The sequence below is a fragment of the Neofelis nebulosa genome, chromosome 6 (assembly GCF_028018385.1).
Source record: "Neofelis nebulosa isolate mNeoNeb1 chromosome 6, mNeoNeb1.pri, whole genome shotgun sequence".
Lineage (NCBI taxonomy): Eukaryota > Metazoa > Chordata > Mammalia > Carnivora > Felidae > Neofelis > Neofelis nebulosa.
Window position 1 is genome coordinate 24,014,074 of NC_080787.1, and position 144,179 is coordinate 24,158,252.

General features: G+C 39.4%; 2 protein-coding genes across 5 annotated transcripts; both read left to right on the forward strand.

The window, feature by feature from the left end:
* Window positions 1-38,721: 38,721 nt before the first annotated feature.
* Window positions 38,722-80,535, forward strand: EEF1E1 (eukaryotic translation elongation factor 1 epsilon 1). 4 transcript variants are annotated; one of them, XM_058733060.1, is made up of 5 exons: window positions 38,725-38,859; window positions 44,328-44,528; window positions 50,696-50,791; window positions 73,406-73,576; window positions 80,452-80,535. In XM_058733060.1, the coding sequence occupies exons 1-4, from the start codon at window positions 38,773-38,775 to the stop codon at window positions 73,535-73,537; spliced, it is 516 nt and encodes a 171-aa protein (XP_058589043.1). In that variant the 5' UTR covers window positions 38,725-38,772; the 3' UTR covers window positions 73,538-73,576; window positions 80,452-80,535. The 4 variants fall into 4 exon arrangements, with proteins under 4 accessions (XP_058589041.1, XP_058589043.1, XP_058589044.1 ...); XM_058733058.1 differs by lacking the exons at window positions 73,406-73,576; window positions 80,452-80,535 and adding an exon at window positions 63,028-63,279 and having other exon boundaries at window positions 38,722-38,859; XM_058733061.1 differs by lacking the exons at window positions 73,406-73,576; window positions 80,452-80,535 and adding an exon at window positions 58,618-59,585.
* Window positions 73,587-119,007, forward strand: BLOC1S5 (biogenesis of lysosomal organelles complex 1 subunit 5). The gene is made up of 5 exons (XM_058733062.1): window positions 73,587-73,737; window positions 80,452-80,534; window positions 93,476-93,605; window positions 102,034-102,092; window positions 116,374-119,007. The coding sequence occupies exons 1-5, from the start codon at window positions 73,623-73,625 to the stop codon at window positions 116,551-116,553; spliced, it is 567 nt and encodes a 188-aa protein (XP_058589045.1). The 5' UTR covers window positions 73,587-73,622; the 3' UTR covers window positions 116,554-119,007.
* Window positions 119,008-144,179: the final 25,172 nt, after the last annotated feature.

Consider the following 144,179-nt stretch of genomic DNA (forward strand, 5'->3'; position numbering starts at 1 on the left):
TTGGCAGACTTCCACTAAACTTTCTGTTCACAATTGTGTCATTTGAGCACCATTTGAGTGGGGAACTGGATGCATATATTGGCCTAGCATTTTGCACAGAACATGTAAACAGATCAGCTCAAGTTGATAGGTATCTTCAAGCAAATTGCCTGGGTGCTAAATTTATGTCAGTTTATTTATCGAAAGCAACAAATTCATGTATCTTCATGGGGAATGCTTCCAACCTGTCTCCCTAGGAGCTGAACAAGGATTGAGTTGGAAAGCTGGAGAAAGGAGATGGGTGGGGGAGCAGGAGCCAGATACAAGAGGAGGTCTGAGAGGGAGGTTCCCGGGCCACATTTTGGTCTAAAGAAAGCCATCTCTCCTCCTCTCCTTGCTTACCCATCACCCTCAGTTTTTGTCTTTTTTTTAAAAATGTTATTTATATTTGAGAGAGAGTGCAACTGGGGGAGAGGCAGAGAAAGAGGGAGACAGAATCCAAAGCAGGCTCCAGGCTCCAAGCTGTCAGCACAGAGCCTGGCTCTGGGCTCAAACTCACCAGCCGTGAGATCATGACCTGAGCTGAAGTCCGACGTTTAATCGACAGAGCCACCCAGGCACCACCCCCCCTCAGTTTTCTTATGACTGCATCCCTGAAAGCCTGGGTAGCATCCATTTTCACACAGAAGTCACTTGGGTGTCAGCAAAACCAAATTAATCACTATTTTCAGATTTTCCATTTCCATAGGAAATTGAGATATTTTAAAATTCCATATTTTGTATAATATTATATTATAATAGTTATATTCATCAGAACAGGTTATGCTGGGGTAACAAAGTATACCCCAAATCTCAATGACTGGTGGTATCACCTGTCTCTTTTGATAATTTTATTTTTTTTAATGTTTATTTGCTTTTGAGAGAGAGAGAGAGAGACAGAGAGAGAGACAGAGAACGAGTGGGAGAGGGGCAGAGAGAAAGAGGGAGACACAGAATCCGAAGCAGGCTCCAGGCTCTGAGCTGTCAGCACAGAGCCTGACACAGTGCTCGAACTCACGAACTGTGAGATCATGATCTCAGCCAAAGTCGGATGCTTAACCGACTGAGCCACCCAGGCAATATGCAGATATTGGCCCAGCATTTTGCACAGAACCTGTAAACAGATCATTTTTGATCATTTTAATTGTCCATAACATGTCACCTAAAAATGGGGAGATTATGATCCCACCAGATTTTAAATGTATGTTTTAATCTTTAAGTCATTATCCATTGAGGATTTTTGTATTATAATTAATTTTTCAGTGGAGCATGGGTGGGAAAGAAGTCATGGAATATATAGAATTTTCAGTAAGTTAAAATAATATACTTTTCTGATAAAATTTTAATGTATGTTAGTGATTTCTATTTTTCCAGGGTCAGGGTCAGGGGGACGGGGAGGGAGGAAGAAATTCTGTTAATGATGTTGGATGCCAACCCATGCCATGAAAAGGGGATTTTGCTGAGCTAGTCATATCTTTCTTCAAACAAATACTTAGACCAAATGCAATGGACCCCCTTGATCTGTACCTTGTGGTACAGCCCAGTCAATGCCCCACAGAGACAATGTGACCACATTACTCCTCTGCTTACAAACCTTCAGTGGTTTTCCAGTGCTCTTAGTGACCATGGCTCCTGTGGCTGCCACAGCCCATGTGACATAGTCCCATCTTCCTTCTCATCTTTGGCTGCTCCCCGCCGCACCTGAACACGCCTTACCCTTACCTTTCAGCCTCTCGAACAAGCCTGCCATTGGCCCCTCACGTGCTGTTCTCTGCCTGGAAGGTGCACTCCCCCTGTCTATCCCAGCTCTCAAATCTCTGTACTTGGCCTGGCCAACTCCTTCCTGAACATCCTTCAGGTTGCACTTTGAGAGCGACTTTCATCGGAAGCCTTTCCTGGGAACCTGAGACTTGGTCCAGCACCTCTGATTTACACATCCCCTGATACTCAGTACTTCCTCTACCACAGCACTTAGTATGCTTTATGCTGGTTGCTTCTTTAAGTGTTTGCCTCCTTCAATAGACTCTTAAGTGAAAGTACTAAGAGAGCTAATAGCCCGTGGAGGTCTGAGGTCAGTTCAAAGAGATCTCAGAGTTCAGGGACCACAGAATTCCCTAGCAGGGCACCAAGAGGATACCCAAGGCCCGTGAAGAACCTACCATAGTCATCATATCCCTGTCAAAGTGCAAAGTGGCCAGGACGGAGTGGACGCCTCAGCCCCCAGAAGGATCCATGGCCTTTTCCCTTCATTCAGCTGCCATCTTGAGAAGAACGAGGGGCAGGAGAAGACCCTGAAAGGGAATTTAAAGTTTTTGAATTGAACCAATTTATCTGAAAAGGACTGTTTTAGGAGAAAGAGACCATTATATTTAGTTGTCAAATGTAAGTGCCCTCTAACATCAATGAGAATGGAGCTCAAGAGTAATACGTGTTTGAGTTAAAAACCGTAAGGGCAACAACGTTTTTTCCTCACATCTATAGTATAGTGTCCTATTTGCACCTGTTTTATCAATGGGAAAAACATCAACTCAACACCTCTGACCAACTTACTATATTTGAACAATACAAATGTGTGACAAGCAATTAAATTAAATCTTTTAAGAAATACTCATCGTCCTTAACAGAAACTTCCTTATTGTGATCAGTTCATGTGATGTGTTTAGAATTATACACAGAATAACATTTACCTGGTGTTTTACTAGTTCTGAGTTATAAATGAGGAACTTGAGTTGGGGGGAGGGGCGAACTTACCACACAAGATCACACAGTAGCATGTGGACTTGAAGCCCATTTATGTTCAATTACAAAGCCTATGCGCGTTTGACTTTTTCCAAAAGTTTGTAACAGGAGTTTCAGTCGTTAGAACATGTAGTTAAAAATATTTTTCAATCTATAATACATGATTTGAAGTTCTATAGGTATGCAGTGTCAGCTCCATAAATAAATAGCATGATTTTCTAAAAAAAAAAAAAAAAAAATTAGAAGTTTCTATTTTAGGAATCAAACGCTTGGCTCTTCTGTTGATATCTATGTGACACCTGGGACAAGTGATTTAACCATTTTGAGCCCAGTGTGTCCTCAGTGGTAAGATGAAAGGAATGATATTGACATCAAAGGAAGTGCTTAAGGTGTAGTAAACATTAAGTGAAGCTACCATTTAACTCCTCCTTTCCTTGGGGGCATTCAGAGGAAAATGAACTTTCTTTGAAGAGAATGGAGGTGGATCATGATTTGTCAATGGCTTCTCCCATCTGAATGTACTCCATTGCTCAGGTTGTTGACATTATTGGTGTTTCCACAGGAAGAGCAATCCTTGATGCCCTTCTCCTCTCCCACATCCCTCTTGAGCTGCAGGATCGACAAAGATGGGCTATTTCTCCCCACCACTGGTCTTGAAGCTTATAGAGCAAGAGGAAAGCTTGGCTAGTCGTCCCTAGAATGAACTATAAATGAGACCCTTGTACACCTGCCTCAATGTCCTCCAAAGCTAGGACTGCTGCTGTTCACCATAGACTTCTGTTCCATGAGCAACAGAATACAGGACCAGAGGACAACCTCACTACGGCACAGAAAAGCGCAACAAATTTAATGCTGATATCTTGATTGATTAAACCTCAGTTAACAGTCTAGGGATCGTCATTGCTCATTGTTGAGAACATACCTTCCCAAAACTTCACATTAAATTAGGCTGACCTGGTGATAAAAACATGGTTGCTCAGATGATATTAACCAAACCTGGACTATAGCAAATACAGCTGACCCTTGGACAATATGGGTTCGAACTGTATGGGTCCACTTATACATGGATTTTTTTTCTATAAATACAGTACAGTACTATAAATACAGTACTATAAATATTTCTCTTCCTTATGATTTTTTAAAAATATTTACTTAAGAGACAGACAGAGACAGAGCATGAGCAGGGGAGGGGCAGAGAGAGGGGGAGACACAGAATCCAAAGCAGGCTCCAGGCTCCCAGCTGTCAGCAGAGAGCCTGAGGCAGGGCTCGAACTGACGAACCATGAGATCATGACCTGAGCTGAAGTCTGACATTTAACCAACTGAGTCACCCAGGCGCCCCTTCCTTATGATTTTCTTAATAACATTTTCTTTTCTCTCACTTACTTTATTGTAAAATTACAGTATGTAATACATGACATACAAAATATGTATTAATTGACTGTTGATGTGATCGGTAAGGCTTCTGGTCAATGGTAAGCTATTAGTAGTTAAGTTTTGGGGGAGTCAAAACTTATACACAGATTTTTGACTGCATGGTGGAGGAGGGGTTGGTACCCCCAATCCCGGTTCAAGGGTCCACAGTATACATTCTTCACGATGGCAGGCACTGCCTGTTGGCTATAATCCTACCAGCTCATGGGGCACCTGGGTGGCTCAGTCAGTTAAGCACCCAACTTTGGCTCAGGTCATGATCTCATGGTTTGTGGGTTTGAGCCCCATGTCAGGCTCTGTGCTCACAGCTCAGAGCCTGAAGCCTGCTTCGGATTCTGTGTCTCCCTCTCTCTCTGCTCCTGCCCCACTCATGCTCTGTCTCTCTCTCTCTCAAAAATAAATAAACATTAAAAAATAATTTAAAAAATACTATCAGCTCATGTTAATAACAAAGAAAGAAAAAGTCTTTTAAACTTAAAAAAAAGCTGCTCGTGTTTAAATCAAGAAATCACAATTGTTTTAATAAAATGAATAAATAATCAGACATAAGGATAGGGAGGAATATAAGTGAAATATGTTATTTCATATCTATCATTTTCAGGGTTTTTTTTCCCCCAAGATGCAAGTCATAATCCAACGCATAGATATCACCTTGCCATCTAATACCCATTTTAAAAATGAAAATTAGAAGTAGCTCAAAGAAAGTATAAAATAGAACTCTCCAGAGTTAGAATCAGGGCCTTTGTTGTTAAGAATTGAGGAGTAGGTTTTCCCTAAGCATACATTTGAGTTTGAGGGATGTTTGATAAATAATATATTATTTGTAATAGGAAATAAGTAGAATAACAACAACAAGAAAGTTTCCTCATAAATAGAACCAACCTTCTTAGAAAGAAAAGTAAGTGGTTGTCACTGTGATGAATTAAGTTTTCCTACATGGCCTCTGGATGGGTGGTAGAGACCAAGGTTTTTATTTAATTATTATGACCTAAAATCTATTGTAAAAAAAAATTTACTTATTTACTTCAAAGCACTGATTGCACTTAAAATACAAAGCATTTAGGAAGGGGTATACTTTAAGCTTTTATCAGCCATTTACCACTTAGTAGATGTTATCTCCTAAAAGCAAGTTTTGACAGCAAGAATGGGTAGAGGAAGTAGGGCAGGCAGAAGGATGGAGTGGAGTCTCAGAGGCCGTAGGTCCTTATAAGGTGATGTCTAGAACACTTACCAAAAAAAGGAAATTTACCCAAAATGATGCCTGACCTCCTGAAGGCCAACTTCTATTTAACATTTTTTGCCAAGGCCCAATGCAAATGCTGAAAGAACTAAATAATCCCCAAGTACCTTAGCCAGAGGCAACTAAAATCCATTTATAATGCCCATTTATTTCCTTTGAATATGGCTCAAACAAATAATGACAACAGTTCACACACTTTCTGACATATTGCACATTACTTTTCATCAGTTGGACAAAGGAAGCAGAAGGAACCAGGAAAGGTCTCCCTGGTAGATGGGAAAAAGCTGAATCAGTACCCAATGCTGTCCTCTGAAGGAGGGACCATCTCTGCCTTCTTCAATGCTATACTCCCATCCCCAAGCACAGACCTTGGGCACGGTCCTCAGTGACTGAGCATCTGAATAAATATCAGGTGATCATCATTAAAACCCTACAAAACATGCAGGGCAGGTATGATTTGGCCAACAAGGAAACTGAGGCTGAAAGAAGTCAAGAGATTTCCCCAAAGTTACCCAGGGCAAAAATAAAGGTGCTCCTGAATCCTCTTTCAAACCAGTTCTACCCAACGGGGTGCCTTTCTTAATGGATTGAATGTTTGCTTCCTCCCAAAGTTCATATGTTGAAGTTCTAAGCCCCAATGTATTGGTACTTATAGGTGGGGCCTTTGGAAGATACTTAGGTTTAGATGAGGGTAGAGTCTTCAGGATAGAATTAACGACTAGAGCTCCCTCTCTCTTTCCAGACACAGCAAATAGGGACCTTTTGCAAGCCAGGAAGAGGGCTCTCCTGATCAGGGACCAAATCCAAATCTGCAGGTATCTTGATCTAGACTTCCAGCCTCCAGGACTGTGAGAAAACAATGTCTATTATTTAAGCCACCCAGTATGTGGTATTTTGTTATCGCAGCCTGAGCTAACTAATACAGCCTCCAAGTTTACCTTCAGTTTATTAGAGTCACTTATTAATCTGATACAGCACCATATTTCATAGAATCTAAAACAGTATTGAGACCCATTCCAGTATTTTATGTATACCACTAAGAGAAAAACTACCTCCATTTCCAGTAAGGAACAATGCTTCCTTATCTCACATAAAATTATGTTAAGCTCATTAAGAGAGCTTTTCTAAATCTATTTAGGCATAGATTTTTATCAGGTATCTCTTTTGCACACACGTTCAGAGAAAATGATATAAATTAAGATATTCCTAAAACTTTTTCATAGAGTCCAACTTTTTGAATCATTTTTTAACCCAGAACCATCCTTTGTTTGTTTTTTTAAGTTTTTATTTAAAACCCAGGCACCCAGAGTCTCAGGGCAGCTGAACAACCAACTCTTGATTTAGGCTCAGGTCATAATCCTGCAGTTTTTGGGTTCGAGCCCCATGAATTACCACGCTGTCAGTGTGGAGTGTACTTGGGATTCTGTCTCTCTCCTTCTCTCTCTGCCCCTCCTGCACTCTTTCTCTCACGATAAGATAAACTTTAAAAAAAATAAATACATAATAAAAATAAAACCCAGACTCATGTTTATGTTTTGCCATGCAATGTCATTTTTGGTGCCTTAAAAATCTTTGGTCATAAATCCATAAGTGACCTTAAACTCACCAGAGTTGGGCTCCTGCTCAGCTTTGTATCACGTGGTGTTGGGTCGATTTCAGAGCCCCTCTTCCATGAGGCTGCTACGTTGCTCTGATTTGTCACTATCTCAACTCCCACCCATGACCATCCATCCACATAGGTTAAAAGACTGATTCTTATTGTCTCTAGAATTTTCTTCCAAGCTCTTGACACTCACTGTGAAGTATTTGGTATCACAAGTTACAGGCAGTGACGAGTACAGACCAATGGTGACTGTAAGATGTATCTCAGTATCAAAGATGTTTTAAAAATTCTATGCTTTTGCAATCAATGAAATTCACTTTTATGGATTTTCTATTTGCTCTGTGTCTCTTCACTAGAATCTGAGATCAGGGATTTTTCCTATTTATTTACAGCAATGTCTCCAGCCCCTAAAACAGTCCCGGGAGTGGTCAGTGCTCAATATACATTTGATGAAAACATGATTGAATTAATTTATTCATAAATTATATTACATTACCCATTTAGGAGAAGTTTCCTCGTTTTCAGTTAAGATTTGTTCTATGATAGAAAGCAGTATTTATAGTATGATATGTTCAGAGGGAAATAAAGAAAAGATAAATAACCCAAGAGTTGTAGCTAACTGACTTTTCCTTGTATTTATCTATACTTTCTAAATTTTCTAACATGGCATCATCATGTTACTAATTTTAACATAAAAGTGTAACAACTGCACATTATTTTAACTCACAGTCCTTTAATTTTATTTAATAAAAGGCTAAAGCCATCTTTACTTACAAAGCAAAGGTACCATCTCAATTCAATTATTTTTGCATTAACTCTATTTTCAATAATTTAAGTTTTAGAGCATTTTGGTATTGGCTTCCTTAAAATTGCGTGTCTATAGCCTCAGGATAAATGGAAGGAGAGCAAGTTAAGGTACTTTGGGATCAGTCAAAATCTCATTAGGAACCCCAGGCTTGGGCCTTATTTCCTACTGGCTTGAGCAGATACCTGTTCCCCCAGGTTCTGTGATCTTCAGGAGGGATCCCTGGACATCTGGAAGTTCTCTGCGATCTGATGGTTCTGAAGAAGAGAACTGCAGGTTATTGGCAAGTCTATTCTCTGCTACTCAAAAAGACGTAAAGAGCTAAGGAAATTGGGAAAGATATTTCTGTCGAAAAATCAGCCTCTGAGACTGGTCAACTTCAAAGGGAGTGGAAAGGGGGGGCGCCTGGGTGGGACAGTCGGTTAAGCCTCCGACTTCAGCCAGGTCACGATCTCGTGGTCCGTGAGTTCGAGCCCCGCGTCAGGCTCTGGGCTGACGGCTTGGAGCCTGGAGCCTGTTTCCGATTCTGTGTCTCCCTCTCTCTCTGCCCCTCCCCCGTTCATGCTCTGTCTCTCTCTGTCCCAAAAATAAATAAAAAACGTTCAAAAAAAAAAAAAGGGAGTGGAAAGGGGATTATGGGCTGAAATGTTTTCTTCCCTCAAATTCATATGTTGAAACCCTAACTCCCAGGACCTCAGAATGTGACCGCATTTGGAGACAGGGCCTTTAAAGAGGTGATTCAAGGGGCGCCTGGGTGGCTCAGTCAGTTAAGTGTCAGACTTCAGCTCAGGTCATGATCTCACCATTTGTGAGTTCGAGCCCTGTGCCGGGCCCTGTGCTGGCAGCTTAAGAGCCTGAAGCCTGCTTCGGATTCTGTGTCTCCCTCTCTCTCTGCCCTTTCCCCATTCGTACTCTGTGTGTCTCTCTCTCCCCAAAATAAATAAACAGAAAAAATACTAAAGAGGTAATTCAATTAAAACGAGGCCATTAAAGTGGTCCTAATCCAGTCTGATTAGTGTCCTTGTACAGGGAAAAAATTAGGACATACAAGAGAGGCCCCAAGGATGCTCAATTGCACAGAGGGGTGGCCATGTGAGGACACAAGCTGAGAAGAGGAGCCTCAAAAGGAGTCAATCCTCCCAGCACCTTGATCCCAGACTTGTGACAAAATAAATGTGTGTTGTTGGAGGCACCCAGTCTGTGATACTCGGTTATGGCAACCCTAGCAAAGGAATGCAGGGTGTGTGCAGTTAGTGACCCTGAGTTTTCTAGTACAACTTAAAAAAAACTTTTTTTAATGTTTATTTTTTGAGAGAGACAGACAGAACGTGAGCAGGGGAGGGCAGAGAGAGAGAGGGAGACACAGCATCTGAAGCAGGCTCCAGGCTCTGGGCTGTCAGCACAGAGCCCGATGTGGGGTTCAAACCCATGACCTGATCAGATCATGACCTGAGCTGAAGTTGGATGCTTAACCGACTGAGCCACCCAGGCAGTACATTAGTACAACTTTAAACTCAAACTTAGAGTGATCCCCTGTGGCCTCTGAGAACCTGTACATGATTTGTTGCACTGATAGGAAATGGTGGCATAAATGCCTTCTGCCTACAGGTAATTCCAAAACTCTTATTAGCCTTTCCTCTCAACCTTCCCCAATACCAAATCTCCATGGTTTCTAGAACTTTATGGCTGAGGTGTATCACCTGGGTGGCTCATTCAGTTAAGTGGCCAACTCTTGGTTTCAGCTCAGGTCATGATCTCATGGATTTGTGAGATCAAGTCCCATGTTGGGTTCTGCACTGACAGCACAAAGCCTGCTTGGGATTCTCTCTCTCCCCCTCTCTCTCTCTGCCCCTACCCCCTCCCCAAATAAATAAATAAATAAATAAATAAATAAATCTTTGTGGCCAAGAGACCGGTTTGAAGTCCCAAGTCCACCTGGGATTCTGAGATAGCACAAGCAGATCAAGGGCAGGCACAAAAAAGGATACAGGAAGTAAGAAGTCTAGAAAATACGCCATCCAGTTAATCAGCCCCTTTACAGATAGTTCTAAGTTAGTTGCACCTAACGATGGAAATGAAAGCTTATAGTGTAGAAAAAAGAAACTGACAGATTATTAGCCTGACACTCTCCATTTGCTAAACAGAGATAATAGATTCATTATCTCAGCCCCCCTCTCCTTAACAGTATGGGTTTGATTGCCCTCTTGCCTACAGGTAATTCTCCATCAAAATTAAATCCGTCAGCTAGTTCTCAATTTTATAAACTATGCAGGCAGGGGGAGAGAGGAGGTCGGGCGGAGGCTGGCGCTGGGTGGGAGGAAGGTTATCTTTCCCGGGGCTGCTAAGACACCAATCCAGAGTTTCTCTGAACCGAGGACCTTGAAATATGCCTGCATTCACGGTCCCATAGTGACATCAGCTGGTCAGATCCCAAACAACAGCCTAGCTAGGGAGGAAAAGGTTCAGGAAACAGATTAAAAAGTTAACTATAGCCAGGAATCACTGGGTAAACATTTTTTTCCAGCCCTGGAACATAAGCTAGATTTTCATATTTCTTCCAAATACATATAGGCATACCTCATGTTATCGCACCTCGCTTTGTGTTTTGCAGATATTGCTTTTTTTTCTTTAATAAATTGAAGGTTTGTGGCAACTTGGTGTCAAGCAAGTCTATCAGTGAGATTTTTCCAACAGCATTTGCCCATTTTGTGTCTCTGTGTCACATTTTAGTAATTCTCACAGTAGTTTAAATTTTTTCATCATTATATTTGTTATGATGATCTGTGATCAGTAATTAGGATTCACTGAAAGCTCAGATGATAGTATTTTTTTAGCAGTAAAGTATTTTTTAAAATTTTTTATATGATTTTTCAATGTTTATTTTTGAAAGAGAGCATGGGGGAGGGGCAGAGAGAGAGGGAGACAGGATTAGAAGCAGGCCCCATGCTGACAGCGCAGAGCCCAGTGCAGGGTTCAAACTCACAAACCGTGAGGTCATGACCTGAGCCCAAGTCTGACACTTAACCTCTTCACCGACTGAGCCAGCCAGGCGCTCCAGCAATAAAGTATTTTTAAATTTAGATGCATTGTACATTGTTCTTTTAGACATAATGCCATTGCACTCTTAACAGACTATACAGCAGGGTGTAAACATAACTTTTGTATGTACTGGGAAACCAAAAAAGTCATTTGACATGCTTTATTGCCATATTCGCTTTATTGCAATATTCACTCTATTACTGGGAATAGAACCCAGTATCTCCTGGGCATGTCTGTAATGTTATAGCTGGCGGTAAGTTAGAAGCAAGCTCCTAGAAATGGGACTTTAAAACCTTCCAGTGACAACAGGATGATAATAAGGCCAAGGTAGCTACATGAATTTTATAGATCAGGAATGAATTTTAATTTGAGAATTTAGAGTGACAAGTGAGCGCAGAGTGAGATCCCAACTGACACTGAACTGATAGAGTTTCTGACAATATTAAGACATAAAGTGACTCCTTTTGGAGAGTTTTGAAGCTCTGCCAGTTAGCCCAGGCCCAGTGTAAAATACAAGAAAATAAATGATTCAGAGGGGTGGTTATAAGAAAATATAGCCACGGGGCATGTGGGCAACTCAGCTGGTTGGATGCCCGACTCTTGATCTAGACTCCCATCATGATCTCACAGTTTGTGGGTTCCAGCCCCAAATCACAGTCTGTGCTGACAGTGCAGAGCCTGCTTGGGATTCTGTCTCTCCCTCTCTCTCTGCCCCTTCTCGGCTCTCCCTCTCCCACCCTCCCTCTCTCTCTCTCTCTCTCTTTCTCTCAACAATAAATATTGAAAAATCTTAGAAAGAAAGAAAGAAAGAAAGAAAGAAAGAAAGAAAGAAAGAAAGAAAGAAAGAAAGAAAATATAGCCGAGTCTATCTTAGTCAGACCTCTTTTACTGGTAGATCAGCAGAAGGCCTTTGGTGGGAATTTTGGCACAGTGCTGATAATTTCTTAACTGTCATTTCCATTTTTTTAAGTTTATTTACTTATTTTGAGAGAGAGAGAGCACGAGCAGGGGAGGGGCAGAGACAGAGGGAGAGAGAAAATCTGAAGCAGGCTGCATGCCGTCAGTGCAGAGCCCAATGTGGACCTCGAACTCACCAACTGCGAGATCATGACCTGAGCCGAAATCAAGGGTCTGATGCTTAACCGACTGAGGCACCAGGTGCCCCTCCATTTTTTTCTTAACGGTACAGGAGGTTCTGTGGTTGAAGAAGAACCAGAATGCAAGTATGGAAGAAGAATCTAGAGCACTATGCCTGTAATTCACAGTAGGGAGCAGAGGAGAGATTTAAGAAATATTCTTGGGATCCACAGAGAACAGTATAAAAAAAAAAAAAACTGTCTCAAACCTGAAATATGCTCAGGAAAAGAAATCAGATGACCAAGTATTAAGTGAGAGAAGCTGGGCACTCAGGAAACGATTTATTTCTTAATTCAAAAAAAAATTTTTTTTAAGAGTAAAGGAAATATATTGGGTTTTTTTGTTTTTAATTTTTTTAATGTTTATTATTTTTGAGAGACAGAGTGCAAGCAAGGGAGGGGCAGAGAGAGAGGGAGACACAGGATCCAAAACAGGCTCCAGGCTCTGAGGTGTCAGCACAGAGCCTGACGTGGGGCTCAAACTCATAGACCTCGAGACCATGACCTGAGCTGAAGTCGGCCACTTAACTGACTGAGCTACCCAGGCGCCCTAGTAAAGGAAATATATTGTTAAAGAAAGAATAAGGAGACTGGTTAAAATTGAAAAAGCCTTAACACTTAGATACTGGAATGTTGTATTATCATAAAAACACAACCGATAATTCAGTAATTTGAGCTGATTTTCTCATGCAGAAAGTCGCTAAGCTCTTATTCGTACCTACCACCTACAATAAGATTTCTTGCTCACTACCCGTCTCAGCCACAGGCACACACTTGTTCTATTTTATGTGCCTTCTTCATTCAGACTCCAGGCTGAAGAAGTGCCCCGTGTTGAGGACACAGTAATTTTGTGGCAGAGAAAAGAGCTAAGACCAAACCACTTGATGGCGTTTCACGTTTCTGCTTACATTTCATTGACCAAAATAAGTCAAACATCCACCCCTGACATCAGCGAGGCAGGAAAGTGTAATCCTCACATAGACACTGCAAGCCAGGTGGTTACAAACAGGAATGGATAATGCTCTTACAGAGAGGGCAGAAAACAATTAGAAACAATAATCCAGTCTACCATTCCACAGAACGCCCATTGTCTAGCGCGGGGTCTTGTAAAAAAAGAGATGCTTAATAAATGCTTTGAATTAGTACGTGAATGACATAACTATTATAATTAGTACGTGAATTAGTATGTGAATGTACCGTAACCTCACACTAAACGCAGAGAGATTCATCTTCTCTGGTGTAGAGTTTTATCCCATGGAGCACTACAGAATAACTCCACTTTTCTACCATAAATGACTTACTAGGAATAAATCTCACAAACGTGCTGTTAAGCAAAAAAAAAAAAAAAAAAAAAAAAAAAAAAGGCCAGATGCCAAAAAGTACCTACTAACTGGTGGATGGATAAAAAAAACCATGGTATATCCATACAAAGAAATACTACTCAGCAGTTAAAAGGAATTGATCTTTTGATACACACAACTGCACGGATGAGTCTTAAACTAATTATAGGGAGTGAAAGACAAAAAAAGGAGAGTACATTCTGTAAGATTGCATTTATATAAAACTCTATAAAATGCAAACTAATCTGTGGTGACAGAAAGTGGTGGCCTGGGGAGAAGAGAGGTAGGAGTGGAGACAGAATAGATAAGGAAACTCTGAGGATGATGGATATGCTCATTATCTTAATCATGGTTTCATGAGTGCATTCATATGTCAAAACCCAGCAAGTTGCACGCTCCAAATATATGCAACTTATTTATGTCAATTATGTCTCGATAAAGCTTTTAAATGCTTTTAAAGGAGAACTTGCCATACGGTTACATTTCTATGACATTCAACAACAGGCAAAACTAATCTATGGTGGTTCCTCTCTGGATAGGTTGTGACTGGAAAGGGTGCGGGAAACCTCGCTTCTTGATCTGGATGCACACTGGAGTCACACACGTGTGTTCTATTGGTGAGATCGCATTGAGCCATATGTTTACTATTGGTGCACCTTTCTGTAGACAAATTGCGCTGCTGTTCTTTTAACAAATAGCAACTATCTTAAAAATATGAAAGAAAGCCATCTTCACCAATAATTTATCCATCGCAGAAAAATAATAGTTATGTGATTGCATTCAGTTATCATCTACCTTTGAGATTCAATTCGAGGGCTGTGTGTGGATTTTTTCTGGCAAGTCTCCATGACTGGGGACAGGCCACAGAGACATATAGGCTGTAGTCAAGGGGAGTGAGCAACCACAGGGACCAGTGAAGGAACGTGTCAGCATGTTGACCAGGGGGGCATTATCTGTCCCCAAAAACCATGCAAATGCTCATGCTTCTGCTCTCTTTTGTGTCCCTAATTTCAGTCACCGTCTCCTGCAGTCTCTTTTTATGTAGGGACACTGGGGAATCCACACATATATCCAAACGGTGCACAGGCACCCAAAGCGACTCGAAAAGCAAGAGAGCCATGTCAGACTCACAGATGGAATAATGCTACTGCAAACAGCTGAGCAAGATAAGAAATAAAAGTTCCCATTTTCATGAACTTATCATTTGCACTTTGTGATATATTTAAAAAAGAAATGGTTCAGTCAATGGTTTGGTGGTCAAAGGGGATTAAGTTTCCCTTCCTCACAAGAATAAGCTTAAATAGGGGCACCTGGGTGGCTCAGTTGTTTGAGTGCCTGACTTCAGCTCAGGGCATGATCTCATGGTTTGTGAGTTCAAGCCCCGTGTCAGGCTCTGTGCTGACAGCTCAGAGCCTGGAGCCTACTTCAGATTCTGTGTCTCGCTTTCTCTCTGCCTCTCCCCTGTTCACACTCTGTCTCTGTCTCTCAAAAATAAATAAACATTAAAAAAAATTTTTTAAAGAATAAGCTTAAATAAAAATGATTCAAAAGTTTATCGTTTACAACAACCCCCGCCTCCCAAACAAAATTAGTCTGAATATCAGTCAGAAAATCAGTCTGAATATCAAATAACTTTGACCTTTGTATTTATTTTATACACAATTACTTGGTTACTATGAATGCCCCTATGGAGTAAAAACAAATTACGATGTCTCAAATTGCATGCTTAAGTAATTTTATTTTTTAAATTTATTTATTTACTTTGAAGTATTTTTTTAACATTTATTCATTTTTGAGAGACAGAGTGCGAGAAGGGGAGGGGCAGAGATTGGGGTTGGGGGACGGGCGGGGGGAGACACAGAATCTGAAGCAGGCTCCAGGCTCCGAACAGTCAGCACAGAGCCCGGCACGGGGCTCGAACCCATGAACTGTGAGATCATGACCTGAGCTAAAGTCGGACGTCCAATCGACTGAGCCACCCAGGTGCCCCTATGTATTTATTTTGAGAGAGAGAGAGAGAGAGAAAGAGAGAGTGGGGAGGGAGAAGGAGAGAAAGAGAGAAGAAGAGAGAGAGTCCCAAGCAGGCTCTGCACTACCAACACAGAGCCCAACACAGGGCTTGAACTCATGAACCACAAGATCATGACCTGAGATGAAATCAAGAGTCAAACACTTAACTGACTGAGTCACCCAGGAGCCCCACGTGCTTAAGTAATTTGAAAAGAAAAGTTTTCAAAATGCCATTGATCCATTGTAAAAACCACTATTCTCTTCTCATGCATAAAACTTTAAGACAAGGGGGCGCCTGGGTGGCTCAGTTGGCTGAGTGGCCGACTTCAGCTCAGGTCATGATCTCGCGGTCTGTGGGTTCGAGCCCCACATCGGGCTCTGTGCTGACAGCTCAGAACCTGGAGCCTGCTTCAGATTCTGTGTTTCCTTCTCTCTCTGCCCCTTCCCCACTCATGCTCTGTCTCCCTGTCAAAAAATAAATAAACATTTAAAAAAATCTTTTTTAAAAACTGTAAGTCTCCATCATTAAAAATGTGAAAACAACAAAAATAAAGAGCTGACAATTCAGTTCCACAGCAAATATCCACTACTCACCAGGTGCTGTGCTGTGGATGACCTAGATAAATTAAAAAAAAAAAATTTTAAAGGGACGCCTAGGTGGCTCATTCGTTTAAGCGTCTGACTTTGGCTCAGGTCATGATCTCATGGTTCATGGGTTCGAGTCCCAAGTTGGGCTCTGTGCTGACAGCTCAAAGCCTGGAGCTTGCTTCAGATTCTGTGTCTCCCTGTCTCTCTCTCTGCTCTAACCCACTTGTGCACTCTCTCTCTCTCTCTCCCTCTTTCTCTCTCTCTCTCAAAAGTAAATAAACATGAAACATTTTTCAATTAAAAAAAAAACCAGATTTGGGTACCCAGAAGTAGGGTACTTCCCTCCCCAACAATATCATAGAATACATGCAGGCTTTCAGACTGAGTGGTTGGAAGAAGTCCTGATGACCTTCGGGAGGCTGTTAAGCAGAATCGTGACCATAGCCCTAAGGAGAAGGTTGCCAAATAACTCAAAGGAAAATGAAGAAAATGTTCCAAGAAGCTCAAAGAAAAGGGATCCTTGTGATGTAGTAACAGAAAATTTAGCAACAGCATTGCTGTGGAAAGGTGGAATAAAAGATGTGTTTCTGGAAGGGATAACCTAGCTCAGGGGATACCCAAGCAGAGTACTGAGAATACAACCTGCCTTTATTTGCTATGTATGGTAAAATGTGAGTAAGAGAAATAAAGCAAATTAGATAAGCTAAGGAACATATACATACAAAGGATCCAGGATTGCATTCAAAAATAAATTCTTTCTAAGAAATACCTTCTGGGGGTGCCCGGGTGTCTCAGTTGGTTAAGCGTCTGACTCTTCATTTCAGCTCAGATCATGATCTCATGGTTCTCAAGACCAAGCCCTGCATCAGGCTCCATGCTGACAGCGTGGAGCCTGCTTGGGATTCTCTGTCTTCCTCTCTCTTTCTGCCCCTCCCCTGTTCACTCACACTCTAAATAAAAATAAATAAATAAATAAATAAATAAATAAATAAATAAATAAATAAAACCTTTGGAACAAAGATCAAATCCAAGGCATGATCAGGAAAACAGTCTAAAGATGAGGCCAAGGGTGTGACCATACAGTCTTTTGTTGAGATCTCGGAAGACAGTACCCCTTTAAAATAGAAAAAAAGTCATTGTCCTTCAACTGTCTTAGAGGGAATCTAAGCTGCAAAGGGGTTTATTCAGGGGATTTGGAGTGTTGCTTTTGCCTCATGAGATGGGTTACAAACCAAGTCCCGAAAAAAACTTGCGAATTTTTTAAAGGAATAATATTAGTTTGAATTGAGAGGGATAGACAGTACAAACAGAATGCTAAAATTTGCACAGACAGTACAAACGGAATGGTAAAATTTGCATGCTTAGGAATTACTCAGCTTTAAACAAGGGCCACATTTGATGGAAGAGGAAAGCTATTTCAGCGGATGAGGCCAAGAGCCACAGTGAATCACTTCCAATCTTTAAGCCTGAACCCTACTTGTGGAATTGGCAACACTTGTGCAGCTGGATTTCAGGATTGCTATGAACCCTTAAGGGCTGTGTACCTTCACCTTCTCTGAACAGAATGCTTACAATGGTCATCCCATGCCTATCCCATCATTGTGTATTGGGTTAAATGGGGCCCATATGCTGTGTCACTGTACTTACAGCTGTTTCAGTCAAAAGGAAGAGTTCTCATGGTGCCTGGGTGGCTCAGTCGGTGAAGCATCCGACTTTAGATCAGGTCATGATCTCACGGTTCGTGGGTTCGGGTCTCTCATTGGGTGAGCAAGAACCCTGCACTGGGTGAGCACGAGCCTTGCTTCAGGTGAGCCCCGCCTCTCTCTCTTTCTCTCTCTCTCTCTCTCTCTCTCTCTGGCCCTTACTCAATGGCACCCTCTCTCTTTCTCAAATAAAAGAAAGAGTTCCCAAGGAGTTGTTTCAGAGGTGTAATGTTCAAAAGCCTGCCTCATCCTCACCTGGACAAGATTTAAATGATGGGATACTGGATATTGAGTTGGAGCTTGCTCCTGGGATGAGGGTTTGGGCGCGTGCGGTTTCCATGCAGGACAGACTTGAATTATTGTGGCCAGAAGGGAGATGTTAGCAGATTGCATTTTCTAAAAATGGCTGCAACAATAGTTTTCATCCCATATTCTCTTCCAGAACTTTGCAGCTAGTCTTCCAGAGGCAGAGTCTACTTCCCCTGCCCCTAAATCAGGGCATCCTTGATTAATAGACTAGGATGGAAGTGATACTCTGAGACTTTGAAGGCTTGGTAATTTTAGAGGTAAATTTTTCAAAATGCCCTTGATCTGTATGAAAGCTGAACCCCTCTTCTCACCCAGCATGCTTTAAGATTCCCCACGAATCCCCACCAGAAGAGAGGGAAAAATTCAATCAACCAGAATAACGTCTGACCATCACTTGAAATGTGAAAGAGGCCAAAAGAAAGAACTAGAAGTGCAATTCGGAACTGGATATCCACCAGTTCTGGCTCTGTGATAAGCCTGGGTGTGCCCAGAGGAAAGAGAAGTAATCTCCTGATGGAGTTCATTGACAGAGGGGACAGAATGTGAGCCATTATTATAACACAAGGTAAGAAGAGCTATTAAAGATGCCCAGATACAATGGTTTAGATATAAAATAGGACAGCAAATAATTCTTTTGTGGAGAAGACCAAAAAAAAAAAACAAAACAAAACAAAAAACAAAAAAAAACAAAACAAAAAACAAAAAAACAAAGAAACCTAGCTTCAGAGTGACTATATTGGAATTAAATGCTGAAGGATGAATAAAAATCTTCCAAGTGGACAAAAGTCATTCCCATAAAGGCCCTGAAATAATTAGGACTAGGTTTCACTAGGTGTGTGACAGAAAAACACACACACAAACAAAAAAAAGAAAACTGGCTTCACAAAACAAAGTTTTATTTCACTGTTGCAAAGAAGCACCTGCAGCTGGGATGGCATCTTTATGACCATCAGTGAGTCAGGCTCCTTCCATCTTGTTCATCTGCCGTCCTCCACGTGTGTCTTCCTCCTCATGGTCCAAGGTGGTTCTTCCAACACAAGCCATCATATCTGGACTCCAGCAAAGAAGGGAGAGCTCTTCTGTGTGGTGCTTTAGTTTAAATCATGCTAAGCAGAACGCGGCCTCACCTGGATGCATGAGAGACTGGGAAATGTGGTGTTTATCCTGGACAGTCAAGCGTCCAGGTGAGAATCAAAGGTTCCATAACTAAGGAAGAAGAGAACAAATATTGGAAGGTATGATGAGTCTCTGCCACAGCTGTGGAGGAATTAAAGTGTGTGGCCCATGGAGGAGCTGGAGGAAATTCAGCATTGTGAGACCATAGCGAGTGCAGAGGTGAGAAAGTAGGAAAGGCAGCTGGGAGATAGGAGGGGGCCACTTGATGATGCGTCCCTGCCAAACTAGGGAATTTTGGAATGGCTGTCTCAACACTAAGGAATCACGAAGAGATGGACTGGATTGAGAATTGTTTTAAGATAATCCTGGCAACAGTGAGGTGATGGCTCTCACAGTGAAAGAGAATACAGGTAATATAGTACGTGTGGCCAACTAGCATCTCTGAACATCCTCCCTACATTCTGGTAATTTCCCTAATTATGAGTTCCACCTTCTCAAGGTAGAAGCTGGAAGCTCTCAACCCCAGACTCCCTTGGAGCTGATAAGTGGAATCCAGGTCACAGCCCCAGACCCCCTTGGGAACTTGTATAAATCTATGGATGGGAGAAATGGGATTAAGATCTGGGAATACCCATGAGGGTATCCTGGGTATGCTCCTCAGGAATGGTATAACTTCTGGGATAGGGCCAGTTCTTGAACTAATGGGCCAAATTTGGATTCAATTTTAGCCTTCTTCCTTTTGTTATAATTCCCTGTAGTTGCCTTGACCCTTCAGGAAAATCAGGTGGTGTGAAAGAAAACAAAGGAAGACAGCAGAAACAGTTGTGAAGCCTGCCTATCTTCACCCCTCCACAGGCACACAGAGAGGGAGCAAAATGTATCAAAAAATTGTATCCAGCAGAGAAATGAGTAGATGTCCATGGGAAAGTTAGGAGCAGAGATGGAGAGGACCAGCGGCCAAGAGAATAGCTCAGGAGGAGCACAAATCAAAATCTTCTCTTTCAATTTACACCAAGACCCTTCAAGACAGGAAAGTTTAAGTCCCCTATAAAATTGAATCATGGGAACTTGTGATATCACCCCAGCCAGCAGTTTCTAAATTCATTTCCTGTGGCAGCCCCTGTCTTCAAAGGAAATGTTATAATTGTTGAAACTGAGGGATTGGTAATGGGGATTCATTCTAGTATTCTACTTGGTGTGTGTTTGAAATTTTCCATAAAAAACTATTTTAAAGAAAAACTGCATTGACATTTAATACATAAAACAAACTAAATGTATGGTTTGAACACTGCGAAATTAGTCTTCCAAGATCCAGCATACTTGCTAAGAACCATTTCCAAGGAGTCCTTGGCAGATGGTCTACCATTGCCTAATGACAAGAAGCACACAGATCTTGAGGCACTCGGAGTTGGCTCTGCTTGTCAGAAAATGCTGATATTGATCCAAAATATGACCCCCTTACAACTTCAATTGAGAACCAGATAGTTCCTCTGTCAAGGAATTAGATTTATCCTTTTTACTTCGTTCAGTGCATTTTCAAATAATCCCAAATAAGTGGCAAAATTTGGTATTCTATATCACAGTAATACATGCTACGAAGTCTGCAAGAGAGATGCTAAGGGCCATGTTTCTATCCTCTGGGTTAAAAAGATGTGAGCAAAATGTTTAAGTTCAATTAAGATGCCTACAGGCAAAACCTGACAGAGTGTTTTACATTGTGCTACATAACAGATTGAGATTTTTTTTTTTTAATATCATGGTACTCGTCCGTCTTCACCCACCTGTCAACTCCACATCATTTGTTATTAATTTAACACCAGAGAGCCTGGAAAGAGCTGCAAGCTACCAAGGGCACACAAATCAGGAGCGAAGACAGCAAAGCCTCCCTGGAGATTCTTGTTCACAAACTTTAAGGGAATTTGAAAAATGCCCCTCAGTTTGGAAAATGCTTGATATGAAATCAAGGGAAGTCTAGAAACACAAGTCTCAGTTGCCTAATCTCAATGCAGCAACTGAGGATAAGGTACGAACAGACAAGTCATCCGTGGAACCCCAAGACCACTGTGGGAACACATACCTGTCCCTCTGATTTTCTTTGGCATCTCCTTCCTCAATTACATGGACCTGTCTCCAGCACCAGCTGATTCTAACACAGGGACATTTATGCGCACCTCAGCAGGATGAGCTGGAGGAAGAAGCGTGTCTAGTTTTCAGGCTGATCCTTGAAGCAATGCCCCCTTACAAAGAATCACAGTTGGCCTTACACTGGAATATTATATGAAACATGCTTTTCCCATGTTAGCCAGAGCCCAGTCTCAGATGAGTAGTGTTCATTCCATGTCTAAATGCCATCCTACTCTCAAAAATGTTTTAAAACAAAGTGACACTTTAGCGTCAAGTACATGGAAAAAAATCCTCCTCTACTAAATGCCCTAATCAAATCCCATCTACTTACGTTGGCATGCATATATATCCAAATCTGTTGAAAGCCAAGGATAAAACTTAAATATTGGCACTGACCATCATGCAACAGCAACTAACAAAATGCTCAGCAAACCTGCTATCTTTTCCAGTGTAAATCAGGATTCTTGCAGGAAACAGAATCCAACTCTGATGATTCAAGAAACTTTAATGGAAGAACTATTTACAGAGGTGTGGACATGATTAAGGAAAATCAAGAAGGGATGATGAGGTACCCAGGGATTAGCAAGAAGAGAGAGCCATTGCCACTACTAGGTTGCCAGCTGCTCTCAGATAACATGGCCTATCTTCTGCTCATTCCACACACAGGATGGACTCCTCCTCAAGGCTGGCCATCTTGACTGACAACACTTCTTCATCCACTAAGAGAGTTGGAAGGAAGTCTATTACACACACCCAATGGACTTCATGGGAGAGAAGGGTAGGTGCAAGGCAGTCTAGAATGGCAAGAGCAAAGAGCAAAGAATGGCTTTGGCCTTCATCATGCCTAGGGCATCAGAGCGGAGAAGAGTTCCCATACCCAAGCTAGGACTATGAGGTTCAAATTTCCTGTTGATGTCAAGACCTCAAGGAGGTATGTGGAGTTTCCTTACATAAAGTACCAGATGTACACTGGTGGGGAAGGGTTAGGTTGATGCCTAAAAGCTGTCAGCCATCAAACCTCAAAACTGGAATCAGACTCTATCAGACAACCAAACAAATGCAAGAAGGGAGAAAGATATAGAAACTCCAAACTCTAGCCCTCCAATCTCCTGCCTGTGCCTACCACACTGAACCTTTCTGGAAGCCTGAATCTGAATCTGGAAGATTCAGAGATCTTGGGTGATGTCATCCATAGTGTGATGTCAGTCTTCTGGGGCACAGAGCAGAGCTAAAGAGAGTGGAGAATGGAACCAAGGAGCAAAGGAAGAAGAACCAGCTGATACATAGACACCATTACTCAGCCTCCCTTCAGTTAGGTGAGGCTTCATGACAGAGTTCTAGCATGTGGACAGAAGTGATGTGCCACGTTTTCGGTCCTGGCCCATAGCACTTGGCATGGCCCTCAATGCTCTGTCTGTGTTCTCATCTATAGCTCAGATTGAAAGGATCCAGAGGAGGATTTTTGAGGTCTTCAGTGATTATGGAGCCATTAGACTAGCTAAGCCTGGGTATTTAAATGACTGTGTCTGTCACAGACCCACACTCAACAGTGACATGAGTGAGAAACCAATTTGTATGTGCTAAGCTTCTAAGATTACAGAATTACTTATTACGTAGACAAACGTAGCCAATACATACATGAATATTTGGGGGGGTGGAGAAAAATTATAAAATTAACCAAAGTTTGCAAAAGATTTTAAGAATAACTTTAAAAAATCTATCCTAACAATTATTAGCAGAAAAGGACCATGAAATAATAGGTTACCCGCTTGGGGCCAAAGCAATCAAACCTTTGCATCTTAAGTTTCCCCTGTACTTTCTGTCAGTATTAGAGAAGCTGTGCCCTATTGGATGGAGGAAAAGGAAAGAAAAATAGCTTCTGGGTATGAATCCAACAGTAGCTGCCATAAATGGGGACAAGTGCGGCCCTTCAACACCAGCATGTGGACCAATAGTCCTTGGGTATATATATAGTTTGGACCCCCTTTCTTCAACGCTATTCTGTCTCCCTAAGATTTCATTCCTAAGATTACTATTCATTTAACCTTCATTCCTTCATTCTAGAAACATTTATTGAATGGCAACTCTGTGCCAGTCACCTTCCCAGTGACTTAGTGTCTACTTGTAAGAGACCTACAGGTCAAGTGTAGCAAGTGCTTTGTTGGAAGGACCTATGGGGTTCAGGAGGACCCAAAATGGGGAGTGACCAGCTCTGCCTTCGTCAGGAGCAAGGGTATGGATGGATTAGGAAAGTCTTCAGAGAAAAGGTGACCCTGAGCAGGCTGAAAAGTAGTAGCTATATGGACACCTGTCCTTCTAACGGCCTGTACTCTTACGTGAAAGAATTAGCCTGTGCCAAGAGATGGGTCAGTGTATGCTAAGTCTTCACTTTAAGGGTAGCACGGAGGACACGCTGCGCCTGTGGGCCTTCCTCCAGAGAGGTTGGGAAGATATTCTGCCGCTACAAATCCTGTGATTATCTGCCATCATCGCCCCCAAGGCTGAGGTTGAAGCTGGGCCAACAGCTCTTCCCTAACGCATTCTCAGCTCAGCAACAATATTGGCACCAGCAGCAGCTGCTGGCAGGCAGGCAAGCCGCCACGGCACAGCAGTGACCCTTGGATGGCTCTCCGGCTGAGTTCTAGCTGAGTTGCGATGAACTGCTGTCCCCAAGAAGAGCCTGGAGCTTCTCGGAATTGCCGCTGAGTCTGAGAGTTATGAGGCTGTGAGAACAGGTCCAGCAGGGGCAGGTCTTAAAACCCACTGGGAATTGGATTCTTTCTTTCTTCTAAGGCATTTCCCTCTCTGAATGCTCTAGAAATTCATTTTCTTACCCTTATTTGAGCCTCAATTTCCTCATCTGTAAAATGGGGTTAATAATAGTATTTGCTTCAAAGGTTGTGGTGAGGATCCGTAAGTCAATACAAGAGGCCAGGGCGCTGTCCAGCACAACAGTGAGTGATAAATGTTTGACAGTCCAATGAAGAGGATAAGATGGCCGTGATGAGGTGATAAGTGGCCACTTCCAGAGCTCAAAGAAGGCAGGCAGTTCAGGAAATCAGTAAAGGAGTGACTGGGGGCTGCTGAAAGGAAATGATTTTTCCTTTAGGAAACTGCTTGCCAACTCCTGATTTGTAGTTTTCGGAATCGTTTTTATTTGCACTGGCCCACCCATCACGTGGATTTTTTTGCTTTTTGGGTTTTAATATTTACATAAAGGCAGAACTCTACAATATCCTCATGGTTTGTGTGTTCATTGCTTTGACCCATGGCCCTAGCTTTCAACATCATTCTGTGTCTCTGTGCATCCATTTTTTCATTCAACAAATGAATTTATCGAGTCCCCACTCTGTTCGGAGCCTTGTACAGGTGCCAATGACTCAGCAATAAATAGGACGCGGTCTTTGTCCTCAGGGAGCTTGCTGGCGATGGGCATAGAGACAAGAAAGCAGTTTGAGTGCCATGGGCTACTTCTGCCTTGTGGAGGGAACATTGCCAAGGAGGCCCTGAGAGCTCGGACCTCAGCCCTAAGCGAGGGTGGTGGCATTCTTGGTGGGAACAGATGCAAAGACCCAAAGGCAAGAGGGCACATGGAGCTTTCAGGACTGTGAGGAGACAGGCAGGGCTGGAGCAGAGAACACCAGGCAGGAGGCATCGAAAAGCGAGTTTGAAGAAGTCAACGGCAGTCAGGTTATAAAGGACCTTCGTTGACAGGCTAAGGAATCTGGACTAAATTCTCAGCCCTCGGCAGGGGACTGACAAAATAAACTGGCACTTTAGATAGATGTCTAAAGCTGCGAGGTGGAGGACAGAAGAGAAGAAGCCAAAATGATGTGCGGAGCCCATGTAGGAGCTACCCCAGGTAGCTGAAAAATTTCACACAGTCGATGACAGTATTTATGCTAAGGCATGAGCAGTGAGGATGGGGAACAGCAGATACAAAAAGCAGCTTTCAAGGGCTAACAGTGACCAGAAGGCAGTCTGGGCTCAAGTACAGATCCAGTGTAGACACTCTGAGCCAGTCTGCCCATGCTAGGGAGGCAGGGAGGGCATAGAAGACTGTCTTGGGCCTTGAATCCACCCTGGGTTGTCCTGCAGTGGGACATGAAGGAGAGGGAAGACTCAAGGTTGGTGCCTGGACTTCTGACTTGCGCAAATGTTTGAATGTCATTCAGTGAGATGGAGATCAGGAGAGAAGGGGTGGCCCTGGGGAAAGGGCACGAGACAGTACAGGGAGCTCAGTTCAGACATGCTGCGTCTGAGGTGCCTAAGAGACTTTGGAGTAAAGACTTCCAAAGCAGCTTACAAGGCTCTTCTGACCCAGCCTCTACTTACCTGTCCAGCCTCCCCTCTCACTACTCACCCTGAGCGGTTCCTGCAAAGAATCAGGTTCTCCTCACATTACAACCTTTGCACATGCAATTCCCACCACCTGGAACTCTCCCCTAACACCCCACCAACCCCAGCTCTCTCCAGACCAATCCATGCATTCTTCAGGTCTTGGGTTCGGTGCCAGGACCTCCTGGAAACTTCCCTGACCTCCCCCAGTTCCACATTAAGTGTCCCTCTGTGTGTTCTTGTCACTCTCTCTATTTCCCAATCATTGCCTGCCACAGGATCCCAATTATCTGTTTTCTAGTCTCTTCCCTCAAGATGCCCTAAACCTAATAGGGTGGGGGGTTGCTCACCAGTGTGTCCCTAGTGTTTGGTTCAGCGCCTGGCACATAGTAATGGCTTAACACACACACAGAACACCTGTAGATGTGTGAGGTGCCTGTGACAAAGAGAAACGGGCGCACAGGGTGCAGGCATCACCTATGTACCTCTCAATCGATGTCGCTTAAACATGCGTTCAAAATCCCAACATATTCTGAAATAGAAAGTTACGTTCCCCCAAACTGCTAAGAGCAATCTGATACAGTAACAGTTTCTGGCATCTACAGCTCATTTTAACAGATGCCAATATGACACACAGAAAGCTGTCAGGCCTGCTCCGAAAAGGAAAGTCAGCCAGTTCATGTTCCACTTGCCAAATTAATTTCACTTGACGTTCAATTCGTATCCTAAGGTGCTGTGGATTTAAAATTTGACTGTAATAAAAGCAGATTAGAGAAGTGTTCCATCTGACAAACTCAGGTCCTCGAGTTATCTTTATTGTGAGTAAGGCTGCCTCGACAGGGAGCTCTCCGATCAAATATGCGAATCATCTAAGAAATGCGTCCATTGATTATTTTAAATAAAATACCTTTCTCCGCTTTCCTATGCCTGATGTTGACTGGAGAGGAGGCACCAGCTCACCATAATCACAGAGAAAGGAGACAGCAGGAAGTTAGAACTCTAGGGGCTTGAGGACAGAAAACTGAGTTGAAATCTCAGATCCTCTATTTGTTTAATGTTTATTTATTTATTTATTTTGAGAGCACAAGGAGGGGAGAGACAGAGAGGGAGAGGAAGAGAGAGAATTCCAAGCAGGCTCTGCATTGGAGCCTGACGTGGGGCTTGATCCCATGACCCTAAGATCATGACCTAAGCTGAAATCAAGAGTTGAACACTTACCTGACTGAGCCACACAGGCACCCCTCCTCTATTAAAGGGGGTCTCTATTAAAGGGGGTCTCAACCCCAGTTGCACATTAGAATCACTTGGGGACTGTTTTTTGTTTTCTTGTGTTTTTTTTTTTTTTCCAATACCAATGCCTGGTCCCAACCCAGATAAAGTAAATCAGGATCTCCTGGAATATAGCATGACATCTGCATTTTTTAGAACTCCAGGTGATTCATGCACGTATTTATTAGCTATATGAGTTTGAGTAAGTAATTTAATATCCCTGGTATGCAAAATGGAATGTGGTCGATGTGTGCCACTGTAATGGCTGACTGCCAACTTTTTTTTAATTTAACAGTTTTTTGCTAGAATTAGGTTTAAGAAAATATCCATACATTGCAATTGATTGATATGTCCCTAGACCTCTTTAAATTTTTTTTTTAATTTTTTTTAACGTTTTATTTATTTTTGAGACAGAGACAGAGCATGAACGGGGGAGGGGCAGAGAGAGAGGGAGACACAGAATTGGAAGCAGGCTCCAGGCTCTGAGCCATCAGCCCAGAGCCCGACGCGGGGCTCGAACTCACGGACCGTGAGATCGTGACCTGAGCCGAAATCAAACGCCCAACCGACTGAGCCACCCAGGCGCCCCAGACCTCTTTAAATTTTTAAATTCTACTTCCCTTTTTTATTTTTTCTTCACAATTTATTTACTGAAACAGATCATTTGTTCCAAAGAGTTTCCTATGATCTAGAATTTGCTGATGGTTTAACGTGTTCTTCTTTCCCCCTATGGATTGCTAGACAAAAAGCTTAATTACATTCAGATTCAATTGGCAAGACTACTTGTTTTTATTTTTTTTATTTTTTTATATGTTTTATTTATTTTTGAGGGAGAGAGAGAAAGAGACAGAGCATGAGCAGGAGAGGGGCAGAGAGGGAGACACAGAATCTGAAGCAGACTCCAGGCTCTGAGCTGTCAGCACAGAACCCGACATGGGGCTCGAACCCATGAACCGTGAGATCATGACCTGAGCCAAGTTGGATGCTGAACCAACTGAGCCACCCCGTCGCCCCACCTACTTGTTAATGTGCCTTTCTCTGAAGCACTTTATATCTATTGTCTCCATTTTTGTGATGTGAGCAACTGTTAATAACCATTGCCTAGATCTATTATTTCATTGAAGGATGCAAAACAATGATAGTCTATTGTTTTATCTTCATTTCTTAGCTTGAGCACTTCCATAAAGAGAAAATTACCCCTCAACAGTATTTGGTTTCCCCAAAATGCAGTAACTATATAATAATCGAGAAGGAAAAAAGTTCCCTTTTTTGATTATATTATTTATCATTTTTCAAAATGATGAACTGGATCTCTAGAATCACCCAAAGGTGATCAATGAGGGTCGCTTTGATTTTGTTCTTTTTTGTTTCTTAGTATCATTATGAATTCATAGATTCAAATATATTTAAAGTGTTTTAATCCACTGCAGTCTTAGTGACACTCAAATGATCTTATCTCACCCTTTCACGCTTCCTTGTCACTCTTTGATAACTTCTTTGCTTTCTGCTCTGACAAGATGATCCAGGATCATCTGATACATGTCTTGTCCCAGATCTGGAATCAGTTCTCCAAAGAACGATTATTCCTTTCAGTGGAAATAGTATTCGAAACTAAAACCTGGGTCTGATTGACTCTCAGTGTTATGCAGTTGTTCCTGTTTCTAAGACTTCTAAGTGAACAGAGCTAGATAGAAAATACTTTTCATTTTCTTTAAGATAAAATCATTATGAGCTCATATTAGGATTTCAATTCAATGAAATCTTGCCATTTGCAACTACGTGGATGGAACTGGAGGGTATTATGCTAAGCAAAATTAGTCAGAGAAAGACAAAAATCATATGACTTCACTCATATGAGGACTTTAAGATACAAAACAGATGAACATAAGGGAAGGGAAACAAAAATAATATAAAAACAGGGAGGGGACAAAACAGAAGAGACTCATAAATATGGAGAACAAACTGAGGGTTACTGGAGGGGTTGTGGGGGGGGGATGGGCTAAATTGGTAAGGGGCACTAAGAAATCTCCTGAAATCATTGCTTCACTATATGCTAACTAATCTGGGTGTAAATTTTATTTTATTTTATTTTTTTATAATTTTTGCTTCAACCATCAAAGAAAATTAATTAATTAATTAATTTATTTATTTATTTATTTTAATATATGAAATTTATTGTCAAATTGGTTTCCATACAACACCCAGTGCTCATCCCAAAAGGTGCCCTCCTCAATACCCATCACCCACCCTCCCCTCCCTCCCACCCCCCATCAACACTCGGTTTATTCTCAGTTTTAAGGGTCTCTTATGCTTTGGCTTTCTCCCACTCTAACCTCTTTTTTTTTTTTCTTCCCCTCCCGCATGGGTTTCTGTTAAGTTTCTCAGGATCCACATAAGAGTGAAACCATATGGTATCTGTCTTTCTCTGTATGGCTTATTTCACTTAGCATCACATCTCCAGTTCCATCCACGTTGCTACGAAGGGCTGTATTTCATTCTTTCTCATTGCCAAGTAGTACTCCATTGTGTATATAAACCACAATTTCTTTATCCATTCATCAGTTGATGGACATTTAGGCTTTTTCCACAATTTGGCTATTGTTGAGAGTGCTGCTATATAAACATTGGGGTACAAGTGCCCCTATGCATCAGCACTCCTGTATTCCTTGGGTAAATTCCTAGCAGTGCTACTGCTGGGTCACAGGGTAGGTCTATTTTTAATTTTTTGAGGAACCTCCACACTGTTTTTCAGAGCAGCTGCACCAATTTGTATTCCCACCAACAGTGCAAGAGGGTTCCCGTTTCTCCACATCCTTGCCAGCATCTATAGTCTCCTGATTTGTTCATTTTGGCCACTCTGACTGGCGTGAGGTGATAGCTGAGTGTGGTTTTGATTTGTATTTCCCTGATGAGGAGTAATGTTGAGCATCTTTTCATGTGCCTGTTGGCCATCTGGATGTCTTCTTTAGAGAAGTGTCTATTCATGTTTTCTGCCCATTTCTTCACAGGATTATTTGTTTTTCGGATGTGGAGTTTGGTGAGCTCTTTATAGATTTTGGATACTAGCCCTTTTTCCGATATGTCATTTGCAAATATCTTTTCCCATTCTGTTGGTTGCCTTTTAGTTTTGTTGATTGTTTCCTTTGCAGTGCAGAAGCTTTTTATCTTCAGGTCCCAATAGTTCATTTTTGCTTTTAATTCCCTTGCCTTTGGAGATGTGTCAAGTAAGAAATTGCTGCGGCTGAGGTCAGAGAGTTCTTTTCCTGCTTTCTCCTCTAGTGTTTTGATGGTTTCCTGTCTCACATTCAGGTCCTTTAGCCATTTTGAGTTTATTTTTGTGAATGGTGTGAGAAAGTGGTCTAGTTTCAACCTTCTGCATGTTGCTATCCAGTTCTCCCAGCACCATTTGTTAAAGAGACTGTCTTTTTTCCATTGGATATTCTTTCCTGCTTTGTCAAAGATTAGTTGGCTATACTTTTGTGGGTCTAATTCTGGGGTTTCTATTCTATTCCACTGGTCTATGTGTCTGTTTTTGTGCCAATACCATGCTCTCTTGATGATTACAGCTTTGTAGTAGAGGCTAACGTCTGGGATTGTGATGCCTCCCGCTTTGGTCTTCTTCAAAATTACTTTGGCTATTCGGGGCCTTTTGTGGTTCCATACAAATTTTAGGATTGCTTGCTCTAGCTTCGAGAAGAATGCTGGTGCAATTTTGATTGGAATTGCATTGAATGTGTAGATAGCTTTGGGTAGTATTGACATTTTAACAATATTTATTCTTCCAATTGGGTGTAAATTTTAAAAAACAAAAAATTAAATTAAAAAACAGATTTCAATTCAAGTTCAGAACTGAGGAGCTTTGATTCAACTCTTCTTTCTTGCATCTGCTTCTCTTTTCTTGTAAACCATAATTACTTCTTTGCTTTGTGCCACAGTATATGTGCCTTCGTAGGCATACATAGTGCACACGCCTTAGAATACCAACACTGCCAACATGCTAATCAAACAAACAAAAAAAAACCCTGCAGATCTTCATGAACTTTTGCCTTTAGAGTATATCTCACTAAAGAATGTACAACTAAATTATTGCGTTACAAAGCCATTTAAAAGAGTTCCACACTATGTGATTGCGCCCCCAACTTGACGTACCATTTTGCTTTATTTTGCTTTCAATATTTTAGGGACAAATTCTTAGATGTGATATGTTTATAATTATGTGAAAACGTGTATCTGGTTCCAAAGTCAAACCTATAAGAAAAAATGTAATCACAAAAGTCTAGTTTCTATTCCTGTCCACTTCATTTTTTTTTTAAGTTTTTGGTTTATTATTCCCTTTTTAAACAGAAGCAAAAATATACGTGTATTAATACTACCCACACTTCGTTCGATGAATGGTAGGATGCCATAAACACCTTGTCTACCTTGCTTTTTCACTTAACAACATATTCTGGAGATCATTTTCTACCACCATATAAAGACGTTCTTTATTCCTTTTTTAGAGCTACTTAGCACTCTGCTCCCTATTTCTTCAGCTCATCCTCTATTTCTTCAACCTGCTCCCTCTTTAAGGACATATGGATGTTTACAATTTTTTACTATCATAAACAGGATGGCATTCAATAGCCTTATACACATATACCTTCTTGTTTCTATATTTTTATCAGTATTCCGTGGAATCAAGCCTGGTGGTGGAATTTCTGGGCCCAAAAGTAAAGATGTTTGTAATTTTGCTAGGCATCACCCAGTTCCATTCGTGGGAATTATATCATTTTGCTGTCATCTGAGATGTATGAGAGCACATATTTCTTCACATAGCCGATCACAGATTGTGATGTCACCCTTTTGGATTGTTGCCAATATGACAGATAAGAAACGGTATCAATGTGGTTTATAATTTTCATTCCCCTTATTGTAAGTACATTTTATATTATTATGAGTACATAGTGTAAGTACAAATTACCCATGTTTTCTTTTGGTACTTGTATGCTTTTATTTTATACACTTAAGTCTCTAATATATTTGGAATTTATCTCTCTGTGTGTGGCGGAGGCTATTGAAAAAGTCCAGGGGCTCCTGGGTGGCTCAGTCGGTTGAGCATCTGACTTCGGCTCAGGTCATGATCTCACAGTTCTTGAGTTCAAGCCCCACATCAGGCTCTGTGCTGACAACTCAGAGCCTGGAGCCTGCTTCAGATTCTCTCTCTCTCTCTCTCTCTCTCTCTCAAGAATAAACATTTAAAATAATAACAATAAAATAAAATAAACGGTCCATCTTTTCCCCCACTAATTTGAGTTTATTGCATATTAACAAATACAACTGGGTATCTATCTGGATTTTCTATTCTGTTCCACTGATCTGTCTCTTCATATGTCAATACCACCCTGTTTTGATTATAGATGACTTATAATAAAGTTTTAATATGGTAAAGGGCTCTCCTGGCCCCCAAACTACATTGCTCTTTTTTCACACACAGAATTTTTATGGCTTTTTATTATTATTCCAGAATAATAATAGTAATAAACTACCTGTTAGATTTTTCTTGCAATTTAGTAATTTATAAATTAATTTACAGAGGCTTGACATCCATATGGCGTGCCTGCCCATTTGTTCAAATGTACTTTTGCAGCTTTGAGTTTTTATATTGTTTTACATATAAGTGATACCTATGTTTTTACATCTCCTTTTTTTAATATTTAATACAAATGGGATCTTCTCTTCAATTATAACTTCTAACTATTGATTTTTTTAATGTTGCTATTATAATCTACTGCTTTGGTAAATTCTCCTACTATTTGTAGTTTTCCCACTGATTAGCTTGAGTTTTTGAGATATAAAATCAAATTCTCTACAAACAGATTTGACCTCTCATTTCCATTTGTATGCCTCTAATTACTTTTTCTTACGTAATTATGCATTGGCTAAAACTGTCTCACACAATATCATGAAATAGTGGAGATGGTGAGCACTGTTACCTTGTTCCTGATTTTAACAAGAAAGCTTCTAATGTTTTCCCATTAAATAAAAAATAAACTGCTACCTTTGGGATTTTGGCACACACTCACTCATACACATATATGTATATACTAATTGCCATTGTATTCAGTGTTCTTAATGCGAATGAGTATTAAATAATGTCAAATGACTTTTTTGAGTCGGCAAAAGGATTATATGATTTTTCTCCCTAGCCATATTAACATGATGGATTATACTAACAGATTTCCCAATGTTGGACCACCCTAGCATTCCTGGAATAAAATCCACTTATTCGTGATGTATTTTCTTAATATGCCATTGGATTCTGTTTGCTAATATTTTATTTACGATTTTTACATATATATGTATAACAGATTGTTCTGTGGTTTTCTTGTTAGGAAAAATCTTTGACAGGTTTAGGGATCAATGCCTTCATCTCCTTGTAAAACAAATTTCCAAGTTTTTCTCTTTCTATGTTCTGGAATAATTTCACCAGCATTTAAATGATTTGATCTCTAATTTTGGTAGACTCCCACTGTGAACACATCTGGAGTTGGTACTTTTTCGTGGGCAGTTCTTCCACTCCTCCCTCTATTTCTTCCCTAGTGACTATTAGTCTCTTTACGATTTTGTTCTCACTGGTGTCAATTTGAAGTCACATTTTTCCAGAAAATAACTCAAAACATTTTTCTTTTTTTAATTTTAATTTTTTTAACGTTTATTTATTTATTTATTTATTTATTTTTTGAGACAGAGAGAGACAGAGCATGAACAGGGGAGGAGCAGAGAGAGAGGGAGACACAGAATCCGAAACAGGTTCCAGGCTCTGAGCTGTCAGCACAGAGCCCGACGCGGGGCTCGAACCCACAGACTGTAAGATCATGACCTGAGCCGAAGTCGGATGCTTAACTGACCAAGCCACCCAGGCGCCCCTCAAAACATTTTTCTAGGAAGCTTCATCTAAGTGTATATTTACAGGGACTTACACAAAACAAATCTCTTATGATTTTGAAAATTTTCTCCGTTATGATGGTTATTGCCTTCCTGTCACTTCTAATTTTGTGTATTTATGCTTTCTCCCTTTTATATCTTTCACTACATACAGTAGCTGGTGGTTTGTTAATTTTGTGAATTTTTCACTTTTGCAATTTGATTTTATTCATAAATTCTACTCTCTCATTGTTATTGTTTTCTTACACATTTTTTAATATTTATCACTTCTTTCCTTGTGCTTTCTTTTGGCTTATTTTTAAATTCCCTATCTACATTTCAATTTTAATTTATTTTTCATTTTTATTAATATAAATATTTCATAGTATAAATTTTCCTCTCATAACTGTATCATAGATCCACAAATTCTACTATTTCATCCTGTGTTTCCTCTTTGGTCCAAGAGTCATTTATTAAAATGTTTTTACATTTCTTTTTTTTTAATTTTTTTTAATACTTATTCATTTTTGAGAGACAGAGACAGAATGTGAGTGGGGGAGGGGCAGGGAGAGAGGGCGAGAGATAGAATCCCAGGCAGATTCTAGGCTCTGAGCTGTCAGCACAGAGCCCAACGTGGGGCTAGAACTCATGGACCGCAAGATCAGGACCTGAGCTGAAGTCGGATGCGTAACTGACTGAGCCCCTGTTTTTACGTTCTAAAAGAAGTCTTAAAATTTTTATTTTATTCTTAGTTTATTATTCTACTGCATTGTGGTCAAAAAAGTTCCCTCCGTTTTTACATTTCTAAAAGAAGTCTTTTTAAATTTTTATTTTATTCTTAGTTTCTGATGCTATTGCATTGTGGTCAAAAAAATAATGCTTTTGTTATTTTTATTCTTTAGAATGTATTACTTTTCAAATTTATTTATTTTCTTTGTGACCAAAGATGCAATGAATTTTCATGAATGATCCAGGGGTGCATGTGAAATGAAGGTATGGTAGGTGACAATTGCCCCCAAGAATATCAGGTCTTATTTCTAGAACATGAAAATATATTACTCTATAAAGCAATATTAAAAAGGTATGCGCAGATACGATTAAGTTAAGGGTTTATAGATGGGGAAATTATCCTGGATTATACAACTGAGCCCTATATGCAACTACAGGTGTCTTTATAAGAGAGGGGCAGAAGGAGATGTGACAAACTAAAGAGCAGGTCTGTGTGAAGACGGAACAGAAAGAAATCTGAGGATTCTGGCCTTGAATATTGGAATGAGGCAAGCTGCCGACATCTTGATTTGGCCACAATGAAACTGATTTTGAACTTCTAGCCTCCAGAATGTGACAAAATGAATTTCTGTTGTTTTGATCCACCAAGACAGTAGGAATTTGCCACAGCAGCCACAGGAAAACTAACACATAAGGTGTTTTCTCTATTTATCAGGTTTCAGAGATTTGTTCATATGCATATGTTCTACATTACTGATTCTCTTATCTGGATTTTCTATATTCTTCCTGATTTTTTTTTCCACTTGCTCTGTCTCAGATTGAGAGAAATATACTAACAGCCCCTATTATTCCTGAGTTTCTATTTCTCCTACCATCTCCTATTGTATCTGCTTTGATAAAAATTTTGTCACATTTTCGGGCATATAATATGGGGTATATATCTTTAGCCTTTAGCATTATAAAGTGCCCTTTGTGTTTTTTTGGATGTGGTCTTATAAATAATACAATGTGAATTTTGCTTGTCAGCTAATACTTGGCCTCATTATTTCTGTCATATCGGTAGAGACAGACATACAGTCATCCACTTACATGGTCTGTTCCATTTACTTGCATTATCTCTTTCTTTTGGTGTTTAGGAAAGTTTATATTTTTGTTCTAAGGTTACCTTTAGAATACTACCTTTATATATTAATCAAATCCTCTCTTCTTTGGGATACTGCTTATCAGTTGCCTATCATGAACAATATTGGAACTAGCTAGAAATCTTTTCTTTCTCCTTCCCTCCTTTTCCTTCAGCACCTAATGTAAAATAATAGCTTTTTTTCCTTCTAATTAACACCAACAGAGCAATCAGCAAGCTGCTCTCATTCCTGTATGTTCATCATCTTATCTTCCCATTTTTGATAGTCTTACAAATAGTTATAGTTTTTAATAATTATATATTTTTTATCTTAGAGAGAGAGAGAGAGAGCGCATGTGCAAGTTGGGGAGAGGGGCAGAGGGAGAGAGAGAGAACCTCAAGAAGGCTCCACACTGTCAGCACAGAGCTCCACGCAGGGCTTGATCTATGAACCATGAAATCATGACCTGAACCAAAATCAGAAGTCGGACACTCAACCAACTGAGTCATCCAGGTGCCCCTGCATTTTTTATAGTTATATTGTTCCACATTTCAGAGCAGATAAGCAATGTATAATGACCACCTCCATTATTTCTGTAATTTAGATATGATATTAGAGATAAGTGTAGTATCAATTCTTTGAATACTGAATACTGAAGTCAAAACTCAATTTCTCAGATTAGCTTACAGCCAGGACACAAGCAAGTGACTAAATTATGCCAATCAGAACTTTGATCCAGGGGTGCCTGGGTGGATCAGTTGGTTGAGCATCCAACTTCGGTTCAGGTCATGATCTCGCAGTTCGTGAGTTTGAGCCCTGCATAGGGCTCTGTGCTGACAGCTCAGAGCCTGGAGCCTGCTTCAGATTCTGTCTCCCTCTCTTTCTGCACCTCCTTGCTTGTGCTCTGTCTCTCTCTGTCAAAAATAAATAAACATTTAAAAATAAAAAAATAATAAAAAAGAGAGTAGTCAGGGACACCTAAACCCCTCTCTCTATTTCTACCCCTAAATTCTGTTTAAAACAAGCAAGCCATGATATTTATATACCACAGCTGGCCACAGCAAAAGGCTTTCCAGCCAACCATACAAAATTGCTTTAGTGGTGCAGTTACATTTCAAAATTACAATTACAAAATTACATTAGTCATACAAAAATACATGTTCACTTTAAGGCAAAAAGTGAAACATATGATCACCTTAAATACTGAAAAACCGAATATCAATGCCAAAAGGAACCAGAGAGAATCCAAGCCCATTGGGTTTATATTTAGGGAAATTGAGTCTCAACGAGGCTAACTCCCTGACTAGAGTGACATAAACAGCGCTGAATAGAGAACAGAATCTTTGGGCTCCTGAAATCCGGTTTAAATTTGCCTCTTTTTATGTGTCACCACCTCCCTTCCTTTTCATCTCAGCAGCCCTGCAGTAGTTAATTTTCTCCCCCAGTCATTAATATCCACAACAAAAGTAAGAATACTAGAGAGTAAAAAGACATCCAGTATTAAAAGTCATCAGGGCTTGAAGGGAAGCTTTCTACATTAAAACAAATTTTCTTTTCAATTACAAATCTATCTGCAATAATTCAAATCAAAGTGCATATATTAAAAGATGATATTCTACCCGATTATCCACTCAAACTTCCCAAAACTTTCACATCTATCATTTAGGGGAATATCCATTCAGTTATTTTTAGCCCAGAACTCAAATCATCAGTTCAGGTAATTTAGATCAAGCCTTATTTTAAATACACCATCCACTAGAATCACATAACTGTGGCATCTTTTTTATTGTTTAAAGTTTATTTATTTATTGTAGCAAGAGAGCAAGATGAGCGGGGGAGAGGGAGAGAGAACCCGAGCAGGCTCCACACTGCCAGCGAGGAGCCTGAGGCAGGGCTTGAACTCAGGAACAGTGAGATCATGACCTGAGCAGAAATCAAGAGTTGGAGGCTTAACTGACTGAGCCACCCTGGCGCCCTTAACTGTGGGATTTTTTAAAATGTTTCATTATAAACAGAAACTGAACCTAAATATTGAAAATAGATTATGTGAATTTTCTTAGAGTACTGACCTTTTTAGAAGTAGTGAAATAGTCATTCAATTCTCTGTATTTTGGAAAGTAAAGAGAAAATAGATGCACAACAATCCACCTACATCAGAATTTCTTTTGTATTTTGTTTATGTTGATTTGGCCAAATTCTCTTTTCTCTACATTTAATTCTGCTACCAGTGTTAACTCATTAAGTATTTTGGAGTAAGGGACAGCACTCTCCATGAAACTTCCATATTTCTGATTTAGTGAACTACCTTGTAGTAATTCTTTTCCATTTTTCTCAGACTGACATAAATTTTGTTTATTCACTCAATTTGGAAAAAAAAATCTTTCTAGAAATCTTTTGGAAATTCAAGGCTTCAACATATGCTACCCATTTTCTGTCTTGAAGATGTAAGAATATAGCGGCTCAGGAGGGAAACGTCACTGCATTGCTTATTTACATGCCAAAAGCTACTTAAATTACATCATTACTTTATCTTCGTGGCATGGCAAATAAAGCTCATTAAAACTATTAATGGCTGATTTTCTTGGGCCATAGGAATTGCTTGATGTTATCTAACATACCAGTGCTCTATAAATAGTCTTTAAATTTATATTTCTACTGTTACTATTAAACTGTAGATTGACAGACGGAAAATTAGTTTTTCCAATACAGCATTACGACGCTATTAAAATTCCTATGACTAACACCATGTTAGAAACTCCTCATAGATTGTGAACTCTTTGCTATTCAATTTGATTGTTCAAATTCACAGATTCCTAAGCCAAACTAAAGTAAATCTTGGTTCCAATTATGCATAAAAAGACTCTTAGCATGCCAAATCAGCTAACCAGTTAACTCTGGCAGCCAGGAAAGCAGCCTAATGTCTAGAAGTTTGCCGACTCCGTCTACAGCAAAGCCCGGCTCTGCCAGTAAGCTCGGGAGCTCCAAGACCTCACACAGCTGTTTGCTACCACCTCTCCACCTGTCTCACACCCATCCTTCTGCCCCGCCCCTTACCTTGACCCCGCCTCTGCGCTCAGCGAGACTTCCACGCCCCCCTTGCGTTCAGCCAATAGATGGTGACATTGGTGGGAGCGGGCCTTCCCTCCCAGCCAATGCAGGAGATCCTTGCTGTTCTGGTCCCGCCCCTGCCAAGAGCTCCTGCCGGAAGATGGCGGCGGCCGCGGAGTTGAAGCTGCTGGAGAAGTCCCTGGGACTGAGTAAAGGGAACAAATACAGCGCTCAGGGCGAGCGCCAGGTGAGAAACGGGGGCGGCGCGGAGGGGGAGAGGTGGACAGGAGCCGGGCTTGCTGAGCCCAGGTAGGACGGGGTGGCCGGCAGAGGCGGACAGAATGAGGAGGCGGCTTTCCTTCTCCCCACGTGTTTGCGCCGCTGGACCGGCTGGCGTCTCTCGGTCTCCCCCTGCGGCCCTGGCTCCTAGAGGGTGCAGGGGAACCTCCGCAGTTCGGGTTCAGCCTGAACGTTTTCTCCTGGGAAATTGTCGTCATCCCGTTCTGGGAAAGCGAGAAAGGGCCTCAAAGAGTCCAGTCTGGAGGCCCCGCGTTTGCATTCAGTGACAGCATTAACTAGAACACTACCTTTCATTCAGTGTCATTCAGCCACTCCAGAGAGCTAACAGGATGCCAGGTAGCGCTGTGCTGGAGCTGGCGAATGCAGCAGTGGTTGAGACGGACTCACTCCTTCCTCCTCCGGAAGCTTGGTTTTTTTCTAGGTGGACAAACTTTGCTGCTGTTTTAATTACAAGTGAAAAGTGCTACATTGAAGCGCAGATGTCTGAGAGAATACATAATTGGTTTTGCTCCAATCTGGGAGATTCAAGGAAGATTTTTCTGAGTTTTTCAAGTTCAGTGTGCAGCGTGCAGAAAATGAAGGGGAAAGGTACTGGGTATGAAATTGGGAAGGTATAAGGACTCCGATTTCTCAGGACGTTGACAGGGCGTTGAAGAACGTTTGTGTTTCATAAACATCGTTGTTTGACGTGGATGGAATGTGTTAGAAAAGAGGAATGATTGTAAGCAGACAACTTTGGATAAATACATTTTTCGACCCTTTGAGATTTTTTCCATGTGAGTTTTTCTTTTTCTGTTCCTCAGTTTGGTGCATGGTAAAAAGCAGTCCTTGTGTAGTTTTTATACATAAGTTAACCTGAAGCCTAGAAAAGTCATGGGACTTGCCTAAGATCAGCCCATTGATTGGTGGCAAAGTAGACATTGGAGACAAAAGGCCTGCTGTTGCGTTTTCCTCTGGCCTCTTGCTGATCCCTTCCCTTCGCCCACTATTCCCTAGTTTGGTTTCGTTTTTTTAGAGAACATTGCCAAGACAGGAGTCTTGGAGGCTTATGGCAATTTAGGGCAGAATGGAATATATACTAAGTGGAGGAAAACGTTGAGGAATGTGAAAGGAGAAAGTTAATTTTAACTGTGAGATTGGGTTTGTAAACTTCACAGAAAAGCTGCTATGGAAAGTGTGTAAGACCAAAATTATGAAAGATTGGGAAATTTGGAGCAAGAAGTAGACCAATATGAAAAGTGCTGCAATGCAAAGTAAGCCCAAAATTATAGTTTGAGGGCAATTGTGAGGGCTTTGGAGTTCAGAGTATGGTTTTTTACTTTATTTTAATTGAAACTTTTTTTTTTTGTCTTAGCAGAGGGTAGCTATTGAAAGTTTCTATTTGTGTGTTTGGGGAAAGGGTTGGGATTATATGAAAAGATTCAGTCATTTTGGGGGAAGACAGTTGACAGCAGTAAGCCAGCAATGATATGAAAAGTTGGAGTTCAGGAGCGAACAGTCGAGAAAGAATTCTTGACATGTCTTTGGTGCAAAAAGGGTGGTTTTATTAAAGCACAGGGACAGGACCCTTGGGCAGAAAGCTGCACTGGGGTTGTGAGGAGTGGCTAATTATATACTTTCAATTTGGGAGGGGGTTAGGGATAGCGTAAGTCTCTAAGGGGTTTGAAATCAAGGTTTCCAGGACCTGGAGGGGCTAGCTGTTGTTAGGAAAAGGTCATTTACTACTATCCAGTAAAACCTTCTGAGACCCTTCAGATGTATATCAGTGGGCCACATGCTTGGAAGATGATTGGTAACATGTATCTTTGAGGAGGGGTAGAGATAAAGAAAGTTTCCAAAGGAATTTTTTTGTGAGACTTACAGGTTCCTGGAGATTAGGCTAATGTTAAGCTTAGGTTGCCTTTTCCCCTTAGCACAGTATTAACATCAAGGCAGTTGAGTTTCTAGAGGAAGGTCACTCTGCCTTTCTCAAGGGCTTGTCAATGGATTGTAAGTTGTAAGAAAGTTTAATTTTTTTCTTCTGCCTTCATTCTCCACATCAAGCAATAACGCATTCTCTGTAACATTACCAATTATACATTAGTCACCTGTCTGTGTACCACCTCCCCATCCATAGTTTCAATGTCTGCAGTTTCAGTTCCCTATGGTTAGTCTAGTCATGTCCAGAAATAGACACTATGTCAGAAGGTCAGGAGTAGCCTAGCACTATGTCACAATGCTGATGCTGTCCACCTCACTTCATCTAATTATATAGGCATTTTGTCATCTCGCATCATTGCAAGAAGGGTGAGTATAGTAGAATAGGATATTTAGAAAGAGAGAGAGACCACATTCACATAACTTTTGTTACATTATATTGTTATAATTGTTCTACTTTATTATTAGTTATTGCTGTTAATTTCTTCCTGTGCCTAATTTATAACTTCAACTTTGTCATAGGTATTTATGTATAGGAAAAAACATAGTATGCATAGATTTGGTACTATCCAAACCTATGGTTTCAGGCATCCACTGGGGGTCTTGGAACATCTTCCCCACAGATAAGGGGGGACTAGTATAATTAAAAATTGACGGGCACCTGGGTGTCTCAGTCAGTTAAGCTTCCCACTTCAGCTCAGGTCATGATATCATGGTCCATGGGTTCTGAGCCCCACATTAGGCTCTGTGCTGACAGCTCAGAGCCTGGAGTCTGCTTCAGATTCTGTGTCTCCCTCTCTACCCCTCCCCCCTTGCACTCTTGTCTCTGTCTCTCTCTTTCAAAAATAAATAAACATAAAAAAATTTGTTTTTGTTTTTTTTAATTGACAACAATCCAGGGGCACCTGGGTGGCTCAGTTGGTTAAGTGTCTGACTTAGGCTCAGGTCATGATCTCGTGGTTCATGGGTTCAATCCCCACATTAGGCTCTGTGCTGACAGCTCAGAGCCTGGAGCCTGTTTCAGATTCTGTGTCTCCCTCTTTCTCTGCTCCTCCCCCACTTGAGCGTGCGCGCGCTCTCTCTCTCTCTCTCTCTCTCTCTCTCTCTCTTTCAAAAATAATAAAACATTAAAAAAAAAATGTTTAATTGAAAATCCAGGGGCACCTGGCTGGCTCAGTCAGTAGAGGATATGACTCTTAATCTCTTAGGGTTATGAGTTCAAGCCCCACGTTGGGTGTAGAGATTATTTAAAGAAATTTAAAAAAAAATTGAAAACAGTCCAAAGATCCAGCTTTGGGAGAATGGTTCATTAAATTATGGTACATCAGCACATTGGAATATTACTTATATAGCCACTGATGGTGATTACTTAGAAAACCATGGCGTTCTAAGAATAATATGAAAATAGCCTGTGCCCCATGATTGCAGCTATGCAAGATTTGTGTACTTCAGGCTGTATAAAGGAAAGAGAATGGACTTTACAAGTCAGTCTTACTTTATCCAAACCCTGACATTATCCACCTTGCCATTACAAAGCAGGTGACCCTGATTCTTTGTAAGATGATGATGAAATTACTTTCCAACTTAGAAGATGTTGTGATTAAATGAGAAGGTAACTGGGAATTTTTTGAGTTAGCATGGTGGGATTGTGGATAATATATTTTTACAAATAATCCTCTTTAGAATTAAATGTCATTTCCCCACACACAGTCATTGTTTGCAGGTTCTTTTTCTGGTTTTGTAATGTTTTGTTTTTTAAATATAACATACATTCAGAAAAGTGAATAAATCTTGATGAATTGCCACAAAGTGAACACAGGTAGGTAACAACACAGTCAAGGAATAGAACATTACCAGCAACCCCAGAGGTGCTGACAGCAAAAAGCCTGGTGCAGGACTCGAACTCACAAACCGTGAGATCGTAACCTGAGCCACAGTCAGATGTTTAACTGACTGAGCCACTCAGGTGCCCCTCCATGCATTTTTTTTTTAAAGGATATTATCAGTGATCTTAGAGGTAGAGGCTTCATTTGAGTGTGAAGGCAAAAGTGAAATTTCAAGGAGCTAAGTAGTGAATGGGAAGTAGGTAAGGAAGTGGGAAACCAGAAAGTACCTTTTGTTACTTTAATTTTTAGGAGGTAACCTTTGAATTTGTATCTGATAATGTTAATCTCTCCATATACTTCACAGGGTCCTGTTGACCTAAATGTGAGCATGAAAGTGTCCCACAAAGTGTAAATCACTTTACAAGTACAGATACTATTTAGTGACTGGAAAAAGCAGCCATCTTCCCAAGAAGATATTCTTGTTTGGTTTGTTTGGGTTGTTTAGATTGTATACTTTTTTTAATGTTTATTTACTTTGAGAGAGAGAGAGCATGTGTGTGTGTGAGCTCAAGACAGGCAGAGAGAGAATCCCAAGCAGGCTCTGCACTGTCAGCAAGGAGCCTGACACAGGGCTAGATCTCAGGAATCCTGAGATGACCTGACCTGAAATCAAGGGTTGGTCGCTTAACTGACTGAGGCATCCAGGTGCCCTTGTATACTTGTTTTTGGGTAATTGGTCAGTCTCCCCATCAGATGATACTTTTTCTTTCTTTCTTTCTTTTTTAAGTTTATTTATTTTTGAGAGAGAAGGAGAGGAACAGGGGGAGAGAGAATCCCAAGCAGGTTCAAGAGTTAGATGTTCAACTGACTGAGCCACCCAAGCACCCCACCTCCCCATTTTCTTTTAAATTTCTCATAGGTCTTTGCTTGGTTGTACATCAAAAACATTTAAATTAATTAGCAATTTCTTATAAGCTGACCTTTTGTATTACTGTTCTAATAAGGGAAACAAAAACAGTATTATTTTTCAGATGATTACCTGAAGCCCAGACTATTATCATTGGCCCCAATTATATTTTAGAACGTTTTTAAAAATATAAGATATTGGCCAACAGTGACCTTACTCTAAATAATTCCAGAATTGATGGATATGCAATTCATAGCAACCAAGTCACCATCACAGTCCATACCTAGTTAATGAGATCGCTAATTATATTAAGATCACATATCACTAAAAGCAGCCTAGATCTCATTTGGTGGTTGTAACTACATCAGCATTAAGTCAGTGTTACTATAATTGTATCTTTTTGTTATTACAGAAGTCAGGTTTATTTATGTTCATCTTGCTAAAATAGGGTATTGGTAAACTTGATTGAAATTAATGCAGTATTATTAGGCTTTCCATTTTTTCCTCTTGTATAAGCACAGTTACAAATTATGTAGAAACATACTGATTTTTGCAATGTTACTATGAGTTTTACTCCAAACATCTGTTACCAAATTGTAAATAATAGAACAACTATTTTGCTGATTTTCATTTGTATATAATTTAGTACCTTAGAGTAGAATCCTAGATTGTCTTGAAAAAACAGTGAGGGATTTGATACGTAGAACTTAAAAACATGATGGTACTTGTTTTTTAAATTTATCTGAAGAATTTTTTCTTTTTAAGATTCCCGTTCTTCAAACAAACAACGGTCCAAGTCTAACAGGACTGACTACTATAGCAGCCCATCTTGTCAAGCAGGCCAACAAAGAATATTTGCTTGGGAGCACCGCAGAAGAAAAAGCAGTAGTTCAGCAGTGGTTGGAGTACAGGGTAACTCGAGTGGATGGGCACTGCAGTAAAGACGATGTCCGCACTCTGTTGAAGGTATTGTGATTCGCTGTAAAGGCTAAAATAAATGCGTGAACTGTTAATAGCAGGAAGCTCTCTCTCCCCTGAGATTCTGTAGCTGAAGCTATGGGCCTTCTTGTTTCCTTTTGCCTCAGGGTAGTTTGTACCTGTTATTACCTGTGCTGGTAAGAGTCCACCAGCCCTCCGCCTTCAGATCTCAGCTCAGATACCCCTTCCTCAGAAATGTTCTCAGCCACCTCTCTCTCTCTCTAACAGATGTAGGTCCTTATTCTATGTCCTTTTTCTCATAACGTTCATCATAGTCAACAATTACTTGCATGATTTTTATTTAATGTAATGTCTTAATACTTATTTTCTCCATTCAGCAGTAAAGTACTTTGTCAAGGGCAAGAAGGGAATCAGAATCTTTGGGAGTTACTAAAAAACACTGTTAGATTGATCTGAGAAAGCCCACATTTTTTCCCTTGAGACATATTGCTTTAAGATTTGTATTTTCTTTCCAAAGAAGCTAGATCAGAATGAAAGATATAAGGTATAAACTGAAGATGGCTCCAGAATCACCAATAATAAAAAACATTGTGGGGCACCTGGGTGGCTCAGTCAATTAAGCATCCAACTTCAGCTTAGGCCATGATCTCCTGGTTTGTGGGTTTGAACCCCACATTAGACTTGCTACTGACAGCCCAGAGCCTGGAACCTGCTTCAGATTCTGTGTCTCCCTTTCTCTCTAACCCCCCCTCAAAATAAACATTAAAAAAATTGTTTTAATTCCAAATGATATTTTTTATTGATTACATAAAAATAAAGCAGATTAAAAAATTTTTATAGAAGTTTAGAATTTGGAGGAACCTTAGAAATCATCCAGACAACCACATACCACTGCAGGAATCCCTTCTGTTTTCTAATTTTATTCCCATTATATAAATTGGTAGTGTAAGTTGTGTAAGAAGGTCTCATAGTACGAAAAGCTTTTCATTTATCACTCGGGGAAATGGTTTAAACTATATTCTTGATAGATATCATCAAGAGAACTGGTAGATTTCAGGCCTTGTTTCTTTATAGGTGCTATCCTGATCAACTATTCATGCTTAATATCCACACTGACCCTTCCTGCTGGCCTCTGCCGTGCTCAGCAGCATTTCCAAAGGGAAGCAAGCATGTCTGTTCTCTCAGTGAATGTGAGATTTCAGGCAAATGTAACTATCTCTTGTAATTTCCCAGAAGAAAGGATAGTAATAGTACTTAATTCTGAAAGATATGAACAGGATTTCACTGAATTGGGTTTATAAGTCCAAAGTTGTATTCAGAGATTTGGTATTAGGCACGTGGAAGTAATTCCACCAAAATGGTGTATCTGGGATATATAAATAGTATTTGAAATTCCAATCCAGAGAATCTGACCAGAGATACTACCATTTTTGAAATGTACAAGGGGATAGGTGACTTGGTTGTCCTTGCCCTGCCACAGTTTCCTAATCCGTACCTACAATGATGTGTCAGATGCAGCTCTAAGGGCTTGTGATCCAGTGACCCATTAAGAGTAGGCTGTAAGAACACAGCCCCTGTCCTTACAGAACGCAGACTGGTAGGGAGACTAATGTATGTATAATGGACTGCAGTGTGATTTTTGGCCATATGAGCATAGATGAGAAAGTGTTGTCTTCTGTTTTGCTTTGCTTTTTGCTATTTCGTGGTAGTGTTTTAATCTTAAAGACAGTAAATACTTATTAAAGAAATTTAGGAAATACAAATAAGGGAAAAAAATTTTAAGCATTTATAGTCCCACCAAGAGAGAACTGCTACTAACACTTTAGTTGTCAGGTATTATTGAACTCCTTTTGTGCTCTTTCCATGCTTTTCCTTTCTGTATATACATGTGTGCATTTTATTTTAAAAGTGGGTAGCTATTGGACACTGTAACTTGTTTTTTTGTTGTTCATTGACAGTGAGTTCTGAATATCTTTCATGTCCCTAAATATTCATTTATAGTACCTTTTTGATAACCTGTTAGTATTGCATCATATAGTTGTACCTGAATTTAAATGATTTTTAAAAATTTGCTTGTATGTATTCTTTGCCCAGTTTTATAATGGGCTATTTATCTTTGTATTACTTATTTTTAAAACTTTTGCTAATAGAATATTATGAAAGGGTTTACTTCTTACTCTCTATAGAGTTCCATTTCAGGCTAAAACCATGATTGTAAGTTTAAATGGCTCACAAATAAGGTAATACAGAATTTCAAAATGGCAGGCATTGCAAAACATTAACATTTGTTGAATCTAGAAAGAGGATATATAGCTGTTTATTATACCACTTTTTCAATATTATTAGGAAGTTTAAAACTAATTAGGAAAACAAAACTCAGAACTCTGTAGGGGGAAAATATCTGATAAAGTTTGGCAATGGCATGGGAAAGACTTTAAAACAAAGGAAATGAACATCAAACATTAGTTCTGTGACTATCTGAATATGTGAAATTCTGTAATGTGGTAGGGACAATTTGATTTATATCACTAATCAAAAATATTATTTAATTGTAGTTTTTTAGTCTAAAGGTGACAACCTTGAGAGTCTTTATAGCTAAAACATCCATATGAATTCTATTTTAAGGATATATACCCAAAATAATTCACAATGGGTCTTAAAGAGATATTTGTACACTCATGTCCATAGCAATATTATTGACAATAGCTGAGAGATGGAAACAGTCCAAGGGTCCTTTGATGGATGAATCGATGAACAAAATTTGGTATACGTAAACAATGGAATATCATCAAGCCCCAAAAGGAAGAAAATTCTGACTCATGTAAGAGGTTATTATACTAAGTATAAGCTAGTCATAAAAAGACAAACTCTCTATGAGTTCACTTATATGCTGTATTGAAAGTAATCAGTGCATAGAAACAGAAAGAATGGTGGTTGCCAGGGTCTGGGGTGGGGGAGATGGGGAGTTGTTTAATAGGACAGAGTTTTATTTTATTTATTTATTTTTTTAATGAAATATATTGTCAAATTGGTTTCCATACCACACCCAGTGCTCATCCCAACAGGTGCCCTTCTCAATGCCCAAAACCCACTTTCCCCTCCTTCCTACCCCCCATCAACCCTCAGTTTATTCTCAGTTTCTAAGAGTCTCTTATGGTTTGGCTTCCTCCCTCTCTCTTTTTTTTTTTTCCTTCCCTTCCCCCATGGTCTTCTGTTAAGTTTCTCAGGATCCACATAAGAGTGAAAACATAATGGTATCTGTCTTTCTCTGTGTGACTTATTTCATTTAGCATAACACTTTCCAGTTCCATCCACATTGCTACAAAAGGCCATATTTCATTCTTTCTCATTGCCAAGTAGTATTCCATTGTGTATAGAAACTTCAGTTTCTTTATCCATTCATCAGTTGATGGACATTTAGGCTCTTTGCATAATTTGGCTATTGTTGAAAGTGCTGCTATATAAACATTGGGGTACAAGTGTCCCTATGCATCAGGACTCCTGTATCCCTTGGGTAAATTCCTAGCAGTACTATTGCTGGGTCATAGGGTAGATCTATTTGTAATTTTTTGAGGAACCTCCACACTGTTTTCCAGAGCGGCTGCACCAGTTTGCATTCCCACCAACAGTGCAAGAGGGTTCCCGTTTCTCCACATCCTTGCCAGCATCTGTAGTCTCCTGATTTGTTCATTTTGGCCACTCTGACTGGCATGAGGTGATATCTGAGTGTGGTTTTGATTTGTATTTCCCTGATGAGGAGTGACGTTGAGCATCTTTTCATGTGCCTGTTGGCCATCTGGATGTCTTCTTTAGAAAAGTGTCTATTCATGTTTTCTGCCCATTTCCTCACAGGATTATTTGTTTTTCGGGTGTGGAGTTTGGTGAGTTCTTTATAGATTTTGGATACTAGCCCTTTGTCCGATATGTCATTTGCAAATATCTTTCCCCATTCCGTCGGTTGCCTTTAGTTGATTGTTTCCTTTGCAGTGCAGAAGTTTTTTATCTTTATGAGGTCCCAATAGTTCATTTTTGCTTTTAATTCCCTTGCCTTTGGAGATGTGTCAAGTAAGATATTGCTGCAGCTGAGGTCAGAAAGGTTTTTCTTCTGCTTTCTCCTCTAGGGTTCTGATGGTTTCCTGTCACATTTAGGTCCTTTATCCATTTTGAGTTTATTTTTGTGAATGATGTAAGAAAGTGGTCTAATTTCATTCTTCTGCATGTTGCTGTCCAGTTCTCCCAGCACCATTTGTTAAAGAGGCTGTCTTTTTCCATTGGATGTTCTTTCCTGCTTTGTCAAAGATTAGTTGGCCATACTTTTGTGGGTCCAATTCTGGAGTCTCTATTCTATTCCATTGGTCTATGTGTCTGTTTTTGTATCAATACCATGCTGTCTTGATGATTACAGCTTTGTAGTAGAGGCTAAAGTCTGGGATTGTGATGCCTCCCACTTTGATCTTCTTCAGTAATACTTTGGCTATTTGGGGTCTTTTGTGGTTCCATAGAAATTTTAGGATTGCTTGTTCTAGCTTCGAGAAGAATGCTGGTGCAATTTTGATTGGGATTGCATTGAATGTGTAGATACCTTTGGGTAGTATTGACATTTTGACAATATTTATTCTGCCACTGCATGAGCAGGGAATGTCTTTCCATTTCTTTATATCTTCTTCAATTACCTTCATAAGCTTTCTATAGTTTTCAGCATACAGATCTTTTACATCTTTGGTTAGATTTATTCCTAGGTATTTTATGCTTCTTGGTGCAATTGTGAATGGGATCAGTTTCTTTATTTGTCTTTCTGTTGCTTCATTATTAGTGTGTAAGAATGCAACTGATTTCTGTACATTGATTTTGTATCCTGCAACTTTGCTGAGTTCATGTATCAGTTCTAGCAGACTTTTGGTGGAGTCTGTCGGATTTTCCATGTATAATACCATGTCATCTGCAAAAAGCGAAAGCTTGACTTCATCTTTGCCAATTTTATCTATTTGGGTCATCTCCCTTTTCTTTTTGAGAAGCCTGGCTAGAGGTTTATCAATTTTGTTTATTTTTTCAAAAAACCAACTCTTGGTTTCATTGATCTGCTCTACAGTTTTTTTAGATTCTATATTGTTTTATTTCTGCTCTGATCTTTATTTCTCTTCTTCTGCTGGGTCTGGGGTGTCTTTGCTGTTCTGCTTCTATTTCCTTTAGGTGTGCTGTTAGATTTTCTTTTGGGGATTTTTCTTGTTTCTTGAGTTAGGCCTGGATTGCAATGTATTTTCCTCTCAGGACTGCCTTTGCTGCATCCCAAAGCGTTTGGATTGTTGTATTTTCATTTTCATTTGTTTCCATATATTTTTTAATTTCTTCTCTAATTGCCTGGTTGACCCGTTCATTCTTTAGTAGGGTGTTCTTTAACCTCCATGCTTTTGGAGGTTTTCCAGACTTTTTCCTGTGGTTGATTTCAAGTTTCATAGCATTGTGGTCTGAAAGTGTGCATGCTATGATCTCAATTCTTTTACACTTCCTAAGGACTGTTTTGTGACCCAGTATGTTGTGATATATCTTGGAGAATGTTCCATGTGCACTCGAGAAGAAAGTATATTCTGTTGCCTTGGGATGCAGAGTTCTAACTATATCTGTCAATATAGGATGGAGTTTTAGTTCTGCAAGATGAAAAAATTCGAAAGATTGGTTACACAACAGTATGAATATTCCTGATATTTACACTTAAAAGTGGGTAAGATGATAACATGATTCTACTGCAATTAAAACTTTTTAAATATGCATATATAAAAAATACAGCAAGCCAGTAAATTATATAGTACTCTTAAGAGAAATTATTGAAGAGTTTTTTTTATATTTTGATGGAAAAAGTAAATCTAACATCATAATTTACAAAATGATCTCCCCAACCCTGGGGGGAAAAATGTGTGCCTTTGAAATGGACATATGGTATTTTGAATAACATTTTTAATGTTTTTTTATTTCTTTAAAATAAGACTAATAACGTTTACCCTATTTTTTCAAAATGGGGTGGTTGGTTTATGATCGGTTCTTTTGAATGAATCTGAGTCTATTAATGTCAGAAATTAAAAAATTAAAAGTCAGTGTTTTGTTTTCGAATAGTCTTCTAAATGTTCCAAATCTAATGATATGGTAGTTGACTTGATTATTATTGCTTTTTAGATTAATATCTTATTTGTTTTTTCTAGGATCTTAATTCGTATCTTGAAGATAAAGTCTACCTTACAGGATATAACTTTACCTTAGCAGATATCCTGTTGTACTATGGACTCCATCGCTTTATAGTGAGTATTTGAATAGTTGTTAGCTTTTTTCTCTGTAATGTTCAGAATGATTTTTTTATTTGTCTTGAATTTAAATCAAATTTGCATTTCACCTTTTCAAATAAAAATGAATTTTTTTATACAAAGTACCTTATGCACATATTCCTTTCATATAATCCATCAAATGCAGTAGCTTCCTGTTCCTTGACCTGTTTGCTTCCTGTTCTTGTCTCTGCTCCTGTTCGCAGCTACTTCTCTTGCCATTCCATAGATTTGACTGTCATCATGGCCTGGACTAGCCCCCCATCATCACCCTCCCAACTCTCTAATTCCTTTTTTTTTTTTTTTTTTTTAATGTTTATTTATTTTTGAGAGAGAGAGAGCACAAGCCGGGGAGGGGCAGAGAGAGAGGGAAACACAGAATCTGAAGTAGGCTTCAGACTCTGAGCTGTCAGCACAGAGCCCGATGCAGTGCTCGAACCCTTGAACTGTGGGATCATGACGTAAGCCAAAGTTGGATGCTTAACCAGCTGAGCTACCCAGGTGCCCCTCCTTCTAATTCTTAATTCCAGTACCACGTCTTCTGTACAACCTCTACTTCTTAGCTCTTAATCTCTTACTCATCCCGTCATTATCTGAAGCAACTGGATCCCTTCCCTTTTTCCAAACCTACGTACTTTTTCTCCATCCAACCTGGATCTCCTTTTGTGTAACTTCAAATACTCTTACTAGTGTCTTCAGCTTCTTTGCTCCACTGTACATTCACCACCCTTTCCCTGTAAATCCCCACCTCTTGGTCAGTTCTAATAAATGCTTCCATCCTGTGTCCTTGTCCAGGCTGAGGTCTGTGGGAGAAATCACAAAGCTGCAGATTGGTGCCACTGTGAATTTATACTGTTCAGTTTCAGCCAGGCTCTCATCTGCATCAGCTCTTCATTCCTGCTAGGCATACTTCCAGACCCTTAGCACTTTCCTTAACCCCTCCTTTTCCCCCCTCCTTTGTCTTCATTATCTCGGAGCCTTCCTCCCTCTTTCAGCTATAAGGTGGAGGCTATTGATTTGAATGCCCTCATCTTCCCCCATCTTCCAGCCCCCCTGCCCTGCCCCCATGCATGCATCCCTCTTGTCTCCCTTTTCTGCTCTCTTACTTGAACTCCCCCTCCTGCCCTATTTCTGGATCTTGTCAAATGTTACATCCTTTCTTCCTCATATCTGCCATTTTTCCCTTTATCTGGTCAATCTCTTTAAATTGTTTCCCATCCTAAATTTATTTACAATTATATGGAACTCACTGTGTTCTCTATTCTTCATAAGTGTTAACTCATTTAATCCTTATAACAGCCCTATCAGGTAGGTACTATTATTATTATCCCCATTTCACAGATGAAGTAAGAGAGGCATAGAGAGGTCACATGTCTTCTTTGAGATCACACTGTTAGTGGCAAAACCATGTCTGGAAACCAGGCAGTTTGGCTCCAGAATTTGGGCTTCCTTACGTCTATCTCCCCCTGAAACTTCCTCCCAACACCGATCTTCTTCCTTGTGGAAAAAAATAACCCATTTTCTGTATTCCGTGCCTTGTGGATCCAATTAATCAGGTTCTTTTGTTTCCACCTCCGGGATGCCTCTCACATACATCTTGCTGTGATCCTGGATGATATTGCCCTAGTTCCAGAATTCATTATCTCCTGTCAGTGCTGTTGAAATGGCCTCCTGCCACCAGTCTCCTCTCATACAGTCCATCTTCATTGCCACCCTAGCGATTTTTCTCATGAATGTGTCTTTCTTTCTCAAAATAATGAAGTAGCTCCTCACTGCGCGGACGGGAGCCCCTTCTTCATGTTGACCCTCCGGCCTCATTGCCATTATTCTCCCCACATGCCTCTCTCTCGGCCGTAACATACTCCCTGGTCTCTTGCCCTGCGCCCCCTCTGCTCAGGGCCCTCACTCTGCTCGTCTCATTTGCTGCTGGGCCCAGCCCTTATCTTCCTCCCAGATTCGCTCACATTTCACCAAGGGTCCACTCGGCTACAGCACTGATTTCCTGGTGAGGCCCCCTCAGGCTCCTGAAGCCTACTGAAGTGCTCTTTCCTCGGTTTCTCTTTGTGCCTCCCAGCCTCCCTCAGCTCTGGCTTGTTTCACTTTATACTGTAATTCTTCTTGGAAAATTTCTCTTTCAAATCGTAAACTGCTTGAGTCAGAGACTACGGCAATTCGTAACTATAACACCACTGTCAGACATAATGCCTCCCAAGTGTGTACCGTCTACACTCCCCTCCACGAACACTGACGAATGTAATTAACATATTTCTCTGTATTTTTCAGTTTTATGTATATTTTCTCCTTGTACCTCAGATAAAGGAGATGGAACTAGTGGTACTACCCTCTTATTATACAGAAGGAAACTAGTGCTTTGTGCAAAGACCGCCTGGGTTTTGGAAGGGCCAAGACAAAGTCTGTCTTCTGCTGCAAGTGTCACAATGTGTGGGGATGCCCTTCGTATGCTGTCAAATACTATAATGTATGATAGTTTTTCTTCACGCCCTGCTCAAGCTCTAATTCCTCAGTTGATTTACTTGGCTTATTAAGCATTGTTCCTCTAAGATCCCTGAGGGATTGTGCTCAGTTCTGTAACATCGTCACGGTAACCACCTAGGTACGGTCCTTCACTCAGCCTAATAGTCTGTGTTCTCACGACGATACTTAAACTGAGTTTATTGTATGTGCCCATTTTACTATCCTTGAGAGACATAAAAGAAGTATAAAGCTTGTTTTCAAGCAACTGTAGATCTCTTCAAAGAAATAAGACCATTTTATAGGAAGAGAATTATTGAATAAAGCAAAGGGCTAATTTCTGGTCAGAATATTATGTGAACAATTAAAGAGGCAGATGGAGTAAAGTAAAATGTAGAATCATCAAATCGTCAGAAAAATATCTGCAGGATTTGGGTGGGTTTAGCTATCTAAGGGAATTTTCATTGCTTCAGAAAGCTAATGATAAGTTTGAATATAAATAATTGCATTTAAGTAGGATGATCATAGGATTTCTCATCCAGAACAACACTTTGACAGTGAAAGGAGAGTTATTAATAATTATTAGTCATTACTGATACAACAAGAATAAAGTGGGACAGATGTTTCCTTATGTTTAGAAGAGGTAAGACTCCATTTCAGGCAAAATAAGGGGACTGAAGAAGGTCATGTCATATCATGTACACCTCGCAGCTCTTAGCAAACACATCATACAACTAGATGCTTATTGAGATCAGCAGTACTTAGCAATCTCTTCCTCTTTGTGTTTCCTGTTTTAGGTTGTAAATCTTGAGAGTGCGATCTTTAGTTTTAAGCTTCAGGATGATTAAACCTAAAATTATCTTACTTGAATGCGAAGCCAGTGGAAGTAGAGCTGAAATTCTTTGATCACCCCAGCCTCCTTTTAGTCCGTTCCAGATTCAAACTATTTTAGTAGCTTTTTGAATGTAGAAGGGTGACATGGCACGGTTTACCTCATTTCCAAATGCAAAAGCCCACAAGCTAAAGATTGTTCTTATGGTATCTGTGTATCTTTATCCTGGTGGGAAACCTCCATCTTTCAACTAGGAGGCATCTGTGGCTTGACTCGAGGGAGAGTTCATAGCCAAGAGCGTGGCTACTTTCCAGAGAGGCACAAGAACAACATCCGTCTAACAACCACAACACTCTAGTTGACATTTTTAAAACATTTGAGTGTGACACTATTTCATTTTAAAGCTTAACACTAGGAGAAATGTAATCTAATCCTACGTGTGGCGCTATCTGCAGGTAAGGAAGGCCTGTCGGGCCTTCCCTAGGCCTGCCTCCTTGTAGTGTCGAGCTCTCACTGACAAAGAGCCATTTCTCCCATCTAATTTAAAAAAAAAAAAAAAAAAAGACAATAATGAAGTGTAACTCTTACAACCTGAGTATGTATTTACATTTTTCTCTCTTCTGGCTTATGCAGGTCACGTGGTAGGGAAAGGAAATACTCTGAGAAGGAGGGAGCTTGTATGGAATTTCTTTGCCAGCAGAGTGACCAAGGTCATAATTCTATAATGCAAAATATTCATAGCATGAGCTGCAAAGTTACTTAGGTGCTCCCAAGGGTGTTTGGTTTTCAAGCAGTTTAGAAGTATTTTGTCCAATGCAGCATGTTAAAATTAGGGTTACGTTAAGAATATTTAATGATCCATGCCTATTTATATTTTCCTGTTTCGGAATGTATACCTTCTTTACATGTAGTGACCTAGGATACTATGATGAAGGATATTATACTTCTCTTTTTCAAAACAAAAGTGAGGGGCGCCTGGGTGGCGCCGTCGGTTAAGCGTCCGACTTCAGCCAGGTCACGATCTCGCGGTCCGTGAGTTCGAGCCCCGCGTCAGGCTCTGGGCTGATGGCTCGGAGCCTGGAGCCTGTTTCCGATTCTGTGTCTCCCTCTCTCTCTGCCCCTCCCCCGTTCATGCTCTGTCTCTCTCTGTCCCAAAAATAAATAAAAAACGTTGAAAAAATTAAAAAAAAAAACAAAAGTGAGTAGAATAATATGTACATCATGTAGCAAGGCATGCATTTGGCTTCATGAAATGAGTACATAACCAAAGCGTGTCTCCGACCCCGGCCCAAGTGCAGGCAGAGTACGTCAGAGAACAACTTCTCAAGGAACCCCTCACAGACTAAAACCTCTACTGTGATGGACTTGCACTGTGGTGTTAAATGACATCCCTGTTGAGTTAGGTGTAAATCTATCCATATGAGAAAAGGTGATTACTGGGCATTAAGTTCAGACAGAATCAATGTGCAGTTCAGTTTGGCTACCTGCTCGTATTCATCAGGCAGTTTTTGTGCTTCATTTGCTTTGGCGGTATATATTTATCTTTGCCCTCATGCATTCCTCTGTTTTCACGTTATTAAATACTTCGTATGTAATCAACACAGTGCACTAAACAGCAGTCAGGGAACCTTCAAGTCCTCAAATAATCCCACAGTATTTTGTTTCAGTGTAAGCCCAACTTTAGTTGTGGCTAAGTTACTCTAATTATAAGATCTGGTCTATCGTAATTCCCTTTGAGGAATATTACGTTGTTCTCCCTTTGTTAAACTGCCAGTTAGTGTGGCTGTTTATTGTCATACCAGTGACTCATTGCTTTCCTAAAGTGATTTCACTAGTAGATAGCAGTCCCTGTGAGCAGACTGTTGCTCAAGATTTTGAAAATCCTTTGTAGGGTTATCTGTTGCCTGACTATCAGATTGTTATCAATTAAATTACATTTGTTCTGAAGTCTGCAACACCAGTGGAGGTATGTCGTTCTTTTAGGAAAGAAAGGAAAAGTAAAAGAAATTGCTGTGGTGCTGTCCAGGAACACTAACCATAAAGATTGTCCCAGGGGTTGCATGGTGCCAGTCGGAAAGATAGCAAACCAGCCTTACAGCCTGATCTGGAATGGGTCACTTAAAGTGTTTCTCATGTGTCTTCATGGGAAATTAGTGTCTAAGAATATTATCTGTTTGGCTTTGAAGTTCAGGCTAGGTATAGAGAGCCAGTATAAATAAAAAGGAATGATTAGGTAGAAAGAGTCAAGCATCGTCACTGTAGACACAGTGGCATGTGGGCCAGTGAGAAGCAGGAAATGGTGACTGGAAAGTCGCATTGTGTTTCCTGTTGCAAGAAAGGAAAAGCCGACTAGAAAGGGATGCTGTAAAACCAGTGTTGTAAGTGAAGTGGCCCAGGGGGTCCCATCTAAAAAGTTCTAAAAACCTGTAAGGTTACTTGGGGGGTGGGGTGGGATCTGTTTTGTGTTTGTTTATTGTGAGTTCAGAAATAGAACGTCTACCAAAAATGTAGAAGAGAGCTAACAAATCGATCAGTCATAATTTTCTCAGACTCAGGGGACAAACTCTACAGTTTAAAAGGAGGGTAAGTGGTAGCCTGGCCTTTTGGAAAAGCTCTTGTGTATTTCTGTCACTTGAGGTTTTTTGTTTTTTGAGAGAACGAGAGAACGTGCACTTGCGGGCAAGGGGCAGAGGGAGAGAATCTTAAGCAGGCTCCATGCCCAACGTGGAGCTGGATGCGGGGCTCGATCCCACAACCCTGGGATCATGATCTGAGCCGGAATCAAGAGTCAGACGCGTAACCGATTGAGCCACCGAGGTACCCCACTGGCACAGTTTTCTGAGGGAAAATGAACAGATTCACATTCTCTGAAATAGGTCCATCTTGTTGGAATAGATTGGAAATGTTAGAAGAAGGTTTAGAAGCTCTTGGAATAGAAATTATTTCATACCATCTGCTGATAATCTCTATACTGGAGACTCTAAATGTGAAAGTTTTAAGTTGGAGAATATTGGTTTTGCTGTGTGTTATATTTTATTGTTATTACTTTAAATAATTGTCTGAGTAGCAGCATTAGCCAGTCCTCCATGATAGCAAATGCTGTTCTGAAATGTAAATAGTAAACAGACATTGCCCTTTTGACTTACGTTTGGAATCTGATTGAATAACTTGAACATAGATCATAGATCAAACAAGCACTTTATTGTTTGGAAATGCTTTCTTCTCAGTGTGTTTTAATTCAACCTGAAAAATAGCATCTCACACAGTGGCTGAGTGGAGACTTTTAAATGGAAGTTTTGAAAAGAGTAAATTGTAAGGAAGCGGTCAGATTTGAATCATATATTGCAGCAGCTAACACAAAATTGAGTTGGAGTGGAACTTGTTCTGTTTGCTTTAACCATTGGTAAAGAGGTTTGCTGAAGTTGATTTGGAGTTTACATACGTATGTATGTGTGAATGAATGAATGAATGAATGAAGAAAATTCACCCCCCGTCTCCTGTTAGACTTGCAATTATGTTTAGTAGTGGTTGAGCTTTTTCAAAACCTTATATTTGGGGGGCACTTGGGTGGCTCAGTCGGTTGAGTGTTGGGACTCTTGACTTTGGCTCAGGTCATCATGATCTCGAGCCCCATTTCAGGCTCTGCACTGACACCACAGCGCCTGCTTGGGATTCTCTCTCTTCCTCTCTCTCTGCCCCTCCCTTGCTCACGTGCTCTCTTTCTCAAAATAAATAAGTAGACATTTAAAAACTATATTGGGGCGCCTGGGTGGCTCAGTCGGTTGAGCGTCCGACTTCAGCCCGGGTCACGATCTCGCGGTCTGTGAGTTCGAGCCCCGCGTCAGGCTCTGGGCTGATGGCTCGGAGCCTGGAGCCTGCTTCCGATTCTGTGTCTCCCTCTCTCTCTGCCCCTCCCCCTTTCATGCTCTGTCTCTCTCTGTCTCAAGAATAAATAAACGTTAAAAAAAAAAAAATAAAAAAAGTAAAAAATAAAAAATAAAAACTATATAAAAATAAAGTCTATGTAAAAATTTTTCTTTTAAATCTTACATTTTCTTTTGAAGTCACTGGTGAAGTTCACATATGGAAAGCATTTAGAAAAAGAACAAAACATTAGCTCTTTTACAAAATGTTTTTTACCTTTTGAAACATAAACTGATAATTCAGGTTATTCAGCAATGTTTATTTCCCTCCTGTTTATAGACCAGACAGTTAGGAATAAGATAATTCTTCACATGTGAAGCCATGAATTCTCTTGTAATAAAAAGTACCTTATATATATAGATGTGTATATATATATGCACACACATATGTATACATGTATATGTTTATATATACATGCCATAGACTAATGATATTGTAAGTGAAACAGTTATAGTAACAGATTTCTGATAACTAGATTCAACCTTACACTGCCTTAAACAAGATGAATATGTTTTCATCATTTGTGTAGCAACTTATATGTACGGACTTAAACCTGAAACTTAAATTTTTTATGTAGCAGAGGCAGAAGATTCTCACTGCTGATAATCTAAGTAAACTGAGCCAACAGAGATGGACTTTTGAGACTACCCAAGACAATGTTAAAAGATCAGATATTGATACAGTAGTATCCTCATGTCTACGGTAAAAAAGGAAGGCAGGATGATTTGTATCGGTTTTGCTTTTTTAATTGCCTTCTAATAAATATAAAGTGGAAATAATGAGTTCAGTTAAACATCTGAGAGAATATTATGTGACTGCCTTTTAATTTTATCAACATTATTTTATATTCTGCAATAAAGTTTGCATACTAGAGTGATTTGTCCTCAGTTTTGTTGACCCAGGCAGAATATTTGCCTGTAGACACAAGTATATGCTAACTTCTGAACAGCCCCAGGACAGCTCTCTCACTAAAAGTGCCTTCCAGTAAGCAGACCTCTAATGGATTTGAACCACAGGAGGCTTTTTCCCTTGTGTAAAATGTTCTAGTCAGTTTTACAGACACTTGTAATATCTGAATAAATGTGGATTCAACAACAGCAAAAGGAACCACGCTATCGTAAACATGGGCCATGGCTGTTAGTTACTGGCCCCCTGGCTCTCTCTTTACCTGACAACTCTCCTTGATTCTAGTTTAAGATTTGGCTTAGAGAAAAGTCGTTGAGTCACCTACTTTGGAATTTGAGCCCAGTGAAATGATAGGACCGACTGTTTTTATTACGTCTTTTTCTAAGGAGATCTCTGGGCATTCTTGTAGCTTGACAGGAAATTGTGTGACCTGCTGCACTCAATGGAGATAGAGTTCAGCTTTGTGACAAACTTAATTGAGAAGGTCTGTTCATCTGAGGCACATGCCACTGGAAATAGCCCTTCCTTGTATTAAGCAATAATCACTTGAAATTAAGTGGGTCATTGTCTTCCTGAGTACAGTTCTTCCTCAGAGTTAATGAAAAGGAAGTGATAGTCTCTCTCCATCTCTCTCTCTCCCTCTCTGTGTGTGTGTGTATACATATATATATATGTGTGTGTATATATATATATATGTATATATAGCATCTATATGTATGTATATATATATGTGTATATATATATATATATACACACACACACCAGCCATCTATTAATGTGCGTGTATATACACACATGTATTAGAGTTTACATAGTATTCTCTTGTTAAGCATGTTAGATCCTAATAAACCTTTCTTTTAGATTTGCTAAAAAAAAAAAAAATATTGTGGAAAGAACCAAGGTCTTACCTTTTGGGAGCTATTCTCTAACTTTCTCCTGTCTTCCTTTCCAGTAAAGTTAAAAACAAACTTTCGGCCTCCAGATGCTGGGTTAATGTAAACTTTTCATTTGTTGAAAATTTGAGACTTCCTTAGAAAGCATATCTGGTGTTGAACTGAACATAAAAGCATTAAATAAGTGGCTGAAATTATTTAATCCTATCCAAATATATTGGCTTTTGAGAACTGGGGTTTTTTTTCCCCCCCAGTTTTTATCTTTTAGTCAAATGGTATTGATAATTGTTCTTATGTAATGTCTGTGTTGTGTGTGTTTTTAATCTCTATTTAGGTTGACCTGACAGTTCAAGAAAAGGAAAAATATCTTAATGTGTCTCGCTGGTTTTGTCACATTCAGCATTACCCAGGGATCAGGCAACATCTGTCCACTGTTGTCTTCATCAAGAACAGACTATATACTAATTCCCACTAGAAGCTATCCATGACATACAGAAGCGTGGTCACAAATATTTTAAATGGAAAGTATATTCCGGACCAGAGGACTAACGTAAATTGATACGCAGTCATTCTTTGTTTGCTGAGGTTGATAGAATAAACTTATATCCGAATGTTTTCTGTCTTCTTTAGTTGAAATTTTGCAGCTTTTATATGTAAAAATTCAACTGTCAAAACTTTGAGTTGAGATCAAGTTATAAATTACTTTGTTTTTATAGATGAAACTTATTTTAGTATATAAACTTGCAAATCAGTGGCTTAATCTCAAGAGAAAAAGTAGTCCTTTCAGTGGCTGACATATTTGACTATTTATTGACCTCTCCCTCATATTTTAAAATTCATTTTCCGCTTATGGATATTTACAGTAATTTGTTTACTAAAAACTATAATAAATTGTGCCAAGGATACAGAAAGGGAAGACAGATGGATTTGTTTTCAAATATTTATGCGAGCCAGTAAATGCGGTTGAAAAAATCTTTTTTGTTTCTTTCTTTCTTTCCTGTAGCCAGTATTCATTGAGGTGAAACTAACTACTGAACTGCCCTGGAGGGAGCTGGAATAAGATACATTCATTGGAGTTAATGGTTCTTTTGTTGTGGTTGGGCTTATTGGAATAGGCAGTGGCTAAAGACAAGAAGGGAAATTCTTGCTATCCCACCAATTTTAGGCCTGACAACTAGTAGGTTTTTCTGAACTAAGAGCCAACTCAGGCTGCTGTTGAAGCGCTGTAAAGAACAAAGAGGCACATTATTAACAGATCTATACATTTTATAACTTACTTGCTGGGTAAATAATCAATTACTGAGATCTAAAGAACTTATATTTCTAAATAATAAGAAAAATAGAGCCTTTGAGCACTTACTGTTTAATACTGTTATTTTGGTGCTGATGCTGAATCTAAGCGGTATACAGTTCAAAGGTCAAGTGAAAAAGATTTGGGAAATATATAGCCCTTTGGTTGAGTTCTTTTATCACTTACTAGCTTTATGACCCAAAGCAAATCAGTTAACCATATTTCCTTATCTATAAAAATAAAGATCACTCTCACTTACAAGGATTAAATGAGGTAATATATGTGGAAAAGCCTAACATAGAGCCCATGTCTATCAGTAAAATTTTCTCTTTTTGTTTGTAAGACACCACCCCCACCCCCCCCCGTGCCTCCATTTTTGTCCTTTATGTTACTAAGTCAGATTTAAGAGGCCAACTGTGGTGAGTACTTTGTAAAATAGGACAATTTTTATAGGATTAAATCTCAAAATGTATTGCCCTTAGTAACATTTTTAATTTTATAATACAGCCTTTAAATTAGAAACTATAAACTTGTATTTGCACACTGAGACTAGAGGGCTCAAGTCAATCTTGGGAGTTCGTATGTGTGCCATAGAGGCAGACCCAGTCTGTGACATTTCGTTCAAACCACCACCCCAGCTGGGTCTGCCACAAGTATTCCGTGTCATGTTTTACTGCTGCAAATTCCTCCTTCCCCCCAACACTTCTCTCTTCTGCCCCCGGAACTGCTGGGGGAAGTAAGCAGGACAGACAGGATAGCTGAGAGATGGCTACGTAGCTTTCCCATTCCAGCCATTTCCCTCGTTCCCTTCAGGGTTAGGTCAGTTGTAAGGAAGCGGCAGGAGGACCCCTGTCTACCTCTTTGCCGAATGCCCCCTCCTCCCACATCTACCTCTTGAGTCCTTGGTACCCTTACGTCTGCTAGTCAGTTCTTTATGTAGGTGCATGGCATTGCTTCCACCGGTGTTATCTGGTGCTGCTAGGTACCAGGACTTTCCGTCACTAACTTGGGTCTTAGAGGATGAGAGAATGGCAGAAATGTAAAAGACCTGGCTCCAGTAAGCAAAGGTCAGATGATGTTCTCAGCATCTAAAATAGAAACAATTCGGGGCGCCTGGGTGGCTCAGTCGGTTAAGCGGCCGACTTCGGCTCAGGTCATGATCTCACAGTCCGTGAGTTCCAGCCCCGCGTCAGGCTCTGGGCTGATGGCTCAGAGCCTGGAGCCTGCTTCCGATTCTGTGTCTCCCTCTCTCTCTGACCCTCCCCCGTTCATGCTCTGTCTCTCTCTGTCTCAAAAATAAACGTTAAAAAATTTTTTTTTTAAATAAATAAAATAAAATAGAAACAATTTATTTCCGTGTAGAAATACTGCAGTGCCTCCTAGGTCATTTCTGTCAGGTACTTCTCTGCCAGAAATGCCCGTCCCATCTCACCTGATACTCTCTTCAGTATTCAACTATGTCTCGTCCTCCTGAAAGTCAAGTCGATCTTGACTGACCCACCTCCCCCTACCCCTGCTTCTGGCAGTTGACATTCTGGTACCATTAGGATTCTGTCTCTCTTCTGCCAGACTGTTAATTCCTTGGGAGCAGAGACTTGCCTTACATATCCATCCCTCAAAATAATGACTAGCACGCAACAACAGACGCTAAGCGTATGTTTGTTGAAAGACTATAGTATTATTTTAAGTCCATTTTGTACTGACCAAGAAAAGTCTAAGGGTGAGTTGCAATTAGGTACAGCTGTAAGTAGCAGAAAAACCAAGTAACATCATGAAAGTGGTTTGTTTCCTCTCATGTGAAAGAATGCACACAGTCCACAGTTGGTGTCAGGCAGGCAGCTGCCATCTTTCTGCTTCTCGGTACTCAACAGGTAGTTTCCTTTCTCTCAATTTACAGTCCAAGATGGCTACCAGAGCCCCAGACATCAGGGTCCATGATCAAGAACCAGAGAAGGGGGAAGAAAGGAAGGGCAAAAAGACGGTCTTCTCCCAACTGAATCAACTGAAGGACCTTTCCTGGAAGCTTTATTCAGCACTATCTGTTTACATGTCTGGCCATCTGAGCTGGGAAGAAGGCCGGAAACCTAGTTCTCTGTCCCACACATTGTCATCCAGAATAAAATTGGTGCTCTGACAAGAAGAAGGGGTGAAAAAGGATACTGGGCAGACAGCTAGTATCTGTCACAGGAAGTAGTGTTTAAATGGGGAAATACCTTCTGAGTGCCAAAGTGTAAAAGAAATTTTATTAGTAAATTGTTGACATTCCATGGATCATCAATTTGCAAACAATTAGAATACAGTAAGTACTTTTCACTGACCACAATTTCCATGGTTCAGAAGCTATTTCAGAATTCTACAATACTCAAGAGTTACCAGGAGGGTCTATTAATGTACTTTTAATAACAATAATAGCTAACACTTTTTGAGCGTTTAGTATGTAGCAGGCAGACTTCTAAGTGCTTTAAGTGAATTCACTCCTTTAATGATTATTCTCTTTTTTGCAATTAATGAAACTGAGGCACAGATTTGTTAAGGAACTTACCCAGGATCACACAATCAATATCAAGGAGCTGGGGTTCAGACAAAAGTTTGGCTCAAACTTAACCTATAAACTATTTTACCCGTGGACCAGTAAGTTTCTGCTTAAATCAACTTGAGAAATCAGTTTTTACCAACCTTAGGGGAAAAAGCTGCCCTCCTAAGCATTGGATAAAATAAATGAGTAACTTCAAGAATAAATGAGGTAGTTACACATTCTGAATATGCTTAAACTCATAGATTTGTACACTTCAGGTGGGTCAAATGGGTAAACTTTGTAATATGTGAGTTATAGCTCAGTAAAGGGTTTTTTTTTGTTTACTCTAAGGCTGGAATCATAGGGGGAGCCTGGGTGGTTCAGTTGGTTAAACGTCTGACTCTTGATTTTTGGCTCAGGTCATGATCTCACGGTTCTTGAGTTCAAGCCCCACATCAGGCTCTGTGCTGACAGTGCAGAACCTGCTTGGTATTCCCTGTCTCCCTCTCTCTCTCAAAAATAAATACATAAACTTAAAAAAAAAAAAAAAAGAATGGAATTACGTATCAGCCTCACCATATAAGACCTTGAATAAGTCACTGAACATGAAATTCCTCTTAGGAAATAGAGATGAAAATTTCTGATCTCATTGTTTAATTTGCAATGATGTATAAAAAGTATATTGTATAGTGCCTAGCACACAGAAAGGGATCAGTATAATCTACTATGGAAAATTGTAAAATCATAACCTACAATTTTATAAAGTGAAATCCTTAATCTAATTCTTAAGTCTTTTCCCTTCTGCTGTCCCTGGGACACCTGTGCAACATGAGCCCATCTGAGAGAAGACAGTTGGGCAGAGCATCTTATGATTTTGGAAAACATGAATTTGTCGTATTACTTACCAACTTAAAAATCTCTGGTCCTTACATCTTTCAAGCTGTTCCAAAAAGGGACCATACTATTCATTTTGTTTTGTTTTGCTTTCTAAAAGATCAGTGAGACTCCTTTAAAAGAAAGTGGGGCAATCTTTGTGCATGTTATTTCTTCTGAAGAGTGTATGCCCCTTTCCAACCATTTTCTTTGATTCACAAAAGCCTGCATCACTGATCATTCGATAGTCCCTCAAATATTTATTTAGCACCTACTATGTATCAGAAACCGCTAGTTCCTGAGGATGACAGTGGCATTAGTGCTTACATTTACAATCTAGTGGTCTATGACCAAATTTCTGAAACAGCGTGTAAAGTTTCTTTGAGAGGCTGCCATCACTCAACATTGTTGGAAAGTAAATAAAAACAATCAGGTACCATTTACTGAATGTCTACTATGTTGCAGACTCTTTACTAGACACTACACATTCAGATTATCTCATATTAAGAAGTTAGGTTGGGGCATAGGCCAATCCACATGCTAACCAACACCTCACTTAAACTGTCATTGGAATGAGCAGGAATTGTACAATTTCAGTCAGAGGACATAGTCTGCCACCATAGTCTGTTACAGGGGTTGATTTGACTGCCCTGAGTGGACACATGGCCCTGTCTCCATATTCCACATGCAACTTTCAAGAACAGATAAAAAATTTCAAATAGGGAAGGGTCATTCTTCAGTCAAGAATCCATGGATTTTTCATTCATTAAAAATGAACACTGGTTTTAAAACACACAGATATAGTAGGACTGGAGGCAATTTCTAAAGGTCATCTGACTTTAGGCACAGTTATATCCAAAGCTTCCAGATGTCATGAAATATTTTGTGCAATTCTGTGGTTGTAAATCTCAAGTAGCTGTTGTCTCAGTATGGTAGGAAAATGTAACAGAGCTTCAAGAATGACCTAATCACCTATCCATACCTGACTTTCTGGTTGAAACTCCACTCCCTCCTCATCCAAATTCAGAAATAAGATTATTGCACTTAACAGAGGTTCTTAACAGATATGCGGACATTCTCATTTTTACTCCTTGTTAAATGGACGTCCTCCATTGGCTCCACCCAACTAAATGTGAAGCCATAGTTAACTACAGTCAGTGAGAAGCTCATAAGGTTTTCTGCAAGGATGAAAGCAGGAAGGTAGGAACAGAATGAACAGGAAGATCACCTCCTGCCAGTGCATCATATGAGAGCCCTGCTAAAAGTCCTTCCAGAAAAGCCTGAAGATATGTTGATAAAAATTTAAGCAGACCTATCATTGGGAAAGAATAGAACTCTATTACAATCAGGTACAGGTGCATCCCACTGTAAGATCGAACACGCAACTATTGGACAAGTAGTCAAATTAGAATTATTGTGAAGTATAGCTTTTTCATTTATATATATTTTTTTCATTTAACTTCATTCCTTTAAAAAAAAAAGTCAGATGTTACCTGAACTTTGATATTAATCTAGCTTTGGCAGAGATGTGGTGGTTTAATGGATTAGAGCATTTAGCTTTTTACCCCAGAGAGCAATATTTCTTCTTTCTCTCCATAATTAGATAATCTGCCCCTACCCATTACCAGGGCACTAAATTTCAAGTTCTCCATACACCTGAGCAGGCTGCTACATATCTGGCCATCTTAATTTTAGTCTTGATTTATTGAAGCTGAATTACATTTCTAACTTCCTGGAGCTCTGGGTGAATTTTATTGCAAAAGCAATGGGGAGAAAGTTACCATCATATATCTCTCTTGCTGGGCAGAGCTTTTAGGTACACAAGGGGCTCTGTATCCCACTGCTCCATGTCTTATATGCTGAATTTATAACACTTTGAAGCCCAGCTCTAGGGTTACATACAGGCATATCAGAGATGAGATGGGGAATTTGATTTTGCAATAATGATTACTTGTTGCTGAAGCCCACATTCCTGCAGGCTCTGCCTTTATTCCCAATACTAGTGGTGAATAAAACCAATTCCAACTGCTACCTAATCTAGCAAAACTCATCTTTCACTTACGAGAGAGGCCAAAAGAAGGTAGACGGGAAGTCAGGAGCATTTGAGATGTTGGCTAGTTTTACTATTACGTCTCAAGGATTTCTGATTCCATTATCATGATTCCTTTAGGAATATTTTAATCTTTTAAACTTTCATTTCTTTGTGGGGAGAATGAAAGCTTTGCATCTTTTCCGGCCTGGTGAGTTAATGTGATGGCTCATTCGTGCTGTCTCTTCCACTTCAGAGAGACTGGGTCCCTAGGGCTAGCCAATTGTATTATGGATCCCGCAGATTTGGCTTGCCATTCCTGCTGAGTGTCATCTGCCCTCAGTCTTGTGGTGGGTAATTTTTGTCCTCCCTAACATCATCTGCTTGAGAAATTCGTGCCTGGCAGGCCTGTCTGTCCAAGTTAAGCTTGAAATACAGTAGCCACACAACTAATTTGACAAGGCATAGCTCTAAACAATAAAGCCACAGGCTTGCTTTGACCAAGACCACAAACTTCCAGCCATCTGACTACCAAGTCCCAAGTTTCTTTGGTGCAGTCCATGAGCTAGTCTGTTCATGTCATATAGGCTGTCCTTCCTCTACTGCCTCATTTTTCCAGACCTTCTACAACACACACACCCTTATCTTAAAGTCAGTTAAGAGATTTTTAACCCTCTGGTTGGCCTCATCCACTTGGCAGTTTCTAACTGTTTTCAGCATTTGACTTGAGCCCTGTCACTTGGATAAAAGAATCTAAGAGTTGACTATCCTTGTCAGAAGTTTGGGGAATGCATGATAGACATTGCACTAAAGCAGTGGTTCTCAGACTTTAGCGTGCGTGGTAAATCACCTAGGACTTCTATACAAGTTGCTGGGTCCCAATCTGTGTTTGCGTGGTTCAAGAGGTCTGTTGTGGTTGGCCCTACCCCGAGGACCCCGGTACGACACTTGTCCAAAGATTGGGTGACAGTAGGCATAGAGCAGCCTGGTCACTCAACGATGGGTGCTTTTGTCCTTTGGCATGGCTGAGTCTAATTTTCTGAAGGTGTGGCCAGCATGGTGATAGAGCACTCTACGTTCTGATCCATTGGCCCTATCACAGGAGCACGTCCCTCTCGTGGTGGCTCTGCAGTAAAGCACCACATGCACTCCAAGCAATGTATCTACACCAGAAGCATCCATAGGGGCAACAAGCAGGATTCAGTACAAGACTATGGAGTGGCTGTCCCCCGGAAGGTGGTGGATATCAAAGCACAGCATGCTGCTTCCACCAAATGGCCTCTCAAGCCTGGTGTGCCAGGTGCATTCCCAAAACTTCATGAGATGAAGTAATATTTACCATCTTACCTCAAAAGACCCTCTAATCTTTCCTTCTCCTTTGCTTTCATTCGTTTCTTCCATTTTTAATTGTTTTCATCCTCCTCAAAAATAGGTTAGACAGAAGAGGATAAACAGTGATGTCAACAGAGAATGTTCCAGAGGAAAATCTTGTGAAATAGATATAATAAAAAGCAAAATAGATTTAGGAAGTCCCCCCCACCCCCCAGCGATGCCTCTAAGGATGGGCTTATACCAAGGAATGAATTTCAGTGTTGTTCTCAATATGTATATAATTAAGTGCTCATTTTATTTCTATTTTCTAATTTTCATAAGATTCAATATGGATTTAGCAAATACTACCCCAAAGTCAGAACTTTACTCCTATTAAATTAACATTATTTCCATGATTTAGATATCTTAACTCTCATAAAGCACAATAACTGGAAAAATCCTTTTGTATTTATATGGTCTGAAACTGTCTGATATTGAGCCTCTGGAAAGTGATCTTGGATCCTGTAAATATGAAGGTGAGAATACCTGCTCTTAAAAACACAGAAGTACTTAATGTATGATTCCATGCATATAATATTTTTTAAAAAGACAGAATTTTAGAAATGGAGGATATATTATAGGTTGCCAGGGATTGGGATGGGGACAGAGAGGAAGTTGGTTGTGGTTACAAAAAGGCATCATGGGCCGTCCTTATGGCTTTGAAACTGTTCACTATCTTGACTGTGATAAAATTATATAGAGCCAGAGGTGTCCGAGTGGTTCAGTTGGTTAGGCATCCGACTTCAGCTCAGGTCATGATCTCACAGTTTGTGGGTTCGAGCCCTCGTCGGGCTCTGTGCTGACAGCTCAGAGCCTGGAGCCTTCTTCAGATTCTGTGTCTCCCTCTCTCTCTGCCTCTCTCTCTCTCTCTCTCTCTCTCTCTCTCTCTCTCTCTCTCTTTTTCAAAAAGAAATAAAAACAATTTTAAAAAATTTTCAAAATTGTATAGAGCCAAATACACGCACACTCTCTCTGTCTCTCTCTCTCTGTCTCTCTGTCTCTCTGCCTCTCTCTCTCTCTCTCTCACACACACACACACACACACACACACACACACACACACACACACCATCAATATAAGAAAATGGGAAACCTGAAAGATTGGTGAATTGAATCAATGTCAATATCCTGTTTGTGATATTAACATTTGCAAACCATTACCATTGAAGGAAAACCAGGTGAAGTGTACAAGGAATCTCTCTGTATTATTTCTTACAACTGTGTGAGAATCCATAATTATCTCAAAGTTTCATTTAAGAATACAGAAAAATCTCATCAAGCCAGACAGCAAGAGGTAATACCAGACCTTTGGCAGGATGATATAGGGTCCAAGCAGCCCTAATCCTAGCTGAAGTTTCCCGATGCAACAGCACTGCTAATGTGACTCTTTTCTGACTCCTTGCTATGAACCTAACCATCCCAGAGAACAACATAACTCAGTAGTAGGTAGAGCAATACAATCAAACAGCTGGAACTTGTATCTACAGATTATAAGCAACAGAATTGCAGAAAAGTAATTGTACAGTATTTTAATATTGTTCCCTCTGGTAGATTGTACCCTCACTGAGAGAAGGAAAAGGCTGAACGGTCTTGCTCACTGCTATATCTCAGCTCCTAGCACTTCACTTGGTACATAGAAAGTGCTCACTACATGCTTGTTAAATGTGTTGGAATGAAGTTTACAGCCCATCTGCCCTTTTAGAGGTCAAATGGCTTCTCTCTTCCCTCCTTCCCAATCTCCCTTCCCCACTCTCTGCTCACCCATGTAAATGCATGCAGAGAGACCAAGGTTGTTTCTGCCACACGCAAGCTGGGCAGTCATTTAACCTCTCTGTCTCTCAGCATCCTCATCTGTAAGATGGTAATAATAACAGCAGTATCTGCTTCAAAGGACTGACATGAGAGTTAAATGAGTTAATATGTGTAGAGTACTTACAACATTATCTGGCAAACCATGGTTGCCACGTAGGTGTCTGTTCAATTGCAACACAATTCTGACACTGATTACCAGAGTTAGCTTAGACCCCACAGGTAAAGGACACCATCCTCTACAAGACTGCCCTTACTTCAGACACCAGGCACAAGCTCCAGGTTCCCAAGCTACCCATGTTAGCTGTCTACAAATTTTGGAGGTGCCCACTCTATCCCCTCAGGTTCAGTAATTCACTAGAATGGTCCTTGGAACTCAGGAAAGTACTGTACTTAGGATTGTAGTTCTGTTGTAAGGGATACAAATCAGGACCAGCCAAAGGAATACATGCATAAGGTGAGACCTGGGAGGGTCCCAACAGGAAGCTTCTATATCCTCCGTATACCTCACCCTCTAGGCACATCAGGGGGAGATTGCCAAGTAGGAAGCTCACCAGGGCTTGTACAGGTTTTATTTGGGTTTCATTACTTAGACATGGATGCTTGAATCATTGGCCACGTGATTGAACCCCCTTGCCAGGACCCACCCCCCTCCCCCCAGAGGTCAGACTGATATTACATGGCTCAGAGCCCCAGCCCTCTAATCACACAGTGGTCTTTGAGCTCCCATCCTGAAACCATCTAAGGGCCTTTGAGAGTCACCTTGCTAGCATAAACTCAGGCCACCATGACTAACAAAGTTAATATCTAAAGTGAGATATTCCAAAGATTTAGAGGTTATCTCCAAGGAACCAGGAACAGAGATCAGCCAAATCCTTTACTATACACCATAAATAAAGTTTACTGAGTTGAATAGGTGGAGGGGTAAGGAAGGGAGCGCTCAAAGGGAAGAAGCAGAAATATTCCTGGCACAGCCATGGCACAGTAGAAAGACCCCCTAGCTGACTGGGCTTTGCTGTATTGTAATGCACCAGCCTGGTCATCTAGGCTGATGGTCATGGACCATCTGTCCATGGTTCCGCTCTTTGGTAGCTGTGGTGTCATCCTGTGGGAGTACCCGGATCATTGTAAGCCATCTTAAATCCTGTCGATGACAGGGAGGGCATAATTGAAACACACAATTTAATGGATTTATTTATTTACTTACTGTTTCTCAAAATTGTATTATTTCTCACAGAATTCATTATTTCTCACAATACAGATCAGGCAGCTTTCTGGCTTCATGTGGTGGTATCAGTTTCACTGCAGATGGTGCACCTGCATTCAAAAGGCTGATGGTCGGGATGAAGGAACCAAGAATGGCTCCCTCATATTTCTGCGGCCTGGTGCTGACTGCTTGGTGCCTTAGTTCTCACTCACACAGCCACTCTTTACATGTGCTGTCTCAGTTCTCAGGGCAGGAGACCCTGGACTTGCTGACAAGAGAGCAAAAGTAGAAACCACCAGGTGTCTCAAGGGCCTAAACCGGCACAGCATTTTTTTCCCCACCATGTTCTATTCGTCAAAGCAAGTCAAAGAGCCAGTCCAGATTCAAGGGGATAGGAAACAAACTCCAGGTCTTGAGGGGAAGAGAGAAGCATGTTGCATGTGTACACAGGGAGGGAAGGAATCACTGCAGTCATCTTTGGAGGCTCTCTACGGTATCCTCTGAACCTCAGTTTACTCATCAAAATGGGTATTTTAATAGCTACCTCAACTAGATTCATGAAAAGATTAAGAGACATGGGGAAGATGGTATGTGATAACATTTTATAAATTGTAAAGTCCTAAAAAAGTACAAGATATTTTAGTGGTGGGTGATACAGGTGGATTGTAAGAATGAGAAGAGATTATACAAGGCTTTAAAAGGAGATAAGAAGGTTGTTGTAATCATAATAACATTTATTGAGCATTTGGTTTGTGCCAGGCATTGTACTAAGTGCTTTATAGGTATTATCTTTTTTAATCATCACAACCTCATAAATGGATATTTTATTGCCATTTGACAGGGAAGGAACTGCAGGCAAATGGCAGAGCCAGAGCTTCAACCCAATTCGGTCTGGTTCTAAAGTCTTAACTACTGCACCTAGAATTCTTCTATCACTTAAATCATAATCAATCGGCAGTTGGGTAAGGGGAGGTAGGAGCTACCCCGGAACTACTGAAACAGAACTTTTGAATATGGAACCCAGGATCTGCATATGTAACAGCCACATTAATGTGGAAGAAGCATTAACCTTCCATAGTGAGCCTTTTCAGATTTTTCAGTAATTCAAACACACTAAATGTTCCTTTATTTTCTTGAGAAAGAGAGTAAGAGGGAAATTGGAGGAGGAGCAGAGAGGGAGACAGAATCAGAAGCAGGCTCCAGGCTCTGAGCTGTCAGCACAGAGCCCAAAGGGAGGCTCGAACCTGTGAACTGCAAGGTCATGACCTGAGCCGAAGTTGCATGCTTAACCAATTGAGCCACCCAGGAGCCCCAGTTATTCAAAGACACGAGAAGACAAGCTATGAGAGGAAATTTGGGTTTGCAGGTACAGAAGAAAACTTGAGTAAGAAAAGTACCTAGAAGGGGGGAGAACAGTGAAGGGCTTTAAAAATAATTATATTTTCTAGAGGTTGATGCTAAAGCTAGGAAAATGAAAGTGAGACTAGAAAGGTTACAAACCAGAGGCAACAACTTGGAATTAACCAGCTGTACATTTCATGTATTAATCCATCTATTTTATGTCTCTGCCTTTGGGCTTGTTGTTTCCTCTGCTAGAAAACCACAAGTTCCATCTTCTTCTCACATACCCTGGTTGACATTTCTTCATTTCAGGTCTGAGGACAAATAGGTGCCTCCTCTGGGAAGTCTCTCCTGGCCACCTCCCACCCCCGGGGGTGTCCCACATGTGCTGCACCTTCCTCCATGCTATTATTTGTAGGATTTATACTTTAAATGTTGGTTTATGTTTCTTCAGCACTCGACTGCAAGACCCTTGACAGTAAGGACTGTACAGAAAGTGGGGGGGCTGGGGGACAAGTGAAAACATAGAGATGATTCCTAGAACCACTGGATGAACACAGGAGGTGAAGGAGCCATTGCAAAGGGGCACATTGTCTGCACAAAGACTTGTTGAGGCTTCAAGGTGAACTTTATGGAGTTTAACAAAGAGCAGCAATTAGATATATGCATCCCCAAAGCTGACACTTCATAAACACAATTCAAAGCAGCCCAGCAAATCTTTCTCTTTCATAATTACATGTATTTCCTCTTAGACCATATAATACACAACCGGTTGATATTTCACAAACGCAAATGCCAAGAACAAATTTGTTTTTTCTTCACAGCGGCATGGATGAGGCTAAGTGATTAGACTTAGACTCAAGTTACTTAACCTTTAACCCTATTTCTTCATTTGTTATAAAGAAATGATAAAATCGTTTCCCCGAGTTGCTAACATGACCAAACGCGGCAACGCACGTCAAAATGCTTTATAAAATATTGGTGGCAGGTATAACAGAGATAATATACTTCTACTACTACTAATATTGATATTATTCTGCGGCTGTATCTTCTCTCTTTCAATCTCCCTAATCCAGAATAAATTCCAGCCAGTTTAAGGTGCAATAACAGACGTTCACTCTAATTTTCAGGCAAATTCCAATTCCGCCAGCATCTGCCCTAACCCAGCATGGCGGCATCGGCTTCTTCAAGTTTACAACTCTGGCTACCCAAACACAACTTGTTGCCCGCTGGGTGGACTCAGCTTCCCGTATGCCCTTTGATGACGCTTCAAGCCTGCGCCCGGAAGGCGGGCAGTTCAGGTCTGCGCAGGCGCAACGCGGAGGCGGGTGGGCGGAGCAGGTCGCGATGAGTGGCGGAGGGACGGAGACGCCTGTGGGTTGTGAGGCCTCCCCGGGCGGCGGCGACAAGAAAAAGGACTCGCTGGGGACCGCGGGCTCTCCAGCGCACCTCATTATCAAGGGTACGGAGTAGTGGGGCTGTCGCTCTGGTGGATCCCGGCGCTGCTCCACCTCCGGGGCGGCGCCCTCTGACCCGGGCCGCTCCCTGGGGCACCCCCCGGCTGCAGGGCGGCCTCGCGTTCGTGGGAGGTAGGGGGAGTCGTGGCCGGAGTCTGCATGGTTCCCCACGCCAGGTGCCTTCCAATAACAACCAGCCAACTCAGCCCCTGTTACTACTTCGAAAAACCCGCGGACGTGAGTCTTGAGGCCCGCCCCCTCTCCCTTTTCCCAAGCCCCGGACCTTTGGGCGCAGAACTTCTTTGGACGCCGCCTCTTGATGGTGCTGTAACGCGTAGATACAGCATCGGGCTTAGGGGTCGAGAAGGGTCTGCTCCCTCAGGTCGTTTAGGAGTTGGGTGACTTTGGTTCGGCCGCTTTACCTACTCTGCCCCTGTGTGCCCCTGGGTCATGCAAGGAGTAACTGAGATAACATATACGAAAGCATCTTAAAACATGAAAGCGCCATATACAGCTACAGATGTCCATTTGGTTTGTCGGCTTTACGCTGGGAGAAGGTTACAACCTGGATTCTCACAGAACTTGAGTAGGTTTGATTCCCAAAGCTCACAACAACCCTGTTTTCCCGTAGCAGGATCTTTGCCGGTTAAATACTGCACTTTCTCATCCTTGTCCTTTCTTAACCCTGTGCTGGTCCTGTCTGTCCCAACATCTTGCAGCGTTGAACACCCCCCTTCCCCCCGTAGGATTCCAGAGTCCTTCAGCACCACCCAGGGAATGACATCCTTCGGTTGCTGCCTATTTTAACCTTATCTGTCAAGATTGTAGACAGCCCCCAGCACGGCTGGCTGTGGCTATTTGTAGACTTCACGTTGTCTCTTAAGTCTAATTAGGAGTGTTGAGAGTGGTGCGTGGGTGTTAGGGCTAAATTATAAATGTTTTTATGTGTGATCTAAGTGAACTGCTACTTAAAAATGTTTTAAATTGCGGTGAAATACATATAAAGTTTATCTGAACCATTTTTAAATGGACAGTGTTGTGCCATTAGTACATCCATATTGTTGTGCATCCATCACCACCGTCCATCTCCATAACTTTTCATCCTCCCGAACTGAAACTCATTGTAGGGTTGAAACACTGACTCCCCATCTGACCCTTCCCTCCAATCCCTAGCAACCACCATTCTACTTTCTGCCTCTGTGTGTGACTGCTTTAGATAATTCATATACATGAAATCTTACAGTATTTGCTCTTTTGTGACTAGCTTATCTCACTTTGAGATAAGTGTCCTTTATCCACGTTGTAGTCTGTGATGGAATTTCCTTCCCTTTAAAAGCTGAATAATACTCCATTGTATGTCTATACCACATTTTCTGTATCCATTCATCTGTGGTTGGACCCTTGGGTTACTTCCACCTTTTGGTTTTTGTGAATATTGCTGTGAACATAGGTGTGCAAGTAACTGTTTGAGCCCTTGCTTTCAGTTCTTTCGAGTATATGCCCAGAACTGGAATTGCTGGACCAGATGATAATTCTATTTTTAATTTTTTGAGCAATCACCATACTGTCTTCCATAGCGACTGCACTATTTGCAGTCTCACGGGGCACAAGGGTTCCAGTTTCTCCACATCCTCACCAACACTTGTTATTTTCTGTTCTTTGGTAGTGGCCCTCCTAACGGGTATGAAGTAGTGTCTTGTAGTTTTGATTTTCATTTTCCTAATGATTAGTGATGTTGAGCATCTTTTTATGTGCTTATTGGCCATTTGTATGTGTTCTTTGGAGAAATGTCGAAGTCCTGTACCCGTTTTTTGATCAAGTTTTTGTTGTTGAGGTAGAAATTCTCTGTATAGTCTGGATATTAACCCCTTTTCTCATGGATGATTTGCATATATTTTCTCCCATTCCATGGGTTGTCTTTTTCATTGTTGATTGTATCCCTTCATACACAGTTTTGTTTTGTTTCTTTCATGTGTTACTTTAAAAAAAAAAAAAGATTTTTCAGGGTAAATTTTTTCAAGTTAATCGAAAAGTGAGTTTTAATTAAAAATATGTCTAGAATTTTCTTGGCTTTTTTATGGAACCATTCACTCTTCATTCTGAAAGCCTATTTTTAGTTCATCCTTACTTGAAGACCATTGGTTCTGAACAGATCATTGTTGAATTTTATTGCGAGAATTAGTGAAAAGGAAATAAATAAATGATTTCACTGCTTATGCCCTGGGTCTGTAAGGGTTTGTGGCCCAAGGGTTTGTGGCCCATGGGTGGGGGTTAGGAGGTAAAGAGTGGGAAATAGGAAGGGCTTCCTGAACGTTTTTTTACTGAAGAGTAAAGTGTTAGCAATTAAGGAAAGAGGGCAAGGGTATTTTGGACTTAGTTTGCAACAGCCTGAGCAAAGGTGTGGAGGGCTCAAACAGCATGGCCATGTTTGGGAAATTACATATATTGCTACAAAGTGACTCTCAGAGAGGTGGAGTTTGGTGGAAATCAGACAGTAGAAGACTTCTTGCCTTAGATTGGACTTTTTCTTAAATTAGTAAACTAACCAGCAAGTATGAGAATCATGTGGTTAGATTTGTATTTTTTTTAATTTTTTAAAAATGTTTTATTTATTTTTGAGAGACAGAGCATGAGTGGGGGAGGGGCAGAGAGAGGGAGAATCAGAAGCAAGCTGCAGGCTTTGAGCTGTCAGCACAGAGCCCAGCATGGGGTTCAGACCCATGAACTGCAAGATCATGACCTGAGCTGAAGTCAGACACTCAATTGACTGAGCCACCCAGGCGCCCCAGACTTGTATTTTAAATAAAGCACTCAGGCAGATAACAGTGGATCCTCATCTTGTGGATTAGGTGTTTGTGAATTTGCCTAATTGCTAAAATGAATTTGTAACTTCAATATCAATATTGATGATGCTTTCATGGTCATTCCCACATGCACAGAAGAGAGAAAAATTTGAGTTTTTCTACATGCACATTTGTAGTTGAGGCTGAACAAGGCAACCCTTTGCTTTTTGTTTTACCTCTCATACCGTAAATGGGTCCTTTTTGCTTTTTATTTAGTATATTTTTCACATTTTTGTGCTTTTGTTGCTGATTTTGCTTTTTCAAGTGATCCCCAATGTGTAGTGCTGAGTTTTCCCTAAGTACACACATATTCTGTTGTGTGCCTTACAGAGAAAACACTGTAGAAGACAAGTTTCTTTCAGGTATGAATTACAGTGCTGTTTGCTGTGAGACAAATGTGAATTAGTCAACAGTCCACAATAAGGAAGGAGATTCACCAATTTGTGCGTTCGGCCATTCCAGAAAATGCCAAAGCAACATTCATAGTGTGTGATGAAGTGATGGGAAAGCAGCTAAATTTGTACATTCTTGAGATGATTGACCGAGCATAGTGGACAGCATTGTCGTAAAGCTGAAAGCCACAGAAACTTATGGTCAGTTGTGTAAGGTCAGGAAAACGTTCAACTCTTCTGTCTAAGTGCTAGCCATACTTTCAGAGGTGGTACAGGATGAAAGTGTTCAGCTTGCAGGTGAAGTAGGTTATGCAGGTCAAGGGGCTGTGGGAGAACTTTAAGAATACCTGGTAAGTGTTATGCACGGAAAAGCATTCTATTGGAAGAGCAGATGGTAAACACTAAGAGTTGGGGCACCCAGGTGGCTCATTCGGTTGAGCATCCGACTTCAGCTCAGGTCATGATCTTGAGGTTCGTGGGTTCGAGCCCCGTGTTGAGCTCTGTGCTGACAGCTCGGAGCCTGGAGCCTGCTTCCGATTCTGTGTCTCCTTCTCTCTCTGCCCCTCCCCCACTTGTGCTCTGTCTCTATCAAAAATAAATAAAATATTTTTAAAAAACTTAAACACTGAGAGTGGCATGTTTCACAAGGATGTTGGAAAACAAACCTGTGTGACACAAGTGGCATTTTGGTTTGACAAAAAAATGTGACCAGAAGCTTGCAGGAACCCAACTTTGTATTTCCTGGAGGACCAGTAGTTCAGTGCTTGCTAGTTTAGTGTTGGAGGCAACTGTGTAAACATTGCTACTGGGAATGACAAGAACTGACTCTGTGTGGAGTGGGTTACAGAGAAAAGTGACTAGTTAGTTCAAATAGTCCTAGTGAGACAAGCAGGGATGAAAAAGAGGGAGTGGTTTTGAGACCTGATAAGGAAGAAGAGCATCTTTTTGGTGATGCTGTGGGAGTTATCAGAAACAATTGCAGTAAATTGTTCCTTATGATATTACATTAAAGGCCTGGAAATTCAGGGCCAGAGGAGAAACTTCTGTTAGATAATGAGAGCTCTACAATTGACCATATTTCTCCATGTTCCATAGCCACATGGCATATTGATCTTCCATCAAAGTGCTTATTTTTCTCTGTCTTTTGTGTGAAGGGGTATTTGTCCAACACTCATATTAGAGTGTGTACTTTTGGAGGATGAAAGATTATTTTATCTTATATATCAAACAACAAAAGAATGCTTTGCAGGGTTAGGGTTGAACTTACGTGAAACTCTGTAGCTTACATTTACATGATCAGACTTAGAGAATTTGTCCTTGGGACTCCTGAATTATTATATGCTTGCTTTGTTGTTGTAATGTTACAACAAAAATATTTAGTGGCTTAATTTCTGTAGTAACATGTATGTTCTCCCCAAGTCTTTACTATCTTAAATTTTGGGGCACAGTTTTGGAAGTGATCACTATCCATTTCTAAACAGAATTGAATTCTCTCTCCAAAGGCCACCTAAATTCTATCAGGCTGCAGAAGATCTCCCCAAATCAACAAAGCCTAATAGCTTCTCATCGTATAGAAAAATACATGTTAACCCGCATATCCCCTGTGGGTAATACAAATAATGTTGTCTCTGAGATACTCACTGGAAGAGAGAGATAATTTCAGGACAATATAGTAAGTAGTAGGATAGAAGTAATTGCCCCAGGTGCTTTGGGAGGCATAAAATAGGGGCACTCCTTGAAACCTTGGAGGAAGCAGAATAGAACAAATGAAAATTTCAAGGAAGTGTGATGTCAGCGGTTTGGAAGGAAGAGCAGGGATTCAGGAAGGTTCCCGATGGTGACCAGAGCACGAGCTGTGACAAGGATGCATGAGATAGCGCAATGTGTTTGGAAAAAAAACCGCCAGTCGTTCAGAGTTGTCAACATGGGGGGAGATGAGGCTGGAACCAGGCATATGGAGGACCCTGTGTGGCTACTACGAGGCATGAACTTCAGCCTGTTAGACAGTTGTGTTTCAAAGACACGGGTGTTTGTTGAAATGTGAACAGATATTATTTGCCACATAGGTTCCATGAATTTCTGCATAGTGCAACCCTCACTTGGGCATTAATAATTCATATGAGTAACTATCGGCTCCCAGAAGATCTGAGGTAAAGGAACTTGTCTAACTTGATTTTATCTAGTGTTTCCCAAATTTAACTAAGCATAGACCTTTTTCCTTTCTCTTTTTCTTTTTCTTTTTTTCAAAATGAACTCCTGTTACCTTCTTATAGAAGTGTTCTGGGTAATGAGTCATTGAAGGACTTAAGCAAAAGTTACATATCTGTTTACGTTTTTTTACTTAGCATACTTCCTAAGATGTATCCTAATAAACTCCTCAAATAGAGTAATGAAGTTTGCCCCATTGCATGTCTGCAAAAATAAAAGATTCGAGGAACAGGTTATACCAGTAAATGAACATGAATGATGCATGTTACTTATTTGGAGACTTAATTTCCTCTAGGAGTTTTGAGGTTTACCCCTTGCACAATATTGTTACAAAGTAGAATGAATAGAATGACTTACCAAAAACAGTTAGAATTTGGAACTGTTTCCTTTAATTTTTTCAGACTTGTCAAAAAGTATAGAGACCTGTAAGGAACACTCTACCCATCTTAATAAACACCCAAAGCCCACTGGGTACCTTGCTCTAATTGTGTTGTCCTCTCTCCTCTCTAAAGGTAGCCACTGTTTTGGATTTGCTGTTTACCGTTCTCATGCATTTCTTTCTACTTTTATTGCTTCTGTATGTGTCCCCAAATTAAGTATCTTTTATATGTTGTTTAAGTTTAGATAAATACCTTTATTCTGCTGAAACCGGCTTTTCTGTTAAGCATTATATTTATGGGATTTATCCATGTTAATAAATGTAACTTTAATGTATTGGGGTTATTTTCTAGTTTATTTTGAGAGAGCGTGAACGGGGAAGGGGCAGAGAGGGAGAAAGAGAATCCCATGCAGGTTCTGTGCTGACACGCGGCTCTATCTCACAAATTGTGAGATCATGACCTGAGCTGAAGTTAAGAGTTAGATGCTTACCCGACTGAACCAGCCAGGCACCCCAGTGTATTCATTTTTATTTGCTGATTTATAGTATTCCATTGTATGAGTATGTTTAGGTTGTTTGCTTTTTTTCTTCTTTTGACATTATACTCATATTGTAGTAAACATTTATAAATGTCTTTCATTTGTGCAAGAGATTTTCCAGGGCACATACATAGGCATGGAACTGCTAGGAGTGCAGATCCTAAGCTGTATTAGATATTGCCAGATTGCTCTCAGAAGTACTTGTACCTATTTACTGGCAATGGATATGATTTCTTCTAAATCCAGTCTAAACTAGATTTTAACCTACATGTATTCGTGGGAATTGGGAAGAGTGAATCACGCTAGAGATTGTGCCCCCCAGTGTGGATTAACTTTGAATTTCATTTTGTCTTTATAGACCTTGGAGAAATTCATTCCAGGCTTTTAGATCACAGACCAGTTATTCAAGGTGAAACCCGTTATTTTGTGAAAGAATTTGAAGTGAGTATTTAAACCTTACTTTGTAAAAACACTGCCCTAGTTGTTAGTGTGTTAATATACAGAAGGGGAACTCTGTGGTTTTAAAATCTCTGATTTCCATTCATGTGTTCGTAACGTAGACAAAGTAGAGCTCATTAGGAGACATTGCCATTCATGGAAGGAGCGGAAGGAGGAGAAGGAGCAGGGGTTTGGGCTCAAGTTCTGGTGCCTGCTCTGGGGTATTTCATATCTGTTGATCTCAGCTTTTTTCATCCGTAACATGAGATACAATGAAAAAAATATTTTAAAGACTGATGGGTGTAGGTCTTCCAGATCCATTTTCTATTTTTTTTTTTCCCTCAGTTGGAGCATCAGCACCCACCCAGAGCACTCGGGTTAAAGCATGAGACTCATCCTTGGTTGTTCCGACCCAGTTAGGACCCACATTCAGTGACCGTTTCTTTTGGATGTTACTCATAAATCTCCATCCCTTCTGATTTGTTTGCCTGCTTCATCAGCCCAGTCAAAGCCAGTGTTTCCCATGCCGCCAGAGTGCTCAGACATTATTTCACTTTTTAAAACCCTTTGATGGTATTTGCTATGCACAGGATGAAGTCCACGCATCCTTGACCTGGCCCCTGCCTTGCTGGCTTTGCCATCTGCCAGCCGACCTTTCATGCTGCGGTCCAGTGATACTGATGTGCCAGCCTGCCATCCTGTTTCATAGTACTGTTGTTTTACACGTGTATAATTGATTCATTGTGCATTAAGCAGCAACATCCCAAGCTACTGTCAGATAGATGGTAAATGGTGTTGCACAAAAAATTTCATGGTTCTGTGTAAGTTGGGGTTCTATTTCCAAATAAGACTCCAAGCAGGGAGTCTAAACCTACCAAAAGGAGAGAACCTTTTCATAAATCCTTTAAAACTTCAGAAAGCCTGTGGTACAGAGCGCTCGAGATAGAGGGACAGAGCTGCAACATCAGATATCATTTCTAGGTTCAATAGACTCATACTCAAAATCTGCATAATACCTACCTCACAGCGTTGTTGGAAAGATTAAAGGTATGCACATTCACACAATGAGTGCATCTCTGTGTGTGTATCTTAGAATGTTATCTGGTACCTAGGAAGAAATAACTGTTAGCTATTTCATCATCATTACTGTCGTGGTGGGATACACATAATCTGGGACACACAGAATATTATCCAGAGATGATTCCCTTTTATGCTATTTGAAGATTATTGCCAGTTCCTTAGAATAGTCTGAGCATCACATGGCTGGGTTCTCTGCTCACACTCTCTCAAGGTTAAAATCAAGATGTTGGCCAGACATTGTTCTTATTTGGAGCTCAGAGTCCTCTTCCTAATTGACATGATTGTACCAAAACTCAGTTCTTTGCCCTGATACAGTGAAGTGCCCATTTCCTTATTTGCTGCCAGCCAGGGGCCCCTCTGAACTCCTAGAGACCACTAACGTTCCTTGGTACGTGGCTCCTTCCATCTTCAAAGCCACAAATCAGTCTCGCTCATGTGGAGTCTCTCCCTCTCATGCTTGCCAGGAAGAGCCTAGACTCTGTAAAGGACTCACCTGATTAAGTCAGGCCCACTGAACATAATCTCCCTTTCTTAAAGTCAGCTTATTTTGGACCTTAATAAATCTGTAGAGTATAGATGCAGTGGCACCTAGATTAGGGTTTGATAGAATAACTAAGAGAAGGTGTGTGTACGCTGGGTGGGGGGGTGAGGGGGGGGTCTTGAGGGCCATCTTAGAATTCTGTCTACCATAAGCTCTTATAACTACCTGATATTTTTCTTGTTATTTATTTGTTCATTGCCTGTCTTCTTTCATTAGAATAGAGGTACCATAAGAGTCAGGACTCCTGATTGTTTAAAAATGCCTTATTCTCATTATATTAAAAATGCCTAAACCAATGTCTGATGCACTGTGAGTGCTTAATATGATTCAAAAGAAAAACAGCAGAGCCTTGACAAAAACTTGAGTTTCCTAATGTCTAGTGATGTCATAAGTCATCTTTTTCATAAGTTATCTTTTTTTCTTTTTGCTAGTCTGATTAATTTGAAATACTGAATAGTTTTTAAAATATAACTTTAGAGATCTACTTGGTATTAAACATAGAATTTTGGACTTAAGATGGATTTTCTGATCCACCCCCCCCAACCCACTTCATAGAAACTGAGCCCAGAGATGGAAAGCAACATTGAAAAGTTGCACATTGCTAATTAGTGGCTGAGTTATCCCTAGAAAATTTATCATTATACCTATATCAGCATTCTTTTTTTTTTTTAATTTTTTTTAATGTTTGTTTATTTTTGAGAGAGAGAGAGACAGAGCGTCAGTGGGGGGAGGGGCAGAGAGAGAGAGAGAGGGAGACACAGAATCCGAAGCAGGCTCCAGGCTGTGAGCTGTCAGCACAGAGCCTGATGCGGGCTTCAAATTCACAAGCTGTGAGCCCATGACCTGAGCTGAAGTCGGACACTTAACCGACTGAGCCACCCAGGTGCCCCTATATCAGCATTCTTTGAATAATGTAGATGGTTTTTGTGAAAAGACTATCTATACAAGTGAAACTGAATGTTGAATTCAAAATGAAAAAAGTTTTACATTTACGCCGTTAAGAGCTCACTTCCTGTTGAAGCCAATGCCTCTTCCAACTGGGATAGAAGATAGTTGCCAAGGGAAGATGGGCATGTGTCTCAGAGGAGAGAGATTACCTGCATTCCGCATCGTGAGCCCTTCCAAGGTCTCTTTGGAAAGGAGGCTGTGTTGAGGAATGAAAAGAACATGGGCCTTGGAGCTTGACATCTTTGGATTCAAATCCCGCCCCCGTCTTACTAGCTATGATTACTTGCTTTACTGAGTCTTAAGTTTCCCACTTAAAAATGGGAAGAGCAATATATACTGTGCAGTTTTTGTGAAGATTAAATGATAAGTTATTTTTAAATCCCTGATACATAGGTGTTAGACAAATGTTGGTAACTGTTGTTATTAAGAAAAAGATGGTAGCAAATACAGTCAAAATTTTTTTTAACTCAGAATTTACAATAATTTGAGCTTGAGTTCAATTTTTAATGATTTTAGGGAAAATAGAGTTTTGCTAAGCAGGTGGCAGAACTGTTATCTTAGAAAAATGTTTGTTTACTAGGGACACCTGGATGGCTGAGTCATTTAAGCATCCAACTCCTGATTTTGGCTCAGGTCATCATCTCCTCATTTGTGAGTTCAAGCCCTGTGTTGGGCTCTGTGCTGTCAGTGCAGAATCCTGCTTGGGATTCTCTCTCCCTCTCTCTGCCCCTATCTCTCTCTCTCTCTCTCAAAATAAATAAAACTTAGAAAAACAAAAGATGTTTGCTAGAGAATAAAATTATCACATCGGGTATGATAGAAACAAGCTTGTTTTGCAAGTGTCTCGAGCACTTACTTTGTGTGAGACATAACATAGAAACCAGTGCTGCTCTGATAAAGAGGACGGACACAGACGCACCCTTCATGAAGCAAGATATTCTCATATTGTCATTGAAGACTGGCCTCTGAAGGGCTCAAAAATATCTTGTCAGCTAAGTTTAACTTGTTACCTTCAACTAAATGTAATATAATTCCTTTTCTTGATAGATACTTGATCCAGGATTTTATACGATAACCTCCCCGGTTGGTCTTCCTGAGGGTTTGGAATAGCATGGAAACTTCCCTGTATTTTCTGTGTATTGTATTCTGACATTTCTCCTCAAATTAGAAGAAAGCTGAAAGCATTTTAGAGGCTTTGGATTTGAATATATATCTGCATTATTTACAGTTCCTTTTCTATCTTGGTCCAAATAGTAGCATCCACTAATTCACCCCAGATGGCATGGTTGGGCAGAGAGGAGTGGCAGAGCAGTGTTACCAGTATACCTGAGAACTTTCATCTCTCTCGCATTTAAACGTAGTTCACCTTAAGAAAATCTGACTAGTATGTAAAACTACAGATGTTTATAGTTTTTATATTTCAGAAAGTTAATGCACGGGCCAACAATCATCTTTTTCTATATAAAATTTTATTTCTAAAGGAGGGGAATAAGTGCCACATGGTGGCAGCATTACTTAAAGTATTGAAGTTCTGTTATATTTAAGCTCTCTTTTTGTGTTTGTTAGTATTTCTGGACAGTTGGCTGACTGTCTTTCTCCTGACTTTATGCAGATCTTTTATATCCTTGATTCTACTGAACAGAGATCCCTGTAGGGCCTTTTCCATGAGCATCAACTTGGTAGTGTGAGTGGGGAGAGGCATTGTCTGCCATACTGTTATCTCTCTAGCCCCAGAGGGTATGTTGTGGCCTCTCATGTGGAACAGAGGAAAGACCCACATTAGTGAGAATTTCTGATGTGTTTTGGGGATATATGGTCCTGTACAAGTTCTTTATTTCTTTTTTTTTTTTTTTTAGTTTCATAAATCTTTTTAATGGAAAAACATTTTTTATTGATTATAGTTGGCACACAATGTTATATTAGTTTCAGCTATAGAATGTAGTAATTCAGCAAATCTATCCATTATGCTGTGTGCCCCACAAATGTTGCTACCATCTGTCACCACACAAAGCTGTTACAGTACCATTGACTATACACCCTGTGCTATGCCTTGTATCCCCAAGACCTATTAATTTTGTAACTGGAAGCTCATGACTCCCACTGTCCACCCATTTTGCCCATCCCCCTGATACCTCTCCTCTGATTGCTTATTTCATTTTTAGCAAACTTTATTCCTTCAGTGCTTTATAGAACAGTTGTTGATTACCTACGTGTATCAGTAAGGAATATGTTTAGGTACTAGTAACAAACACCTGAAAAATAGTGTCTTTAACAAGTATTTATATTTCTCTCACAATACCTGGAGCCTAGGGCTCTATGATGTCAGCTTTTTCTTCTAACTTTGCCTTCTGCCTCCCTGCAGTGTTGCTCTTACCCTTATGCTTATAAGGTGGCTCTGGGAACTCCAACCATGATATCTGCATTTCATGTAGCAAAAAGGAAGGCAGATGGGAACGAGAAGCAGTCTGTGTACAGGCACATATAACACCTCAAATAATACTTGGAGACTGATAGGAAGAAAGAGGAGGAGAATGGATCCAGAACTATCTGTCACAGTAGGTATATAAAAATAAATAAGAAACAGTCTATCTCCAGAAGTTGACAGTCTAGGGAGAAGACCTATAAACAGTGAATTTTCATGGTGGAATTATTATGATAAAATAAGCACAAAGCACTTGAGATCTCAGGAGGAAACAACTCCAGAAACAACTCCCCACAGAGCTGGGAGGAAAGTTTTCATAGAAGGGGTGGTGTTTGAGCTGAGAAAGGAAAATAGATGTTAGCAAGTAGAAAAAAAAAAAATGGAGGAAATGATGATTATAATTAGAGGTTAAAAAACAAAGGTATTCAAATAAGTACAGTATTTGCAGGAGTCAGGAGGGATTGTGTCGATGAATTTGAACGTGGATTGAATCCATGAAGAGAAAATCCTTCAAAAGGCAAACAGGTCAAGCTAGAATTTCATTTGATGTCCTAATCTCTCATTTTTGGTTAATAGATTATTGGAGTAACTGGCAGATTATTAAATATCAGGGTAAAGCATGTCCCATATAGCATATAATAAACATATGTATATACAATATGGTTTTAAATCCTGTTGGACTGACCAGTTTAGTGATTGAAAGAAAATTTTAAATTCTTATATTGGTCTCCCATTTCCCTTCTAACACTATCAAATTACATCTTAAATGTAAAGGTTATAGTAACTGTACTAATATTATTAATAATTGCTAGCACTTTTGAGCACATACTTAACCAGGCACTGTTTTAAGAACATTACATGAGCACTTGCTATTCATTTCAACTTAGAAATTAACTGTGTGATTTTATGGAGTGTTACACATCAGAAGCCAAGCTTCATTAGTGCTGATCTTTGATATTTATGCACCAGAATATATGTGAATATATATGCAGTTAAATAGATGTTAAATAGTCTTCCTTTTGTAATGAGTGTCAACAGTACACCTTGGTCAAAAATACCAGCATAAAAACAGGCACGTACCAGAGGGTAAGTTCAAGGGCGAGACTGTTTTCTAATTTCTAACATCTTTTCTAACACTATCATTGGGCCTATATGTTGTTTAAATGAACGAGGCTATAAACTCCCTTTCTACAACGTGAGACTCCCAATTTGCCTGCTAGAAGAAATAACCCATTAAATAAGTGGTTCTTTTTTATCTTTATTTTTATGAAAGTATAATTGACACAACACGTACACACACACACACACACACACACATACATATCCCACATCTTCTGTATCCATTCATCTATTGGTGGACACTTGGGTTGCTTCCATAGCTTAGCTATTGGAAATAATGGTGTAGTATAGGGGTGTGTGTTTTCATTTTCTTTTAATTTTTTTTTAATGCTTATTTATTATTGAGAGAGAGAGATAGAGCGTGAGCAGGGGAGGGGCAGAGAGAGAGGGAGACACAGAATCCGAAGCAGGCTCCAGGCTCTGAGCCATCAGCACAGAGCCCAAAGCAGGGCTCAAACTCACGAGCTGTGAGATCATGACCTGAGCCAAAGTCAGATGCTTAACCGACTGAGCTGCATAGGCACCCTGTGTGTTTTCATTTTCTTTGGGTAATACCCAGTAGTGGAATTACTGAATTGAATGGTATTTCTAGTTTTAGTTTCTTGAGGAACCTCCATACTGTTTTCCACACTGTTTGTACCAGTTTACATTCCCACCAGCAGTACATAAGGGTTCCTTGTTCTCCACAGCCTTGCCAGCACTTGGTGTTTCTTATCTTCTTGATTCTAGCTATTCTGACAAGTGTGAGGTTTTGATTTGCATTTCCCTGATCATTAGTGATGTTGAGCATCTTTTCATGTGTCTGTTGGCTGTGCATATATCTTAAAAAGAAGTTGGTTTAGGTCCTCTGCCCATTTTTCAATTGGTTTATTTGTTATTTGGTGTTGAATTATATAAGTTATTTATGTATTTTGGATATTAACCACGTATCAGATATATCATATGCAAATATCTTCACCCATTTAGTAGGTTGCCTTTTCATGTTGTTGATGGTTTCCTTGGCTGTGCAAATTTTTTTTTTTTAATGTTTATTTATTTTTGAGAGAGAGAGAGACATAGAATCTGAAGCAGGCTCCAGGCTCTGAGCTGTCAGCCCAGGGCCTGTTGTGAGGCTCGAACTCATGAACCATGAGAAGACCTGAGCCAAAGTCGGACGCTTAACTGACTGGGCCATGCAGGCGCCCTAGTGCAAAAACTTTTTATTTTGGTGTAGTCCCATAGTTTATATTTGCTTTGCTTCTTTTGCCTAAGACCAATATAAAAGAGATCACTGTCTGTATTTTCTAGGATATTTATGGTTTCAATCCATTTTGAGTTTATTTTTGTGTATCAGGTAAAATAAGTGGGGTCCAGTTTTATTCTTTTGCATGTGGCTGTCCAGTTTCCCTAGCACTATTTATTGAGGAGACTATCTTCCTCACTGCATATTCTTGCCTCCTTGTCATAGCTTAATTGATTATATAAACATGGATTTATTTCTGGGCTCTCTATTCTGTTCCATTGATGTAGGGGTCTTTTTGTTTTGATTGCTACAGCTTTCTAGTAGATCTTGAAATCTGAGATTAGGATACCTCCAGCTTTGTTCTTCTCTCTCAAGACTGTTTTTGGTATTTGGGGTCTTTTGTGGTTTCATACAAAGTTCAGTATTCTTTGTTCTATTTCTGAAAAACACTGTTGGGTGTTTTCATAGGGATTCTTAACTTTATATTTTAACTTTGATAGTGGTTCTTAACATTAGTAAGTCAAGGTGTCCTTGAAGAATTTTTTTTCTCCCAGAAAAATGCATAGAACACCTATATGTATTCAATTTGAGTACAATTTCAAGGGGATTCTGGAACCCCAAAGCCCATCCATTGACCGCCCCCCACCCCAAGTAAGACCTATACCCTGAGTAAAACTGCAGAACTCCACTCTCTGTTCTTCATTGTCTTTGTATTTGAATTGAGAGACCATTCCTTTGCATCTTGACAAAGAAAAAATGCACCATAAGAAAGGAAATAATCTTTATAATCTTGATTCATTCAGATTCCAATGCCATGGGGGGAAGATGGCAGCAAGCTATGACATAGTTTTTTGTTGTTTTGTTTTGGGATTTTTTTGCTTCAATCTGTCTATAGAAACAGAACTACTAGGGTAGCAAAATCAGGCAACATCTATAATAAAACCAGGGGACAGGGTATCCCCCAAATACCAAATGACCAAATCACCAGCTAAACAGCTAAAAAGCTTCTGTGGTATCAGAAACTAGAGGAAGACATGGACGGATGGCAGAGGGTCTTGTGAAGCCTTGAATGTTGTTGCTTATAGTAGGGAACCAACTGACAATAACCAAATACATGGAGACCAAGGGTATTCTATAAGTACTAATATAAACATAACCATGAGAACAGAAACACCAAATTTTTCTCAATCCTGAAAGATATACCAAAAAAGAACAAATAGACCACATGATCACACAAAGGTGATATACATTGTGTGTGTGTTTATGAATTTCATAAAGTGAAATAAGAAAAGTCTGTATATCATGTTTACATTTAAGAAGGAATTGAAAAAATATATATACTTATACATATGAATAAATGCATATATACATTTATATATACCTTTGTGTATATATGTATATGCATATACATGCATATACATATATATATGTGTATATATAGATAGATAGATAGATGTGTATCCTTATACTTAAGACAGTAGTAGGATAAAGTTTTAAAAGAATTACCTAAAGAGAGAGTTAGGAGGTAATACAATGCAAAAGACATACATAGAAGCTAGACTTTATATATATAGATCTATATATAGATATATATGTGTGTGTGTGTGTGTGTGTGTGTGTTTTAATACAGTTTTGGAGACATGTAAATATCTTACATAATTTAAAAGAAAATTTTTAAGGAACAATCCCTAAAAAATCAAGTGAAATGTAAAAAAGCAAACCTGTCTTTCTGGATGGTGGCATTGCCATGCAGAAAGAAATTGTTCCAAGTAACTATAAAACATAGTAATTTGTGCATATATAGTCAAATATCCCTTCAAAACAGCAACAACAACAAACCATTAATCTGTTTTCAGTAATCATTTTGTTGATACTAGTGTTGCTGTTGTTTGATTGAAGTAGTGATAAAGTAAATTGTAGTTCTGTCTGGTGTTTTGAGAACTGCAAAGAGACAGGACTGAGAAGTATAATTAAAAGCGTTATTTTTCTTAATTTGTGATTATAAACTTAAAATGCATCTTTTTAAAAATTATTTTTAATGTTTTTATTTCTTTTTGAGAGGGAGAGAGAGAACTAACAGGGGAGGGGCAGAGAGAGAAAGGAAAAGAGAGAATCCCAAGCAGGCTCTACACTGTGCAGAGCCTGATGCAGGGCTCGAACCCATGAACTGTGAGGTCATGACCTGAGCTGAAATCAAGTTAGACTTCTGACTGACTGAGCCACCCAGGTGCCCCATTAAAATGCATCTTTTAAAAACAGATACCTTGGGGCATGTGGGTTAAGTGTCCTACTCTTGATTTAGACTCAGGTCATGATCTCATGGTTTGGTTTGTGGGATCGAGCCTCGTGTTGGGTTCTGCACTGACAGTGAGGAGTCTGCTTGGGATTCTGTCTCTCCCTTGCTGTACCTTCCCCAGTTGCAGTCTCATGTGAATGCTCTCTCTCTCTCAAAAAGAAACCAAACATTAAAAAAAAAATAAAAACACTTATTTCATAACCTTGTTCACTAAAAGGCCTAGAAATAATGACTGACATGGTAGCAGTGAGCACCCCCAGTGATCATTCTCTAAGTACGATTTCTAAATAGTGGCATTTAGAGACCTGCTGATTCCAAATCTGAGTCTAGAAACGTACTAGGTGAGCCTAGAGCACCCATTCGTATCAAAAGCAGAGAGGTTACTAAAGAACATAGAATTTTGTCTGAAGCATTGCAGAGCCGACTTAACTAGGCTCCCACTGGACAAAAATAGGACAGTTTGAACACCAATAAGGAAAAATACTGTAATGGCTTGAAGAACCTCAAAATTGTTAAATCTATGAGTCATAGGAATGCATAGAATAAACAGAAACCTTTAGAGAATACTAGGGAACCATATCATTATTTTTGTTAAACAAGTTAAACTGTTAAGTAAGAGGAAGTAATCAAGTGTTTTATTTTGCCTTGCATATGTAAACATTCCTCAGAGTAACCAAGTGGTTATGGGGAAATTTCCCTTTACAGAGGTTATTCCTGCTGATAAATGAAGACGGAATGCTACCAACATCCTGCTGAAAGTATACAACCCACCTCCCTCTGAAATATTCCTGCAAACAAAAACCAAAACAAAACCCTGAATCTGATCAAGCCTCTAGTTCTAACTACTAATTTACAGGAAGGAGAACAGGCAAAGGGATATGTTAAATTACACCATGGGGATTCATTCAGCCAAATAACAGACTGTGGGAAACTGCAGAACAGATGACTCAACTTTTTTTCAACAAATTGCAAAGACAAAAGTGATGGAGGGGAAATCTATAGATTAAAAAAAAAAAAATTAAGAAACATACTAACCAATTGCAATATATGTTTTCCTTAGATTTGGGTTTAAATGGGGATCAAAAAGAACATTAATGGGATATTTGAGGAAATGGGAATATGACTTTGATATTTAATGATATTAAAGAATTGAGTGTGTGTGTAAGTGAGTGAGAGTGAGGGGAGAAGGGGCAGAGAGGTGTATTTTTTTTTTCTTAAGAAGAGTCTTTGTCTTTTAAAGACAGATGTTGAAATATTTACAGTTGAAATTATATGCTGTCCAGGATTTGCTTCAAAATAATCTAGGATTGTGGGTAGGAGGATGTATGGAATGTTACAGGGGGAACAAAATCAGCCAGGAGTTAAGAATTGTTGATTGGCGATAAGTACAGGATTCATTGTTTATTCTTTCTCAACTTTTGTATGACTTTTTAATTTTTTACTATGGAAATATTAGAGTAAAAACCCAGCCATAGCTGCTCCATAAGAATGGCTCAAAACAAAACAAAAACCCCAGTGTCACAACTAACTTATTACTTCTCTACAGTCAAGTTAACTGCCCTTCTTTTTTTAGTGAACTTTTTGTTTTGTATTAATTTTAGATTGACATTAAAGTTGCTCAGTTAGTATAAAGAGTTCTCCTGTACCTTACCCTCGCTCAGTTTCTGTCGCTATTAATGCCTTATATTACCATACTAAATGGGTAAAAACTAAGAAATTAACATTGGTATGTTACTATTGATGAAATACCAGACATTATTCAGGTTTCACCAGTTTTTCCATTACAGTTGTCTTTTTGTTCTGGGACCTTATCCAGGGTACCACATTGCGTTTACTTGTCAGTCCTGCTAGCCTTCTTTGGTCTGTGACAGTTATCTCTTTCCATGTTTTTCATGACTTTCACAGTCTTGAATACTGGCCAGTATCCTGTAGAATGTCCCCCAATCTGGGTTTGTCTGGTGTTTTTTTTTCAGATTAGACTGGGGTTATGGGTTTTGGGGAAGTGCCCTTCTTGTCACATTACATCAGAGGGTACATGTTATCACCATGACATCACTGATGATGTCAACGTTCATTGTCTCCACCGTGCAGTTAATATTTTTCTCTTTCCCTACTCTGTTCCTTGGAACCAAGTCACTGGCCTACCCTCAAGTGTAGTGGTAGGTAGTGTTAAAGTCTGCTTTCTGAAGCAGGGTGTGTTAGGGATCAGGACCACATCCAGGTTCAGCGACTGACTAAATAGGCCTTAGCATATGGTCATATTGGTAGCTAGGCTTTAATATGGCAAAAGGATATAGAGCAAAATCAACAAAGGGAACAGGTGTGTGACAAGAAGTTTGGAGAACACCAAATAGAAGCTTCCCAGAGTCCTCTCCCAGTGGAGTCACACAGATGTTCTTCAGTCCCCCAGCAATGAGCTGTGACAACACATGTGAAATGTCTACTGGAGAAGCTCACCTGAGTATAGGAGTCCAGGGATTTGATTGGCGACTGGTCAAGTAGGCACTCTCTGCCCAGCATGTATCAAAATTCCAAACTCCCAGAAGAAAGGATGTGTCTTTTCATTTATAGAAAGTTTTCTACCAGTGTAGGGAACTATTTACTGGTCAAGTTTCTAGCCCCCAGCCAAAGGCCAACCATGCAAGCAGGCCTTTCTAAGGGCAGTGGTCAGTGTCAACTCTTTTCTGCATAGGAAAGTATTCCCTTTATGACGCATTTTTGAGAAAAATGGAATTAGTTTTAAAAACAGCATAATAGTAGGACCTATTATGTATTTTATATAAAAACAACAAAAGTAAAATTAGATCAAGGGTGTCTTAATTTCCCTGCTGTACAGAATGAAGTATGTGGCAATCTAGGCCTCTTTTGGTTCATTTACTATTTCTCATGCCCATTAAAAAAATTTTTTTATGTTTATTTTTGACAGAGAGGGGGAGAGGGAGGGGCAGAGAGAAAAGGAGACGGAGAATTCCAGGCAGGCTCTGCACTGATAGCAGGGAGCCCAGTGTGGGGCTCGAACTCATGAATGGCGAGCTCATGACCTGAGCTGACTAGACGCTTAACCAACTGAGCCACCCAGGCGCCCCTTCTCGTGCCCATTTTTAAACATTGTTATAAAAATATTACTGCAGCTTTTGAAGCATTTCATAATTAAAAAATGCCTCCAGGTTGTGACTTCATTTATTGCCAAATAATTGGAAGAAAGCTGTGTAAATTTCAGTAATAACATATAACCAAAACCTGGGTGGAAATCCCAGAAAGTAATTACTGAGATTTAAGACACAATATGTATTCATAATTTACTTTCTTTTAATAGGAAAAACGGGGTCTTCGAGAAATGCGAGTTCTTGAAAATTTGAAGAATATGATCCATGAAACAAATGAACATACTCTTCCCAAATGTAGAGAAATAATGCAGGACGACTTAAGCCAAGTTCTCCAGAGATGTAAGCCAGCGTTTTTTGTGTGTTTTTGTTTTGTTTTTTAACGCTGTTTTATTTCAAATGAATGCTATGCCAAAATGTATTTCCTTCAGTGTTTTGGTGGTAGGTGGAGAGAGAATTCTTAATCAAAACCTATAAAATGGAAGCCCTGTCACAGAGCATGTGACTATTTAGTGATTAATGTGTGTTGCCAACGATGTTGAGAGCATTAATCTCCAAAGTGAGATGTGTGCATCGGGGGTACACAAGATAAGCAGTCCTTTTAGGATGTGAGAAAATTGTAGCATTATTTACCTTTTTTTAAATTTAATTATGCATAAGAAGTTTGATGACCAAGAATTAGGCAGTGAAATGAAACTTGTTTTTCAAACAGGATACTAGAATTTTTAACTCTTTTTAAAAAAGGATCCCATCATAAATGTTTGTAAACATTTTATAACTTTTTTCATTAAGCAAAATATTGTAATGTGGAGACACATTAAAAAAGAATCCTTATTAAACATATAAAATAAAAGTTTTATTACTAACTGATTTTAAAATTAGAAGTATATCAAAAACTCAAGGTTTCTCCTTGGATCTAGATCCATACTGACACTGTTCAGCTTGTGTGAGGGTAGATAATGCTGGCAAATAATGATGGATTGGGGAGAAAACAAAACTAGCCAGTAATATAATGACCTGTGAAGGAATACAGTAGGGAGATTTGGTTAATAATTGAAATTAGCAAGTGTTTGTATTCAGGTCCAAGTTAGTCTCATGTACTCTAATGTTAAAAGGGGCTTGGAGAGAATTAATGCCCCAAGATTACATTTGGTATCTTTGAACGAAACAGCAGAAAGTCTAAAATTGACTGTAGGCTTTTGCATCTTAGTACACACATCATTTGTTTGTTCAGACTATTACTTCCTTAACCCTGACAAACATTGTAGATATTATACTAAAAAACTCGATTATTAGTAAGACTACTTATGTATGCATTTGAGATGTGCCTGTAACTGTTCTTTTCTACACTTTGAGTCATAAAGATAAATTGGGTTAAACTTTGTAAAAATCTGTGAATGGTTATTTTGATTTAATTCATTCTTGGGCTAACATAACTTCTGATGTGAAGACTAGCCTCTTAAAAGTAGTCTCCACAATGAAATAGAAAAGTATTACTAGTAAAATGGAATTCAGATTGTAAGTGTATCCTGAAATGAAGAATTAAAACACATAAAATCCAAAGTTGATAATTAAGGTTTTAAGATCTGTGGACTACTCTGGGTGTAATTAGCTCTGTGGATCTAAAAAATGGCTTTGGAGGTGTTTTCCTGCTAGAAGCATGGAAGGCTTCTTCAGTAGGCTTCAGCCCAAGTATTTTCTGCTAAGTATTATGAGCATGGGTAGAATGGAGATGATTATGTGCTTTAATTTTAAAGCTTTGCCTGGGCCCATCTGTCGTTCCCAGGGAATTGCACGTTTAAAAATCTGACATTTTAGGGGCGCCTGGGTGGCGCAGTCGGTTGGGCGTCCGACTTCAGCCAGGTCACGATCTCGCGGTCCGTGAGTTCGAGCCCCGCGTCAGGCTCTGGGCTGATGGCTCGGAGCCTGGAGCCTGTTTCCGATTCTGTGTCTCCCTCTCTCTCTGTCCCTCCCCCGTTCATGCTCTGTCTCTCTCTGTCCCAAAAAAAAATAAATAAAAAATGTTGGAAAAAAAAAATTTAAAAAAAAAAAAAAAAAATCTGACATTTTAAGTCATAGTGCTGGCTTGTTTATTTTCGATACTGATTCATCAAGGAGTTGTACAAAATCATGCAAGCCAGCTTATATGGAATGTAGTGGAGTATATTCTGGTCTAAGTGGTACTCTACAAGCCTAGTGATGAGTTAAGTTTTGTTTTGTGCCTGTTAATACAGCTGTCACATTTATCTCTTCCTGTGCTGGTGGTGCGGTCAGCTGTGCCGCTCAGAACTCTGCAGCTGTGGACCTCCGGCTGCTGGTCTCACATGTTGCGCAGAGCTAGGTAACTGTGGAGCAGTAAGGTGGGGACATCTTGAATTATTGGAATGTAGACCTATTACAGAATCCTCAGCTTGGAACTGTTTCCGCTTTTGGCTGTGTGGCCACCCACCTTGTATAGTGTCTTTGGATTTGATGACCAGAAGCTTTAGAACAAAAACTTACCTGTGGTATAAAGTCATCAACATATAACCTTTATGGGGGCACCTGGGTGGCTCGGTTAAGCGTCCGACTTCGGCTCAGGTCATCATCTCGCAGTTTGTGGGTTCAAGCCCCACTTCGGGCTCTGTGCTGACAGCTCAGAGCCTGGAGCCTATTTGGGATTCTGTGTCTCCCTCTCTCTCTGCCCCTCCCTGCTCACACTGTCTCTCTCAAAAATAAATAAACATTACAAATTAAAAAAGAGACAGCCTTTATGTTATTTTTTAATCCTGAAAACAGTATTAGTGTCTATGCCCTGCTTATTAATTATTTAATAGACTTACGGATTTCACCACATTTGTTGTCTGGAGATCTTGCCTTAGTATTAAGGACCTAGACCTTGATTTTATTTTATTTTATTTTTTTTTTAACATTTTTTTTTTTTTTTATTTTTGGGACAGAGAAAGACAGAGCATGAACGGGGGAGGGGCAGAGAGAGAGGGAGACACAGAATCGGAAACAGGCTCCAGGCTCTGAGCCATCAGCCCAGAGCCTGACGCGGGGCCCGAACTCACAGACCGCGAGATCGTGACCTGGCTGAAGTCGGACGCTTAACCGACTGCGCCACCCAGGCGCCCCTAGACCTTGATTTTAGAGTAAGAAGGACAGAGCCTGTGGGTTTTCCTTACGTTAACTAACACGGTCATAGGAAATTAATTTTCTTTCCTTACCTGCTTCCCTCTTTTTTTAGAGAGACATGACTTTGTTCTTTTTATTATTATTTAAGCAGAAAGATGTATGTTTAAGTAATAAGAAAAAAAAAAAGGGAAGAAAGCAATAAATCACCCTAGTAACTACCTGAAAATAACCATTGCTTTTTAACATTGGTGAACATCATTTTAGATATCTTTGTGTAAATCCAAATAGAAGGATGGATAGAGACATGATAGCTGAATGAATAGCTGGGCCGGTATGAGGGAGAGAGCGCATTTGATAATGAGATCATACACTTTTTTTTTTTAATGTGTATTTTTGAGAAAGAGAGGGAGAAAGAGAGAGCGAACATGCCAGTGGGGAGGGGGAAGTGAGGGAGGGAGACACAGAATCCCAAGCAGGCTCTGAGCTGTCAGCACAGAGCTGGACGCAGGGCTGGAACTCACAGACTGGCGATATCATGACCTTGAGCTGAAGTCAGATGTTTAACCGACTGAGCCACCCAGGCACCTCTATTTTTTTTGTTTTTATTTTTGTTTGTTTTTTTTTTTGTTTGTTTGTTTAGTCTTATGGGGAGGGTCATACACCTTTTAAGTTTAGGTATTAATTTTTAATTTTATTTGAATTTAACGCAACAGACACTTAAAACTGAAGGCAATACCTTAAAATAAGTGTCACTTTTGCATAAAAGATAGTATTTACTAAAAGATCGTTCAAGGAAAAATAATTATAAAAAACATTTAGAAGTTAGAGTCATGATGTTATTATTTCTGCATTAATTAATGCCTTGAGAGTTGGAGGCATTCAGACATTCACAGCTTCCCTCACCACTCTCTTCCCCAACCTCACTTGTGAATTTTAACTTGATCATGGTTTATAGTATTTGCTTTCTGTCCTGAAGTCCTAATGCTGCCACTTATTTATTTAGTCTTAGACTCTTGACTTCCTTCTCATTTGTTTACTGGATCTTTAATGATGATATTATAATTCTGTTTGTTTCCTTAGCCCTGTACTTTCAATTTTTGTTTCATGCAATATGTTTGCTCTCTTTTAATAAAGAGATTTTGTATAACGGAGCACCTATGGACAATTTTATTAGGTTTTCTTTCAGAAGGGAGGCTGTGTCTGTTTCATCTGTCTCTCACATATTATGAGCCTTTCTCCACCCCTCATATCTGTTTCTGTACAAATTAAAGCATATTAGAGTTCTAACAATTTTGTCAACTTATTTTCTTTTTCTGACTTTTGGGGGATGAAATAATTAGGGGTTAGGAATCTCAGTTCTTGGCCATCATACCACATTTCAAAGTTTATAGTATACAATTATAATTTTTCCTTGTTCAGTAAGTGATGGAATTTTTTTACCTTTTATTTTTTTTTAACTTTTTATTTATTTTGTGAGTGATTTAGGAGACTAAGTTTGTGTGGTTTTGCTTCAGTCTGTCTCTACCTAGAATTGTTTAAGAAGTCAATGATTTAAAATACCAATTTTTATTTTTTTTATTTTAGGGAGAGAGAGAAAGCCCGAGCAGGGGAGAGGGGCAGAGGAAGAGAGAGAGAGAGAGAGAGAGAGCGAGCTTAAGCAAGCTCCACACTCAGAGCAAAGCTTAACATGAGGCTTGATCCCACGACCCTGGGATCATGACCTGAGCCAAAATCAAGAGTCTGATGCTCAACTGACTGAACTACCCAGGTCCCTAAAATTAACCAAAAATTTTATAGCACTTTACTAGTTAGAATTTTTACCAGCATCCTCTTCATTCACTGCCTCTCCCTTTTCTGTTCTCCCTACCTCTGCTCACATGTAGCTTACTAACAGATTTTTTGGGCACAACTTTGAGAACATAACTGGGATCTGACCATCCTCACCACTTCACTAACTGCTGCCACCCTGGTCTAAGCCACTCTGATCTCTCACCTGGATTGTTCTAGTAACCACATAACTCATCTTTATGCCTTTCCTGCCTATAATCTGTTCTCCACATAGGAGCCTGAATGATCCGTTTGAAATGTAATTTGGCTCTTGTCATTACTATATCAGAATCTCCTCCTCTTGCTTACAGGACAGCCAGACTCCTCACAGTGGCCTAGATGATTCTACATAATGGCGCCCACTCTTTGATTTCCTTCCATTTTCTTTTCCCACACCTCATTCGAGCTACTCTGGCCTCCTTATTCTTCTAATATGTGCCAAACATGCTTCCACTTCAGGGCCTTTGCACTTGCTTCCTCTGGAATACTCTTGTCAGCCTTTTTTTCTTTTTTTTAATTTTTTTTAATATTTATTTTCGAGAGAGAGAGACAGAACGCAAGCAGGGGAGAGGCAGAGAGAGAGAGAGAGGGAGACACAGAATCCAAAGCAGGCTCCAGGCTCTGAGCCATCAGCACAGAGCCTGATGTGGGGCTCGAACCCACGGACTGCAAGATCATGGTCTGAGCGAAAGTTGGCAGCTTAACTGACTGACTCACTCATGCGCTCCATTGAATACTCTTGTCAGATTTTTGTACATTCTCATTTCCCATCCATCTCTGCTCAGGTGTCAACAGTGAGACCTTCTTAGCTACTCTGTAATAATCATGTTCCCTCGCTCTGGCATTCTCTGGTCTCTTTACCTTGCTTTTTCCTCCAGAGTATCCACCCCAACCTGGCATGCTAAGTAATTATATGCTATCTGTCTCCTCAACCAGAATATAGGTTCCATGAGTTCGGGGACTCTGATTGTTCTCTCCAGTACCCCTGGCACCTAAAACAGTGGAGTTCCGAAGTAATTATTTGTTCCTTGAGATGAATGAATGAGAATTCAGCTAACATCTAATACCAAGCCAAAGTTACTTGCTTATGTATGTATTTGAGGTTCACACATACCCATCATGATAGAATATATTTGTTTTTCTTGTGTGAGGACAGTCAGGACATTGTCACCTATCGTATGTGGCACTACTGTATGTGGTGCTAATTTCAAGCAATCTTTTGGTTGAGAGAAAGTAATTTGACATTTCTTGACTCTTTAAAATAAGTATGCTCTCCTGAAACGCAGACAACAGGGGAAACGGCTTCCTGCTGCATTAGGTACAACCAGTAAGTGATGTGGAAGTGATAGGAAGGTTGAATAATAGGCCTTTTCCTCTTGGGGTCTCTAATCATGAAGAAGGAATGTTTGGTATGGTCACGTGATTTTCTTGTATTTTAGAAAAGCAGGTTTCATTAAATTTAGAACGTAAACCTTTCTTATTGTGTGGCTAAAGAATTAAAAAGTCAGCAACTTCTAAGGGACTGAAATTTCTAAAAATGGGCGTTCTGTCTGAGCACAAAGACAATCCCTGTAAGGAACAAAAGTGTGCCTTTGTCAGATGTGTTCTAATTAAAATTTTAAAGGACATAACAGATGACAAAATAATGTCATAGTCTTGTAATTCTTCTCTTAGGTTAAGCCCAGAATGATCTGAAAATGATGAAGCACCCAAAGACCACAGAATGGATTTTTTTTAAGTTATGTTCAGAGTCAGGGGGGAAAAAAATCCAATCAGGAAATGATAGAACCATGCTTGGGAAGAATGATGTAATATTAATATGCCACAGAAAGAAGGCAGATCTAATCAGCTCCCATTTTGTTTTGTTTTCATCTTTTCTGTTAGAACAAACAATGATTGGGAACATAATTTTCAGGGCTAAAATATTATCTTTGATATAACTAAAATAAATGGCTACTGATAAAAACATTACTTTTTAAAAGCAGAATCCTCCTCTTTTACCATATTCTCACAGGGAGGGACCTAACATTTTTCTGAAAGGGAAGTCACAGTCCCTGCCCTGCTGAAGAACTTGGGACCTATTCGGGACTAGGTTTGGGTAGGAGAGGAAGGCATGTTGTGAAACACTACTAAACCTCTGTGTAAGCAAATGCAAGGTAAAGTGGTGAAATACCCACATACCTGGTAAAGGAATTTCAAATAAGAGAGAATCCTTATAGGGAAAGGATTAATCTAGGAGGGCTTTATTATGAAGGCAGGACACCATAAACTGTTCTCTTAAGACAAGTAAAACATTGTCATTAGGAGACAGGACTAAGGAAAGCATTTTCAGTAGGGATAGTAAGTAGAATAATATTAATAACAACCTTCCTTGACTGCTTACAATGTGTGAGGAACTGCTCTAAGTGCTATTAGTATTTAAATTACTTGTCAGCCTAGTATCCACTCTGTTATCTCATTTAATGTCAGTTCTGAAGTCCTCTCATTAGTTGTTCCATTAATTTTACAAATGACGAACTGAGGTGCTGAGGTGTTAGGAAAAGCAACAGTGACAGTGCCTGGCTCATAGCAGATGCTCACTCAGTATTTGGCAAGTGAATGAGTGAGCAAGCAAACATGCAAGTTACACAACTAAGTGCTCAACTCTACATTTGACTACAGCTCCCTGTCACCTGCGTGCAAAACAGTGAAGTGAAAACACTTGTATACAGAAATAAGATGGGTTCAGTAAATGAAGAGGTCTGAAGAACTAATGGATGAAAACCAGTTTCATTGATGAGATCACAAGAGGAGAATGTTGAGGGTATGAGCCATGCCTTTAGAGGCAGGGATCTGATTGTATTTATTTTTGAAAAAATTTTAAAAATTTTTATCCAGTTTTTGAGAGAGAGAGACAGAATGCAAGTGGGGAAGGGGCAGAGAGAGAGGGAGACACAGAATCTGAAGCAGGCTCCAGGTTCTGAGCTGTCCACACAGAGCCCACCGTGGGGCTCGAACTCACGAACAGTGAGATCATGACCTGAGCTGAAGTCGGACACTCAACTGACTGAGCCACCCAGGCGCCCCTTACAACCTGCTTTCTGCACTTATTAGTCATATTACCTACTGTTTGTACCTCAGGTTTTTACAGATGCCAGAAATCTGTGAAATGGGATAGTGATCCTCTCCTAATTTAGGAAGATGTGATTGAGAGGAGTAATACATGGAAAGTACTTAGGACAGGTCTGGGCACATAGTGATAATAAATAACTCTAATAATTATCATGAGCAGTTGTGGTTCATTAGAAAGGGAAGTCACTCGAAGGAAACAGTCCAGAGAAATTTATTTGAATCTGGCAGTGGCAGTCAGGATGAACTAGCAGGCAAGAGCAGAAGCAGGAATGGGAAGTTGTTGAAGCCTTGCGGGTTCCAAGTACTGCCTGCAAGAGAGAAGTTTGTATGAATGAGAAAAAGGGAGAGGGAGGGCTAATGAATCAGAGAGACACTGTAGACATAATGAGAATGTAATGATAAATTTATCAGGCATTTTATATCTTTTTAGAGGATTCTGAAGCCATTGTTGACAACTTGTCATTGGAATTAGTACCTAAATGCCCTTGGCTTATACCTCAAGGCTCATGAATGATGTTGGTTCTAATTATGACATCCTAAATATGTTGGCAAAACTTCATTTTCCCTTCTAGCCAGCCTATCACAACCAAAATAATATCAGTTTTTTTGCATAGCTTCTTGAGATCTAAAACAATTCAAGTTTTGGGGGTGTTTCTTTTAGCTAAGTGTTGAACAAGGGCTGCTGGTTGAAAACCCATTGTCTGTTTTATTTCAGTGCAAACAGCTTCTGACGCAGTCTGTAGACTCCAACAGAAGGAGCAGGAACGAAAGAAGGTAAAAGTACATCATTTGGATAATGGGACCTACAACTCCTATTATCATCATATTATTAGCAGTTGCTTTTTATTTAAAAAGTCTCTGAATTTGTTTTCTTTATGCAGTGATTTAAAAAGTTTAAAAATGGCTAATTCATTGAAGATGTGTTAAGGAGGTATGAACACTTGATTGTACCACCCATATTTTTATAATTCAAATTGCAGATCTCTTTTTTTTTTTCCTTTTCAACATTTCCAACTATTCCCTGAAAGCAGTATTTGTCTCATTGAGGAGAGAGAATAAGACTTTTACATGGAACAAAAAATGCCTACCAGATTGGGAATATAAATCTTTTCTTTGAGCCTGAAGCACTGATGAGTATGTTATGTGTATTTCTTCTAGAAAAGGAAGCATTCATGCCCGTGGATGGGTTACTTAATGAATAGTCATAAGAGTATGCGAAACACTTGCTGGGTAGTGCTTTGCTTATTGAAAGTATATCTTAAGTAAGTTTAGATGTAGAAAAACAACACAAGAATTTAAGGTCCTGTGATTATTTGCTATTTTCACTTACAGTTTCCATAAAGTATTTTTATAACTTATTCATTGTTCTGAACTAATAAAGATACACTTTTTAAGAAATGCTGAAAATACTGAGTCACTCTGAATATAGTGTCTTTTATGGGTAAATAAGTGTTGCTATCTCCATTTCTCTGGAATGTGCTGTGGTTAATCCACAATAATAGTTCAGATCTGCACTGTATATAAAAATACAGTGGAATAAACCATGCCAGAGTTTACATTTCTGTACCCTCTGCTCAACTCTAAATATTGATACAGAGTTTAAAATTCAGCAATTTGGTGAATTAGGCCTTAGTGAAAGGACTTAACATTTCAGGCAGGTGGGAAGGCTGCCTGAGAGGTGTAAGGTCACAGCAGGCTGGGTCAGGAGGCAGGGCCGTTGAGCATGTTGATAAAATGGCAAGGCAAGGCCACGGGCAGGATCATCTGTTTCGGTGTCATGCTTGCATCATGTCCAGAGAACACTGTAAAGACAAGCACAGGACCTTACATAGGCCATGCCAGGCTGACACCGGATGTGTTTCTTTAGTTCTCTCCTCTGCAAGGTGCCAGTGGCGATATTTCAATTTGTTAAGTGTAAGGCAGTTCATACACTCAGGAACTAGCAGTCTAGAAGAGGGAGCCCCAAACCACTAACACTAGTGCAGTGTAGGATAAACTAAGAGCTGTGATCAAGTTCCGAAGAACTTTGTAGGATCTTGGCTAATGTATTCAGAAGATGGTGACATTCAAGCCCAGCCTCGAGTAGTGGGTAGGAACTCAGTTTGATAGAGGATGGGAAGAAAGATACTGTAGGGTGAGGGATACAGTGTAAGCAAAGGTCAAAGATGTGAGAAGTCAGCAGTCTCACGCAGCTGACATGTAGAGTATCTAAATGGGTATTTCCAGAGATAATTGTAGAGTCTTGAATGCTGTATTGAACGGTTTGTTGTTGAGGGAGGGCATCAGGAGTATTTCTGTTTAAACAGAAATACTAGTGGATAGAACGCTGGCTGTACTGGCTATTCCTGTAAATAAGCAATTCTCTTGGTTTTCAAAATAAAAAAGAGTTGTGGTAGCACGTTGCTATGTGATTTAAGCAGATTCATGTGAATGTGCACTCACACATTATTGGTCTTCCTAAGACATTGTCAGTGCAGTTATGATTGTGATTAAATGTCAATTTTTGTCATTCTTGAGCATAACCTAAAATTATAATTGGAATCGTTCCTCTTGTCACTTGGAACTTTTATCACATTTGGTGTATTAACTGTATATAGGCAGGAGAATGACCGGCTTAGGTGAAGAAGTAACTGGCATCTTCTACTTGTGGTAGTTCCTTTTGTCAGCCAGCCGTTTGCCCTTGGACAGGTCCTTGCCCTTCAAGCTCCTCATCTGCAAAATAAATACCGGTTTTACTTACCTGATAGGTTGATTCTCTCCTTACCAGATAAATTGTATTACGTAATCTACATGAAACAGCTTTGCAGATTGTCTCTCACTCCAAATGTAAGGCACCATTTCTCCCCTGCCAGCCCAGTCATTTGTTTAAGGTGCAGGTGTTCACTGTGCGGATAAGAGCCCTGCTGTGGTCTGGTTAGAGTTGGTGAAGCATTGGGAATCCTGCCCATTCATGATTTTCTAAATTAAAAGATACTAAGATACCATCACATGGTTTGAAAGAAGAAAAAAAAATGGCCTCAAGAAATAATAAAAGCCCTTAGATTATGTTGATCTTAAATATACTTCTTACAGGTATTATGTCAGAGAATGTTACTAAACCATTTTTTAATGTGGAATACACAATACAATGTACTGAAATGTGTTTCACTAAGAATTAGTATGCCATTTATGAAACCTACATGTATAAGAATCTGTTCTAGGGGCACCTGGGTGGCTTGGTCGGTTAAGCATCTGACTTCGGCTCAGGTCATGATCTCACGGTCTGTGAGTTCGAGCCCCGCGTCGGGCTCTGTGCTGACAGCTCAGAGCCTGGAGCCTGTTTCAGATTCTGTGTCTCCCTCTCTCTCTGCTCCTCCCCTGCTCATGCTCTGTCTCTCTCTGTCTCAAAAATAAATAAACGTTAAAAAAAAAAAAAAATAGAACCTATTCTGATTATTTTCTCACGATAATTTAATAAAATTAACCAGCTGAATGTTGCACAAAATGTATTTCTCAGAGCTCAGAGAAAAGTAAAAATTCCTTATATCCTTTCAGGGCAATAAACTTTTAGTCTTTGTTTCTTTTCTAGTACTTCTCTAATTAGCAGAATATTTGAAATATGTATCTTTAAGGACTTTTTTTTTTTACTGCTCTATCTGGTTTTTGCTGAAACTGACATGGCAGAGGTTTCAGATTACATATATATGTATATAAAAGATGTAGACATAAAGTTTAATGTTTTATCTAGCAAAGGTGTACAAAGCAAAATCGACCTGTAGCTTCATTTTACAATCTAATGGTAATTGTTGCCCTTGGTTATACTTTTGGCTACATTTTGTATATTTGAATACCTCTCAGGACAAAGAAAGATGGGAGTAGTAATGGAATAAAATAGACTATTGCCATTAATCATTAATTCTTTTATGTCAAGACAATTTGTGGAATTCTGTGGGAAGTAAATTATGATAAACGTCATTCATCCAAATTACACTTCCCACAATTGATACCTAAAAGTACATTCAGAAGAACAATAAATGCACATTCCCCAGTTATTTGACATATGTCTTGAAAAACTACCCACTAACGCAAAGCTGCATTTTGGAAGCTAGCATTAAGAGTAGTGAAATGAAAATACAACTAGCTTAGAAAATTCACTGACTCTGAAAAATATTCCATCAAGGGAAACGAGCTGTTAATATCTGTAAGTAGTTTAAACTTAGGTTCGTGCACAAGTGTCAGTTTGTGAAGCCGTATTCAACCAGACTGGACATGATAATAAAATAAACATGAATCCTTTAATTCATCTTGTCTCTAGAAATTTATTAGATTTGGTTCTACCCCTGCATGATTTTTTTCATGAGAGCAGTGAAATAGCATATACATTATTCTTGATAGAGCTTAAAAATACAAATAGATCAGTATGTAGTATTCTATTTAAAATCCTTACTGATGGCAGTTACTCTGACACTTCTTACTAAATGAATTAAATTCTTTATTTGTTGGTGTAAGGCATAGGTAAAATTAGTGACAGCGTATTATTGACAGATGTTTGAAAGGGCCTTAGACTTTCATTGGCTTATTCAGAGTTTTCCCTTAGACTAGGGTTTCCCAGCCTCTGCAGTATTGACATTTTGGAACAGATAATTCTTTGTTGTGGAAGCTGTCCTGTGCTTTGTGGGATGTTTAGCAGCATCCGTGGCTTTTACCCACTAGATGCCAGCAGCCTGTCCTCTTGGGCTGTGATAACCAAAAATTTGAGGGACAAGAGGGTCAAAATCCACCTCCCCCCACCCCAGTTAAGAATCACTTAGATATAATATATGCAAAACTTTTATGTATCCCAGAGTTCATTTATAGACCTGTTTAAATTTATCTCTAAAGAGGTATATGTAAGCCACTTTTTATTACTGGTTCTTTCTCTCTTGTAGAAAGAGATAAAATCATTAGAGCTAAGTACTTCTGGTACACAGTTATGGTGTATTAATAAACTTTCTCTTCATTTTCTTTTTTTTTATGTTTACTTTTTGAGAGAGAAAGGGAAAGAGAGACAGAGCATGAGTGGGGGAGGGGCTGGGAGAGAGGGAGACAGAATCCGAAGCAGGCTGCAGGTTCTGAACTGTCAGCACAGAGCCTGATGCGGAGCTCAAACCCATGAACCATCAGATCCCGACCTGAGCCAAAGTTGGAGGCTTAACCAACTGAGCCTCCCGGAAGCCCCTCATTTTTTTAAAGTTGGCATTTTCTAATTTTATCTTGAGAAAAACAAACGTATCCACTTATTTAAGAAATGCAGTTGATTTCATTTAGGAGGAACACTCTGAAACCTGATTTGAAAATTTTTTTGTTGTGGTAAAATACACAGAACATAAATTTTAACTATTTTTAAGTGTGCAAATCTGTGGCATTAAGTATACTCCTATTCTACAGTCATTACTACCATCCATTTCCAGAACTTTTTATCTTCCCCAGCTGAGACTGTGCTCATTGAACACTAGCTGCCCATCCCCACCCTCCCCCTCCATTCCTGGCGACCACCATTCTACTTTCTGTCTCTACAGTTTGACTACTCTTGGCACCTTTTCTAAGTGGAATCATACAACATTATCTTTTTGTGAGTGGCTTATTTCTCTAACATAGTGTCTTCAAGGTTCCTCTGTGTTGTAGCAAGTATCAGAATTTCATTCCTTTTTAAGGATGACTAGTATTCCATTATATGTATATTCCATATTTGTGTATCTGTTCATTTGTGGATACTTGGGTTGCTTCCACCTTTTTGCTTTTGTGAATAACACTGCTTTTAACATGACTTCATGGTTCTTCTGGGTATCTATTCAAAAGTGGACTTACTGGATGAAATGGTAATTCTGTTTTTAATTTTCTGTGGAAAATTTCCTGTTTTCCATGGCAGCTGCATTACTTTATAGTCCCTTCAGCAGTGCACAAGGGTTCCATTTTCTTCACATCCTGGTCAACTCGTTATTTTCTGTTTCTTTGGTAGCAGCAGTCCTGATGGGTGTGAGATGGTCTCTTATGGTTTCAATTTGCATTTCATTAAGGATTAATGATGTTGAGTATCTTTTCCTTTGCTTATTGGCTGTTTGTGTATCTTCTTTCTAGAAATGTTCATCCAAGTCCTTTGTCCATTTTTTAAACCAGATTGTTTTTGTTGTTGTTGAATTGTAGGAGTTCTTTATATAGTTTGGATATTAACCCTTTATCATATATATGATTTACAAACATGTTCTCCCATTCTATGGGTTGACTTTCACTCTGTTCATAGAGTCCTTTGATACACAAAAGCTTTTAATTTTGATGAAGTTCAGTTTATTTTCACTTTTGTTGTCTATTCTTTTGGTGTTCTAACAAATAAGTCATTGCCAAATCCAATGTCTTGAAGCATCCCTCTCTTCTAAGAATTTTATAGTTTTAGGACTTAACATTTAGATCTTTGACCCATTTTGAGTAATTTTCGTATATGATGCAAGGGTCCATTTTCATTTTTATTTGCATGTGGATATCCAGTTTTCCCAGCACCATTTGTTGAAAGGATTGCCCTTTCCCTATTGAATGGTTTTGACACCCTTATCAAAAATTACTTGACCTTATATGCAGGGGTTTATTTCTTAATTCTTCTATTCTGATGGTCTCTCTATCTCTGTGGCAGTACCACACTATTTTGATTATAGTAGCTTCGTGGTAAGTTTTGAAATCAGGAAATGTATTTTATAAAATGTAGGTTTTATTATTATTCAGATATGGTGAGGCCAACAGATTAGGGGGTGGTTGCCATGGAAAGGTTGTTTGTTACTCATAGTTCCCAAGAAGAGGATGCCTGCCATGCACATGGGACCCTATGAGGAAGCACCAGAGTTAGTCAGGAGGCAGAGGAGCGGGGAAAATAGGTTATTGTAGTTGCAGCAAGAAGGAACATGTGAGGCAGGATTAGCAGGTTTAGGATTGGCTAATTTGAATGATTTCAGCAGACTCTGGGTCATAGGGCTCTCCCTGGCTATCTGGCCTTGTGTGATTAGGGCAGGTGGATAGTGGCCCAGAGGGTGAGAGCCCAGTAGAGGTGGTTGGGGTATAGGCTCTGGGCTGGTTAGCTTGCATATAAAAGGTATGCTATGGGGGAGTTGTTTACTATCTCTAGGAATAGGCTGGCCCTGGGAGGGACAGTCTCTCCAGGGCGAAAAGGGTCCCAGATGTCAAAGCCTCCTGGACACATGGTTAATAGAGTGTGAGACCAACTTTTCTTTTTTCAGGATTGATTTGGCTATTTGGTGTCACTTGAGATTTCATACGAATTTTAGGATGAATTCTTCTATTTCTGCAAAAAACATCATTGGGATTTTAATAAGGATGCCATTGACCCTGCAAATCACTTTGGATAGTGCTGACATCTTAACTACATTAAGTCTTCCAGTCCATGAACATGAGATGACTTTCCAATGACTGTATCTTTAATTTCTTTTTCAGGAATGTTTTATAGTTATCAGTGTATGTCTTTTTTCCTCCTTGGTTAAATTCATTCGCAAATACTTTATTCTTTTCAATACTGTTGTAAATGGAATTTTCTTAATACCTTTTTTGGATTGTTCGTTGTTAAGAGTATAGAAGTGCAACTGATTTTTGAGTATTGATTTTGTATCCTGCAAAATTTGCTGACTTTGTTTATTCTAGTAAGTTCTTTGTTGCCATCTTCTGGTTTTCTACATATAATATCATGTTGTCTGTAAGAGCAGATAATTTTACTTCTTTCTTTCCGATTTGGATGCTCGCTCGCTCTCTCTCTCTCTCTCTCTCTCTCTCTCCAAATTGCCCTGGCCAGGACTTCTAATACTATGTTGAGTGGAAGTGGTAAAAGCAGAATCGCTGTCTCCTTCCTGCTACTGGAGGGAAAGCTTTCAGTTGTTCACCACTGGACATGAGGCTAACTGTGAGTTTTTCACCTATGGCCTTTATTATGTTGAGATAGTTTCCTTCTATTACTAGTTTGTGCAGTGTTTTTATCATGTAAGGGTCTTGAACTTTGTCAAATGTGTTTTCTGCAGAGATTGACATGATTTTGTGTTTTTCCCCCTTCATTCTGTTGATGTAGTATATTTCATTTATTGATGTGCATGTATTGAACCATCCTTATGGTCCAAAAACACTTGTTTATGGTGTATGATCCTTTTAATATGCTGTTGAATTCAGCTTGCTAGTATTCATCAGGAATATTGATCTGCAGTTCTTTTTTCTTATAGTGTCTTTGTCTAGCTTTGGTCTCAAGACATTGATGGCCTCATAGAATGAGTTGGGAAGTCTTCCCTCCTCTTCAGTTATTTGAAGAGTTGGAGAAGGATTAATGTTCATTCTTCTTTAAATGTTTGGTAGTATCACCAGTGAACTCGTCTGGTCTGGGGTGACTTGATTTTTAATGCCACGTGCTTTTTCATATGACCTCTTGCTAGAAAAAGAAAAACTAGTGCAAAGTTAGTTCTACCTTTGTTTTGAAAATTAGCAGGAGTCCCACATATAAGTCCCCAAGTGGGGGACTTAGGCCACAGTGTGTGCCTATGGATTTTTTTTTCTGCCTATTCAGGCATATTCAGTCAGGTTTTTTAAAGCTCTTAATTACTTTTGAAACTGGAATGTAAAATACTTATTAGTTTCTGTCATTTTTAAAACATTGCTGATCCTGAAAGACTAATAATTTAAATATTTTGTTTAAATAGCATTATATAGCAAAAAGAGTAGAAAACTGGATTTTTAACCTTACTCTACCCTGTTCTCACTGTGTGACCTTGGAAATTGGTCTATAGGAGCAGTGTATGTACAATATTTTATACCTAGAATAGACCTGGTTTTAACATCCCCCCAACAAAATTATTTTTAATTAATAAACCTGATGTTAAAGAATAATAAGAAAAAAAAAATGCAGGTGGTGTTCTTTTTAACTTTATGTATGTAGTCACACCGGTAAAAAAAAATTAAAAATTTAAGAAATATTACACCACCAAAGGAAAAAAAGAAGAGATTAATAAATTTAAGTACACCAATTATTTTTTTTTTTAAAAAAAGGAAGCACCTATTATCCAAATTAATGTTATGGTAATGAGTAATAATATTTTAGTTTGCTTTTGATTCTTATGCAAATTTATTAATAACTTCATCTAATTTGATCTTTGACTATTTAAACAGTATAGATGGATTTATCAATCAGGTTTGAGTCATAGTTGATTAAAAATGCTTTTTTTTATAATTTTGAAAAATTTCTCACATGAAGCAATAGATACATAGTTCAGAAAAGTTTTAAGCATAAAGTAAGTCTGGAAGAGCTTTATAAAAATCACATATCATGATCAATTCCAGAAATTGCAATGCTGTCTTTGTTTCTTTGGCAACTATTCTAGTGGCTCCCAATGTCCCCACAGTATAAAAACGTTTAAGTACAAATAAAAACATATGCAAGTTTAAGTACCAAGAAAAGATAACGTAGAAGAATGGATTGGAACTAATTCAGGTTTCATCTGCAGTTGCTCTACTCTCATTATTTAAGTGCAGTAATATTTCATTACTCCCAGGGAGTTGGAGGGGCTGAGCATCTAAAGAAAGCTTAAATGATTCTGAATTATTAGGAATTTGCTTTTTAAATAAACGTGTATAGCCGACTTCACCTTTGTCTGGGACGGGCTACGTAACTAGAAGTCCTCTAAGTTAACTTCAGTGTAAAACACAAAACTTATTAAAGGATAAACAATAGAAATGTGTTAATTTGAAACATACTATTAAAATTCGACAGTAACCTCAGTAATTATTTACAGCTTTAGACCAAAGAGAGATTTTTGGTTTAGGAGTATTTTATCACCAGCATTTTTCAGTATTGTCAGTGCCTGCTGATGATAAAACACAGTCTTTCATTTGTTTGTGTCATTGATTTAAATTCTCTACAGACAATACACTCTTATTGCTTGCACCCAGGGCAGAGCTCTCCCACCCTCCTGCTGTTGCTGTGCCTCTCATACATATTGTGTCATTACTGAAAAGAGAAGGCTGCAGACCATCCTATGTAATAGGACTTCATTTTGTTGTTCTTAAAGAAATATGTTTGTATAAACACCAGGAAAAAATCTTCAGTACTCATTGAACTAGTAATAATGCCAGGAAAAAGGATCCTAGAGAAAGGATTTGGTATGTATGTAGGGGAACTGTCACTTCCTATTAGACTTGTATGAATCTGTTTGAATGTAACTATAGTTTGATGGGATTGTTTTTCAGATGTGTTTTAATTAGAGGAATACTTATTTCAGACTGAGTCTTCTGTAGAACCCCATTAATTGAACATAAAAGCAGAATGGCTATTTTTGAAAGTGATGGGCACAGGTGATGGTAGTGTACAGTTAGTTCAGTATGTATAAAAGATTCTTCCTTATTTTTCTGAGAGTTCTTTGTATTATAAACAGATTCATTGGCACGTCAAGCTAAATCTGTGGATTTTCTAAGTGTATGAACTGGGGCGCATGCTGGCATTAGAATGGCTTTGGTGGCACCGAGGATGTATTGTGGCAGTCTGTCGGGAGGCATATCTGCTGCTTCTGATGAAGCAGCTGCTCAGCTCCTTGTTATTTTGTCCAGTAAATTCACAGCTGGCCAGGTCGCATGTCCTCACATTTGGAGTAGATACACCCTAGGATAACCTTCACGCCTATTGACTTAGAACACTGTTTACCTTTTGCTTGAGTGGTAAGTGAGAGACAGCTAATTGGGGCATTTTCTGCTATTGTATACAGTAAAACCTTATGTGTCTAGGAGTTTTAGCCAAGTTTACCACAAGGCTGAGGTTTTATCTTCTTCAAGCACTCCACTTTTATAACTTTATCTTGGATGGAAATCTTTAAAAACATCTTTCATACTTGTTTAAGCAGCTGATGTGTTTTGCAGATGGATTCTGAGTCCCATGGTCTTTGGGACCTGCAGGGCTCTAAGAGTAGGCAGCAGCCTGGGGAGGGCAGGAGGCTCCGTGATGTCCCCGAACCCCCAGGACCTCCTCTGCCTGCACGTGCTCCACACTATGTACACATGCTGCTTCACAAAGAAAATAATAAGTTTAAGAATCAAAAAAATTTGTATATGTGTATATATACATATATATATATAATTTCATACTTTCCTGGTTTTTGCAAAAAATTTACTAAATGTTATAGACTAACTTTCTTTACGAATTAGGAATTACTGAGAATATACAGTTTTACATTATGGTGAATATGGAGATGTCAGGGAATTAAGAGAAAGAGAGAATGTTCTTTTTTTTTAATCTTTTTTTTTTTTTTTTTTTTTTTTTTTTTTAAAGCGAGAGAATGTGAGCAGGGGAGAGGGCACAGGGAGAGTGGTAGAAGGAGAGAGAGAGAGAGAGAGAACCTTTGACTTATTTATTTGTTTGCTTGTTTATTTTGCGAGAGAGAAAGACAGAAGGCACAGGCAGGGGAGGGACAGAGAGAAGGAGAGACAGTCCCAAGCAGGCTCTGCACCATCAGCACAGAGCCTGATGCTGGGCCCAAACTCACAAACTGTGAGATCATGACCTGAGCCGAGGTCAAGAGTCAGACACTTAACCAACTATGCCACCCAGGTGCCCCAAGAGAGAGAATATTTAAGCTGGCTCCCCACTCAGCACGGAGCCCAACACAGGTCTCAATCCCACAACTCTGGGATCATGACCTGAACCGAAATCAAGAGTTGGATACTCAACCAACTGAGCCACCTAAGCACCCCAAGAGAGTGGTTTTCTGTACCAAATGCCCTCAAAGACTGTGTTTTAAGTTTTTGTTATCTGTGTTCTCCTGCCCTATATGTAAGGCTGATGCCTATCATTTCTTCCGGTCTCATTTATCAGCATTTTTTTTCTAATTTGTGACATTTAATATGGTGTACTTTTGGAAACCCAGTTAACTAACGGTTGGAATTATGTGTAAAGTGGGGCGCCTGAGTGGCTCAGTTGGTTGGGTGTCCGACTTCAGCCCAGGTCATGATCTTGCAGTCTGTGGGTTCAAGCCCCGCATCAAGCTGTGTGCTGACAGCTCGGAGCCTGGAGCCTGCTTCGGATTCTGTGTCTCCCTGTCTCTCTGCCCCTCCCATACTCACGCTCTGTCTGTCTGTCTGTCTCTCTCTCTCTCAAAAATAAATAAACATAAAAAAAAAAAGAATTACGTGTAAAGTAAGGTAAGTAGATTCAAAATCAGAAGAGCTTTTCGGGAACACCACAATGCTTGTAATTGGACTTCTTGGTATCTTCTTTTTCTTTTGATGGATTAAGTCTTACCATATAGTTCTCAACTAAATTTCAGGAAGATGTTATTTCCAGGTAGCCAAATTTTATTTATGTATATAAAGAGTATGGGATTGTCAGTATATGAATGTATAAACTGCCTTCCATTTTTTGTTTTTGTTTTTGTTTTTACTGATTGCTATGAAGAATGCAAGTTTGCATAGCACTTACTGTTATTAAAAGTGAGAGGCTATGAAATAGAATGACTTTAAGAACTTCTTGATAAGAAAGCAGGACTAGATTTTCAACTGGATTAGAAACTGGTCAGCATTCAACGTCTTTTCACCTGGACTGTGAGGCCAAGACATGATCTGTCTTCTATGCAAAAGCTAGTTGGATAGTTACATGTAAATACATAAAATATCATAACATCCTGAAACTATAAAATAGACATACCAGTATTTAGCAACATCTTAAAGTCTTTTCTTAGAACCAGATGGTAAATAGTAGAATCATCAAGGAAGATTGAATTGAGTACAGGAATGGGAAGAGGAAAGTCACTTTTATTTGAGTGCCTGTATTCATATTATTACAAGAATCTGTCCCTGAAATTAAATTATTAAAATTAAAGGGAAAAATGGGGAAGATAAAAAGTGGTTTGATCTGGCTTCTAGATGTTTTGCTTATAATTCATATAATAGTAATATCAGTTTTCATTAAGCTCCACAGTCACTGAGCTAGGACCTTAACATGTATTACCTCTGGTCTTCATAAATATTATTTATGACTGTAAAGTATTAGTCTCCTCATTTTAAAGTTAAAGAAACTTTAACTTGCTCACCCTCATGCAACTAGTAGCAAGTGAACCAGAATTTGAAGTGTGCTTCCCAAATCTTCATTTTTCTGTGGAGTTGTACTAGAAAAAGTGCTCTCTGGTGGGAAGTGGAGTCCGGCCTGTTGCCTTATGGTCCAAATCACAGGGTTGGCTGGGCCAGATATGGTACGTATCCTAAAAGAATAAGAAGAAAAGAAAAGGCAGTTAAACAGCATCTGAGCGTGCATGTTTCGTTAGTGTTTTCTGTATTTATTAAAAAGTAAGTTACAGCTAAAGCGGGATTCCATTTTTGAGGGAGCTCGTTTGCATTTTCTTCTCTCTCAGAATATAATATGTTTGCCAAAGTTCCATGAAAAGAGTTTAATGAATTCTTCATGTTTTATTCATCTTTTGGAGAATTGTAGTCCATGAGGCTGAAAAGTTAAAAGGTAAAGTGGATTTTGGTTAACCTGTTTCCCAAATTTATAGCGTCAACAACCCCTCCCTAGCCCTCTCACCCACCACCGTAGTGCCTGTGCAGGTCCCAGGGTCTGGGACACATACTAAAAGGGAACATTTGACTTTAACTCAAACCTCAGCCTCTAATCCAGCCTCTTTTCGCTTGAAAAGGCTTGGTGCAGAGGAACTTCAGATCACATTGGCAGAAAAAGCTCTTCTAATAGTTGTTTCTGTCTTGCGAAAGAGACTTTTAGCTACCTGTGTAAACCTTCCTCTGGAAAGATCCGATTTGCTCTTTGTGATAGAAAAGGCATGGGTTGGGTATCACAAAGACCTAAGTTTGAGTCCAACTTCATAGCTGAGTGACCGTGAAGAAATTAAATGTGGTGTCCTTTAAACCTTAATTTCTTCATCTGTAAAGTGAAAGTAATGTAATTTTATGAGAGCAGTTTTTAGAAGCAGGTAAGATAGATAAAACAGCTAGCAAAAATATGCGCTTCATAAATACCTAAAGAATGATGGATCGTCCAGCTTTTCATCCTGTTTATCATCAGGACTCAGAGGGGAGAGAAACCAGAGCAGCAAGGACACATGGCAGCATGAAAACACAGCTTCCTTTTTTTCCTGTTACCTATCTTTCTGGTGTGGCCAGGCACCTGGGCACCAATGTCTGCGTATACCAGGTGTCCTGTTTCCATTAGAGTGCTGGAAATTAGTGTTCACTTGAGGCGCTTTGCAACTTGTTATGGTCTGCATCTGTCACAGTTTTTGTTTGCTTCATAGGACTTAGTCTGTATCAAAGCTTAACTTCTGAAGACATGTATGTAGAGCATTTAAGGCAGGGATAAAGGATAAAGTTATTTTGCAGACTCTCTTTTCCTCTTCAGCTCTTTGTTGTGCATCTTCAAAGATAATTTTAATTGTACTAAATGTATGCCTTTTTGACATACACGTGATTTTATCATTATTGTCGTGGTACTCAAAAGGAAATTTTTTCGTCTTCATCTAGAAATACTAAGAAAATCTCAAGAAGAACTTAATATATCTGACACAGACGCGTTAGGTGTTTACTTACTTTAAGGGATGGAATTGAAGACATGTCTTCCATTCTTTTCCAGTGATTCACAATCTATAGTTTTTTCATGTATCTAAATATGGAAGACCTGCACTTTAATTTAATATAATAATGCTTCTTTTTGGCATATATTCTTTAAACTTGATGTAAAATTTATAGGTAGTTAAATGGAACTTGAGGAGAAATAGAGGCATAAACTTTTACTTGGATTGTGTTTGATTTTGTCATTTAAAGATACCAGACATTTTTGAGATTTCAGAAATATGGTTACCCATGTTCAGTCATGGTAAGAGAAGCCTTAGATGTTTTTATACGTCATGTTCCTATTGGACATTAAAACTGTAATGCAATTTTAACGTGTGTCTTTCAAACTTATTGCTGTAGTAACCAAATATTAAGAGGTAAAGTTATGTTTGTCTCTTCTGCATAGCAGAATAATTGTCTGAAAAATGTCATGTGACTTTTAAATTTCTTTTCTCAGATTCTTAATGACCATTTAATAGCTAGTGAAAAACAGCATATAATCCAGTGGGAAGATTTCATGAAAGAACAACACAGCAAACAGGCTGAAGTGGATGAAGAACACAGAAAAGCCATGGAGAGACTTAAAGAACAGTATGCCGAGATGGAGAAGGACCTAGCAAAATTTTCAACCTTTTAAGAACTTGAACCACAAGAGTGACAAAGTAATAAGAAAACATTGACTTCCCCCAAAAAACTGTTCCTACCAAACCATTTAGCCTCTGCTTCAAGCTTAGCAATATATTCAGTGGCACTTTTACATCAGAAGAAAGAAAGGTCTTACTGGAGTCTTAAGTGTTTAATAGAAGAGAGCTACATCTTTCCAGTTTTAAGTGCCTATATATGATTATTTGAATGGGGAGGAGTAGCAGGAAAAATGGTACAAATTTGTTTTTTGTTAATCAGAATTGGGTGTTCTTTCCATTGATCATCTCAGAGAACTGTTAAGTACAGGCTTCTTAGAAAAATAATTGAATTCATTCTCACACAGGGTGAACAGTAGTTATTTGACTTAGAAGCAGATACAGTAGCTGCCTGTCATAACGTCCTTGGCTATTGGAAGAGTGTTATACAGTATTATTCCATGAGTAATGTAGACAAAAAACAACTGTCTTTGGAGCAGAGATCATATTTAAGAGAGGGGACAGTCAAAACCTTGTCTCTACTGAGGCAAAGATGGCCACGTTGGCCTTTGAACTGCCTGCTGGGAAAGGTTACAGATTTTGCAGTTCAGCATAATGCCGTGTGTTTCACTGAGTGACAAAACACACTTGTTAAATTTTGTGGCCTTCCGGCACTTAATATTTTCAACTTTTAAAACATACTTAGAAGGAAAAGCTTACCAAAAATAGATTTGACTTTTAGCCTTTCCAAGAACCATAATCTTGTCCGTAGTATTCACCTCATTTACCTCGTTTTTGTGTCTGTTTTGCTGTGGGTAAGCTTTGTAAGATAAATAATGTCCATACATGTTTCAACTGTTTAATGAGTAATCAGCAGAATCTGCCAAGGAGTCCCTCTGGAACCATATAAAGATTCTGGCTCTGAATAAACCAGAAGTGTTTGCCCACATAGCAAATGATCCATGTTAAATGTAAATCCTTTTTTAGTGTTCAACGTCTGTTCTCATAAGCAGGTGTATTATGATGAAACATGTACCAATTCTGTCATCACTGTGATCTTTAAAAAAAAAAAAAACCTGCTTTTAACAGTCTAATTGAGGAACTAAATTGATTTTTTTATTTGCCATAAACCAAGCAAAATTAAATGCAATAATTTCTTGAGATTTATGGCAAATGAATTTGAGGTATGGGTAAATCTTTCAAATATTTTTTTAGTGCTCTTCAGTAAAGAAAGGGGCAGGAAAGAAAATACCCGACTCTCTTGTGTTATCTCAGTCTTGCTACTGCAGAAAAGTGACAATGCTTGCTTGTGTAAATTTATGGCCCCCTGTCAAAGCTTCATTCTTGGCTCCATGTTGAAAATGTGATTAAAGTTAATAGAGGAGATGAAATAAGTATTTGAGATTTCTTTCAATAACACTGAACTTCTGCCAACTTTCTCTGTCCGCTACTGTAGGCTTGACAGGTTCATCAATCATTCTCTGGTACCTGGACTAAAAAAGAGCACTTGCTGACACAAAGGCATGTTGGAATTTTCTTAATTCTCTTTCAGTGGATGGAAAAAAATAAAACCGTACTTCCAAAAATAGCCCACACATGAAAAGGGAGGGGAACCTTAAATGAAAATTCCCTTTGTACTGTAGGCAATTTTTGGAATGCTGTTAATTGCCTGTGCACCGTTTGAACAGATGCTATAACCAAGAAATCAGGACTGTGTGTGAGAGCAAATGTACTCTTAACTGGTTCCTCCATCCACTCGTGCAGCAGAGGTTTCTGATGGTGTTTGTTCATCTCATATGAATAATAAATACCATTATAAGTTCGTATATTTTACATAAGGATCTAAAGGACTTCTTAAACTAAAATGAATTGGTGGGCATCTTGAACTTTAAACGTTAAGATAGTACATTCTTTATTTATAACTTTGTGAGCTATTCAACATAGTGTGTAAAAGAGACAGTTGGTTTGCCTTCCCCTTAATATTTTCCCTCGCATCTCAGTTTCCAAAGCACTTTTGATAGATATTTTATTTACATAAAAAGTTAACTTTAATTTTCAACATTTCTACTGTTTATGTGGTTGAGCAGAGGTAATATAGGTTCTGTGTAGCTCACAGGATTATTTTATGATCAAATGAAATAATGTTCTGTCCTTTTAAAGTGCTATAGCAACATTTGTTTTTAAGGCCTAAGTATTTTCTGTTTTTCATTATGATTTCTTTTTTTGACTTAATATTTGCGGGTGGTTTTTCATTTCATAACCTGTAGATTTTTAAATTGGTCTTATAATGAATTTATGCTGTAATTGGATTGTGGTTAGAGAATGGGGCCATATCAGACTGGTACATTGAAATTTATTTGCTTTATGACCTAAAATATTGTTAGTTTTTGTAAGTGTTTCACTAGTGTTTCAACATACACTGTTTTCCAGTTATTGGGTATCCATTAAAAAAACTTACAGTGTTGTTCAAATTATCTGTTTTACTGTTTTCCTTCTCAGTGATCCCTCGGATTCTGAGATATGTTGAAATTTCCTACTCTAGTGGATATTCTAATTCTTCCTGTCATTCTGTCAATTTTCATTTTCTGTATTTTGAAACTTTCTTATTAGGTACATATAAATTTAGCATTTTCTTTCTTCAAAGCTTAGAATAAATCTTACATTTATAGTATAGCTTCTATTCCTAGTAATGTTTTGTATTTAGTTTTGTATTACTTTTAAATCTGTGTTTTTTAACAAAAATTCTAGGTGGATTTTTTTCTTTCTATCTGATTATCTTTTAAGTGGAGGGTTTAATCCATTTAAATTTGTTGAAACTAGTAACTTACTAGGATTCATTTATCTCATCTCTTGTGCTTTTCTGTTTGCTCACTGCCCATGTTTTGTTGGTTAGTTGTTTTGTTGCCTTCTTTTAGATTGAGTTTCATTTTCTTTTTCTTTTTTCTTTTTAATGTTTATTCTTGAGAGACAGAGTGGGTGTGTGTGTGTCTGTGTGTCTGTGTCTGTCTGTGTCTGTCTGTCTGTGTGTCTGAGTGGGGGAGGGACAGAGAAAGAGGGAATCTGAAGCAAGCTCCAGGCCCCGAGCTGTCAGCACAGAGCCCATCGTGGGGCTCAAACTCATGAACCATGAGATCACGACCTGAGCCGAAGTCAGACACTTAACTGACTGAGCCACCCAGGCGCCCCTTGCTTTCTTTTTCCATTCACACTCCCTCTACTAGTTTAAAAGGTAAAACTTGGGGCGCCTGGGTGGCACAATCAGTTAAGCGTCCAACTCTTGATCTTGGCTCAGGTCATGATCTCAGGGTCCATGAGTTCGAGCCCCACATTGGTCTCTGCTCTCATGGTGCAGAGCCTGCTTGGGACTCTGTCTCTCCTCTGTGCCTCTCCCCCACTTGTGCTTTCTGTCTCTCTCTCTCTCTCTCTTTCAAGATGAATAAACATAAAATGTTTTTTTAAAAAAAGGTAAAACTCAATTTTTAACTTTCAGTGCTTACCAAGAAGTTTAACCTGCATAGTTAACAAAATCCAAAGTTAGTGCCTTTCCTATCTTCCTAAACAGTTTTATTTCCTCAATCAATTAGTGTCTAGAATTTTAATTTTATCTGTTTCACTACAAAAATAGCTATTTTATTTTATACAGTCAGTATTTATTTAGATTTATCCACAAGCTTATCATTTTATTATCCTTGAAAGTTAGCTGGCTCTACAGTTCTCGATTGATGATTATTTTCTCTCAGTATTTAATGATATTCTTTCATTATCTTCTTGCATCCATTGTTGCTTCTGAAATCACAGTTGTAGCTGATCACTACTCCTTTGAAGCTAACTGTCTTCTCTCTCAGGTTCTTTATAGTCTATCTTTGGTGTTTTACAGTTAAAGTCATCATAATACAATGTGTCTAGCTGTGGATTTTCTTTTTTATTTTAATTCCAGTATTTTTGATCTTTTTAAAATTCTTTTTATTATCCTATTCAAATTCATTGAGCTTTCTAAACCTGAAAATTAGTGATTTTTCACAATTCTGGAAAATTCTCAGCTACTGTCTCTAAATATTGACATTGCTCATTCTCTCTGTTCTCTCCTTTAGGAAATCAAATTACACTTATATTTTACCATCCCACTGTTCTTCGAATCCCTTTTATATCTGTTTCATATTTTGTCTCTTGTCTGCAGTGTGTTGAATTCTGGATATTTCTTTAAAAATCTATTTTCCAGTTCCCTAATTTGGCGTTCTTGCCATCTCTAACCAATTTATATCTTATTGAGTTTTTTTTTTAATTTTTAAAAATTTATTTATTTAGAGAGAGCAGGGGAGAGTGGCAGAGGGAGGGGGGGGGAGAGAGAGAGAGAGAGAGAGAGAGAGAGAGAGAGAGAGAGAGAGAGAGAGAATCTTAAGCAGGCTCCATGCTCAGCACAAAGCCCAAAGTGGGGCTCAATCTTTGTGACCCTGGGATCATGATCTGAGCCAAAATCAAGAGTCAGACACTCAACCGAGCCCCTAACCCATTGAGTTTTTAACTACAGTTGTTTTTTTCTTTACCAAAAGTGTTGTTTCTTTCTTTCTCAAACATTCCTGGTCATTTGAAATAGCTCCATTATTTCCTCTTTTTCTTTTCTTTTTTAATCTAATGTTTACTTATTTTGTGAGAAAGAGAATGAGCAGGTAAGGGGCAGAGAGAGAGAGAGAGAGAGAGAGAGAGAGAGAGAGAGAGAGAGAATCCCAAGCAGGCTCTGTGCTCTCAGTGCAGAATCCAACTCAGGGCTCGATCTTAGGAACCATGAGATCATGACCTGAACCAAAATCAAGAGTCGATTCAGACACTTAACCGACTGAGCCACCCAGTTGCCCCTCCTTTTCTTTTCCTAAGACATAGTAAATGTTTATATTCTGTATATGATAATTTCATGTTTTCTCCTTTTTTGTTACTCTAAATCTACCAATTTGTTGTATGTTGTTTGGTCTGAAACAAGCATATTGGTGATTTGTTTTCTAATATCAGTGATTTTGGTTATGAGTTGGTATTCCTCTAAACTTTATTTTGGGGAGTTTTTATTTAAAATATGTTTCTATAGGGAGATAGTGTTTTCATTTTTCTCGCACCACCAGTTTGTATCTTGTGGCATGACGAACCCTGGATCCCTTCAGTTTTCCTCTGGGGTTTCCTGCCTCTCTCTCCCCTGTCCTTCACTGCATGCATGCACATGTGCACATACACGTAGAAGTAGTGTGAATTTCATTCTCAAACATAGGTGAGTGTTGGGCTGTGATAAGGCATTTTCAGAGGAGACTTTTTCCCCTTCATGGATCTCCTTGGAGTAAAGAAAAGCACATTTAGGTATTTTCTAGTTTACTCATTGAGAATGACACCTTTTGGGGGTTCACCAGTCCTACTGCTCATCCAGCTCAGTCCCTGTTGCAAACTGAATTTGTCCTGCCAAATTAATATGTTGAAGCCCTAACCCCCCATGTGATTGTATTTGGAGATAGGGCCTTTACAGAGGTAATTAAGGTTAAATGAAGTCATGAGGGTGGGGCCCCGATCCCGTAACCAAGTCCTTATAAAAAGAGGAAGAGACAACAGAGCACTCTCTCTCCACTTGCACACACAGGAAAGTTCATAGGAGGACACAGCAAAAGGTGGCCATCTGTAAGCCTCACCAGAGGTAGAATTTTCTGGAATTGTGATTTTGGACTTAGCACCTCCAGAACTGTGAGAAAACAAGTTTGTTTAAACCATCCCATCTGTAGTATTTTGTTACGGCAGAGCAGATAGTCCCAAATTGTAATTCCTGTCCCCCACGTAGGCATGGCTTCTTAAAACTGGAACCCTTTCAGGCTACAGGGATGGGAAAATGCTTTTAGGACTGTTACCAATTGCCAGTCGAAATGATGCTATGGAATTTCACTTTTTCCTATCTGCCTTCAGTTGTTTTCATTAATTTGCCATTACTCAGCCATGAATAAAAAAATAAATGTTTTTCTCATTGTTTTTGGTATTCAGTATCTAGTGAGATTTCTCTGTACAGAAATAGCATGTCAGACAAATACATGTTGATTTGATTATATTAAAATTTACCTACCCCAAGGGGCACCTGGGTGGCTCAGTTGGTTAAGTGTCCAACTCTTGATCTCAGCTCAGGTCATGATCTCGGTTCCTGAGAGCCCCAGGTTGGGCTCTGTGTTGACAGCATAGACCCTGCTTGGGATTCTCTCTCTTCCTCTGTCTCTGACCCTCTCGCAAGAATTCACATGTGCGCACTCGCTCTCTCACTCTCTCTCTCTCCCCCCAAATTAAAAAAAAAATTTTTTACCCCCAAAAGAAAAATTTCCCCCCAAATTTAAAAAACTACCCCCAAAAAAATGTCCATATTCTTGTATAAAAGGTGATACCTTTCCTTTTCATTATTGTACCAAATATTGTTCATTTGATTGTTTATTATCTCTGGACTAATTTGATTGTTTTTATTACTTCTGCTGGAGTCTTCCTTACTATTTGTGAGCTCCTGAAAACAAATGAGAGTATAATAGTCTTTCTGAACCTACATCACTTTCACCTGAATACATCATTTTGGATTCTTTTCAGGACATTATTGTTATTTGTGAATATGTAGATAGATATTATGGCTATGTAGATAGAGGTATTAGATCTGTGGTATTAAACCTGAAGTGCCATGAAAACCTGGAGGAGTCACAAATGCCTCCAAGATACATTGTAAATTGTTGTCTTTGCTCCTGTAACACACATAGGCTTTCCATCTGAACACTTCCATTCACTTTCTCAACTGTTTTTAAATGTACATGTATTTTGATGTGTTAGGTTCTTGTTGCCATTGCAAATTAAAAGTAGAGCCTTGTATTGCTTTGGAAGTTAGCATGGTGACTGTCTTTCCTGAAACCACCTTAGAGGCTCTTTTTTGCAATTTGGGGCTATAAGTCTATATCTCAGGATGAAAAATACCAGAAAAATATTTTAAACACTAATTCAGTGAAAATATGTGAAGCTACCATTCTAGAAAATGTACTTTCTAGTAGTTTTTTCTTAGTCTTTCAGAAGAGTTTTACAATCATTTCATTAATTTTCAACTTCAATAAATATGGATATTAATATTTTATTGGCTTAGTGTAATTCAAGGTCATAGAATGAAAAGAGGATCAAAATTGCTTACATCACTGCCTGCCTGCTCATCCTCTTCTTATTTTTAAATTTTAACTGCTAAAAACAGTGGTTTCTTGTCACTGGTCTGGCAAAATTAACAAAGCAGTGTGGCCTCTGAAATTTTTATCTTTATGTTCCATAAAAAACAGAAAATGAGATTTTTAAATGTGATGCATTATAAGAGCAATAAATTAATAAGTAACACCTGATCCTCACACAAATTCAAGATTATAATTATTTCTGAAGAAATAATCCAAATCGATTTAAGGTAAGTATACATTCATACAACATAGCTTATAGCTTCCAGTGTACATTGTACTTTTAAGTGCCTTACATGTAATTTAATCTTACTTCATCCTTGTAAGCAAGACATACACCCTGTGTTCTTTTGGAGAAAAAGTAAAATGGTAGAAATATAGGTAATACAGTGTTTTGCTCACCTATCACTGAGCCAGCAGCAATACATTAGATAGATTAAAAATACCTAATGTTTTTTTAAAAATATTCCATAAATACTATCATGAAAATCCACATTATAGATGTGTCCGCCAATTTTTCTTTACCATTACATAGTTTTTTTTAAAAAAAAGAATGTTTCATGTGCTATAAACACTAATAAGTCAATATGTGAAATTTCCGTGTTCTAAGATATTCTAAATTACTGAAAATATCTACTGTTTCATGCTGTGCCACAGGATAGAAAATGGTATGAGTTTGGCCAAGGTTAAGAGATAAGTGCCACTAGGGAAGAGACCGCTGTGTGATTTGAGGTCACTGAGAACAGTCAACACACACCAGGCCCAAGTGGTCCAGCCTTTACTTAAATAGCAAAAGGAGAGACAGGATAGAAGAACCAACCTTTTGCAGTGCATGTAGCCCTCCTGGCCAGCCAACCCCCTCCACAGCCAATGTGGGCAGTAGTATAGTATACTTTTTAAAAATGGAAGTGAATACAGAATGTGGTTTCCATTATTCCTCTGGAGTAATTGCTTTCCTCCCTTAAACTTAAAAAAAGAAAATCAAGTTTGATTGAGACCAGGCAGGCATGGAGTTTAGATTTCATAGCAAATCTTACCATTTATGAGTGAAAATTTTGACTGTAAGAGAAGTCAATGTCCTCTGCAAAGAGAGACAGTTTTACCTCTTTCATGATATTATATATAGAAAACCCCTGAAGATGCCACCAAAAAACTGTTAGATCTAAAGAACTAATCAACATTTTCAGCCAAGTTATAGGATACAAAATACACAAAATGCAGTTGTGTTTCTATACACCCAACAATAAAAGTAAGAGAAATCAAATTAAGAAAACCCATTTACAAATGCAATTGCCTTACAAATTGCACATCTCAAAAAGAATACCTAGGAATAATTTTAACCAGAGGTGAAAGATTGATACGCTGAAAACTACCAGATATTGATGAAAGAAATTGAAGAAGACACAAATAAATGAGAAGATAATTCTGTATTCAAGGACTGGAAGAATAATAAAATGTATAAAATGTCTATACTACCCAAATTCAATACAATTACTATAGATTTCAATGTAGTCCCTAACAAAATTCCAATGGCATTTTTCACAGAAATAGAATAATCCTAAAAACAGTATGGAACTACAAAAGACTCGGTAAGCCAAAGCAGTTTTGAGAAAGAAGAACAAGTCTGGAAGCATCACATTTCTGTATTTCAAAATATATTACAAAGCTATAGTAATCAGAACAGTGGAACACATCGGTGGGACAGAGTATAGAGCCCAAAAATAAACCCATGTGTATATGGTCATTTAATTTATGATGAGAGAGTCAAGAATATGCAATGGGGAGGGTGCCTGAGTGGCTCAGTCAGTTGAGCATCTGATTCTTGATTTTGTCTCAGGTCATGACCTTGCAGTTCATGGGATCGAGCCCTGCATCCAGCTTTGTGCTGAGAGTGTGGAACCTCCTTGGGATTCTCTCTCCCCATCTCTGCCCCTCTCCCCACTGCGCACATGCACGCTCTCAAAATAAATAAACTTTGATATATAAATATATATATGTATATATATATATATATATATATATATATATATATATATATATACACACACATACACATACATACACAATGGGGAAAGGATAGTTTCTTCAATAAATGGTATTGGGAAAACTGGACAGCCACATGCAGAAGAATGAAACTTGATCACTATCTTATACCATACACTAAAATGGATTAAAGACTTGAATATATGGCCATAAAGCCCTAGAAGAAGGAAGGCCTAGAGGTAAGCTCTTTGACATTTGATGATTTTTTTTGCATTTGATACTAAAAGCAACAAGTGGGACTACTTTCAAAAAACATTTCTGTACATCAATAAAATGAAAACTGGGAGAAAATATTTGCAAATCATATCTGATAGGTTACTATCCAAAACATATAAAGAACCCATACAACTCAACAGCATAAAAGCAAACAATGAATTGGAAAATGGTCAGAGGAACTGGATAGACATTTTTTGAAAAAAGTGATACAAATGGCCAATAGTTATAGAGAGAAGTGTTCAACACCACTAATCGTCAGAGAAATGCAAATAAAAACCACAATGAGATTTTACTGCATGCCTGTTAGAGTGCTATCAAGAAGATAAGAAATAACAAGTATTGGCAAGGATGTGGAGAAAGGGGAACCCTCACACGCTGTTAGGGGAAACGTAAATTGGTGCAGCCACTATGGAAAACAGTATGGAGGTTCCTCAAAAAATTAAAACTAGAACTACCATAGGATCTAGGAATTCCACATCTGGGTATATATTTATAGGAAACATTATCACTATCTGGAAGAGATACCTACACCCCTCTGTTCATTGCAGTATTCACAGTAGCCATGATGTGGAAACAACCTAAGTCCATCAACAGTTGAATAAAGAAAATGTGATACATATGTACACACTGGAATATTTAGCAGCCATAAGAAGGTAATTTTGTCATTTGCAAAAACATGGATGGGCCTTAAGAGCATTGTAAGTAAGTTAAGTTACAGAAAGACAAATACTGTGTGATCTCACTTATATGCAGAATCTTAAAAAAAACAAAAAACAAAAAACACAGAAACAGATTGGTAGTTGCCAGAGGTGGAGGGTGGGGAGTGAGAGTGAAATGGGCAAAGAGGGTCAAAGGTACAAACTTCAGTTGTAAAATAAGTCACGGGATGTCATGTAGAGCATGGGGACTATAATAAACAGTACTGTATTGTGTATTTGAAAGTTGTTAAGGAAATAGACCTTAAAAGTTCTCATCACAAGAAAAAAATTATAACTGCAAAGTGATGGATGTTAACTTATTGTGGTGACCATTTTGACATATATACATAAATCATGTTGCACACCTTAAGCTAACACTGTGTTATATGTCATATCTCAGTAGAGCTGATAGAAAAAAGTCAATATATGAGATTAGCTAGATTGTGTTTAAAAGTTTCTCTAGGGGCTCCTGGGTGGCTCAGTTGAGCTTCCGATTCTTGGTTTTGGCTTGGGTCACGATCTCATGGTTCTTGAGTTCAAGCCCTGCATCATGCTGGCCGCGCGGAGCCTGCTTGCGATTCTGTCTCTCCCTCTCTCTCTCTGCCCCTCCCCTGCTCATGTGCGCATTCTCTCTCTCTCTCTCTCTCTCTCTCTCTCAAAACAAACATTAAAAAAAGTTTCTCTATTGCATAGATGTAATTCTTAACTTTTATGAAATTGCTTATATTGCTAAAATTCTAATTCTACAAAGAAAATACCCTGTAAATGATTTTAAGATTTAATATAATGCATTCCCTTAAAATATATTTGTAGAGAATTTGAAAAGAAAGCTGCAAGTCAAACCACTTTTTTAAAAACATCATGTACTACTCCAAAAGGCTTAAAAAGCTTTTTTTTTGAAATGTATCATTTTTAAGAAAACAGTTTATAAAGTTAGATTATTATCACAAAAATTTTTTAAATGTCAATTGCATATTAAATAAATTTGTCTCAAAAATTAATTATACATCAAATAAACAATTTCTTCAAATGGAAGACATTAATGTTTAATTTTACTAAGCAAAATTTTGATTCTAAAGAATGTGTCCTTTGCTTGGAATCTAAAATTTATAGCTAAAACCAGCAGGTGTCACTGTGATAACAGATTTGTTTTCTTTTCCCCTCCATTTAAGCAGTTATGTGTAGATGGGTACATACCATCTATGAACAAAGATGTGTAAGAGATAATGAATTTAAGGTACGTCACTGAGCAAAAATACTAGAATGTAGAAAAGTATGTACAAGATTTCAGGAGGATTAGGAGTATATTTGAGAATTGTATTTTTTCATAACTTTATTCCTGTCTCAAACATACATATTTTTTCATTATATAATTGATGTGCGGGTTTTATTAGCAGTAAAAATACATAGTAAAAAGCCTCAGGTGATGTTTTGGACTTTATACCGAAGTATATAGACTAGTGCACTGATGATTAAGTTACAGCTGTGTAATGAAAATCAAATCAAGAAACAACATTTCCAGGGGCGCCTGCATGGCTCAGTTGGTTAGGCATCCAACTCTTGATTTCAGTTCAGGTCATGATCTCACAGTTTGTGGGTTCAAGCCCTATGTCGGGCTCTGCACTGACTGTATGGAGCCTGCTTGGGATTCTGTCTCCTTCTCTTTCTGCCCCTCTCCCTCCCTCCCTCCATCTCTCTCTCCTCTCTCTCAAAATAAATAAACATTAAAAAAAAAAAAAAAGAAAGAAAGAAACAGCAGTCCCAGGAATGTTTTCAAATGAATTTTTGAAAAACTCGGTCCTGTACTCCAAATAAAGGTAGAGTTATAATTTCTAAATGAATGTTTAGAGACAAACATATAATTGGTGGAAAATAATAGGAATTAAAGAGGTGGTTGTCAGGGCATTTTTCCCCCACCTAGTATGGAAGCCAAAGTAGGATTTAATAAGCATTTATTCCTTGGCGCATTGTGCAGAGTCTGGATTTGATTCCAAGAGAAATACAGTCAATATAGCATTCAATCTTAAAGGAATTTATAATCAAGTTGTGCATATATATAATAATAGGGAAGCCAAGACTATAATAATAATATGATATCAAAGACCATAATATTTTATAATATGTCAAAGGCCATTTTATATATATAAATATATATGTATATGTATACACACACACACACACACACACACACACACACCCCATAATATACAAGCGAATTCCAGGTAGGAACTATCTTTGTGAATTATAATCAGGAAATTGTTCTTAATAGAGATAAAACTTGAATTCATTAGGTCTTAGAGAACAAAAAGGATGGCAGAATATGTCTGGTTCAGTTTAGTTCAATAAGCATTTATGGAGCACCTATATTCTAGCCACTCTATTCCTCAATAGATACTAGGGATGGAGAAGTGAATAAAGGTTGGTTTCTGCCCTTGTTTATCAAAAACACAGATGGAAATACGCCCAGCAAATTCAAAATAGTAATTTGTAGACTCTTCGATGTTGAAAACAGTGATAGGGAAGACTAGATTTTGGAAAGCACACTGGTTTGGGAGCCAAAAGACTGGCATTAGTCATACCATCACTAAATTTATACAGGGACTTAAACACATCACTTAGAAAATTTTCACATCATTTCCAACTTTAGTAATTTGTGTTTATCCTGTAGGTAATGAGACTATTAGAGTAAGTGGCACTATGAAAGTTACAGGAAGGTTACTCTGTAGACTCGGAGGCATGACTGATTGATAGAGGAAATTACTAACCTGCTCATGGATCTTGAGAATGTACTTGAAAACAGCAGTTCCTAGTCTAGACAGGGCAGGGTTAGAAATGAAGATCTTGGTTTGGAATTTAAGGTAGTGGGGATTGTTAACATCCATATATAGATATGTTTATGTGCTATTTATATTACTTATGCCAATTACTAGCACAGTTTCAGATTTAGATAATCAGCCCCATTACCCTTTTTATATGATTCTTAATTGTTTTCCAAAGTAACTGAATTCTTGCTTTTGAGAGTACGATCACTATAAATTAGGAAAGTCAAAAAGATATTGAAGGGTCTTTTCTTCATCTTTTAGATATTTTGCTTTCATATAATTAGTGGGAAAATACTATGGGGTTTTAAGCAGCTACCCCCGTTTAAGGATTTCCCATTTCCTTTCCCAGAAGACTAAATTGTTCAAGGACAAAGAATGTGTTTTATGCTGTTTTATATCCCATGCTGAGAACATGTGCTGACTATGATTTAAACAAGGGAAATTCTCTCCATATTACAGAGCTAGTCATGAGTTTGTTAAGGAAGATTTGAATTATCCACGCTACTTACATTTGTGTTTTATAATGATTGAATATGAAGAAATACATAGACTAATGTGTTCCATTATTTTTAGTGTATACATACCATCAGGTTTCTGGTCTATCATCACCTAATTTATTATTTGCTATTTCTCTTAGGAAGCTTTTAACGTGAACTGTATACTGCAAAAATAGAAACTTGAAATCTTAACCTCTTTGAAACACACACATGCATACACACACACACACACACACACACACACACACACACAATTACTCCCAATTAACCAATATATACATATTTTTTTCCCCAAAAAATTTAGGTCATCTGTTTGGAACTTGGAATGAATCTCTAGATGGAAATAATGATGTACATAGTGATTAGGCTCTTAGCTAGCCCACAAAACTATTAGGTCTCAAAATATTATGGTACCAGTAGTAGAACCAGTAGTATGTAATGATGTAAGCCACTATATTTAATTTTTTTTTAATAAAATTTAAATGTACCCAGATTTTCAACTTGAGAGACCTGGAATGAACCCCTCTTGCTGTAGTTCTGAAGGTAATGTTGCCAGATAGGAACAGAGGAAGGAGAAATCCCTTAGTTCATGAAGAGAGACTTCTCTAGTTTAAGCCAAACCCTTCTTTGTCGCCAGTCCTGGCCTCACACCAGTCAGCTTGCGTTTCTATTGCTACTCTTACTGCCTCAAAACAGAAAGTTCTCCACCTCATTTCCAAATGAAGTCACAGTTTCTTCTCTGGTGCTGAAGAGATTTTGGAATTCTTAACATGATTTGTTAACAATAGGAAGCAGATGACAGAAAAGAAGCACTCTTCCCTACCGCCATCATGCACACTCACACATTTTTGAATGTCATTAGGTGAGGATTGATGGAGGGAGGTGCGTGGGGGGATGGGTTAGATGGGTGATGGGTATTAAGCAGCACCCTTGTGATGAGCTCTGGGGGTTGTATGTAAGTCATGAATCCATAAATTCTGCTCCTGACACCAGTATTGCACTGTGTGTTAACTAACTAAAATTTAAATAAAATTTTTAAAAATGTACTCAGGTGACAATGATAGCTGTTTAAACCCACCACTGGATAAAGGTATCTTCATTTGCAGGTTCAATGAACTTCATACATTTTGTCTGAGGTTCTTTCTTTTTTTTTTTTTTTTAATTTTTTTAATGTTTATTTTTGAGACAGAGAGAGATGGAGCATGAATGGGGGAGGGTCAGAAAGAGAGGGAGACACAGAATCCGAAGCAGGCTCCAGGCTCTGAGCCATCAGCACAGAGCCCGACACGGGGCTAGAACTCACGGACCTGGAGATCATGACCTGAGCCGAAGTCGGAAGCTCAACCGACTGAGCCGCTCAGGTGCCCCTGAGGTTCTTTCTTTTAAGTGTGGGATGTTCTGTGAGGTGACTGAGTTGGCTGTGAGGGTGCCGCCTAAGGGCTTTCTTTGGGTCTTGAGAAATGACAAGTGGCTGTAGAGAGCAACTCCTAAGGGTTTATTTTCATTTTTTCCCTCTTCTCTTCTTTCATGTCCAAACTAGTCTTCCCATCATAGATCTGGGTTACCATGAAGTGAGTTAAGTTGGTGTTGGAGATCCCAGGTCCCAATGGTGTCTACAATTATAAGATGGTAACAAAACACCTTCCTATATCTGATACATGTGTATATGTATATAGCTCTTGCATTGCTCTTGGGTTTATTGTCTTACAATCTCTTGTAAGTATCTTCTTAAGGTCCCAGAGTGAGACTGACTTGAGTGCTGGAATGCACAGACACTACTGTCAATCACCTGAGAAAGTGGTAACTCTTAGGGCCAAAGGGGTTGAGAATCCCTCCATTCTCCCCTCCCTTTCCCTTCTCCTCTGTACTTTCAGAAATCTGGGCACACTTGATGGCGTTCCTAGTGGGTTGGGGTTACAGATAACCTCTGCTACATGGAGCTAGTCAGGGAGTCTCTCGATAGGAGTGCTTGAGCCAAAGATGAGTGAGTTATGTTTTATAAACCAGATTATCTAGTTTTATTTTATGCTATTTCCACTTTGTAACTTCCAAATCCTTGGTGAAACCTTTTCTCAATATTCCAACATGACCTCAGTGGTGTGTGTGTGGGGGGTGGATTTTGGGAAGTGGGTGTCCCTTGGCATCATACATGGTGGTGATAGCAGGGGGAAATCTCCAAGGGAGAAGGTGGACATTATACCTGGGAGGCCTGGTTACTGTTCTGCAGTAGAAATTTCATCTGCACTGCCCACCTAGGAGCATCTAGATTTGATTTTAGTAAATAAAAGGTCAAGTTCCCTTTTAAAGTGTGATTACTGTTACTGGAAAGTAAGAGGCAATACTCATAGTTGCTATGGCCAACCGACTGACTGAGCCAAGTCTAGATGCCCATTTGTACACTGCCTTGTATCCTAAAAAAGCAACAAAACAAAACTTTGATTAAATGTGTACAGAAGAGGGGCGCCTGGGTGGCTCAGTCGGCTAAGTGTCCAGCTTTGGCTCGGGTCACGATCTCACGGTTTGAGATGAGATCTCACAGTGAGTTTGAGCCCTGTGTCGGGCTCTGTGCTGACAGCTTGGAGCCTGGAGCCTGCTTTGGATTCTGTGTCTCCCTCTCTCTCTGCCCCTCCCCAGCTTGCACTCTGTCTCTCTCTCTCTCTCGCTCAAAAATAAATCAACATTAAAAAAAAATTTTAATGTGTACAGAAGAAAAATGCATGTTTCAAACATAGGTTATAACCAGTTAAACTAATTTACTTCCATTTTTTCAGATGAAAAGATAAAAAATTTAGAGATGATGCAAAATCATTAATTTAACAGATTACAAATGTGTTAAAACTACCATCTAGACTCACGAGGCCCTCCAGAGGCTCCCCATTTACCCTTAGCTACTGCTCCATTTATCTGCTCACATTTGCAGTAAAATGCCTGAAAATTTGCTGTTGTCTCCACTTACCCTACCTTGTATTCTCCCTTGAGGCCTTTCCAGCCTGCTTTTCAGTACCACTCCTCCACTGAAACCCCTCTTGGCAAGGTCACCAGCAGCCTCTATCGAGACAAATCCAATGAGTTCACAGTTTTCTACCCCAGCAGTTGATACTGTTGGTTACTCCCTCCTTCTAGAAACACTTTCTCCACTTGGCTCTCTGATCACCATACATTCCCAGGGTGCTTTCCACTTCTCTGGGTATGCCTCTTCTTTCCAACCTCTAATTTTATATGTGCCTCAGGCTCAGACCTCCAAACTATTCTCTTGCCTACAGCCAGTCCCATGACTTTATCCCCAATTTATATCTCTAGCCCTGACTTTTCCCCTCACACATTCAAAAATAGGCCTAGGCAGCGTCTCTACTTGGACATCGAAAAGGTGTCAAACTTCATTGTCTCCACAGAACTCTTGATGCCCCTTCCTCCCAAACTGTCCCTCTCCCACCCTTCCAAATGTCATGAGTATGAGGCTCCACCATTTATCCAGTTGCTTGGATCAAAATCTCGGCATTGTGCTTGATTCTTCCGTCACACACCACATCTAGTACATCATTGAGCCACGTTGACTCAGCCTTCATATAATATCCCAAGTCTAACCACCAGTTTTTACCAGCTCACTGCTGCAATTCTAGTCTAAGCCACTACCGGTTTTCTACCTAGATCTTAGATCCTAGACTACTGCTTCTTGACCAGTCTCCATGCTTTTTCTCTTGCTCCCATCAATTCATTTCCCTCACAGCAGACATGTGTCTTTCAGAAAGCACAGATCAGAGCATTGTCATTCACCTGCTTAAAACTAATGACATCCTCTCCCACTCAACAAAATCCGTGCTTCATGGCATGGCCTATGAGGTCCTGTCTGTGTCACATTTTATCTCCCACCCCTGTGCACATTTGCTTAGTTTCATCTAGCATGCTGGCCTTCTTGCTGATCTTCAAACATATCCAAGCTCATTTCCACCCAGGAGCCTCTGACTGACATGCTTTTGCCCCATATCCAATCACGACTCCCTCCCTCATTTTCTTTAGCGCTCTGGTCAAGACATCACCTCCTCAGAGAGGCCTTCCCTGACCACTCAGCCTAAAATAGCACCCTCACATTTGTATTTAATGTCCCCTGACTAAAATATAAGCCCCATGAGGGCAGGAACTTTGTCTGTCTTACCCATTCTGTATTCACAGTGCCTGGCATGTGGGACTTATTGATTGATTGGATGGATGGATGGATGGATGGATGGATGGATGGATGGATGGGTGAATGGGTAGGTGGATGAGAGGAAATGCTGTAGTCTAGCACTCTTCACCTGTATTTCTTCATACCTGATTTTTTAAAAGTGTAGAATAAAAACAAATGTAAGAACTGAGGTATTTCTTAATAGCTTAATTCTACATTTGGTAATGGATTTTTTTAAAAAACTTTAGAGACGATGTATTCTTAAACTTTTGAATGACAGTGCTAGACATAGATATTTCATATAAATGGCTTTCTCTTTATTGACCCATCCTATAATATAGTAATATGCTATTCAAGGGGAAAATAAAACTTCTCTTCCGCAACTATTGGAAACGAAGGTTGAATCATAATAGAGACTCTACCTAGAAAATTCTCAGGACTTCTCATTTCATTAACAAACCATCCAAATAATAACCTCTGTTAAGAGGAGATATGACGATTGTAATATACATAACTGAATCAGACAGAAGTATCTGAGAACCGCGAAATATGGGCTAACGGAGGGGGTAAAAGTGTCCATTGTGAGTTCAGTTCCACCTTCACGACTTATTCATTAGGTGACCACGGGCAGGTTACTTAACCACCCTGTGCCTCAGTTTCCTCATCTGTAAAATAGGGATGGTGAAAGTACCAAAACTTACCTTATAAGTTTGTTCTGAGGATTAAATGAGCTAACTTGCGTACTATATTTCCAACGTAGCCTGACGTATAAGTACCATATTTATGTTTGGTTTGTTTTTCAACAGTTTTATCATCATCATCAATTCTAGATATCCATTTGGGAATTCACTCTTTGCGGTCCATCCATAAAAAGGTTGATAGGTCATGATTGTAAGTAGATTAAGCTTCTTAAAGTGAAGTCCATAGTAGTTCCCCTTGGAGCACTTAACTGGATTAGACTGCTTTCTATGGTCTTAAAATACATACTAAAGCCAAAGAAATACTAGTTTTGTAAATCCTTAGATGACACACCCATACAGCTGGTACCACAAATGATGTCACATTTCAGGAAGATCAGCTAATATATTCCATGGAATCAAAGGTACTTCTCAGGATGAAATGTTTTACTTCTGGTTCCCAGGCTGGTCTTTGATTCAGACCCAAATTAGAGAAAAACCTAGCCTTTCAAACAGGTCTTTGCTGAACCAATTTTGACAGCACTTAATTCACCAAAGTTATTTATTACCACATTTAGTAATTTTGGTGAAATTTCTCATTTCTCAAAACAAGTTTTGCTTACACCCTTTCAAAAGAATGTTATTGGTATGTGGGTAGGTTGTCTGGGGCCAGCCTCTTATCTAGAGACCAGATTCAAAAAGTCTGAGTTCAGCGAAGTGACTTACTTAGACTGCATGCTTTTGTTTTGTTTTGTTTAATAAGCATGTATGAGTCTTGCTAAAACACAGTGCTACCCCCATCTAAGAACAATGCCGCACACATCATTTCCTGAAATAATGGAGTTGGAAGGCAATTATCTACTCACAAAACAGGCTGAAACAACAGTTCCTGATATTCTTCTCAAATACTTTAACTTCCCAAAGAATCCGGAAAAAATAATTCCATGAGCCCATGTTGTGAATGAAGGTATGACATTTCAGTTTCCTTCACTGGAATCCAGTGACCAGCAGTAATGAATTAGTACCACTTGGCGTTACTAAGAGGGGCTCTGGCTGGGTAAGTTGTTTGTCTTTGCTTTGGGAACACTGTACTGCCTTATAGCCTCTGGTGAGATGATGGCCTTGGGTCCTTTTTTGTCCATTTCTGGGAACCTTCCCAGAGATTACCTGCAGCCTCTGGAACTATAGTTATTTACGACATTGTTTTCCTTTTACTCCTGAAGAGAATTTGGGACTTCTGTTTCAGGCTTTCCGATAAGAAACATACACTTGCTAGAGAGAATGAATATCCATTTCATCAAAACATGTTTTTGAGTAGCGTGAGAGCTTTTTGAACCCTGTGGGTCCTTTGTCTTCAATGCGGGTTGGTAGATATTCATAATTAGAGCTGCCTTCTCTGTGATCCTTCACAATCTGGCCATCACCGAGGTAGCCTAATCATGTTCGTGGCAAACAATAGAAATTAACATTTCTAATATTTAGACACTACCTTCTGGAAATCTCATCTGAAGGACAGTGGCACGACAAATTACTTCATTACTTCATAACTTCATATTACGGGTTTTCTTCTTTGTGTCCAGAGAAAAAATTGGGGACAGTCATTTGGACTTGAAGCCTATACTATGCCAACTCTAAAGCTATTTGGAAACTTCCAGAGGATTGCCTGTTTGAAATGTCATCTGAATATTGGACTTTGTGTTGACATATCCTCCCTATGAAATAAGAGGTATAATGTATTGTGTGTAAGTGTCACAGGGAGTAACATTTAACAGAATGAAGAGAAACCTGAGACACTTCATTATGTCAGGAGGTTGCATAAGCTGCGTCCAAAAGTTTTTCACAGTCGGGTAGACTATTTTCAGCCTGCCTTGTTTAGGTATTCATAAATCTTTTCCCTGTCTGGAAGCATAGATACTGATTCAGTGCCTTTTCATTAGGATACATCAGAATCAAATTGTTTGACATGCTCTGTGGTGAAATTTATAACTTTCAGAAGTGCAATGTGAAATTTGCATTTAAAATTGTTTGTTTCTGATTTGTATTAGACATAGACCAGTTCTTCAGAAATAGCGGAAATAGCTATATTGAGGTTTCCTTCCTTTAAGATATCTTTCCATTTAGCCTGGCCCTCACTTGGCTGACCTGTGTGGTTGGCAACCTTCATCTAGCTCCTTCTAATGGCCGTTATGTCCACATTAGAGAATTCCTTACCGCTTGACATTGTCTTCTTTTGACTCCTGTTGACCCTTCTTAAGCCAAGAGGCCCAAATTGAGAAACTGTAGATGGAGATGGTCAATGTTGTAAAGAGGTAATGGGGGGCGCCTGGGTGGCGCAGTCGGTTAAGCGTCCGACTTCAGCCAGGTCACGATCTCGCGGTCCGTGAGTTCGAGCCCCGCGTCAGGCTCTGGGCTGATGGCTCGGAGCCTGGAGCCTGTTTCCGATTCTGTGTCTCCCTCTCTCTCTGCCCCTCCCCCGTTCATGCTCTGTCTCTCTCTGTCCCAAAAATAAATAAAAAACGTTGAAAAAAAAAATTTTTAAAATAAAGAGGTAATGGATGAAATTAAGAACATCTAAAGAAGAGTCCATCAAAAGCTGAAAGCAAAAGTAGGGCCTGTGCCGTTACGCAGTGCTGGATGGAAAGTAGACCACGTACGGTCCCAGGATTGTGGATAAAGCCGTCTCTCTGGGTGGAAGCGGGCCAAGCATGAGGTTTGGTACTTTGTTCCTTCTGTGGAGTGTGCCAGGGCCAGGTTCTGGTGGTCTTAGGTCTAATTTAAGAACTCAGAGAGAATGAGCTGTGTTTGGATCCTTAACTCAGTTGCCTTTGTTGTTTGGCTGTGGTTTCTATCAGTGGAATCATTTTTTTGGCTTTTCATTTTGGCTCACTCCCAGGATTGGCTTAACACAATAGTTAGCCAATTCTACAAATTCCAGTTATTTTAATAGTCTTTATAATTACCTCAGAGGGAAATCACCAGCTATGAATAATTAACACATCTGTGAAGCACTTAAATCCTAATTGCAGCCATACATATTCAAGGTTGGGTGCTATTAATGTTTTCTAGTATCAATGTTATTTCCCTGGTAATATAGCAATTTGGAAGACATAGTTGGTTTTTTAATAACAAGAGTTTGTTAGCCTTGACATCACAGGCTGTAAGCAAAGAGAGTTAGAGTTTGTTCCTCATTTTCTACTCATTGTTACCCAGGCTGGATAAATGATAAATCACGAATCTTTTTTTTTTCATAATGCCTTTTCTAATATAGAAAGCTCTTGTTCTAGGGATATGTGGGTCGTACAGTCAGTTAAGTGTCCAACTCTTGGTTTCAGCTCAGGTCATGATCTCATGGTTTGTGAGTTTGAGCTCCACGTCGGGCTCTGCGGGGCTCTGTGCTGACAGTGCATAGCCTGGTTAGGATTCTCCCTCTTCCTCTCTCTTTGCCCCTCCCCACCTCACACATTCTCTCTCTCTCTTTCTTTCTCTCTCTCAAAATATATAAAGTTAAACAAAATGCACTTGTTCTAAAAAAATTGTTTTTAATTTTTTTTTAACATTTATTTATTTTTGAGAGAGAAAGAGAGAATGTGTGTGTGTGTGTGTGTGTGTGTGTGTGTGTGTGTGTGTAAGCCAAGAAGGGGCAGAGAGAGAGAGAGAGACACAGAATCCAAGCAGGCTCCAGGCTCTGAGGTGTCAGCACAGAGCCCGAAGTCGGGCTCAAACCCACAAACCATGAGATCATGACCTGAGCCGAAGTCCAGCACTTAACCAAGCCCGGCACTTAACTAACTGAGCCACCCAGGTGCCCCAAAAATGTACTTTTTTTTTTTTTATTTAAAAAAAAATTTTTTTTTTAACGTTTATTTATTTTTGAGACAGGGAGAGACAGAGCATGAACGGGGGAGGGGCAGAGAGAGAGGGAGACACAGAATCCGAAGCAGGCTCCAGGCTCTGAGCCATCAGCCCAGAGCCCGACGCAGGGCTCGAACCCACGGACAGCGAGATCGTGACCTGAGCTGAAGTCGGACGCTTAACCGACTGAGCCACCCAGGCGCCCCAAAAATGTACTTTTTCTAAAGCAAGATCTATTTTAGACCATAACCAGGAGGCTATAATGCTAATCCAGCCAACATTTATCTAGTTCTTACCACGTATTTTGCAAAATACAGGGGATGTGAACAGAATTTAATATGTAGCTACTGCCTACAAAATATTTTAGGTGGAGATGCAAAGTCTAACCTAAAGGAAATAGTTGGAACACAATTTAAAACTAAATATTAGAACTCCTGGATTGTACAGGAGGAAGAGATCATTGTAGGCTGAAGTGGTTCATTCTTTCTTCCAAGGAGGCTTCATGAAAGAGACAGAATGTAAAAGATGAGTGGCATATAATTGAACAGAAAAGAAAGGAGAAATATTTATAGAGCCTCTTGAATGCCAGATTCTGTGATAGCAGCTTCATATACATAATCTCATGAATCCAGTAGAGTGGATATTTATATCCCTGTTTATACAAGAGAGTCTTAAGGATTGGACAGATTAAGTAGCTAACTCAAGCTCAAATATCCAGTGACTTGCTAATCAGTAATGGTTAAGGTCATTGGCTCTGAGTTGCAGGCAGTTTGGGATTTGAATCCCAGCTCCTCTGCTGACTGGCTGTGCTTAGTTTCCTTCTGCCCCAGTTTTTTCACCTATAAACTGGCGGGAGATAATAACAGCTGCCTCATAGGTTTAACGTGATGGATAACTATTTAATGAGACAAAGAATTTAGCCATTTCTGATGTACTGTAACCAATCAATAAATGTTTAAAAATATAGAGAGAGAGAAAGTTTGAGATTCTCACCTCCATCTTGTCTGACCCCGAAGACTACACTCTTCATATTAGATCAGAGGGAGCAGATAGAAAATCCCACACAGAGTAAGAACAAACATTTTGTCTGCTAAAGAAGAGTCAAGTCCTGTGGCACCTAGGTGGCTGAGTCAGTGGAGCAACCGACTTCGGGTCAGGTCATGATCTCACGGCTCGTGAGTTCGAGCCCCGCATTGGGCTCTGTGCTGACAGCTTGGAGCCTGGAGCCTGCTTAGGATTCTGTGTCTCCCTCTCTCTCTGCCCCTCCCCCGCTCACACTCTGTCTCTATCTCTCAAAAATGAATAAATGTTAAAATTTTAAAGAAAAAAAAAGTCAAGTGCTCTTCATGCCTGAAGTAGGGTTGGATTGATGAAATCATGAAAACGCGACTGGCTAAATCCTATGGAAGTGAATGATATAGGGCCTTAGGAGCTAGATGCCATAGGGACCAGAAAAGCCAGCTGGTTTATGAATGGGAGAGCGGCATGGGAAAGTGTTGCTCTAAACAGTGTAGGCGGAGGGCTGGGGGTGCTGGAAGTCCTCTTGGGGAGCTGCCCCGTAAAGCGTGAGGTGATGTGGTGCTGCTCTGGGGGAAGCAACGGGACGTCCAAAGAAAGGACACCCAAGGGAGATGCTGTTCCTGGTGACATGACCTCTCTCAGCTGACAGCACGGCCCCTGGGCTCTCGGTGCTGCCCTTGCCGCCTGCAGTCCCCACCCAGTACTGGTGCCACCCTGCTGTGGGTTCTCTGCTCCAGACCTTAAAACCTCCAGAGCCGCGGTCAACTTGCTCTAAAAATAATCCTGTCTTGAGTAAAAAAGAAAAACCAATAATGTTTTCTGCTAAATAAATCACAAAATAAACTGAACGAGATAGTCGACTACAGAGTCTCTCCCTAGTTTTTTGGCTGCAGCAAGCCTCACCTGCTGTTTTAATGCCTACCTAAAATTTGCGGAAGATTTGGTAAACTGAATCAGCACTTCTCAAACTGACTTCACATTTTCAATTTCATATCCCCTACTCCCCCGTTTTTTACAGCTCCCCCCCCGCCCCCGCAAGGACTTATATGTCCAGTTTGAATATAATAATGCCCAATCTTTTTTCTTAGCAATATAGGTGAGTGGTTATACCAGCTAGATCTTATAGGTAGCTACAAAGGTTAATCAAACAGATTAAAAAAACAAGTGGCATGTATTAGCTGAATGGCCCCTGGATGAATCCTTTGTGATTAAACTAAAAGCTATCATCTGTAGGTATTGCCGATAGAGGAGCCTGAGTCTGGCAAATGATTAATAACCATTATATGTTCAGCGAGGAGCTGGAATTAAAACATACAAGAATTGTAATAATAACAGTAATAATTAGATGATTAATTGGGAAAGGGTGTATGGTAATGATTAAGAACATGGAATTGGAACCAGGCAGCCAGGGGGTCAAGTCCTGGCCTTACTCGTCTCTAACCGAATAAACCTAGCACATTACTTTACCCAGAATCAGCCTCAGCTTCCTCATCTGGTGGCTACAAGGGCTAGAGGGAGTAATATTTGTGTACAATAATACCCAGCGCTTTAGAAATGCTGAGTAAATTCTTTTGTTGTTTGTTTTGTTTTTTGCCCAGTAAATGTTAGTACTTAAAGTTAATCACACATTATACCTTCTAGAAAACACTTGCCCACCTATATATTTGCTTTGAACCCGTCGGTCCTGTGAAGTAGGCAGGAAAGGTGTTACTATTCCCATGTGATGTCAAGAACTGAAGTTCTAAGAGAGGTTAAATAACTTAACTAAAGTTAATTAATGGCAAATCCAGGACTCAAAATCCAGTGCTGTCTCCTCTGGGCTTTACAACCGCACGTATCAGAAAAGAGACCGGTGCTAAGGAGTCCTGGCTTTCGTGAATTCAAGAGCCAGCCCCTGATCACGGTAACTTCCAAGTGCCAGTTCGCAATGATAGTACGTGACAGAGTTTTGCTGTATGCACCATTTGGATGCTTGGGCCAGATGACTGAAACGAGAAAATGAGGGTCAGTATAGGGAGTTTTAAACAGCTAAATGTATTCAATTTAAAGAACTCTGCCTTTTACTCTGAAGTTTGTATCTTTCCTACTTTTTGATGTTAAGATACTCCTATGATGGCAGAACAGAAGTTATTATTATTTTCTTGTTGTTGTTGTTGTTGTTGTTAGCATCTCTGCCTGATGTCCTAGAACTTGGGCAAAAACACACTGGGCCACAAGTTTTGTTTTTGAAATTTTTTCTAACCCCAAATTTGAGAACCGATTCTAGCTCTAGCATGATTTCATTATTTTATGTAATGATAGTTTGAAGTTTACAATGGTAGTTTATCTACATTCGGCCATGAAATCAGGCACTTGGGTGTGTGTACAGTTTTACTTTTATCTCTTTCCCTTTTTTATTATCTAGGTTACTTATTCTTAGCCTTTTGGGCTGAAGTAGGTCATTTGGGGGATCTAATGAAAACTAAGGACTCCCCTCTCTGCCTCCACCCCCAAAAAGCACATGCATAAACAGTTATTGGTACAAATTGAGCTGTTCACAAACTTGGTGGTACTGGAACCCAGGAACCTCTAGGTGGCTCTAGTTGTTCGTCCATGTAACCCATTTTGTTTGTTTTCATCTTGTTTTTCTCTATGGAATATTAGGGCTTACACAGGTGAGACTGGTTTTACAGGAGTAGAAGGCTCAGTGTCAGGACTCAGTGTTGATTTGAGGTTCCTTACACCGTGTGTGGTTTTTCAGGTAGAGCTAGCATTTGATGGAAGATTGCAGGAAACAAGGACTCTTAGGTATGGTTGGTGACAGTATAAATTAATGTAACATCTTTGGAGGGCAATCTGGAAATATCTACCAACATTTAAAATACATATACTTATATTTGTATGTTAAGGCATAAAGGGGCGCCTGGGACACTTAATGCATCCAACTTCAGCTCAGGTCATGATCTCCTGGTTTGTGAGATCAAGCCCCACATCAGGCTCTCTGCTGTCAGCACAGAGCCTGCTTCGGATCCTCTGTCCCCCTCTCTCTCTGCCCATCCCATGCCTGTGTGCACGCACTCTCTCAAAAATAAATATTTTTTTTAAAAAAGGCATGTATACAAAGATCTTTGTTGGGGCTTTTCATATATGAGCGAGCTAATGAAAACATGTAAATATCCATCAGTTTGGAACTGGTTAAATAAATTAGGTATATTCAAATTAGTACACTATGCAGCCATGAGAAAGGGTGACTCTAAGATATGTGAAAATGCATTTTAAAATAAGGAAATGCACACATCCGTGGGTTTGGATACTCCTGCATATTTGGATATTTCTGGATATTTCAGCCATTGGTAATAATACTGCCCTTAGAAGTGGGGACTGGGAAGCCAAGGGTCTCCAATGGGAAAGATATTTGCTTTTTTAATTTACTGTAGTGACTAAATGATTTTAATCAGGTCCCTGTATGACTCATTCAGTTTTTTAAAAACTAGCTTAGGGGCGCCTGGGTGGCGCAGTCGGTTGAGCGTCCGACTTCAGCCAGGTCACGATCTCGCGGTCCGTGAGTTCGAGCCCCGCGTCAGGCTCTGGGCTGATGGCTTGGAGCCTGGAGCCTGTTTCCGATTCTGTGTCTCCCTCTCTCTCTGCCCCTCCCCCGTTCATGCTCTGTCTCTCTCTGTCCCAAAAATAAATTTTAAAAAACATTAAAAAAAATAAAAATAAAAAATAAAAAATAAAAACTAGCTTAAAGAAAGGAATTAATTTTTTTAACTTCCTATGCAATACGAGAAAAAGAGATCAGAGTATATTTAGCTTAAATGGCCTCAGTGAAAAGGGTTGATACAAGAAAACAGGCTTTTCTCTTTGCCTCCTTCTCTAATGTGAGAACAGGGGGGTACCTGATAGCATTACGAGCTGGTAAATGAATAAATCAAAGGAAATAGCTGTTCACACAGCATGTGGCCAGGGTAAGGAATTTACCACCACAGGCAGTCATAGAGTCAGATTTTGTGGCTGGATCTTTTTTTTTTTTGGAAGTCTGGTCACCTATGTCCAGTCATAACATTAGTAGTTATGCAAGAAAAGATAAGGATAATCAAATCTGATGGTGCAGGATGCAAGCCGATCATTGCAAAGGAAGGAATTTCTCCCCCAACCTCCCTTCTTTTCTGGCTTCTTCCAATGCCTCCAAATAACATTACACAATTAGCTAGGTTCACTTTGAAGAATTAACAGTACTTCCTCTGACTCATTAGGTATTATCCATGGCTGGCCAAGGGAAGGATTCCAGACCTGACAGGGCAACAGAGCTCATAACTCTTTTTTCTTTTCTTCTTTTTTTTTTTTTTTTGCACCCTGAGCAATGTCCTCTCGAGCTCAGAGTTAAACGTTTTGGCAGGCCAGCTCTCCCACTGCTGTGCTGCTCCGGCCATTCCCAGGAAAGAACATGTTCAAAGGGAAATAATGGGTTTCAGTTC

Bases quoted from the DNA above. Each gene is read 5' to 3' on its own strand.
- EEF1E1 (XM_058733058.1), top strand. From the start codon at position 38,773: ATGGCGGCGGCCGCGGAGTTGAAGCTGCTGGAGAAGTCCCTGGGACTG. The intron at 38,860-44,327 runs GTGAGAAACGGG...TTTCTTTTTAAG, and splicing joins GCGCTCAGGGCGAGCGCCAG to ATTCCCGTTCTTCAAACAAA. The intron at 50,792-63,027 runs GTGAGTATTTGA...CTCAATTTACAG, and splicing joins ATGGACTCCATCGCTTTATA to TCCAAGATGGCTACCAGAGC.
- BLOC1S5 (XM_058733062.1), top strand. From the start codon at position 73,623: ATGAGTGGCGGAGGGACGGAGACGCCTGTGGGTTGTGAGGCCTCCCCG. The intron at 73,738-80,451 runs GTACGGAGTAGT...TTGTCTTTATAG, and splicing joins AGCGCACCTCATTATCAAGG to ACCTTGGAGAAATTCATTCC. The intron at 80,535-93,475 runs GTGAGTATTTAA...TTCTTTTAATAG, and splicing joins ATTTTGTGAAAGAATTTGAA to GAAAAACGGGGTCTTCGAGA.